General features: G+C 40.6%; 6 protein-coding genes and 1 long non-coding RNA gene across 7 annotated transcripts in view; all 7 read right to left on the bottom strand.

Annotated features, from left to right (window-relative positions):
* The window catches only part of LOC114480478 (putative ferric-chelate reductase 1), a 2,674-nt gene extending 1,921 nt beyond the window's left edge, over nt 1-753 (bottom strand). The window contains exons 1-3 of the mRNA XM_028474655.1: nt 427-753; nt 129-320; nt 1-50 (exon numbers count right to left, since the gene is read on the bottom strand). The exon at nt 1-50 is cut by the window's left edge and continues 46 nt beyond it. Of these exons, the coding sequence (XP_028330456.1) occupies nt 1-50; nt 129-320; nt 427-711 (527 nt within the window). The 5' untranslated portion in view covers nt 712-753. The remainder of the gene's footprint in view (nt 51-128; nt 321-426) is intronic.
* Nucleotides 754-29,798: 29,045 nt separating this feature from the next.
* Nucleotides 29,799-31,922, bottom strand: LOC114480479 (putative ferric-chelate reductase 1). The gene is made up of 6 exons (XM_028474656.1): nt 31,888-31,922; nt 31,596-31,787; nt 31,422-31,517; nt 30,415-30,547; nt 30,091-30,255; nt 29,799-30,001 (listed from the first exon to the last, which is right to left on the bottom strand). Exons 1-6 carry the CDS (start codon nt 31,888-31,890, stop codon nt 29,958-29,960), a joined length of 633 nt encoding a protein of 210 aa, XP_028330457.1. The 5' UTR covers nt 31,891-31,922; the 3' UTR covers nt 29,799-29,957.
* A 4,899-nt stretch (nt 31,923-36,821) lies between these two features.
* On the bottom strand, nt 36,822-48,709 carry LOC114480785 (cell wall protein DAN4-like). The gene is made up of 3 exons (XM_028475202.1): nt 48,566-48,709; nt 36,934-37,224; nt 36,822-36,839 (listed from the first exon to the last, which is right to left on the bottom strand). The coding sequence occupies exons 1-3, from the start codon at nt 48,707-48,709 to the stop codon at nt 36,822-36,824; spliced, it is 453 nt and encodes a 150-aa protein (XP_028331003.1).
* A 22,326-nt stretch (nt 48,710-71,035) lies between these two features.
* On the bottom strand, nt 71,036-95,883 carry LOC114480783 (mucin-2-like). Its single transcript, XM_028475200.1, has 12 exons — nt 95,379-95,883; nt 95,089-95,277; nt 94,909-95,004; nt 94,187-94,340; nt 93,669-94,082; nt 92,023-92,579; nt 91,660-91,851; nt 91,460-91,555; nt 90,661-90,793; nt 90,330-90,491; nt 90,116-90,239; nt 71,036-71,112 (listed from the first exon to the last, which is right to left on the bottom strand). Exons 1-11 carry the CDS (start codon nt 95,757-95,759, stop codon nt 90,196-90,198), a joined length of 2,418 nt encoding a protein of 805 aa, XP_028331001.1. The 5' UTR covers nt 95,760-95,883; the 3' UTR covers nt 71,036-71,112; nt 90,116-90,195.
* On the bottom strand, nt 73,080-74,930 carry LOC114480784 (putative ferric-chelate reductase 1). Its single transcript, XM_028475201.1, has 5 exons — nt 74,790-74,930; nt 74,497-74,688; nt 74,301-74,396; nt 73,436-73,589; nt 73,080-73,342 (listed from the first exon to the last, which is right to left on the bottom strand). The coding sequence occupies exons 1-5, from the start codon at nt 74,928-74,930 to the stop codon at nt 73,080-73,082; spliced, it is 846 nt and encodes a 281-aa protein (XP_028331002.1).
* Nucleotides 89,848-111,675, bottom strand: LOC114480782 (putative ferric-chelate reductase 1). Its single transcript, XM_028475199.1, has 9 exons — nt 111,669-111,675; nt 111,444-111,552; nt 109,914-110,043; nt 109,551-109,742; nt 109,351-109,446; nt 108,549-108,681; nt 108,218-108,379; nt 108,004-108,127; nt 89,848-90,115 (listed from the first exon to the last, which is right to left on the bottom strand). Exons 1-8 carry the CDS (start codon nt 111,673-111,675, stop codon nt 108,084-108,086), a joined length of 873 nt encoding a protein of 290 aa, XP_028331000.1. The 3' UTR covers nt 89,848-90,115; nt 108,004-108,083.
* Nucleotides 111,676-114,764: 3,089 nt separating this feature from the next.
* On the bottom strand, nt 114,765-119,161 carry LOC114480450 (uncharacterized). The gene is made up of 3 exons (XR_003676112.1): nt 119,026-119,161; nt 115,067-115,150; nt 114,765-114,898 (listed from the first exon to the last, which is right to left on the bottom strand). It is a non-coding gene; the product is annotated as an uncharacterized LOC114480450 (long non-coding RNA).
* Between the last annotated feature and the right edge of the window lie 23,012 nt (nt 119,162-142,173).

Here is a 142,173-nt window from a genome sequence, read left to right as displayed (position 1 = left end):
ACCACTGTACTGCCATCAGCTGCACATATGTAGGTCACGTCGTGACCTCCCTGTAATGATTCTGATTAATATTTTCTTTGAAAGACTGAGAAACAGATGTTAGCCATCAGTTGAGACTATATACTTACCAGAGAGTCGTCAGTAGAAAATGTAGCAGCAATGTAGCCGATTGAATGCCCTGAAAGGTCAATTGAAAAGTTTCGGCCAATCTGTTGTTCAGCGGACATGAACAAACATCTTGCATTTGAACTGGGGTCACAGCCGGGTGGCTCATGTACACAAAGTCGAGTTACTGAACAGCCGTCCCAGTTTACACTTTCCTGCAAGAGAAACAAGATAAATAGGTTAAGTTTGGTGTTACTTAAGCTGCAATGTTTTATTTACCAAAAGTTTAGAAGTCACGTTTGTTTTTTTTTCATCACCCACCATGAGAGGCACTGCTGTGATGCTGGTCAGTGCCATTGTTGCCACTACTGCCGGAGTTGGAGTTACAGCAACAGCAGTAACATTCCCTGAGGGCGTTGGGGCTGCCGATTCATTCAACGCTAATGATGGGGCTACTGTCGTAGTCTCAGTTGATGCTACCGTCGTAGTCTCAGTTGGTGCTACTGATTCATTTTCAGTGAGTGTTGGCGCTACTTTTGTAATTCCTTTCTCAATTGTTACTACTGTTTCATACACCGCTATTGTTGGTGCTACTGTCATTGTCATAGTTGGTGCCAATGTTTCATTTTTTGTTAGTGTTTGTGGTACTGTCATAGTCCCTTTTTCAGTTGTTTCTATTGTTTCAATCACAGCTAACGTTGGTGCTACTGTCGTAGTCTCAGTTGGTGCTACTGATTCATTTTCAGTGAGTGTTGGCGCTACTTTTGTAATTCCTTTCTCAATTGTTACTACTGTTTCATACACCGCTATTGTTGGTGCTACTGTCATTGTCATAGTTGGTGCCAATGTTTCATTTTTTGTTAGTGTTTGTGGTACTGTCATAGTCCCTTTTTCAGTTGTTTCTATTGTTTCAATCACAGCTAACGTTGGTGCTACTGTCGTAGTCTCAGTTGGTGCTAGTGTCGTAGTCTCAATTTCAGTTAGTGCCACTGATTCATTTTCGGTGAGTGTTACCGCTACTTTTGTAATTTCTTTCTCAATTGTTGCTACTGTTTGAGTGACCACTAATGTTTGTGCTACTGTCGTAGTCTCAGTTGGTGCTACGGTTTCATTTACGGCTAATGTTGGTGCTGCTCTTGTAGTCTCATTTGGTACAACTGTTTTATATTCTGTCACAATCCCTGTGTCAATTGTTGCTACTTTTTTAGTCACCGCTAAAGTTTGTGCTACTGTCGTAGATTCAGTTGGTGCCAATATTTCATTTTCTGTTAGTGTTTGTGCTACTGTTGTAGTCCCTTTTTCAGTTGTTGCTATTGTTTCAATTACGGCTAACGTTGGTGACACTGCTGTAGTCTCAGTTGGTGCTACTGTTTCAGTCACCGCTAATGTTTGTGCTACGGTTGTAGTCTCAGTGGAACCTGCTGTTTTAGCCACAGCTAATGTTGGTGCTACTAATGTAGTCCCTGTTTCGGTTGTTGCGATTGCTGCTAATGTTTGTATTGTTGTTGTAATCTCAGTTGGTGCTATTGTTTCTTTAACCACTAATGTTGGTGCGACTATCGTAGTCTCAGCTGGTGCCAATGTTTTATTTTCTGTTAGTGTCTGTGCTACTGTCATAGTCTCTTTTTCATTTGGTGCTTTTGTTTCAGTCACTGCTAACAATGGTACTACTGTCCCAGTTAGTGTTATTGTTTCAGTCACCTCTAATGTCTGTGCTACTGTCGTAGTCTTAGTTGGTGCTACTGTTTCAGTCATCGCTACTGTTTGTGCTGTAGTTGTGCTCTCAGTTGATGTTATTGTTTCTTTAACCACCAACGTTGGTGCTACTGTTGTAGTCTCAGCTGGTGCTACCGTTTCAGTGACTGCAAATGTTTGTGCTACGGTTATAAGCTCAGTTGATCCTGCTGTTTTAGTCACAGCTAATGTTGGTGCTATCGTCCTAGTCCCTGTTTCTGTTGTTGCTATTGTTTTAATCACGGCTAACGTTGGTCCTACTATCGTCGTTTTAGTTGGTGCTAATGTTTCATTTTGTGTTAGTGTTTGTGCAACTGTTGTAGTCACTTTTTCAGTTGTTGCTATTGTTTCAATCACCGATAACGTTGGTGCTACTGTCGTAGTCTCAGTTGGTGCTACTGTTTCAGTGAACGTTAATGTTTGTGCGACTGTTTCAGTCTCCGCTAATGTTTGTGCTACTGTTTCAGTGACCGCTAAGGTTTGTGCTACTGTTTCAGTCTCCGCTATTGTTTGTGCTACTGTCATAGTCTCAGTTGGTGCTACTGTTTCAGTCACCGCTAATGTTAGTGCTACGGTTGTAGTCTCAGTTAGTCCTGATGTTTTAGTCACATCTAATGTTGGTGCTACTAGCGTAGTCTTAGTTGGTGCTAACGTTTCATATTTTGTTAGTGTTTGTGCTACTGTCATAGTCACTTTTTCAGTTGTTGCTATTGTTTCAATCACCGCTTCTGTTTGTGCTGTAGTTGTACTCTCAGTTGGTGCTACTGTTTCTTTAACCGCTAACGTTGGTGTTACTATCGTAGTCTCAGTTGGTGCTACTGTTTTAGTGGCCGCTAATGTTTGTGCTACTGTTGTAGTCTTAGTTGGTGCTACTGTTTCAGTCACTACTACTGTTTGTGCTGTAGTTGTACTCTCAGTTGGTGCTATTGTTTCTTTAACCGCTAACGTTGGTGCTACTATCGTAGTCTCAGTTGATGCCAATGTTTCATTTTCTGTTAGTGCCTGTGCTATTGTCGTAATCCCTTTTCCAGTTGTTGCTACTGTTTCAGTGACCGATAATGTTTGTGCTGTAGTTGTACTCTCAGTTGGTGCTACTGTTTCTTTAACCGCTAAAGTTGGTGCTACTATCGTAGTCTCAGTTGGTGCTACTGTTTCAGTGACCGCGAATGTTTGTGCTACTGTCATAGTCTCAGTTGGTGCTACCGTTTCTTTAACCGCTAACGTTGGTGCTACTATCGTAGTCTCAGTTGGTGCTACTGTTTCAGTGACCACTAATGTTTGTGCTACTGTTTCAGTCTCCGCTAATGTCTGTGCTACTGTTTCAGTGACCGCTAAGGTTTGTGCTACTGTTTCAGTCTCCGCTATTGTTTGTGCTACTGTTGTAGTCTTAGCTGGTGCTAATGTTTCATTTTCTGTTAGTGTCTGTGCTACTGTCATACTCTCTTTTTCAGTTGGTGCTATTGTTTCAATCGCTGCTAATGTTTGCGCTATTATCGTAGTCTCAGTTGGTGCTACTGTTTCAGTGACCGCGAATGTTTTTGCTACTGTCATAGTCTCAGTTGGTGCTACTGTTTCAGTCACCGCTAATGTTTGCGCTACGGTTGTAGTCTCAGTTAGTCCTGATGTTTTAGTCACATCTAATGTTGGTGCTACTAGCGTAGTCTTAGTTGGTGCTAAAGTTTCATATTTTGTTAGTGTTTGTGCTACTGTCATAGTCACTTTTTTAGTTGTTGGTATTGTTTCAATCACCGCTTCTGTTTGTGCTGTAGTTGTACTCTCAGTTGGTGCTATTGTTTCTTTAACCGCTAACGTTGGTGCTACTATCGTAGTCTCAGTTGGTGCTACTGTTTCAGTGACCACTAATGTTTGTGCTACTGTTGTAGTCTTAGCTGGTGCTAATGTTTCATTTTCTGTTAGTGTCTGTGCTACTGTCATACTCTCTTTTTCAGTTGGTGCTATTGTTTCAATCACTGCTAATGTTTGCGCTATTATCGTAGTCTCAGTTGGTGCTACTGTTTCAGTGACCGCGAATGTTTTTGCTACTGTCATAGTCTCAGTTGGTGCTACTGTTTCAGTCACCGCTAATGTTTGCGCTACGGTTGTAGTCTCAGTTAGTCCTGATGTTTTAGTCACATCTAATGTTGGTGCTACTGTCGTAGTCTCAGTTGGCGCTACCGTTTCATTTTCTGTTAGTGTTTGTGCTACTGTCGTAGTCACTTTTTCTGTTGGTGCTATTGTTTCAGTCACCGCTACTGTTTGTGCTGTAGTTGTACTCTCAGTTGGTGCTACTGTTTTTTTAACCGCTAACGTTGGTGCTACTATTGTGGTCTCAGTTGGTGCTACTGTTTGAGTGACCGCTAATGTTTGTGCTACTGTTGTAGTCTTAGTTGGTGCTACTGTTTCAGTCACTACTACTGTTTGTGCTGTAGTTGTACTCTCAGTTGGTGCTACTGTTTTTTTTAACCGCTAACGTTGGTGCTACTATTGTGGTCTCAGTTGGTGCTACTGTTTGAGTGACCGCTAATGTTTGTGCTACTGTTGTAGTCTTAGTTGGTGCTACTGTTTCAGTCACTGCTACTGTTTGTGCTGTAGTTTTACTCTCAGTTGGTGCTACTGTTTCTTTAACCGCTAACGTTGGTGTTACTGTCATAGTCTCAGTTGGTGTTACTGTTTGAGTGACCACTAATGTTTGTGCTACTGTCGTAGTCTCTTTTTCAGTTGGTGCTATTTTTCCAATCACTGCTAATGTTTGTGCTACTGTCGTTGTCTCAGTTGGCGCTACCGTTTCATTTTCTGTTAGTGTTTGTGCAACTGTCGTAGTCACTTTTTCTGTTGGTGCTATTGTTTCAGTCACCGCTACTGTTTGTGCTGTAGTTGTACTCTCAGTTGGTGATACTGTTTCTTTAACCGCTAACGTTGGTGCTACTATCGTAGTCTCAGTTGGTGCTACTGTTTTAGTGACCGCTAAAGTTTGTGCTACTGTCGTAGTCTCAGTTGGTGCTACTGTTTCAGTGACCACTAATGTTTGTGCTACTGTTGATATCTCAGCTGGTGCTACTGTTTCAGTCACTGCTGCTGTTTGTGATGTAGTTGTAGTCTCAGTTGGTGCTATTGTTTCTTTAACCACTAACGTTGGTGCTACTATCGTAGTCTCAGTTGATGCCAATGTTTCATTTTCTGTTAGTGCCTGTGCTATTGTCGTAATCCCTTTTTCAGTTGATGCTACTGTTTCAGTGACCGATAATGTTTGTGCTGTAGTTGTAATCTCAGTTGGTGCTACTGTTTCTTTAACCGCTAAAGTTGGTGCTATTATCGTAGTCTCAGTTGGTGCTACTGTTTCAGTGACCGCGAATGTTTGTGCTACTGTTGATATCTCAGCTGGTGCTACCGTTTCAGTCACTGCTGCTGTTTGTGCTGTAGTTGTACTCTCAGTTGGTGCTATTGTTTCTTTAACCGCTAACGTTGGTGCTACTATTGTAGTCTCAGTTGATGCCAATGTTTCATTTTCTGTTAGTGCCTGTGCTATTGTCGTAATCCCTTTTTCAGTTGATGCTACTGTTTCAGTGACCGATAATTTTTGTGCTGTAGTTGTACTCTCAGTTGGTGCTACTGTTTCTTTAACCGCTAAAGTTGGTGCTATTATCGTAGTCTCAGTTGGTGCTACTGTTTCAGTGACCGCAAATGTTTGTGCTACTGTCATAGTCTCAGTTGGTGCTACTGTTTCAGTGACCGCTAATGTTTGTGCGACTGTTTTAATCTCAGTTGGTGCCACCGTTTTAGTCACAGCTAATGTTTGTGCTACAGTTGTAGTCACAGTTAGTCCTGATGTTTTAGTCACAGCTAATGTTGGTACTACTATCGTAGTCTTAGTTGGTGCTGTTTCATATTTTGTTAGTGTTTGTGCTACTGTCATAGTCACGTTTTCAGTTGTTGCTACTGTTTCTTTAACTGCTAACGTTGGTGCTACTATCGTAGTCTCAGGTGGTGCTACTGTTTTAGTGACCGCTAATGTTTGTGCTACTGTCGTAGTCTCATTTGGTGCTACTGTTTCAGTGACCGCGAATGTTTGTGCTACTGTCATAGTTTCAGTTGGTGCTACTGTTTTAGTGACCGCTAATGTTTGTGCTACTGTTGTAGTCTTAGTTGGTGCTACTGTTTCAGTCACTGCTACTGTTTGTGCTGTAGTTTTACTCTCAGTTGGTGCTACTGTTTCTTTAACCGCTAACGTTGGTGTTACTGTCGTAGTCTCAGTTGGTGCTACTGTTTGAGTGACCACTAATGTTTGTGCTACTGTCGTAATCTCTTTTTCAGTTGGAGCTATTTTTCCAATCACTGCTAATGTTTGTGCTACTGTCGTAGTCTCAGTTGGTGCTACCGTTTCATTTTCTGTTAGTGTTTGTGCTACTGTCGCAGTCACTTTTTCTGTTGGTGCTATTGTTTCAGTCACCGCTACTGTTTGTGCTGTGGTTGTACTCTCAGTTGGTGCTACTGTTTCTTTAACCGCTAACGTTGGTGCTACTATTGTAGTCTCAGTTGGTGCTACGGTTTTAGTGACCGCTAAAGTTTGTGCTACTGTCGTAGTCTCAGTTGGTGCTACTGTTTCAGTGACCACTAATGTTTGTGCTACTGTTGATATCTCAGCTGGTGCTACCGTTTCAGTCACTGCTGCTGTTTGGTCTGTAGTTGTACTCTCAGTTGGTGCTATTGTGTCTTTAACCGCTAACGTTGGTGCTACTATCGTAGTCTCAGTTGATGCCAATGTTTCATTTTCTGTTAGTGCCTGTGCTATTGTCGTAATCCCTTTTTCAGTTGATGCTACTGTTTCAGCGACCGATAATGTTTGTGCTGTAGTTGTACTCTCAGTTGGTGCTACTGTTTCTTTAACCGCTAAAGTTGGTGCTATTATCGTAGTCTCAGTTGGTGCTACTGTTTCAGTGACCGCGAATGTTTGTGCTGTAGTTGTACTCTCAGTTGGTGCTACTGTTTCTTTAACCGCTAACGTTGGTGCTACTATCGTAGTCTCAGTTGGTGCTACTGTTTTAGTGACCGCTAAAGTTTGTGCTACTGTCGTAGTCTTAGTTGGTGCTACTGTTTCAGTCACTACTACTGTTTGTGCTGTAGTTGTACTCTCAGTTGGTGCTACTGTTTTTTTAACCGCTAACGTTGGTGCTACTATTGTGGTCTCAGTTGGTGCTACTGTTTGAGTGACCGCTAATGTTTGTGCTACTGTTGTAGTCTTAGTTGGTGCTACTGTTTCAGTCACTGCTACTGTTTGTGCTGTAGTTTTACTCTCAGTTGGTGCTACTGTTTCTTTAACCGCTAACGTTGGTGTTACTGTCATAGTCTCAGTTGGTGCTACTGTTTGAGTGACCACTAATGTTTGTGCTACTGTCGTAGTCTCTTTTTCAGTTGGTGCTATTTTTCCAATCACTGCTAATGTTTGTGCTACTGTCGTTGTCTCAGTTGGCGCTACCGTTTCATTTTCTGTTAGTGTTTGTGCTACTGTCGTAGTCACTTTTTCTGTTGGTGCTATTGTTTCAGTCACCGCTACTGTTTGTGCTGTAGTTGTACTCTCAGTTGGTGCTACTGTTTCTTTAACCGCTAACGTTGGTGCTACTATCGTAGTCTCAGTTGGTGCTACTGTTTTAGTGACTGCTAAAGTTTGTGCTACTGTGGTAGTCTTAGTTGGTGCTACTGTTTCAGTCACTACTACTGTTTGTGCTGTAGTTGTACTCTCAGTTGGTGCTACTGTTTGTTTAACCGCTAACGTTGGTGCTACTATTGTGGTCTCAGTTGGTGCTACTGTTTGAGTGACCGCTAATGTTTGTGCTACTGTTGTAGTCTTAGTTGGTGCTACTGTTTCAGTCACTGCTACTGTTTGTGCTGTAGTTTTACTCTCAGTTGGTGCTACTGTTTCTTTAACCGCTAACGTTGGTGTTACTGTCATAGTCTCAGTTGGTGTTACTGTTTGAGTGACCACTAATGTTTGTGCTACTGTCGTAGTCTCTTTTTCAGTTGGTGCTATTTTTCCAATCACTGCTAATGTTTGTGCTACTGTCGTTGTCTCAGTTGGCGCTACCGTTTCATTTTCTGTTAGTGTTTGTGCTACTGTCGTAGTCACTTTTTCTGTTGGTGCTATTGTTTCAGTCACCGCTACTGTTTGTGCTGTAGTTGTACTCTCAGTTGGTGATACTGTTTCTTTAACCGCTAACGTTGGTGCTACTATCGTAGTCTCAGTTGGTGCTACTGTTTTAGTGACCGCTAAAGTTTGTGCTACTGTCGTAGTCTCAGTTGGTGCTACTGTTTCAGTGACCACTAATGTTTGTGCTACTGTTGATATCTCAGCTGGTGCTACCGTTTCAGTCACTGCTGCTGTTTGTGATGTAGTTGTAGTCTCAGTTGGTGCTATTGTTTCTTTAACCACTAACGTTGGTGCTACTATCGTAGTCTCAGTTGATGCCAATGTTTCATTTTCTGTTAGTGCCTGTGCTATTGTCGTAATCCCTTTTTCAGTTGATGCTACTGTTTCAGTGACCGATAATGTTTGTGCTGTAGTTGTAATCTCAGTTGGTGCTACTGTTTCTTTAACCGCTAAAGTTGGTGCTATTATCGTAGTCTCAGTTGGTGCTACTGTTTCAGTGACCGCGAATGTTTGTGCTACTGTTGATATCTCAGCTGGTGCTACCGTTTCAGTCACTGCTGCTGTTTGTGCTGTAGTTGTACTCTCAGTTGGTGCTATTGTTTCTTTAACCGCTAACGTTGGTGCTACTATCGTAGTCTCAGTTGATGCCAATGTTTCATTTTCTGTTAGTGCCTGTGCTATTGTCGTAATCCCTTTTTCAGTTGATTTTACTGTTTCAGTGACCGATAATTTTTGTGCTGTAGTTGTACTCTCAGTTGGTGCTACTGTTTCTTTAACCGCTAAAGTTGGTGCTATTATCGTAGTCTCAGTTGGTGCTACTGTTTCAGTGACCGCAAATGTTTGTGCTACTGTCATAGTCTCAGTTGGTGCTACTGTTTCAGTGACCGCTAATGTTTGTGCGACTGTTTTAATCTCAGTTGGTGCCACCGTTTTAGTCACAGCTAATGTTTGTGCTACAGTTGTAGTCACAGTTAGTCCTGATGTTTTAGTCACAGCTAATGTTGGTACTACTATCGTAGTCTTAGTTGGTGCTGTTTCATATTTTGTTAGTGTTTGTGCTCCTGTCATAGTCACGTTTTCAGTTGTTGCTACTGTTTCTTTAACTGCTAACGTTGGTGCTACTATCGTAGTCTCAGGTGGTGCTACTGTTTTAGTGACCGCTAATGTTTGTGCTACTGTCGTAGTCTCATTTGGTGCTACTGTTTCAGTGACCGCGAATGTTTGTGCTACTGTCATAGTTTCAGTTGGTGCTACTGTTTTAGTGACCGCTAATGTTTGTGCTACTGTTGTAGTCTTAGTTGGTGCTACTGTTTCAGTCACTGCTACTGTTTGTGCTGTAGTTTTACTCTCAGTTGGTGCTACTGTTTCTTTAACTTCTAACGTTGGTGTTACTGTCGTAGTCTCAGTTGGTGCTACTGTTTGAGTGACCACTAATGTTTGTGCTACTGTCGTAATCTCTTCTTCAGTTGGAGCTATTTTTCCAATCACTGCTAATGTTTGTGCTACTGTCGTAGTCTCAGTTGGTGCTACCGTTTCATTTTCTGTTAGTGTTTGTGCTACTGTCGTAGTCACTTTTTCTGTTGGTGCTATTGTTTCAGTCACCGCTACTGTTTGTGCTGTAGTTGTACTCTCAGTTGGTGCTACTGTTTCTTTAACCGCTAACGTTGGTGCTACTATTGTAGTCTCAGTTGGTGCTACGGTTTTAGTGACCGCTAAAGTTTGTGCTACTGTCGTAGTCTCAGTTGGTGCTACTGTTTCAGTGACCACTAATGTTTGTGCTACTGTTGATATCTCAGCTGGTGCTACCGTTTCAGTCACTGCTGCTGTTTGGTCTGTAGTTGTACTCTCAGTTGGTGCTATTGTGTCTTTAACCGCTAACGTTGGTGCTACTATCGTAGTCTCAGTTGATGCCAATGTTTCATTTTCTGTTAGTGCCTGTGCTATTGTCGTAATCCCTTTTTCAGTTGATGCTACTGTTTCAGTGACCGATAATGTTTGTGCTGTAGTTGTACTCTCAGTTGGTGCTACTGTTTCTTTAACCGCTAAAGTTGGTGCAATTATCGTAGTCTCAGTTGGTGCTACTGTTTTAGTGACCGCTAAAGTTTGTGCTACTGTCGTAGTCTCAGTTGGTGCTACTGTTTCAGTGACCACTAATGTTTGTGCTACTGTTGATATCTCAGCTGGTGCTACCGTTTCAGTCACTGCTGCTGTTTGTGATGTAGTTGTAGTCTCAGTTGGTGCTATTGTTTCTTTAACCACTAACGTTGGTGCTACTATCGTAGTCTCAGTTGATGCCAATGTTTCATTTTCTGTTAGTGCCTGTGCTATTGTCGTAATCCCTTTTTCAGTTGATGCTACTGTTTCAGTGACCGATAATGTTTGTGCTGTAGTTGTAATCTCAGTTGGTGCTACTGTTTCTTTAACCGCTAAAGTTGGTGCTATTATCGTAGTCTCAGTTGGTGCTACTGTTTCAGTGACCGCGAATGTTTGTGCTACTGTTGATATCTCAGCTGGTGCTACCGTTTCAGTCACTGCTGCTGTTTGTGCTGTAGTTGTACTCTCAGTTGGTGCTATTGTTTCTTTAACCGCTAACGTTGGTGCTACTATCGTAGTCTCAGTTGATGCCAATGTTTCATTTTCTGTTAGTGCCTGTGCTATACTCTCAGTTGGTGCTATTGTTTCTTTAACCGCTAACGTTGGTGCTACTATCGTAGTCTCAGTTGATGCCAATGTTTCATTTTCTGTTAGTGCCTGTGCTATTGTCGTAATCCCTTTTTCAGTTGATGCTACTGTTTCAGTGACCGATAATTTTTGTGCTGTAGTTGTACTCTCAGTTGGTGCTACTGTTTCTTTAACCGCTAAAGTTGGTGCTATTATCGTAGTCTCAGTTGGTGCTACTGTTTCAGTGACCGCAAATGTTTGTGCTACTGTCATAGTCTCAGTTGGTGCTACTGTTTCAGTGACCGCTAATGTTTGTGCGACTGTTTTAATCTCAGTTGGTGCCACCGTTTTAGTCACAGCTAATGTTTGTGCTACAGTTGTAGTCACAGTTAGTCCTGATGTTTTAGTCACAGCTAATGTTGGTACTACTATCGTAGTCTTAGTTGGTGCTGTTTCATATTTTGTTAGTGTTTGTGCTACTGTCATAGTCACGTTTTCAGTTGTTGCTACTGTTTCTTTAACTGCTAACGTTGGTGCTACTATCGTAGTCTCAGGTGGTGCTACTGTTTTAGTGACCGCTAATGTTTGTGCTACTGTCGTAGTCTCATTTGGTGCTACTGTTTCAGTGACCGCGAATGTTTGTGCTACTGTCATAGTTTCAGTTGGTGCTACTGTTTTAGTGACCGCTAATGTTTGTGCTACTGTTGTAGTCTTAGTTGGTGCTACTGTTTCAGTCACCACTACTGTTTGTGCTGTAGTTTTACTCTCAGTTGGTGCTACTGTTTTTTTAACCGCTAACGTTGGTGCTACTATCGTGGTCTCAGTTGGTGCTACTGTTTTAGTGACCGCTAATATTTGTGCTACTTTCGTAGTCTTAGTTGGTGCTACTGTTTCAGTCACTGCTACTGTTTGTGCTGTAGTTTTACTCTCAGTTGGTGCTACTGTTTCTTTAACCACTAACGTTGGTGTTACTGTCATAGTCTCAGTTGGTGCTACTGTTTGAGTGACCACTAATGTTTGTGCTACTGTCGTAGTCTCTTTTTCAGTTGGTGCTATTTTTCCAATCACTGCTAATGTTTGTGCTACTGTCGTAGTCACTTTTTCTGTTGGTGCTATTGTTTCAGTCACCGCTACTGTTTGTGCTGTAGTTGTACTCTCAGTTGGTGCTACTGTTTCTTTAACCGCTAACGTTGGTGCTACTATTGTAGTCTCAGTTGGTGCTACGGTTTTAGTGACCGCTAAAGTTTGTGCTACTGTCGTAGTCTCAGTTGGTGCTACTGTTTCAGTGACCACTAATGTTTGTGCTACTGTTGATATCTCAGCTGGTGCTACCGTTTCAGTCATTGCTGCTGTTTGGTCTGTAGTTGTACTCTCAGTTGGTGCTATTGTTTCTTTAACCACTAACGTTGGTGCTACTATCGTAGTCTCAGTTGATGCCAATGTTTCATTTTCTGTTAGTGCCTGTGCTATTGTCGTAATCCCTTTTTCAGTTGATGCTACTGTTTCAGTGACCGATAATGTTTGTGCTGTAGTTGTACTCTCAGTTGGTGCTACTGTTTCTTTAACCGCTAAAGTTGGTGCTATTATCGTAGTCTCAGTTGGTGCTACTGTTTCAGTGACCGCGAATGTTTGTGCTACTGTCATAGTTTCAGTTGGTGCTACTGTTTTAGTGACCGCTAATGTTTGTGCTAATGTCGTAGTCTTAGTTGGTGCTACTGTTTCAGTCACCACTACTGTTTGTGCTGTAGTTTTACTCTCAGTTGGTGCTACTGTTTTTTTAACCGCTAACGTTGGTGTTACTATCGTGGTCTCAGTTGGTGCTACTGTTTTAGTGACCGCTAATATTTGTGCTACTGTCGTAGTCTCAGTTGGTGCTACTGTTTCAGTCACCGCTACTGTTGGTGCTACTATCGTGGACTCAATTGGTGCTACTGTTTTAGTGACCGCTAATGTTTTTGCTGCTGTTGTAGTTTTAGCTGATGCTACCGTTTCAGTCACCACTACTTTTTCTGGTACGGTTATAAGCTCAGTTGATCCTGCTGTTTTAGTCACAGCTAATGTTGATGCTACTGTCGTAGTCCCTGTTTCTGTTGTTGCTATTGTTTTAATCACAGCTAATGTTGGTGCTACTGTCGTAGTTTTAGTTGTTTCTAATGTTTCATTTTCTGGTAGTGTCTGTGCAACTGTCGTGGTGTCAGTTGGTGCTACTGTTTCAGTGACCACTATTGTTTGTGCTACTGTTTCAGTCACCGCTAATGTTTGTGCTACTGTTGTAGTCTTAGTTGGTGCTATGGTTTCATTTTCTGGTAGTGTTTGTGTTACTGTTGTAGTCTCTTTTTCAGTTGTTGCAATTGTATCAATCACTGTTGGCGTTACTGTCGTAGTGTCAGTTGGCGATACGGTTTTCGTGACTGTTAATGTTGAGGCTATTTTCGTAGTCTCAGTTGGTGCTACTGTTTCAGTGACCGCTAATGTTGGTGCTACTGTCGTAGTCTCTATTTCAGTTGTTGCTGCTGTTTTTTTTAATGTTACTTTTGGTACTACTGTTGTAGTTCTTGTCTCATTTGGTGCCATTGTTTCAAATTTTGTTAGTGTTGATGCTAAAGTGGTAGTCTCAGTTGGTGTCGCTGTTTCAGATTCCATGAGTGTTGATGCTACTGTCGTACTCCCCGTCTCTGTGGTTGCTACTGTTTTGGTCAAAGCTAATGTTGGTGCTGCTTTCGTACTCCCTGTTTCAGTTGTTCCTACTGTTTTTTTTAATGTTAGTTTTGGTACTGCTGTCGTAGTTCCTGTCTCATTTGGTGCCACTGTTTCACTTTCCGTTAGTGTTGGCGCCACTGTTGTAGTAACTGTCTCAGTGGTTGCTGTTGTTTCTGTCAAAGCTAATGTTGGTGGTACTGTCATACTCCCCGTTTCAGTTGTTGCTACTGTTTTTTTCAACGCTAATTTTTGTACTACTGTTGTAGTTCTTGTCTCATTTGGTGCCATTGTTTCAAATTTTGTTAGTGTTGATGATAAAGTGGTAGTCTCAGTTGGTGCCGCTGTTTCAGATTCCATGAGTGTTGATGCTACTGTTGTACTCCCTGTCTCAGTGGTTGCTACTGTTTCGGTCATTGCTATTGTTTGTGCTACCATTGAAGTCCCTGTCTCCGTTGTTGCTTGTGTTTTTTTCAATGTTCGTTTTGGTACTACTGTCGTAGATCTTGTCTCATTTGGTGCCACTGTTTCACTTTCCGTTAGTGTTGGCGCCACTGTCGTACTAACTGTCTCAGTGGTTTCTGTTGTTTCTGTCAAAGCTAATGTTGGTGGTACTGTCATACTCCCCGTTTCAGTTGTTGCTACTGTTTTTTTCAATGCTAATTTTGTTACAACGGTCATCGTTCCTGTCTCAATTGGTGCCATTGTTTCAAATTCTGTTAGTGTTGATGCTACCGTTGTTGTTTCAGTTGGTGTAACTGTTTCATATTCCGTAAGTGTTGGTTCTACTGTCGTACTCCCTGTCTCTGTTGTTGCTACTGTTTTGGTCAATGCTCCTGTTCGTGGTACCATTGAAGTCCCTGTCCCAGTTGTTGCTCGTGTTTTTTTCAATGTTAATTTTGGTACTACTCTCGTAGTTCCTGTCTCATTTGGTGCCACTGTTTCATTTTCTGTTAGTGGTGCTGCCACTGTCGTGGTCTCAGTTATTGCAACTGTTTCATATTCCGTAAGTGTGGGTTCTACTGTCGTACTCCCTGTCTCTGTGGTTGCTACTGTTTCGGTTAAAGCTAATGTTGGTGCTACTGTAGTACTCCCTGTTTCAGTTGTTCCTACTGTCTTTTTTAATGTTACTTTTGGTACTACTGTTGTAGTTCTTGTCTCATTTGGTGCCATTGTTTCAAATTTTGTTAGTGTTGATGCTAAAGTGGTAGTCTCAGTTGGTGCCGCTGTTTCAGATTCCATGAGTGTTGATGCTATTGTTGTACTCCCTGTCTCAGTGGTTGCTCCTGTTTCGGTCATTGCTATTGTTTGTGCTACCATTGAAGTCCCTGTCTCCGTTGTTGCTCGTGTTTTTTTCAATGTTAGTTTTGGTACTACTGTCGTAGATCCTGTCTCATTTGGTGCCACTGTTTCACTTTCCGTTAGTGTTGGCGCCACTGTCGTACTAACTGTCTCAGTGGTTTCTGTTGTTTTTGTCAAAGCTAATGTTGGTGGTACTGTCATACTCCCCGTTTCAGTTGTTGCCACTGTGTTTTTCAACGCTAATTTTTGTACTAACATCGTAGTTCCTGTCTCATTTGGTGCCATTGTTTCAAATTCTGTTAGTGTTGATGCTACCGTTGTTTCAGTTGGTGTAACTGTTTCATATTCCGTAAGTGTTGGTTCTACTGTCGTACTCCCTGTCTCTGTTGTTGCTACTGTTTTGGTCAATGCTCCTGTTCGTGGTACCATTGAAGTCCCTGTCCCAGTTGTTGCTCGTGTTTTTTTCAATGTTAATTTTGGTACTACTCTCGTAGTTCCTGTCTCATTTGGTACCACTGTTTCATTTTCTGTTAGTGGTGCTGCCACTGTCGTGGTCTCAGTTATTGCAACTGTTTCATATTCCGTAAGTGTGGGTTCTACCGTCGTACTGCCTGTTTCTGTGGTTGCTACTGTTTCGGTTAAAGCTAATGTTGGTGCTACTGTAGTACTCCCTCTTTTAGTTGTTGCTGCTGTTTTTTTCAATGTTAATTTTGGTACTACTTTCGTAGTTCCTGTCTCATTTGGTGCCACTGTTTTAAATTCTTTTAGTGTTGATGGTACCGTTGTTGTCTCAGTTGGTGTAACTGTTTCATATTCCGTAAGTGTTGGTTCTACTGTCGTACTCCCCGTCTCTGTGACTGCTACTGTTTTGGTCAAAGCTAATGTTGGTGCTGCTTTCGTACTCCCTGTTTCAGTTGTTCCTACTGTTTTTTTTAATGTTACTTTTGGTACTACTGTTGTAGTTCTTGTCTCATTTGGTGCCATTGTTTCAAATTTTGTTAGTGTTGATGCTAAAGTGGTAGTCTCAGTTGGTGCCGCTGTTTCAGATTCCAAGAGTGTTGATGCTACTGTTGTACTCCCTGTCTCAGTGGTTGTTACTGTTTCGGTCATTGCTATTGTTTGTGCTACCATTGAAGTCCCTGTCTCCGTTGTTGCTCGTGTTTTTTTCAATGTTAGTTTTGGTACTACTGTCGTAGATCCTGTCTCATTTGGTGCCACTGTTTCACTTTCCGTTAGTGTTGGCGCCACTGTCGTACTAACTGTCTCAGTGGTTTCTGTTGTTTTTGTCAAAGCTAATGTTGGTGGTACTGTCATACTCCCCGTTTCAGTTGTTGCCACTGTGTTTTTCAACGCTAATTTTTGTACTAACGTCGTAGTTCCTTTCTCATTTGGTGCCATTGTTTCAAATTCTGTTAGTGTTGATGCTACCGTTGTTTCAGTTGGTGTAACTGTTTCATATTCCGTAAGTGTTGGTTCTACTGTCGTACTCCCTGTCTCTGTTGTTGCTACTGTTTTGGTCAATGCTCCTGTTCGTGGTACCATTGAAGTCCCTGTCCCAGTTGTTGCTCGTGTTTTTTTCAATGTTAATTTTGGTACTACTCTCGTAGTTCCTGTCTCATTTGGTACCACTGTTTCATTTTCTGTTAGTGGTGCTGCCACTGTCGTGGTCTCAGTTATTGCAACTGTTTCATATTCCGTAAGTGTGGGTTCTACCGTCGTACTGCCTGTTTCTGTGGTTGCTACTGTTTCGGTTAAAGCTAATGTTGGTGCTACTGTAGTACTCCCTCTTTTAGTTGTTGCTGCTGTTTTTTTCAATGTTAATTTTGGTACTACTCTCGTAGTTCCTGTCTCATTTGGTGCCACTGTTTTAAATTCTTTTAGTGTTGATGGTACCGTTGTTGTCTCAGTTGGTGTAACTGTTTCATATTCCGTAAGTGTTGGTTCTACTGTCGTACTCCCCGTCTCTGTGATTGCTACTGTTTTGGTCAAAGCTAATGTTGGTGCTGCTTTCGTACTCCCTGTTTCAGTTGTTCCTACTGTTTTTTTTAATGTTACTTTTGGTACTACTGTTGTAGTTCTTGTCTCATTTGGTGCCATTGTTTCAAATTTTGTTAGTGTTGATGCTAAAGTGGTAGTCTCAGTTGGTGCCGCTGTTTCAGATTCCAAGAGTGTTGATGCTACTGTTGTACTCCCTGTCTCAGTGGTTGTTACTGTTTCGGTCATTGCTATTGTTTGTGCTACCATTGAAGTCCCTGTCTCCGTTGTTGCTCGGGTTTTTTTCAATGTTAGTTTTGGTACTACTGTCGTAGATCCTGTCTCATTTGGTGCCACAATTTCACTTTCCGTTAGTGTTGGTGCCACTGTCGTACTAACTGTCTCAGTGGTTTCTGTTGTTTTTGTCAAAGCTAATGTTGGTGGTACTGTCATACTCCCCGTTTCAGTTGTTGCCACTGTGTTTTTCAACGCTAATTTTTGTACTAACGTCGTAGTTCCTGTCTCATTTGGTGCCATTGTTTCAAATTCTGTTAGTGTTGATGCTACCGTTGTTGTTTCAGTTGGTGTAACTGTTTCATATTCCGTAAGTGTTGGTTCTACTGTCGTACTCCCTGTCTCTGTTGTTGCTACTGTTTTGGTCAATGCTCCTGTTCGTGGTACCATTGAAGTCCCTGTCCCAGTTGTTGCTCGTGTTTTTTTCAATGTTAATTTTGGTACTACTCTCGTAGTTCCTGTCTCATTTGGTGCCACTGTTTCATTTTCTGTTAGTGGTGCTGCCACTGTCGTGGTCTCAGATATTGCAACTGTTTCATATTCCGTAAGTGTTGGTTCTACTGTCGTACTGCCTGTTTCTGTGGTTGCTACTGTTTCGGTTAAAGCTAATGTTGGTGCTACTGTAGTACTCCCTGTTTTAGTTGTTGCTGCTGTTTTTTTTAATGTTACTTTTGGTACTACTGTCGTAGTTCCTGTCTTATTTGGTGCCATTGTTTCAAATTCTGTTAGTGTTGATGCTACCGTTGTTGTTTCAGTTGGTGTAACTGTTTCATATTCCGTAAGTGTTGGTTCTACTGTCGTACTCCCTGTCTCTGTTGTTGCTACTGTTTTGGTCAATGCTCCTGTTCGTGGTGCCATTGAAGTCCCTGTCCCAGTTTTTGCTCGTGTTTTTTTCAATGTTAATTTTGGTACTACTCTCGTAGTTCCTGTCTCATTTGGTGCCACTGTTTCATTTTCCGTTAGTGGTGCTGCCACTGTCATGGTCTCAGTTATTGCAACTGTTTCATATTCCGTAAGTGTTGGTTCTACTGTTGTACTGCCTGTCTCTGTGGTTGCTACTTTATCTGTTAATGCTAATGTTGGTGCTAATGTAGTACTCCCTGTTTTAGTTGTTGCAACTGTTTTTTTCAATGCTATTCTTGGTTCCAATGTCGTAGTTCCTGTCTCATTTGGTGCCACTGTTTCATTTTCTGTTAGTGTTGGTTCTACTATCGTACTCCCTGTTTCAGTGGTTGCTACAGTTTCTGTCAATGCTAATGTTGGTGCTACTGTCGTACTCGTCACAGTTGTTGCTACTGTTTTTTTCAACGTTAATTTTGGTACTACTGTCATAGTTCCTGTCTCATTTGGTGTCAATGTTTCATATTTTCTAAGTGTTGGTGCTCCTGTCCTACTCCCTCTCCCAGTGGGTGTTTCTGTTTCGTTCAATGCTAATGTTGGTGCTATCGTTGGAGTATCAGTTTTTTCTGATGTTTCTTTCCCTGCCACAGTTGGTGTAGCAGTATCGTTGCTTTCCATTGTTGTTGTTGTTGAGCTATTTCCAGTAGATGGGGTTGGTGTTACATTTGCTGCCAATTGAATATCCCACATCAGGTTATATTGGCAACATTCATGTGTGTGCTTATGCTAATAAATTATTATTATTATTATTATTTACAAACAATACAGTTAATATTGTATACTGCTTAAAATGGGATGTTGTTGTGATCTATATTTGTGGTTATGTTTATACAGTATAGTCATGTTGTGCAATAACATACTTGCAATATTTCCAATGAGGGCTGATGACAGCATCACAAAAAAAACTTCAAAAATCAGTCGCTGGTCCATATCTAGAAAAGATGAGAGTATACATTAGGGGAACCTTGTAAATTGCACCATGTTCTATGAATCATACCTAACACTACAACCACTACAACATCAATGGTTAATACTTATTGCAACAGTTTTGCTGTTGCACTTTATTAGGAGGAAAAACATTAAAAAAAATTTGGGCAGTGTCACACTCGAGTAGGGGGGATGTACAAGGTATACAAGAGGGATACGAACATAACTACATTAGGTTGCACTAATTATACAACTTGTTGCTGCTAATAGTGAAAACTGCTGTGTCAGTGTAGTGACCTGAGAATGTCAATGGGAGCATCTTACTGCTCTGACATTATGAGGACTGAAGTGAACAGAGGGGGTGAGTGTGTTCTCACAGGAGTCACAGTGTAAACAATCCTTGAGTCCCAGACAGGACCGCTATTGTAAACCATCGCACTGTAAAGGACCCGTCTAAGCCATCATCCAGACGACCACCAAGTTCAACAGAGGAGACCCCTAGAGCCTGCCCAGACCACACCGAGAAATCTATTTATCTGCCTCAGCACAACCAAACAGGCCAGTAGTGCTGGGAGCACCATGCCCCTTCCCTGTCAAGACCTTCATTTCTTAGCTTTCCTATTTTCTGCCCTGTTTCCAGTCTGAGGGTCCAAAAAATCTGCTCTCAGGCCTTAAGAATCAGCAATGCAGGCCCTGTAGCTTGAAGTGAATGGAAACGTGGCGTTAACCATTCAATTCAAGTCAACTTATTTATATGGCGCTAATTACCACAATAACTTCACAAAATGTGAAATTGTTAAGAAAAAACCCAACAATTCCAAATGAACAAGCATTAGCCACATTGGGAATAAATAACTCCCTTTTAATGGGACGAAACCTGCAGCAGAACCAGGTTCAGAGGTGGAGAACATCTACCTCGACTGGTTGGGGTTAGTGGACAGAAAGAGGAGAACAGAACAGAATAGGGAGATAGAACATCAGAGTATCCAAGAGGGTGAGCCACAAACCACATCAACTCCAGCATCAATATACCTATAACTGGAAAAAACATAATACAAATGTTGGCATGTCTGCCTGCATGGAAACACCTGGTCCTGGACTGTGTGAATGGAATGAGTATGGGCTATGATTGTGTGGGGTGGACATCAGTGTAAATGGTTTGTAAGCTGTGTGGTGGGTATGTTACAGGGCTTTTTTGGATTATCTTTGTTGGCTACACTGATGTTTCTTTATTGATGAATCTATTACAGAAGGTTTTTGTAGAACAGTTCAACTTAAGCACAAAAATGATCGAGAAGGTCAAAACAGTCTTTAATAAAACTGTGTATTTTATATTTATCTGAAACACATCCTCTTTATAATCAATCAATGCGTGGCATTCCTCCATTAGTTTAAAGGTCACAAATATTTGGACAATAAACAGTTCAACAGGCAGAAGCAATAATATTTATCAATAATCAATGTGATCAACAATCACATTAATCTATGGCAACTATACAAAAGAACAAAAACAATAAATCATTTATCAGAATTACAGTTTAGCTCTAATGATAACATGCTCAGGGCAGGCATGACATTTTAATTGAACAGTGAAATGTAGAATGACAGAAGTGTGGGGATATGTTACTAAATACAAAATAAAGCTTTGAATACTTCATCATACAAACGGCGCAGCCATGGAATCATTAGCAGGTAGAAAATCATCACGTTAAAAACACCTGCAATAAAATACACTTGTATCTTACACGCGCAAGCGAAAACATCCACACTCACAAAGTGCGCACAAACACCGCCATCGCTTCAGTTAGCAGCGTTATCTCTCCATAGATAAATGATTCTCTGCCCTGACAGCGTTACATTGGTACCCAACATAGAATCGAAGCTAACGTTAGCTTGCTAACTGTGATCAGCCTGTGCGCTGACAGTTGCCCGGTTGAAATTTAGCCTAAATTTTTGTAAAACTTTGTCATTCTTCAGCGGAAACTATTTAGAGCCATCAATTCATAGCATCCTTTGTGCTGCAGAGACCACCAAGATTTGCATTCTTACCAGTTCGGGCTCCAGCTCTTCCTCCAGTTCAACGTCTATCTCCCGCTGCATTTTTTTCGACATCTTTGAGATTGAGTGAACAATGCAAATAGGTTTTTTATATTGATGTTTGGCTTCTGGGAAATGCATCGCGTTGCCATGTTGAGTGAATAAACTCATAAAGCAGAGAAGTAACGTTGTGTAATTCATTGACTTCAGCAGTGTACCTGTAACCTAATTACCAACTGTTTAAACTAACTAACGGATGCTCATTATTTGTAATCTGATTACGTAACGCCATTACATGTAATCCGTTACTCATCAACACTGAGTTCTTTACACCTGTTCACCTGCTTCCTTCCATGCTGGCTCACATTTCTATGAGTAAGGACTCGTCTGCTTTACCCACAATACATGAAGATTCTTGGTCGATTGTTGGCCCCGACCCGTTTTGGAGCAGATTCTCTGGACAAATTCATATCTCAAAATAGTAGTCAAGCAGTTAGCATGTACATCTTTATATACACTAACAGATCAGCTATTTGAATGGCTGACACACAAGGTGATCATTAAATAGAATGCTGCCTTTCATTGTATTAATTTGTTCAACTTCTATCTGGAATTGTAAACATACTTGCGGCTACACCTTTAAATCATCAAACTTATCTATCTATAAAGCAGCAAAGGTCTGCGTGCATGCGTGTGTGTACTGTATGTGTGCGCTTGTGGAGCAAATATCTCCCTGACATGGTATGAGTTTGACCTGAAACTTAGTCAATGGTTTTCAAATACCACGAGTGTGTGTATCCGTTATTTTGAAGTAATTTGGTGTCGCAAAACGTTCATTTTAAGATTACGGCACTCATGGTTCATGACATCACTGTGTCGCAGTTTGTTTGGATTTAAAAAAGGTGGTCAATATTAAAAACATTTTTGTACTGCAAAAAGTTATTTAAGTTAATATTCCTTGGTTATTTAAAATTATTCCCGTGATCCCAAACTTCCATTAAATCGCGGGTCACGAACTTCACTTCCTCCGGGACGGTGACTGTGCGGACGGCCAATAGCCGACCTTATCACAAACTATCTGGTTCTTTAGACAGAGGAGTGTAACTTTTGTGTGAGCGAATGGGTCCACAACACGGCTCCACTATGATTATCGTTTGTTCTGTGCAAGGGTGAGTGTTTTTTCTTATATTAGTCTATGTGTTAAGATGCTAGCAGCTATAATGTAAACACACAGACACACCCACACACAGCTAATGCATGAGCTGTGAGAGAGTGCCAAGATGTACATGCTGAACACACACAGTCGTTTAGAGAGAGAGCTGCGACTTTGGTGTGGCAAAACTTTTATTTTTCGTGCTACTTCCAGGTCAACAACCTGTGACGGATTATGTGCGAGCGATAACCCATGGATGAAATGGTGATACAGACACGAACACGAACACACACAATAAAAAACTAAACATTTATACACAAAACGACAACAAAAATATACAAAAAGGCTCCAAAAACACACAAAATTACTCCAACAAACAAACATTAGAGAAAAATACACCAAAAAACAAAAATGTGATTCAAAACTAAATATTTATACAAAAAATACACAAAATGACTCTCGAATCACACTACAATGGCAACAAAAAACAATTATACAAAAAATGCACAGGAACACAACAAAAAGATGCAAAAAATACACATAATGGCTCCAAAAAAACACACATTACAGAAAAATATACGAAATGAAAAAAATATAAAAATGAGTTAAAAAAACATCATGCACATGTCCCATAGAATTAAATGAGGGAAATCGATCACGCTATTTTACTTTGCACCCACAAATAAACCCCTTCATAACACTACAGAGCACAGAGTATGTACACCTCTTTGTACATCCAACCTTCAAACACAAACTCATTTGGCCATAATTAACTCTACTTAAGCCCCCACTATATGAATACATACTCCCAACGGGCACTGTACTAGTGCAAAATAAAGCAAAATAAAATCATGGCAAAAAAAAAAAAAAAAAAAAACTTGAATAAGTTAAAAATCTCGGATTGTAATTAAATGTGTAATTAAGTTCAGTATCACCATTTTTTTTAAAGCTACATCACTACTGAAACAAGAAGAACACATCAAATCATGTAAAAAGATCATCAGCCTTTAAAAAGACAATCATCCTCCAAGAAGAAGCCATGGACTGTTTTCTCATGAACAAGTAGAAAATATTTGAACTTAAATATAAATTGTTTCTTACCTGCAGACCCCCTCTTCTAGTCCAACACCCCGGGAGGTGATTTTGATTGGTCTAGAAAGCAGACAAGAAGTGTGAGATCCCTCCGTTTAGATGTGCTATTGAGTTCTGTGATGCATTTCTGCTTCAAACTGTTCTGAAAAAAAATGACAGGAATTTAGTAAATGTCATTTTTTAAACAGAGTGGTGGTGGTGGTGGGGGGTGTATGCATGCAGTATAGATGAAAAAAAAATAGGACTATTGTCACGAGAAATGCAGTTGCCACAGGGTAAGGTGTGTTGGGCTGAAGTTAGAAACTGAGAACAATAGTCACCGTCACTGCATGTAACTCTAATTATAGGTTAGTATGTGCCACAGGTTTTTAAGACAGCTGTAATTGAACTTCTCCTTAAAAGATGTACCCTTCATCCAAATGATTTAACTAATAATAGATACATATTCAACCTCCCCTTTGTTTCTAAAATCCTTGAGAAAAAAATGTATTGCAGGTCAAATATGTGACTACCAGGGCCGGTTCTACGGGGGTTGCAACAGGAGAAATTGCACCAGGCCCAGGCCTGGGGGGGGGGCCTCCTCCCCAATCCCCCCAAAAAATAAAATTCTGATTATTAGTATTTTTTTTTTTTTTTGTCACTCAGTACAAGAGGCCCTTTATGTTGCTCTTTTTTACCCCCATAACAAGTTATTTTCAAAAATGTATGTGTGTTGTCACGCCCCTCCCTCCTCTAGTTAGTATTGCCCATGCAGCATACGCAAGAGAGACTTGAGTTGACGCTTGAGATTTCAGACTGTGATTTGCCAACAAGTCGTTAAATAGATTATAATTGGGTTGCCATAAACGGAGAGAGGTAAAACAAAAAGTAGAAAGTAATAAGAAGGAGGCAGAAAGTGCTAAAAAGGTTTACGGGTCGTGGTTTAACGTTCGGACAGCAGCAGCAGAAGAACAAAAAGACACTGTGGATGTCCCTCACACACATGCTTACCAAACCCCCCCACACACACACACACACACACACTCATTCACCTCAGCAGCAACAGCGACAATATTAAGACAGAGTCGAATGAAGAGTTAGTCAGTAAAAAAAGAATAATGGTTAAATAATTTGGAAATGGTTTGGCTGCAGAATGTCTAGAATAGTATCTGATAAATTCACCATTGTCAGTAGTAATAAATCAATAATTGATAGTTGACTGTAGTAATACAAAAAAACTGTACAGCACTTTGGTCAGCTGAAGTTGTTTTAAAATGTGCACACATGCACATTATTTGTTTTATAAATGATGATATTGTTCTCTACACTTATGTTAATAAAGGTCTCTGTGTGACATGTGGCTTTAACTGACTTACCTTTGTTATCATATCATCAAATGTATGTTCATGTGTACAATTTGTCATGTTTTAATACATGATGACTCCATTACTCTTTGCACTTTTGAACAGCTGAGTCATGTTAGATTAAACACTACAGATCGTATTGTACTCAGTGCAACACAGAGTCTCTGCTGAAGGTCAAACTCAAACTCACATGCAGATATACACGAACACACACACTATCAAGGATAGATAAGAGTGGCGCCCAATCTTCCTCATAATATACACGTCTTCATCATCCTCAAACGTTTCCACTGTTGGGCATCTGACTCCCTCCTTCTCCTCACCTCAGGGTGGAACTTTTTCTGTTATCTGTATAAAAGCTTAAGCTGTGAAACTGTTAGTGAGTGGGTCTTGCTTTTTGCTCTACCAGGAGCCTTTTGACCATCCTTGTTGGGGGGGCTGCTTTTCATTCTTACAGGATGGAAGCTTCTTTTTTTACTCCTTTTTTATTTAATTTTATAATAAATCTTTTTTATAAAATCATCACGCTTCGACTGGACTCCATCATTCAACCAGAGCAATAAATCATGTCTCCAAATGAGGTCAACCGCAAATTTGCCGTGACACCTTATTTTAAGGGTTTGCCTGTGAAAAAAAGAAAAGAAACTAATAGGTACGCTATGCTATAATAGTTAGGGGAAACACCAATTACATCACAGAGGAAACATCAATATATATTAAACATTGTCATTCTGGTTGAATTGTATGCATCAAAGCATCACCTCAAGGCAAGTGCAAAATATCGAGATATATATCGTATATCTTGATATACTTGATAGCTTGAAAATATTGAGATATTAAAAAAAAAGGCGATATCGCCTAGCCCTAGTTGGTGGATGTCGCTAGTCGGGGGTGGGTGTCTGCCATCTACATAGGAAGAATTTATACAAGAGCTTTAAGTCTGGCTTTAAAGACCATCACAGCACAGAGACTGCCTTAGTAAAAGTAACCAATTATCTCTTTATACCTTCAGACAGAGAGTTAGTCTCAGTTCTGGTCCTTTTAGATCTCAGTGCAGCATTTGATACACTTGATCATAATTTATTGTTGTTGGCCATTACAGTGGACTCATGAGCAAGGCCCTTAACCCACATTGGCATCATTGGACAATACATTTGCAATCTTGCCTAAAGCACCATCTTGCAAGAGTAGACTTCTGATCCATGCAAGAGTCCAACAAAAGAAAGAAAGACAATTAAAAAACGGTAGACGTCACCAGTAGAGCTGGGAACCATGTCCAATTTCCTGAGTCGATTTGATTTTGATTAGTAAGGTTTTGAATTGATTAATCACGATTTGATTTTGATTCTTTCAAATTTTACTAGGATATTAATAAGATGGTTTCAACCTTCTGACTTAAGTTGGGGCGTCATACCAAGCGGAGCTCCCTCTGCCATTCTTGCACTGAATTGAATGCACTCTAGCGTTGAGCAGGCGCTTTAGTCGACTTTGATAACACGACTATAGTGCGAGAGAACTGGGGTTAGGGTAAAAAAAAAAAAAAGTCGATTTCAGCACCTGCTAATCGATTTTGGAAAATTTGAATAAAATCGATTCAAGATCGATTAAATTAATTTTTTCACTCGGCTCTACTTACCAGTGTCACTTTCATGAATCCATTATTAACCACCACCGCATCCAAAACTACTGCGGAATTGCAACGGAGCTGATTTCATTGAAGTCCATTAAAGTCAATGAGCCAATTTCCACCGAACCCGAATCTGCTCCAGCACAGCTGTGTAATTCCTCCATCATGCTGGAGCAACTCTGCAGCACATACGCAACCCTTCTATTTCTGCCACACGCCGGAGCTGTGCTGCAGCAATTTGACAAAGATAAGCCCGTGAGGGACAGGTAGTAGTGCATAGACAGAATAAAATATCCGGGTTATTTTCAAAATAAAATACATTGTGTTCAAGGCGGATCGTAATTCCATCCATTAATCAAGGTGACCCCTGGCAGAGGAAAGCACCGACCTTCCAGGGACTCCAGCGTGCCCATTTCAGACTCAGGGAAATTAAACCAGTGCGCTGATACCGCATTTTTGACAAAATTAGCACTTTGTGTTTCGGCTCTAGCGGGCGCAATTCAGACTCTTCCCGAAAAAATGTGTTTGATCATCAGAAATGGTGAATGGTTCTCACTTATTCTCACTAAATCCCACAATATTTGTGGGATTTAGTGAGAATATCTTTAATTTTTATCATTTCAGATTCAGAATACTTTAGTTATCCTCAAGGGGCAATTCAGTTTCAGTTACATCCCGTTTAAGAAAATATAAAAAGACAATCATATTTCATGTGAGTACAGGCACAGGAGTACTGTGGGTCACCACAAAGGCAGCGCCCCATATTTTAGATGAAAAGTGGAAAACAGGAGGAAAGAAGAGGGGGAAAAAGGGCAGATCCCAGACTATGCTCCATTTGGAGGGGGCGCAGGAAAAAAAACCTCAGCACATAGAGGCACAATCACAAAAAAATTTGAGGACATAGCATGTGTGGTCGGGGGAGGGGACTTGTAGGGGAAAGGATTGCAGCCAGCCGCTTGGGGGCGCGCAAGTGCAGTATCCCTACAGCAGCCATTGCGTGGGAGGGAGAGGGGATGGGGCCAAGAAGCCATCAAACTAAAACATTAAGAAATGTACAAAAATTGTATATCCAAGCAAAAACTGGTCACTTATAACTTTAAATACTCTCAAATACACTGGAGAATTACATTCAAATGGAGAAAAGTTCATGAAAAAAAAAATCGTGTTTCATAAATAGAAACAATTGAAGGTTGTCTTGCTCAACCTGGAATGTCTAAATTTAAAGGAAGACAAATAATACATAGTTGAGAAACTAAGCAGAGAACCCTTAGGGCAGGGGTGCCAAACTCATTTTATTTCAGGGGCCAAATATAAAGTTTGATCCCAAGTGGGCCACAGAGGTGAGGAATTGAATAATTTCAACATTCGTGCTATTTTGCATTTCCATGTTTAAATTATATATATATATATATATATATATATATATATATATATAAGTATGTAGTATATAAGACACAGACAATATCCAAGCAATAGGTGACAAGCATTGACTATATTTATGTAATATGGGGACATTAAGTCAAATAATGTGTGGAATGAGCAGGATTTTAGAAAATTTCTTTCAACAATTTGAGAGTAAAAATTACTTCAATTGTGTTTTACAAGCATGGAAAACTGCCAACCCCTTCAAATATAGTTTGATTAAATTTTGATATGATACAGTAATTTAAAATGAAAATGTGGTGACATATCTCCATCAGCTGAGATTTGGCATATTCCAAAAAACATCATTAAAAACTTAAAAAAAAGATTGAAGAAGCATCTTTCGTCACATTCTACATTTAAAAGATGTATCATTTTGATTGCATTTATTGCAAAAAATTCAACTCGGCGAACTTATATAAAGAGTTTATTGGTTCTTAAATATTTGTATGTAAAGCATTTTCAACATTCTTTTTTACACTTATTGTAAAGTCTTGGGGGAAATAATATGTTAATCAACCTTGTTACATTGAAATTATTCAGAAAGTAAAATATATAAATAATAAGATAATGTTTAACTTAGTTATTCAAGAGGTAAATGTGTGCATGTAAAGAAAAAAATTAAGGACATCATGTAAAATATGCTGTTGCCTCAGGGCACGGTGTGTGTTGAGCTGAAGTATGACAAGCATCGTGCATGTAATGCAGGACTTCTCCAGGACAAACGATGGATGTGAACTTGTAAAAATATACAAAGAACAGCTGAGAATTGCAGATTGGTTAAGCAATAATGCTCAATGAAGAAATCAAGTACGAGTTGAAAGCCTTTCCACAATTTGTCAGTAATTCACACGATACATGTGGCAAAAGTAAAGGTCTAGCCATGACTTAAAGGAGAATTTAGAACAAACTGTAGATCCCTAAAAGTACAACTAATGGAAGGTAATAATTCTGCCCCCAGCACTCACTCAGAACTGGATCTTCCTGCTGTTCAAGTGTCCCCAACTTGAAGTGTTGTTGTCATCTGAGAGAAGTGTTGCATTCAAGACCACATGAAAGACTTGCCAGAGACCAGTTCTGTGTATATATATATACATACACACACACAGTATATATACAATATGCACAATGTAATAAAGACCCCAATAGTCTTAATGAAGCTTACTTGTTGGAGTGCTACACTTAACCTGTAGGCCACAATCACTAATAACTAATAACTTTCAGATGGTTTGAGTGAAAGAAGTTTTTTTAGGCATCAACAATAACAATTCATTTTTATTCCCTTAATTTCTTTACATAATTGTATTGCAAAAATAGGTCAAACTTCATTGTTACAGAATGCAAGGTTGGTTTCAACCCATATTTTGTACAGTTTTAGTGCATGTGCTCACACAGAACATCAGCCGAGCGAGGCTTCATCATCACTTCAAATCTGAACTTTGGACATTCACAACAACAAAACACACGTTTCGATTTAAGTCAACTGAACTCAATTTTATTTATATACCCCAAATCACAACAAAGTCATCTCAGCGTGCTTAATAAAATATATGGTCCATAGTAACACAGAGAAAGACAAAAAATAATAATTTAAATACGATATTAAGCAAAACATGCATGTCATCGCCCTCATGGCTAATGTTAATACTGTGAAGGCGACATTAATCAAGCCAATGTCGCATAAACATACATCAGGACCTTTAAGGGTATTTAGTAAGGGTGTAACAATACATGTATTTGTATTGAACCGTTTCGGTACAGGATGTTCGGTTCGGGTACAGGACATTCGATTCAGGTACAGGGTTGTGCACGGGTGAGTTCGCGGAACGAAACGGAAGTTGCGTGTGTTTACTTCCGCCTGCAGCTACAAGCGCAGCCCGTGTACGTCATGGCTAACACTAGTGAGAAACCAGAGCTGGAGGACCCTCCCCTGTCACTAAAATCTCCTGCTTGGGAACACTTCGGCTGCAACGGTGAAAGTCAAGTGGATAAAATGAGGGCTGTGTGCCGACATTGTTCAGCTGAGATCAGGTATGTTTTCGGCAACACAATGAACATGCTAACTCACTTGAAACGGCACCACCGAGTGCGAAGATCACTGCGACAAGAGAGAAAACGTCCTTAGTGCAAACGCAGCTGACTGGCATTCAAGCAGTCTCTGCCTAGCAATTCAGATCTGGCCAAAACTGTAACAACTGCCATGGGAGTCTTTATAACAGTGGATAAAGGAAGTTGACAAGCTGAGAGGAGCTTCTTTTTTTTTTTTTTTTTTTACAATATTGTATGTATTTTTTGTTTGAGAATATTATTATTACCAGGCAGCACTTTACAACAGTATAGTATTTTTTTTAAACTTTATTTTCATATTCTGTATAACGTTAAATATATTGTTGGTTTACTAAAGTTTTGAATGAACAACAAGCAAATTTATGTTTTGCATTCTGTTCCATACTGTACCGAAAATGAACTGAACCGTGACCTCAAAACCGAGGTATGTATCGAACCGTGAAAGTTAGGAGTAGATATGGTTGGTATTTTGTGGGTTTCTCACAGCATTGCCAGACCCAAAACTGCCAGAGTCACCAGCAGAGCTGCAGGGATGAAGGAACAGAAAGGTTAGCATTATACGCATTCATCAAACTAGACACAGTTAGCAACTAGCATTGTAAATCATGCTTACTTTGCAGCAGTGAGTGACGGAGGGTGGGTGCGTAACTTGAGGTTGTTGTTGGGGTAGCTGTTGTGGAGTTGCTAGTGAGCATATTGATGATGATGGAGTTAGGATTGGTAAAGTCGACCTGGTTGGTCATGATCGCTGTATTAGGGGTTCCCAGTGCACCAGAGGCTGGAAACACAAGCAGGACACAAAGAGAGGACTGAAATGTGGAATCTGTGAAAACTTGATGATTCAAACAACATCTTTCCAATTGTGTTAATCATTTAGACATGGCTAATTTACATTGAAACCTATTTCAGACATGGAGCATCTCAGTTGTTAACTTACTTGCGTTGTAACTTCCAGTGTGGAGTGCAGCTGCCAGGTTGGTAAGTTTAATTATCGATTCAGGCAAAACAACAGAAAAGCTGCACTGGATCTTGTTTCCATCTACTCTGCCCTTCCCGTTGGACATTTCTGACTGGAAAGCAAAGGACATAAAACGAGACCATGTAGATTTAGAGAGTATCACGCAATGTCAACAATATTGAAGGACGAGGTGAAAACACTGTAGCATATTTATATACAAATCCACTGTGGGGCCATGAGAAGGACCCTGAACCCACAACTGCTCCCTGACTGCCCGCCGCTCATCAAAGTCACCATCTTTCATGTCGATGTTAAATTAAACAACGAACCCTAAATAGTGCGTCCATGAAATATTTTACATAAATATGTCAATCTTGACATAAAATTTAGCATTTTAATGTTGTTTTTGCACATCACAGGTCTGCTTTTTAGAAAAATCTGAATCAAAATTCCTTTATTAATCCCAGAGGGAAATTGCTTAATTACCATATATGGTTGAGGAAGTAGGCCTCGTTGGTTAAGCCATAATTTTGTTGGACCGTTGAAGTCACCATTTACTTGCAGACTTCCAGTCACTGAAGCTGGATCCTTCAATTTTTAGTGAATAGTAAATATTTTCTAGTGTTCTTTGGAATCAAACTTTAATGTTCTTTTTTGTGTACTCTGCTGACAGCGACTTGCTGAGATTTTGGCAAAAATAAAAGCCGGATCAAAACTATTTCAGTAATAGTCTGACAAAAGTATAGTTTACAAAAATATCAATATAAACCTGGGTCATAAAGATCATCAGCGCCAGTGCACATCCCAGCTGCTCTTGGGCTTGTTTGTATTTATTTGTAAAGTCCGAGGACATTCAGCTGCAAACAAATAATCTGCTATATATCCATATTGATGAACCCTGGAGCGGGTATTGCCGACTAAAAGGCAACCTTAGGTTAAACTGGATCACTGGATTTGTGCAATGAAATGCAATGAAAATAACTCACCAGTGTGGCTTTCAGGACTCCAAAATTAAATGTTGCAGTGATGAGCACCACTGTACTGCCATCAGCTGCACACATGTAGGTTATGTCGTTGCCTCCCTGTAATGATTCTGATTAATATTATCTTTGAAAGACTGAGAAACAGATGTTAGCCATCAGTTGAGACTATATACTTACCAGAGTGTCATCAGTTGAAAATGTAACAGCGATGTAGCCGGCTGACTGCCCTGAAAGCTCAATAGAAAAGTTACGGCCAATCTTTTGTTCAGCAGACATGAACAAACATCTTGCGTTTGAACTGGGGTCACAGCCGGCTGGCTCATGTACACAAATGCGAGTTACTGAACAGCCGTCCTGGTTTACACTTTCCTGCAAGAAAGAAATAAAAGATAGGTATTGTTTGGTGCTACTTAAGCTGCAGTGTTTTCTTTACCAAAAATTTAAAAGTAATTTATTCTTCATCACCAACCATGAGAGGCGCCGCTGTGACGCTGGTCAATGCCGTTGTTGCCACTACTGCCCAAACCGTAACGTTCACTGAGGGCGTTGGGGCTGCCAATTCATTCACCGATAATGATGGTGCTACTGTCGTAGTCCCCGTTTCAGTTGGTGCTACTGTTTTAGTCACTGCTAATGTTTGTGCTGCTGTAGTAGTCTTAGTTGGTGCTACTGTATCTTTATCTACTAATGTTGCTGCTACGGTCGTAGTCTCGGTAGTTGCTATTGTTTGTTTACCCGCTAATGTTGCTGTTACTGTTATAGTCTCAGATGGTGCTACTTTTTCAGTCAATGTGAAAGTTTGTGCTACTGTTGTAATCTCGGTTGTTGGTATTGTTTCAGCGACCACTAATGTTTGTGCTACTGTCATAGTCTCAGTTGGTTCTACAGTTTCAGTTGTTGCTATTTTTTCAATTACTGCTAATGTTGGTGCGACTGTCATAGTCTCAGTTGTTGCTCTTGATTCAGTGACCGCTAATGTTGGTGCTAATGTCGTCGTCTCGGTTGTTGCTACTCTTTCTTTAACCGCTAATGTCGGTGTTACTGTCATAGTCTCTGTTGGTGCTACTGTCGTAGTCTTGGTTGTTGATACTATTTCTTTAACTGATAAGGTTGGTGCTACTGTCATAGACTTAGTTGGTGCTACTGTTTCTTTAACCGCTAATGTGGGTGCTACTGTTGTATTCTCAGTTGGTGCTACTGTTTCAGTTGTTGCTATTGTTTCAAGCACTGTTAAAGTTAGTGCTACTGTTGTAGTCTCAGATGGTGTTACTGTTTCATTCACTGCTAATGTTGGTGCAACTGTCATAGTCTTTGTTGTTGCTACTGTTTCTTTAACCGCTAATGTTCGTGCTACTGTTTCTTTAACCGCAAATGTTGGTGCGACTGTTTCAGTCACTGCTAATGCTGGTGTCACTGTCATAGTCTTGGTTGGTGCTACTAATTCTTTAACCGGTAATGTTGGTGCTACTGTCATAGTCTTAGTTGGTGTTACTGTTTTAGTTGTTGCTATTGTTTCAAGCACCGCTAAAGTTAGTGCTACTGTTGTAGTCTCAAATGGTGCTACTGTTTCAGTCACTGCTAATGTTTGTGCTACTGTCATAGTCTGGTCTGGTTTTATTGTTTCAGTTGTTGCGACTGTGTCTTTAACCGCTAAAGTTAGTGCTACTCTCGTAGTCTCACTTGGTGCTACTGTTTCTTCAACTGCTATTGTTGGTGGTACTGTGGTAGTCTTGGTTGTTGCTACTGTTTCTTTAACTGCTAATGTGGCTGCTACTGTATTCGCAGCTGGTTTTACGATTTCAGTTGTTGCTACTATGTCTTTAACCGCTAATGTTGGTGTTACTGTCAAAGTCTTGGTTGTTGCTACCGTTTCTTTAACCGCTAATGTTGGTGCTACTGTTGTAGTCTGAGTTGTTGCTGCTGTTTCTTTAACCGCTAATGTTGGTGCTCCTGTCGTTGTGTCGGTTGGTGCTACTGTCACTTTGATTGCTAATTTTTGTGCTACTGTTGTAGTATCACTTGTTGCTACCGTTTCTTTAACCGCTAATGTTGGTGTTACTGTCGTAGTCTTGGTTGTGTCTACTGTTTCTTTAACCGCTAATGTTGGTGCTACTGTTGTAGTCTCGGTTGGCGTTACTGTTTCTTTAACCGCTAATGTGGCTGCTGCAGTTGTATACTCAATTGGTTTTACGGTTTCAGTTGTTGCCACTGTTTCTTTAACCCCTAATGTTGGTGTTTCTGTCATAGTCTTAGTTGGTGCTACTGTCATAGTCTTTGGTGGTGCTACTGTTTCAGTTGTTGCTATTGTTTCAATCACCGCTAACGTTGGTGCTCCTGTTTCAGCGACCGCTAATGCCTGTGTTACTGTCGTTGTCTCGGTTGGTGTTACTGTCTCTCTAACCGCCAATGTAGCTGCTACTGTTGTATTCTCAGCTGGTTTTATGGTTTCAGTTGTTGCCACTGTTTCTTTAACCGCTAATGTTGGTGTTTCTGTCATAGTCTTAGTTGGTGCTACTGTCTCTTTGATTGCTAATGTTTGTGCTGCTGTCGTAGTCTCGGATGGTGTTACTGTTTCTTCAACCGCTAATGTTGGTGTCACTGTCTTAGACTTTGTTGTTGCTACTGTTTCTTTAACCATTATTGTTGGTGCTACTGTCGTAGTCTCGGTTGTTGTTAATGTTTCTTTAACCGCTAATGTGGCTGCTACTGTTGTATTCTCAGCTGGTTTTACAGTTTCATTTGTTGCTACTGTGGCTGCTACTGTTGTATTCTCAGCTGGTTTTACAGTTTCATTTGTTGCTACTGTGTCTTTAACCGCTAATGTTGGTGTTACTGTCAATATCTTGGTTGTTGCTACTGTTTCATTAACTGGTACTGTTGGTGCTACTGTGGTAGTCTGAGTTGATGCTACTGTTTCTTTAAAGGTTAATGTTGGTGCTACTGTCATAGTCTTGGTTGGTGCTACCGTTTCTTTAACCGCTAATGTTGGTGTTACTGTTGTAGTCTTAGTTGTTGCTGCTGTTTCTTTAACCGCTAATGTTGGTGCTACTGTCGTTGTCTCGGTTGGTGCTACTGTCTCTTTGATTGCTAATGTTTGTGCTACTGTCGTAGTCTCGGATTGTGTTACTGATTCTTTAACCGCTAATGTGGGTGCTACTGTTGTATTTTCAGTTGGTGCTACTGTTTCAGTTGTTGCTATTGTGTCTTTAACCGCTAATGTTGGTGTTACTGTGGTAGTCTGAATTGATGCTACTGTTTCTTTAATGGTTAATGTTGGTGCTACTGTCATAGTCTTGGTTGTTGCTACCGTTTCTTTAACCGCTAATGTTGGTGTTACTGTCGTAGTCTCGGTTGGTGTTCCTGTTTCTTTAACCGCTAATGTGGGTGCTACTGTCGTAGTCTCGATTGGTGCTACTGTCTTTTTGATTGCTAATGTGGGTGCTACTGTCGTAGTCTCGGATGGTGTTACTGTTTCTTTAACCGCTAATGTGGGTGCTACTGTTTCAGTTGTTGCTATTGTGTCTTTAACCGCTAATGTTGGTGTTACTGTCAAAGTCTTGGTTGTTGCTACTGTTTCTTTAACCGCTAATGTTGGTGCTACTGTGGTAGTCTGAGTTGATGCTACTGTTTCTTTAACGGTTAATGTTGGTGCTACTGTCATAGTCTTGGTTGTTGCTACTGTTTTTTTAACTGCTAATGTTGGTGTTACTGTTGTCGTCTTAGTTGTTGCTGCTGTTTCTTTAACCGCTAATGTTGGTGCTACTGTCATAGTCTTGGTTGTTGCTACTGTTTCTTTAATGGTTAATGTTGGTGCAATTGTCATAGTCTTAGTTGTTGCTGCTGTTTCTTTAACTGCTAATGTTGGTGCTACTGTCGTTGCCTCGGTTGGTGCTACTGTCTCTTTGATTGCTAATGTTTGTGCTACTGTCGTAGTCTCGGTTGGTGTTCCTGTTTCTTTAATCGCTAATGTGGGTGCTACTGTCGTTGTCTCGGTTGGTGCTACTGTCTCTTTGATTGCTAATGTTCGTGCTACTGTCGTAGTCTCGGATGGTGTTACTGTTTCTTTAACCGCTAATGTGGGTGCTACTGTTGTATTTTCAGTTGGTGCTACTGTTTCAGTTGTTGCTATTGTGTCTTTAACCGCTAATGTTGGTGTTACTGTCAAAGTCTTGGTTGTTGCTACTGTTTCTTTAACCGCTAATGTTCGTGCTACTGTGGTAGTCTTAGTTGATGCTACTGTTTCTTTAACGGTTAATGTTGGTGCTACTGTCATAGTCTTGGTGGTTGCTACCGTTTCTTTAATGGTTAATGGTGGTGCAATTGTCATAGTCTTAGTTGTTGCTGCTGTTTCTTTAACTGCTAATGTTGGTGCTACTGTCGTTGCCTCGGTTGGTGCTACTGTCTCTTTGATTGCTAATGTTTGTGCTACTGTCGTAGTCTCGGTTGGTGTTCCTGTTTCTTTAACCGCTAATGTGGGTGCTACTGTCGTAGTCTTGGTTGTTGCTACTGTTTCTTTAACCGCTAATGTTGGTGCTACTGTCGTTGTCTCGGTTGGTGCTACTGTCTCTTTGATTGCTAATGTTTGTGCTACTGTCGTAGTCTCGGATGGTGTTACTGTTTCTTTAACCTCTAATGTGGGTGCTACTGTTGTATTTTCAGTTGGTACTACTGTTTCAGTTGTTGCTATTGTGTCTTTAATCGCTAATGTTGGTGTTACTGTCAAAGTCTTGGTTGTTGCTACTGTTTCTTTAACCGCTAATGTTGGTGCTACTGTGGTAGTCTGAGTTGATGCTACTGTTTCTTTAACGGTTAATGTTGGTGCTACTGTCATAGTCTTGGTTGTTGCTACCGTTTCTTTAACCGCTAATGTTGGTGTTACTGTTGTCGTCTTAGTTGTTGCTGCTGTTTCTTTAACCGTTAATGTTGGTGCTACTGTCGTTGTCTCGGTTGGTGCTACTGTCTCTTTGATTGCTAATGTTTGTGCTACTGTCGTAGTCTCGGGTGGTGTTACTGTTTCTTCAACCGCTAATGTTGGTGTTACTGTCTTAGACTTTGTTGTTGCTACTGTCGTAGTCTCGGTTGTTGTTAATGTTTCTTTAACCGCTAATGTTGGTGTTACTGTCAAAGACTTGGTTGTTGCTGCTGTTTCTTTAACTGCTAATGTTGGTGCTACTGTCGTTGCCTCGGTTGGTGCTACTGTCTCTTTGATTGCTAATGTTTCTGCTGCTGTCGTAGTTTTGGTTGGTGTTACTGTTTCTTTAACCGCCAATGTGGGTCCTACTGTTGTATTTTCAGTTGGTGCTACTGTTTCAGTTGTTGCTATTGTTTCAATCACCGCTAAAGTTAGTGCTACTGTCGTAGTCTCGGTTGTTGCCAATGCTTCTTTAACCGCTAATGTGGCTGCTACTGTTGTATTCTCAGCTGGTTTTACAGTTTCATTTGTTGCTACTGTGTCTTCAACCGCTAATGTTGGTGTTACTGTCTTAGACTTTGTTGTTGCTGCTGTTTCTTTAACCGTTAATGTTGGTGCTACTGTCTCTTTGATTGCTAATGTTTGTGCTACTGTCGTAGTCTCGGATTGTGTTACTGTTTCTTTAACCGCTAATGTGGGTGCTACTGTTGTATTTTCAGTTGGTGCTACTGTTTCAGTTGTTGCTGTTGTATCTTTAACCGCTAATGTTGGTGTTACTGTGGTAGTCTGAATTGATGCTACTGTTTCTTTAATGGTTAATGTTGGTGCTACTGTCATAGTCTTGGTTGTTGCTACCGTTTCTTTAACCGCTAATGTTGGTGTTACTGTTGTCGTCTTAGTTGTTGCTGCTGTTTCTTTAACCGTTAATGTTGGTGCTACTGTCGTTGTCTCGGTTGGTGTTACTGTTTCTTTAACCGCCAATGTTGGTGTTACTATCGTAGTCTTTGTTGTTGCTACTGTTTCTTTAACCGTTATTGTTGGTGCTACTGTCGTCTCGGTTGTTGTTAATGTTTCTTTAACCGCTAATGTGGCTGCTACTGTTGTATTCTCAGCTGGTTTTACGGTTTCAGTTGTTGCTACTGTTTCTTTAACCGTTAATGTTGGTGCTACTGTCGTTGTCTCGGTTGGTGCTACTGTCTCTTTGATTGCTAATGTTTGTGCTACTGTCGTAGTCTCGGATGGTGTTACTGTTTCTTTAACCGCTAATGTGGGTGCTACTGTTGTATTTTCAGTTGGTGCTACTGTTTCAGTTGTTGCTATTGTGTCTTTAACCGCTAATGTTGGTGTTACTGTCAAAGTCTTGGTTGTTGCTACTGTTTCTTTAACCGCTAATGTTGGTGCTACTGTGGTAGTCTGAGTTGATGCTACTGTTTCTTTAACGGTTAATGTTGGTGCTACTGTCATAGTCTTGGTTGTTGCTACCGTTTCGTTAATGGTTAATGTTGGTGCAATTGTCATAGTCTTAGTTGTTGCTGCTGTTTCTTTAACTGCTAATGTTGGTGCTACTGTCGTTGCCTCGGTTGGTGCTACTGTCTCTTTGATTGGTAATGTTTGTGCTACTGTCGTAGTCTCGGTTGGTGTTCCTGTTTCTTTAACCGCTAATGTTGGTGCTACTGTCGTAGTCTTGGTTGTTGCTACTGTTTCTTTAACCGCTAATGTTGGTGCGACTGTCGTTGTCTCGGTTGGTGCTACTGTCTCTTTGAGTGCTAATGTTTGTGCTACTGTCGCAGTCTCGGATGGTGTTACTGTTTCTTTAACCGCTAATGTGGGTGCTACTGTTGTATTTTCAGTTGGTGCTACTGTTTCAGTTGTTGCTATTGTGTCTTTAACCGCTAATGTTGGTGTTACTGTCAAAGTCTTGGTTGTTGCTACTGTTTCTTTAACCGCTAATGTTGGTGCTACTGTGGTAGTCTGAGTTGATGCTACTGTTTCTTTAACGGTTAATGTTGGTGCTACTGTCATAGTCTTGGTTGTTGCTACCGTTTCTTTAACCGCTAATGTTGGTGTTACTGTTGTCGTCTTAGTTGTTGCTGCTGTTTCTTTAACCGCTAATGTTGGTGTTACTGTCTTAGACTTTGTTGTTGCTGCTCTTTCTTTAACCGTTAATGTTGGTGCTACTGTCGTTGTCTCGGTTGGTGCTACTGTCTCTTTGAGTGCTAATGTTTGTGCTACTGTCATAGTCTCGGGTGGTGTTACTGTTTCTTCAACCGCTAATGTTGGTGTTACTGTCTTAGACTTTGTTGTTGCTACTGTCGTAGTCTCGGTTGTTGTTAATGTTTCTTTAACCGCTAATGTTGGTGTTACTGTCAAAGACTTGGTTGTTGCTGCTGTTTCTTTAACTGCTAATGTTGGTGCTACTGTCGTTGCCTCGGTTGGTGCTACTGTCTCTTTGATTGCTAATGTTTCTGCTGCTGTCGTAGTTTTGGTTGGTGTTACTGTTTCTTTAACCGCCAATGTGGGTCCTACTGTTGTATTTTCAGTTGGTGCTACTGTTTCAGTTGTTGCTATTGTTTCAATCACCGCTAAAGTTAGTGCTACTGTCGTAGTCTCGGTTGTTGCCAATGCTTCTTTAACCGCTAATGTGGCTGCTACTGTTGTATTCTCAGCTGGTTTTACAGTTTCATTTGTTGCTACTGTGTCTTTAACTGCTAATGTTGGTGTTACTGTCTTAGACTTTGTTGTTGCTGCTGTTTCTTTAACCGTTAATGTTGGTGCTACTGTCGTTGTCTCGGTTGGTGCTACTGTCTCTTTGATTGCTAATGTTTGTGCTACTGTCGTAGTCTCGGATTGTGTTACTGTTTCTTTAACCGCTAATGTGGGTGCTACTGTTGTATTTTCAGTTGGTGCTACTGTTTCAGTTGTTGCTACTGTTTCTTTAACCGCTAATGTTGGTGTTACTGTGGTAGTCTGAGTTGATGCTACTGTTTCTTTAACGGTTAATGTTGGTGCTACTGTCATAGTCTTGGTTGTTGCTACCGTTTCGTTAATGGTTAATGTTGGTGCAATTGTCATAGTCTTAGTTGTTGCTGCTGTTTCTTTAACTGCTAATGTTGGTGCTACTGTCGTTGCCTCGGTTGGTGCTACTGTCTCTTTGATTGGTAATGTTTGTGCTACTGTCGTAGTCTCGGTTGGTGTTCCTGTTTCTTTAACCGCTAATGTTGGTGCTACTGTCGTAGTCTTGGTTGTTGCTACTGTTTCTTTAACCGCTAATGTTGGTGCGACTGTCGTTGTCTCGGTTGGTGCTACTGTCTCTTTGAGTGCTAATGTTTGTGCTACTGTCGTAGTCTCGGATGGTGTTACTGTTTCTTTAACCGCTAATGTGGGTGCTACTGTTGTATTTTCAGTTGGTGCTACTGTTTCAGTTGTTGCTATTGTGTCTTTAACCGCTAATGTTGGTGTTACTGTTTCTTTAACCGCTAATGTTGGTGCTACTGTGGTAGTCTGAGTTGATGCTACTGTTTCTTTAACGGTTAATGTTGGTGCTACTGTCATAGTCTTGGTTGTTGCTACCGTTTCTTTAACCGCTAATGTTGGTGTTACTGTTGTCGTCTTAGTTGTTGCTGCTGTTTCTTTAACCGTTAATGTTGGTGTTACTGTCTTAGACTTTGTTGTTGCTGCTCTTTCTTTAACCGTTAATGTTGGTGCTACTGTCGTTGTCTCGGTTGGTGCTACTGTCTCTTTGAGTGCTAATGTTTGTGCTACTGTCGTAGTCTCGGGTGGTGTTACTGTTTCTTCAACCGCTAATGTTGGTGTTACTGTCTTAGACTTTGTTGTTGCTACTGTCGTAGTCTCGGTTGTTGTTAATGTTTCTTTAACCGCTAATGTTGGTGTTACTGTCAAAGACTTGGTTGTTGCTGCTGTTTCTTTAACTGCTAATGTTGGTGCTACTGTCGTTGCCTCGGTTGGTGCTACTGTCTCTTTGATTGCTAATGTTTCTGCTGCTGTCGTAGTTTTGGTTGGTGTTACTGTTTCTTTAACCGCCAATGTGGGTCCTACTGTTGTATTTTCAGTTGGTGCTACTGTTTCAGTTGTTGCTATTGTTTCAATCACCGCTAAAGTTAGTGCTACTGTCGTAGTCTCGGTTGTTGCCAATGCTTCTTTAACCGCTAATGTGGCTGCTACTGTTGTATTCTCAGCTGGTTTTACAGTTTCATTTGTTGCTACTGTGTCTTTAACTGCTAATGTTGGTGTTACTGTCTTAGACTTTGTTGTTGCTGCTGTTTCTTTAACCGTTAATGTTGGTGCTACTGTCGTTGTCTCGGTTGGTGCTACTGTCTCTTTGATTGCTAATGTTTGTGCTACTGTCGTAGTCTCGGATTGTGTTACTGTTTCTTTAACCGCTAATGTGGGTGCTACTGTTGTATTTTCAGTTGGTGCTACTGTTTCAGTTGTTGCTGTTGTGTCTTTAACCGCTAATGTTGGTGTTACTGTGGTAGTCTGAATTGATGCTACTGTTTCTTTAATGGTTAATGTTGGTGCTACTGTCATAGTCTTGGTTGTTGCTACCGTTTCTTTAACCGCTAATGTTGGTGTTACTGTTGTCGTCTTAGTTGTTGCTGCTGTTTCTTTAACCGTTAATGTTGGTGCTACTGTCGTTGTCTCGGTTGGTGTTACTGTTTCTTTAACCGCCAATGTTGGTGTTACTATCGTAGTCTTTGTTGTTGCTACTGTTTCTTTAACCGTTATTGTTGGTGCTACTGTCGTCTCGGTTGTTGTTAATGTTTCTTTAACCGCTAATGTGGCTGCTACTGTTGTATTCTCAGCTGGTTTTATGGTTTCAGTTGTTGCTACTGTTTCTTTAACCGTTAATGTTGGTGCTACTGTCGTTGTCTCGGTTGGTGCTACTGTCTCTTTGATTGCTAATGTTTGTGCTACTGTCGTAGTCTCGGATGGTGTTACTGTTTTTTTAACCGCTAATGTGGGTGCTACTGTTGTATTTTCAGTTGGTGCTACTGTTTCAGTTGTTGCTATTGTGTCTTTAACCGCTAATGTTGGTGTTACTGTCAAAGTCTTGGTTGTTGCTACTGTTTCTTTAACCGCTAATGTTGGTGCTACTGTGGTAGTCTGAGTTGATGCTACTGTTTCTTTAACGGTTAATGTTGGTGCTACTGTCATAGTCTTGGTTGTTGCTACCGTTTCGTTAATGGTTAATGTTGGTGCAATTGTCATAGTCTTAGTTGTTGCTGCTGTTTCTTTAACTGCTAATGTTGGTGCTACTGTCGTTGCCTCGGTTGGTGCTACTGTCTCTTTGATTGCTAATGTTGGTGCTACTGTCGTAGTCTCGGTTGGTGTTCCTGTTTCTTTAACCGCTAATGTTGGTGCTACTGTCGTAGTCTTGGTTGTTGCTACTGTTTCTTTAACCGCTAATGTTGGTGCGACTGTCGTTGTCTCGGTTGGTGCTACTGTCTCTTTGAGTGCTAATGTTTGTGCTACTGTCGTAGTCTCGGATGGTGTTACTGTTTCTTTAACCGCTAATGTGGGTGCTACTGTTGTATTTTCAGTTGGTGCTACTGTTTCAGTTGTTGCTATTGTGTCTTTAACCGCTAATGTTGGTGTTACTGTCAAAGTCTTGGTTGTTGCTACTGTTTCTTTAACCGCTAATGTTGGTGCTACTGTGGTAGTCTGAGTTGATGCTACTGTTTCTTTAACGGTTAATGTTGGTGCTACTGTCATAGTCTTGGTTGTTGCTACCGTTTCTTTAACCGCTAATGTTGGTGTTACTGTATTCGTCTTAGTTGTTGCTGCTGTTTCTTTAACCGTTAATGTTGGTGCTACTGTCGTTGTCTCGGTTGGTGCTACTGTCTCTTTGATTGCTAATGTTTGTGCTACTGTCGTAGTCTCGGGTGGTGTTACTGTTTCTTCAACCGCTAATGTTGGTGTTACTGTCTTAGACTTTGTTGTTGCTACTGTTTCTTTAACCATTATTGTTGGTGCTACTGTCGTAGTCTCGGTTGTTGTTAATGTTTCTTTAACCGCTAATGTTGGTGTTACTGTCAAAGACTTGGTTGTTGCTGCTGTTTCTTTAACTGCTAATGTTGGTGCTACTGTGGTAGTCTGAGTTGATGCTACTGTTTCTTTAACGGTTAATGTTGGTGCTACTGTCATAGTCTTGGTTGTTGCTACTGTTTTTTTAATGGTTAATGTTGGTGCAATTGTCATAGTCTTAGTTGTTGCTGCTGTTTCTTTAACTGCTAATGTTGGTGCTACTGTCGTTGCCCCCGGTTGGTGCTACTGGTCTCTTTGATTGCTAATGTTTGTTGCTACTGTCGTTCGTCTCGGTTGGTGTTCCTGTCATACTTTTTCAAATTCCGTTAGTTTTTGGTTGCACTGTCGTATCTTTAGTCTCAGGGTGGGGTTTTTTTTTTTGTTGCTTCAACAGTTTCAAGTCTGTTACTGTTGGTTCAACTGTTGTAGTTTCAGTTGTTTCTACTGTTTTAGTCAACACTGTCGTTGGTGCAATCGTTCGAGTTCCTGTCTCAGTTGTTACTGTTTTATTCAGTGTAATTTTTGATACAACTGGTGTAGTTTCTGTCTCATTTGGTACCACTGTTTCAACTTCCGTTAGTGTTGGTGCTAGCGTCGTAGTTTCAGTTACTGCAACTGTTTCATATTCCGTTAATGTTGGCGCTACTGTCGTAGTTTCTATCTCAGTTGTTGCTACTGTTTCTGTCAATGCTATTGTTGGTGCTTTTGTGTTAGTCCCTGTGTCAGTTGTTGGTTGTGTTTTTTTCAATGTCAATTTTGGTACTACTGCTGTAGTTCCTGTCTCATTTGGTGCCACTGTTTCAAATTCCGTTAGTTTTAGTTGCACTGTCGTAGTCTCAGTTTGTGTAACTGTTTCAAATTCCGTTAGTGTTGGTACAACTGTTGTAGTTTCAGTTGTTTCTACTGTTTTCGTCAACGCTATCTTTGGTGCGTTCGTTCGAGTTCCTGTCTCAGTTGTTACTGTTTTTTTCAGTGTAATTTTTGATACAACTGGTGTAGTTTCTGTCTCATTTGGTACCACTGTTTCAACTTCCGTTAGTGTTGGTGCTAGCGTCGTAGTTTCAGTTACTGCAACTGTTTCATATTCCGTTATTGTTGGCGCTACTGTCGTAGTTTCTATCTCAGTTGTTGCTACTGTTTCTGTCAATGCTATTGTTGGTGCTTTTGTGTTAGTCCCTGTGTCAGTTGTTGGTTGTGTTTTTTTCAATGTCAATTTTGGTACTACTGCTGTAGTTCCTGTCTCATTTGGTGCCACTGTTTCAAATTCCGTTTGTGTTGGTTGCACTGTCGTAGTCTCAGTTTGTGCAACTGTTTCAAATTCCGTTAGTGTGGGTGCTACTGTTGTAGTTTCTATCTCAGTTGTTGCTTCTGTTTCTGTCAATGCTATTGTTGGTGCTTTTGTGTTAGTTCCTGTGTCAGTTGTTGGTAGTGTTTTTTTCAATGTCAATTTTGCTACTACTGCTGTAGTTCCTGTCTCATTTGGTGCCACTGTTTCAACTTCCTTCAGTGTTGGTGCTAGCGTCGTAGTCTCAGTTACTGCAACTGTTTCATAATCCGTTATTGTTGGCGCTACTGTCGTAGTTTCTATCTCAGTTGTTGCTTCTGTTTCTGTCAATGCTATTGTTGGTGCTTTTGTGTTAGTTCCTGTGTCAGTTGTTGGTAGTGTTTTTTTTAATGTCAATTTTGCTACTACTGCTGTAGTTCCTGTCTCATTTGGTGCCACAGTTTCAAATTCCGTTTGTGTTGGTTGCACTGTCGTGGTCTCAGTTGGTGGAACTGTTTTGAATTCTATTAGTGTGGGTGCTACTGTTGGTGTAACTGTTTCATAATCCGTTAGGGTTGGCGCTACTGTCGTAGTTCCTATCTCAGTTGTTGCTACTGTTTCTGTCAATGCCATTGTTGGTGCTTTTGCGTTAGTTCCTGTGTCAGTTGTTAGTGTTTTTTTCAGTGTCAATTTTGGTATTACTGTCGTAGTTCTTGTCTCATTTGGTGCCACTGTTTCAAATTCCGTTAGTTTTGGTTGCACCGTCGTAGTCTCAGTTTGTGCAACTGTTTCAAATTCCGTTAGTGTTGGTTCAACTGTTGTAGTTTCAGTTGTTTCTACTGTTTTAGTCAACGCTATCGTTGGTGCGTTCGTTCGAGTTCCTGTCTCAGTTGTTACTGTTTTTTTCAATGTAATTTTTGATACAACTGTTGTAGTTCCTGTCTCTTCTGGTGCCACCAGTTCAACTTCCGTTAGTGTTGGTGCTACTGTCGTAGTTTCTATATCAGTTGTTGCTACTGTTTCTGTCAATGCTATTGTTGGTGCTTTTGTGTTAGTCCCTGTGTCAGTTGTTGGTAGTGTTTTTTTCAATGTCAATTTTGGTACTACTGCTGTAGTTCCTGTCTCATTTGGTGCCACAGTTTCAACTTCCGTTAGTGTTGGTGCTAGCGTCGTAGTTTCTATATCAGTTGTTGCTACTGTTTCTGTCAATGCTATTGTTGGTGCTTTTGTGTTAGTCCCTGTGTCAGTTGTTGGTAGTGTTTTTTTCAATGTCAATTTTGGTACTACTGCTGTAGTTCCTGTCTCATTTGGTGCCACAGTTTCAACTTCCGTTAGTGTTGGTGCTAGCGTCGTAGTTTCAGTTACTGCAACTGTTTCATAATCCGTTATTGTTGGCGCTACTGTCGTAGTTTCTATCTCAGTTGTTGCTACTGTTGCTTTTAATGCTATTGTTGGTGCTTTTGTGTTAGTTCCTGTGTCAGTTGTTGGTTGTGTTTTTTTCAATGTCAATTTTGGTACTACTGCTGTAGTTCCTGTCTCATTTGGTGCCACACTTTCAAATTCCGTTAGTTTTGGTTGCACTGTCATAGTCTCAGTTTGTGCAACTGTTTCAAATTCCGTTAGTGTTGGTACAACTGTTGTAGTTTCAGTTGTTTCTACTGTTTTAGTCAACGCTATCGTTGATGCGTTCGTTCGAGTTCCTGTCTCAGTTGTTACTGTTTTTTTTAGTGTAATTTTTGATACAACTGTTGTAGTTCCCGTCTCAACTGGTGCCACCAGTTCAACTTCCTTCAGTGTTGGTGCTAGCGTCGTAGTCTCAGTTACTGCAACTGTTTCATCATCCGTTATTGTTGGCACTACTGTCGTAGTTTCTATCTCAGTTGTTGCTACTGTTTCTGTCAATGCTATTGTTGGTGCTTTTGTGTTAGTTCCTGTGTCAGTTGTTGGTAGTGTTTTTTTCAATGTCAATTTTGGTACTACTGCTGTAGTTCCTGTCTCATTTGGTGCCACACTTTCAAATTCCGTTAGTTTTGGTTGAAATGTCGTAGTCTCAGTTTGTGCAACTGTTTCAAATTCCGTTAGTGTGGGTGCTACTGTTGTAGTCTCAGTTGGTTCTACTGTTCTGGTCAACGCTATCGTTGGTGCGTTCGTTCGAGTTCCTGACTCAGTTGTTACTGATTTTTTCAATGTCAATTTTGATATTACTGTTGTAGTTCCCGTCTCATCTGGTGCCACCAGTTCAACTTCCTTCAGTGTTGGTGCTAGCGTCGTAGTCTCAGTTACTGCCACTGTTTCATAATCCGTTATTGTTGGCGCTACTGTCGTAGTTTCTATCTCAGTTGTTGCTACTGTTTCTGTCAATGCTATTGTTGGTGCGTTTGTGTTAGTCCCTGTTTCAGTTGTTGGAAGTGTTTTTTTTAATGTCAATTTTGGTACTACTGCTGTAGTTCTTGTCTCATTTGGTGCCACTTTTTCAAATTCCGTTAGTTTTGGTTGCACTGTCGTAGTCTCAGTTTGTGCAACAGTTTCAAAGTCTGTTACTGTTGGTTCAACTGTTGTAGTTTCAGTTGTTTCTACTGTTTTAGTCAACACTATCGTTGGTGCGTTCGTTCGAGTTCCTGTCTCAGTTGTTACTGTTTTATTCAGTGTAATTTTTGATCCAACTGGTGTAGTTTCTGTCTCATTTGGTACCACTGTTTCAACTTCCGTTAGTGTTGGTGCTAGCGTCGTAGTTTCAGTTACTGCAACTGTTTCATATTCCGTTAATGTTGGCGCTACTGTCGTAGTTTCTATCTCAGTTGTTGCTACTGTTTCTGTCAATGCTATTGTTGTTGCTTTTGTGTTAGTCCCTGTGTCAGTTGTTGGTAGTGTTTTTTTCAACGTCAATTTTGGTATTACTGTCGTAGTTCCTGTCTCATTTGGTGCCACAGTTTCAAATTCCGTTTGTGTTGGTTGCAATGTCGTAGTCTCAGTTTGTGCAACTGTTTCAAATTCAGTTAGTGTTGGTACAACTGTTGTAGTTTCAGTTGTTTCTACTGTTTTAGTCAACCCTATCGTTGATGCGTTCGTTCGAGTTCCTGTCTCAGTTGTTACTGTTTTTTTTAGTGTAATTTTTGATACAACTGTTGTAGTTCCCGTCTCATCTGGTGCCACCAGTTCAACTTCCTTCAGTGTTGGTGCTAGCGTCGTAGTCTCAGTTACTGCAACTGTTTCATAATCCGTTAGTGTTGGCGCTACTGTCGTAGTTTCTATCTCAGTTGTTGCTACTGTTTCTGTCAATGCTATTGTTGGTGCTTTTGTGTTAGTTCCTGTGTCAGTTGTTGGTAGTGTTTTTTTCAACGTCATTTTTGGTACTACTGCTGTAGTTCCTGTCTCATTTGGTGCCACAGTTTCAAATTCCGTTTGTGTTGGTTGCAATGTCGTAGTCTCAGTTTGTGCAACTGTTTCAAATTCAGTTAGTGTTGGTACAACTGTTGTAGTTTCAGTTGTTTCTACTGTTTTAGTCAACGCTATCGTTGGTGCGTTCGTTCGAGTTCCTGTCTCAGTTGTTACTGTTTTTTTCAGTGTAATTTTTGATACAACTGGTGTAGTTCCTGTCTCATCTGGTGCCACCAGTTCAACTTCCGTTAGTGTTGGTGCTAGCGTCGTAGTTTCAGTTACTGCAACTGTTTCATAATCCGTTAGTGTTGGTGCTACTGTCGTAGTTTCTATATCAGTTGTTGCTACTGTTTCTGTCAATGCCATTGTTGGTGCTTTTGTGTTAGTTCCTGTGTCAGTTGTTAGTGTTTTTTTCAGCGTCAATTTTGGTATTACTGTCGTAGTTCTTGTCTCATTTGGTGCCACTGTTTCAAATTCTGTTAGTTTTGGTTGCACTGTCATAGTCTCAGTTTGTGCAACTGTTTCAAATTCCGTTAGTGTTGGTACAACTGTTGTAGTTTCAGTTGTTTCTACTGTTTTAGTCAACGCTATCGTTGGTGCGTTCGTTCGAGTTCCTGTCTCAGTTGTTACTGTTTTTTTCAGTGTAATTTTTGATACAACTGTTGTAGTTCCTGTCTCATCTGGTGCCACCAGTTCAACTTCCGTTAGTGTTGGTGCTAGCATCGTAGTTTCAGTTACTGCAACTGTTTCATAATCCGTTAGTGTTGGTGCTACTGTCGTAGTTTCTATATCAGTTGTTGCTACTGTTTCTGTCAATGCTATTGTTGGTGCTTTTGTGTTAGTTCCTGTGTCAGTTGTTGGTAGTGTTTTTTTCAATGTCAATTTTGGTACTACTGCTGTAGTTCCTGTCTCATTTGGTGCCACAGTTTCAAATTCCGTTTGTGTTGGTTGCACTGTCGTGGTCTCAGTTGGTGCTACTGTTTTGAATTCTATTAGTGTGGGTGCTACTGTTGGTGTAGCTGTTTCATAATCCGTGAGTGTTGGCGCTACTGTCGTAGTTCCTATCTCAGTTGTTGCTACTGTTTCAAATTCCGTTAGTGTTGGTACAACTGTTGTAGTTTCAGTTGTTTCTACTGTTTTAGTCAACGCTATCGTTGGTGCGTCCGTTCGAGTTCCTGTCTCAGTTGTTACTGTTTTTTTCAATGTAATTTTTGATACAACCGTTGTAGTTCTCGTCTCATCTGGTGCCACCAGTTCAACTTCCGTTAGTGTTGGTGCTAGCGTCGTAGTTTCAGTTACTGCAACTGTTTCATAATCCGTTAGTGTTGGTATTACTGTCGTAGTTCTTGTCTCATTTGGTGCCACTGTTTCAAATTCCGTTAGTTTTGGTTGCACTGTCGTAGTCTCGGTTGGTGTAACTGTTTCTTTAACCGCTAATGAGGGTGCTAATGTTGTATTTTCAGTTGGTGCTCCTGTTTCAGTTGTTGCTCTTGTTTCAATCACCGCTAAAATTAGTGCTACTGTCGTAGTCTGAGTTGGTGCTGCTACTGTTTCTTCAACTGCTAATGTTGGTGTTACTGTCGTAGTCTTGGTTGTTGCTACTGTTTCTTTAACCGCCAATGTTGGTGCTTCCGTGGTAGTCTTAGTTGATGTTACTGTTTCTTTAACCGTTAATGTTGGTGCTACTGTCATTGTCTGTGTTGTTGCTACCGTTTCTTTAACCGCTAATGTTGGTGTTACTCTTGTAGTCTTAGTTGTTGCTACCGTTTCTTTAACCGCTATTGTTGGTGTTACTGTCGTAGTTCCTATCTCAGTTGTTGCTAATGTTTCAATCAACGCTAATGGTTGTTCTATTGTAGTCCCTGTGTCAGCTGTTGGTAGTGTTTTTTTCAACGTCAATTTTGGTATTACTGTCGTAGTTTCTGTCTCATTTTGTGCCACTGTTTCAACTTCCGTTAGTGTTGGTGCTAGCGTCGTAGTCTCAGTTACTGCAACTGTTTCATAATCCGTAAGTGTTGGTGCTACTGTCGTAGTTTCTATATCAGTTGTTGCTACTGTTTTTGTCAATGCTATTGTTGGTGTTATTGTAGTCCCTGTCTCAGTTGATGGTTGTGTTTTTTTCAACGTCAATTTTGGTACTACTGCTGGAGTTTCTGTCTCATCTGGTGCCACAATTTCAAATTCTGTTTGTGTTGGTTGCATTGTCGTAGTCTCAGTTGGTGCACTTGTTTCAAATTCCGTTAGTGTTGGTACAACTGTTGTAGTTTCAGTTGTTTCTACTGTTTTAGTCAATGCTATTGTTGGTGCGTTCGTTCGAGTTCCTGTCTCAGTTGTTACTGTTTTTTTCAATGTCAATTTTGATATTACTGTTGTAGTTCCTGTTTCATTTGGTACCACTGTTTCAACTTCCTTCAGTGTTGGTTGCATTGTCGTAGTCTCAGTTACTGCAACTGTTTTATAATCTGTTAGTGTTGGCGCTACTGTCGTAGTTCCTATCTCAGTTGTTGCTACTGTTTCTGTCAATGCTATTGGTGCTTTTGTGTTAGTCCCTGTGTCAGTTGTTGGTAGTGTTTTTTTCAATGTCAATTTTGCTACTACTGCTGTAGTTCCTGTCTCATTTGGTGCCACAGTTTCAAATTCCGTTAGTTTTGGTTGCACTGTCGTAGTCTCAGTTTGTGCAACAGTTTCAAATTCTGTTACTGTTGGTTCAACTGTTGTAGTTTCAGTTTCTACTGTTTTAGTCAACGCTATCGTTGGGGCGTTCGTTCGAGTTCCTGTCTTAGTTGTTACTGTTTTTTTCAATGTAATTTTTGATACAACAGTTGTAGTTCCTGTCTCATCCGGTGCCACCGTTTCAAATTCCGTTAGTTGTGGTTGCATTGTCGTAGTCTCGGTTGGTGTAACTGTTTCTTTAACCGTTAATGTTGGTGCTACTGTCATTGTCTTGGTTGTTGCTACTGATTCTTTAACCGTTAATGTTGGTGCTACTGTCGTAGTCTCGGTTGGAGTTAGTGTTTCTTTAACTGCTAATGTGGCTGCTACTGTTGTATTCTCAGCTGGTTTTACAGTTTCAGTTGTTGTTACCGTTTCTTTAACCGCTAATGTTGGTGTTACTCTTGTGGTCTTAGTTGTTGCTACCGTTTCTTTAACCGCTATTGTTGGTGTTACTGTCGTAGTTCCTGTGACATTTTGTGCCACTGTTTCAAATTCTGTTAGTGTTGGTGCTAGCGTCGTAGTCTCAGTTACTGCAACTGTTTCATAATCCCTAAGTGTTGGTGCTACTGTCGTAGTTTCTATATCAGTTGTTGCTACTGTTTCTGTCAATGCTATTGTTGGTGTTATTGTAGTCCCTGTCTCAGTTAATGGTTGTGTTTTTTTCAACGTCAATTTTGGTACTACTGCTGTAGTTCCTGTCTCATTTGGTGCCACTGTTTCAAATTCCGTTAGTTTTGGTTGCACTGTCGTAGTCTCAGTTTGTGCAACTGTTTCAAATTCTGTTACTGTTGGTTCAACTGTTGTAGTTTCAGTTGTTTCTACTGTTTTAGTCAACGCTGTCGTTGATGCGTTCGTTCGAGTTCCTGTCTCAGTTGTTACTGTTTTTTTCAGTGTAATTTTTGATACATCTGTTGTAGTTCCTGTCTCATTTGGTACCACTGTTTCAACTTCCTTCAGTGTTGGTGCTAGCGTCGTAGTCTCAGTTACTGCAGCTGTTTCATAATCCGTTACTGTTGGCGCTACTGTCGTAGTTCCTATCTCAGTTGTTGCTACTGTTTCTGTCAATGCTATTGTTGTTGCTTTTGTGTTAGTCCTTGTGTCAGTTGTTGGTTGTGTTTTTTTCAATGTCAATTTTGGTACTACTGCTGTAGTTCCTGTCTCATTTGGTGCCACTGTTTCAAATTCCGTTAGTTTTGGTTGCACTGTCGTAGTCTCAGTTTGTGCAACTGTTTCAAATTCTGTTACTGTTGGTTCAACTGTTGTAGTTTCAGTTGTTTCTGCTGTTTTAGTCAACGCTATCGTTGATGCGTTCGTTCGAGTTCCTGTCTCAGTTGTTACTGTTTTTTTCAGTGTAATTTTTGATACAACTGTTGTAGTTCCTGTCTCATCTGGTGCCACCAGTTCAACTTCCTTCAGTGTTGGTGCTAGCGTCGTAGTCTCAGTTACTGCAACTGTTTCATAATCTGTAAGTGTTGGTGCTACTGTCGTAGTTTCTATATCAGTTGTTGCTACTGTTTTTGTCAATGCTATTGTTGGTGTTATTGTAGTCCCTGTCTCAGTTAATGGTTGTGTTTTTTTTCAACGTCAATTTTGGTACTACTGCTGTAGTTCCTGTCTCATTTGGTGCCACCGTTTCAAATTGCGTTAGTTTTGGTTGCACCGTCGTAGTCTCAGTTTGTGTAACTGTTTGAAATTCCGTTAGTGTTGGTACAACTGTTGTAGTTTCAGTTGTTTCTGCTGTTTTAGTCAACGCTATCGTTGATGCGTTCGTTCGAGTTCCTGTCTCAGTTGTTACTGTTTTTTTCAGTGTAATTTTTGATACATCTGTTGTAGTTCCTGTCTCATTTGGTACCACTGTTTCAACTTCCTTCAGTGTTGGTGCTAGCGTCGTAGTCTCAGTTACTGCAACTGTTTCATAATCCGTTAGTGTTGGCGCTACTGTCGTAGTTTCTATCTCAGTTGTTGCTACTGTTTCTGTCAATGCTATTGTTGGTGCTTTTGTGTTAGTCCCTGTTTCAGTTGTTGGTAGTGTTTTTTTCAATGTCAATTTTGGTACTACTGCTGTAGTTCTTGTCTCATTTGGTGCCACTGTTTCAAATTCCGTCAGTTTTGGTTGCATTGTCGTAGTCTCAGTTTGTGCAACTGTTTCAAATTCTGTTACTGTTGGTTCAACTGTTGTAGTTTCAGTTGTTTCTGCTGTTTTAGTCAATGCTGTCGTTGATGCGTTCGTTCTAGTTCCTGTCTCAGTTGTTACTGTTTTTTTCAGTGTAATTTTTGATACATCTGTTGTAGTTCCTGTCTCATTTGGTACCACTGTTTCAACTTCCTTCAGTGTTGGTGCTAGCGTCGTAGTTTCAGTTACTGCAACTGTTTCATAATCCGTTAGTGTTGGTGCTACTGTCGTAGTTCCTATCTCAGTTGTTGCTAATGTTTCAGTCAACGCTAATGTTTGTTCTATTGTAGTCCCTGTGTCAGTTGTTGGTAGTGTTTTTTTCAACGTCAGTTTTGGTATTACTGCCGTAGTTCCTGTGACATTTTGTGCCACTGTTTCAAATTCTGTTAGTGTTGGTGCTAGCGTCGTAGTCTCAGTTACTGCAACTGTTTCATAATCCCTTAGTGTTGGTGCTACTGTCGTAGTTTCTATATCAGTTGTTGCTACTGTTTCTGTCAATGCTATTGTTGGTGTTATTGTAGTCCCTGTCTCAGTTAATGGTTGTGTTTTTTTCAACGTCAATTTTGGTACTACTGCTGTAGTTCCTGTCTCATTTGGTACCACTGTTTCAACTTCCTTCAGTGTTGGTGCTAGCGTCGTAGTCTCAGTTACTGCAACTGTTTCATAATCCGTTAGTGTTGGTGCTACTGTCGTAGTTCCTATCTCAGTTGTTGCTAATGTTTCAGTCAACGCTAATGTTTGTTCTATTGTAGTCCCTGTGTCAGTTGTTGGTAGTGTTTTTTTCAACGTAAATTTTGGTATTACTGCCGTAGTTCCTGTGACATTTTGTGCCACTGTTTCAAATTCTGTTAGTGTTGGTTGCATTGTCGTAGTCTCAGTTACTGCAACTGTTTCATAATCCCTAAGTGTTGGTGCTACTGTCGTAGTTCCTATCTCAGTTGTTGCTACTGTTTCTGTCAATGCTATTGTTGTTGCTTTTGTGTTAGTCCTTGTGTCAGTTGTTGGTTGTGTTTTTTTCACTGTCAATTTTGGTACTACTGCTGTAGTTCCTGTCTCATTTGGTGCCACTGTTTCAAATTCCGTTAGTTTTGGTTGCACTGTCGTAGTCTCAGTTTGTGCAACTGTTTCAAATTCTGTTACTGTTGGTTCAACTGTTGTAGTTTCAGTTGTTTCTGCTGTTTTAGTCAACGCTATCGTTGATGCGTTCGTTCGAGTTCCTGTCTCAGTTGTTACTGTTTTTTTCAGTGTAATTTTTGATACAACTGTTGTAGTTCCTGTCTCATCTAGTGCCACCAGTTCAACTTCCTTCAGTGTTGGTGCTAGCGTCGTAGTCTCAGTTACTGCAACTGTTTCATAATCTGTAAGTGTTGGTGCTACTGTCGTAGTTTCTATATCAGTTGTTGCTACTGTTTTTGTCAATGCTATTGTTGGTGTTATTGTAGTCCCTGTCTCAGTTAATGGTTGTGTTTTTTTCAACGTCAATTTTGGTACTACTGCTGTAGTTCCTGTCTCATTTGGTGCCACCGTTTCAAATTGCGTTAGTTTTGGTTGCACCGTCGTAGTCTCAGTTTGTGTAACTGTTTGAAATTCCGTTAGTGTTGGTACAACTGTTGTAGTTTCAGTTGTTTCTACTGTTTTAGTCAACGCTATTGTTGGTGCGTTCGTTCGAGTTCCTGTCTCAGTTGTTACTGTTTTTTTTCAGTGTAATTTTTGATACAACTGTTGTAGTTCCTGTCTCATTTGGTGCCACTGTTTCAACTTCCTTCAGTGTTGGTGCTAGCGTCGTAGTCTCAGTTACTGCAACTGTTTCATAATCCGTTAGGGTTGGCGCTACTGTCGTAGTTCCTATCTCAGTTGTTGCTACTGTTTCTGTCAATGCTATTGTTGGTGCTTTTGTGTTAGTTCCTGTGTCAGTTGTTGGTAGTGTTTTTTTCAACGTCAATTTTGGTATTACTGCCGTAGTTCCTGTGACATTTTGTGCCACTGTTTCAAATTCTGTTAGTGTTGGTGCTAGCGTCGTAGTCTCAGTTACTGCAACTGTTTCATAATCCCTTAGTGTTGGTGCTACTGTCGTAGTTTCTATATCAGTTGTTGCTACTGTTTCTGTCAATGCTATTGTTGGTGTTATTGTAGTCCCTGTCTCAGTTAATGGTTGTGTTTTTTTCAACGTCAATTTTGGTACTACTGCTGTAGTTCCTGTCTCATTTGGTGCCACCGTTTCAAATTGCGTTAGTTTTGGTTGCATTGTCGTAGTCTCAGTTGGTGCACTTGTTTCAAATTCCGTTGGTGTTGGTACAACTGTTGTAGTTTCAGTTGTTTCTGCTGTTTTAGTCAACGCTGTCTTTGATGCGTTCGTTCGAGTTCCTGTCTCAGTTGTTACTGTTTTTTTCAGTGTAATTTTTGATACATCTGTTGTAGTTCCTGTCTCATCTGGTGCCACCAGTTCAACTTCCGTTAGTGTTGGTGCTAGCGTCGTAGTTTCAGTTACTGCAACTGTTTCATAATCCGTTAGTGTTGGAGCTACTGTCGTAGTTTCTATCTCAGTTGTTGCTACTGTTTCTGTCAATGCTATTGTTGGTGCTTTTGTGTTAGTCCCTGTGTCAGTTGGTGGTTGTGTTTTTTTCAATGTCAATTTTGGTACAACTGCTGTAGTTCCTGTCTCATTTGGTGCCACAGTTTCAAATTCCGTTAGTTTTGGTTGCACTGTCTTAGTCTCAGTTTGTGCAACTGTTTCAAATTCTGTTACTGTTGGTTCAACTGTTGTAGTTTCAGTTGTTTCTGCTGTTTTAGTCAACGCTATCGTTGATGCGTTCGTTCGAGTTCCTGTCTCAGTTGTTACTGTTTTTTTCAGTGTAATTTTTGATACAACTGTTGTAGTTCCTGTCTCATCTGGTGCCACCAGTTCAACTTCCTTCAGTGTTGGTGCTAGCGTCGTAGTCTCAGTTACTGCAACTGTTTCATAATCTGTAAGTGTTGGTGCTACTGTCGTAGTTTCTATATCAGTTGTTGCTACTGTTTTTGTCAATGCTATTGTTGGTGTTATTGTAGTCCCTGTCTCAGTTAATGGTTGTGTTTTTTTCAACGTCAATTTTGGTACTACTGCTGTAGTTCCTGTCTCATTTGGTGCCACAGTTTCAAATTCCGTTAGTTGTGGTTGCATTGTCGTAGTCTCAGTTGGTGCAACTGTTTCTTTAACCGTTAATGTTGGTGCTACTGTCATTGTCTTGGTTGTTGCTACTGATTCTTTAACCGTTAATGTTGGTGCTACTGTCGTAGTCTCGGTTGGAGTTAATGTTTCTTTAACTGCTAATGTGGCTGCTACTGTTGTATTCTCAGCTGGTTTTACAGTTTCAGTTGTTGCTACTGTTTCTTTAACCGCCAATGTTGGTGCTTCTGTGGTAGTCATAGTTGATGCTACTGTTTCTTTAAACGGTAATGTTGGTGCTACTATCATTGTCTTGGTTGTTGCTACCGTTTCTTTAACCGCTAATGTTGGTGTTACTCTTGTGGTCTTAGTTGTTGCTATCGTTTCTTTAACCGCTATTGTTGGTGTTACTGTCGTAGTTTCTATCTCAGTTGTTGCTACTGTTTCTGTCAATGCCATTGTTGCTGCTTTTGTGTTAGTCCCTGTGTCAGTTGTTGGTAGTGTTTTTTTCAGCGTCAATTTTGGTACTACTGCTGTAGTTCCTGTCTCATTTGGTGCCACCGTTTCAAATTCCGTTAGTTTTGGTTGCATTGTCATAGTCTCAGTTGGTGCACTTGTTTCAAATTCCGTTGGTGTTGGTACAACTGTTGTAGTTTCAGTTGTTTCTACTGTTTTAGTCAACGCTATCGTTGGTGCGTCCGTTCGAGTTCCTGTCTCAGTTGTTACTGTTTTTTTCAATGTCAATTTTGATATTACTGTTGTAGTTCCTGTCTCATCTGGTGCCACTGTTTCAACTTCCTTCAGTGTTGGTGCTAGCGTCGTAGTTTCAGTTACTGCAACTGTTTCATAATCCGTTAGTGTTGGTGCTACTGTCGTAGTTCCTATCTCAGTTGTTGCTAATGTTTCAGTCAACGCTAATGTTTGTTCTATTGTAGTCCCTGTGTCAGTTGTTGGTAGTGTTTTTTTCAACGTAAATTTTGGTATTACTGCCGTAGTTCCTGTGACATTTTGTGCCACTGTTTCAAATTCTGTTAGTGTTGGTTGCATTGTCGTAGTCTCAGTTACTGCAACTGTTTCATAATCCCTAAGTGTTGGTGCTACTGTCGTAGTTTCTATATCAGTTGTTGCTACTGTTTCTGTCAATGCTATGGTTGGTGTTATTGTAGTCCCTGTCTCAGTTAATGGTTGTGTTTTTTTCAACGTCAATTTTGGTACTACTGCTGTAGTTCCTGTCTCATTTGGTACCACTGTTTCAACTTCCTTCAGTGTTGGTGCTAGCGTCGTAGTCTCAGTTACTGCAACTGTTTCATAATCCGTTACTGTTGGCGCTACTGTCGCAGTTCCTATCTCAGTTGTTGCTACTGTTTCTGTCAATGCTATTGTTGTTGCTTTTGTGTTAGTCCTTGTGTCAGTTGTTGGTTGTGTTTTTTTCAATGTCAATTTTGGTACTACTGCTGTAGTTCCTGTCTCATTTGGTGCCACTGTTTCAAATTCCGTTAGTTTTGGTTGCACTGTCGTAGTCTCAGTTTGTGCAACTGTTTCAAATTCTGTTACTGTTGGTTCAACTGTTGTAGTTTCAGTTGTTTCTGCTGTTTTAGTCAACGCTATCGTTGATGCGTTCGTTCGAGTTCCTGTCTCAGTTGTTACTGTTTTTTTCAGTGTAATTTTTGATACAACTGTTGTAGTTCCTGTCTCATCTAGTGCCACCAGTTCAACTTCCTTCAGTGTTGGTGCTAGCGTCGTAGTCTCAGTTACTGCAACTGTTTCATAATCTGTAAGTGTTGGTGCTACTGTCGTAGTTTCTATATCAGTTGTTGCTACTGTTTTTGTCAATGCTATTGTTGGTGTTATTGTAGTCCCTGTCTCAGTTAATGGTTGTGTTTTTTTCAACGTCAATTTTGGTACTACTGCTGTAGTTCCTGTCTCATTTGGTGCCACCGTTTCAAATTGCGTTAGTTTTGGTTGCACCGTCGTAGTCTCAGTTTGTGTAACTGTTTGAAATTCCGTTAGTGTTGGTACAACTGTTGTAGTTTCAGTTGTTTCTACTGTTTTAGTCAACGCTATTGTTGGTGCGTTCGTTCGAGTTCCTGTCTCAGTTGTTACTGTTTTTTTCAGTGTAATTTTTGATACAACTGTTGTAGTTCCTGTCTCATTTGGTGCCACTGTTTCAACTTCCTTCAGTGTTGGTGCTAGCGTCGTAGTCTCAGTTACTGCAACTGTTTCATAATCCGTTAGGGTTGGCGCTACTGTCGTAGTTCCTATCTCAGTTGTTGCTACTGTTTCTGTCAATGCTATTGTTGGTGCTTTTGTGTTAGTTCCTGTGTCAGTTGTTGGTAGTGTTTTTTTCAACGTCAATTTTGGTATTACTGCCGTAGTTCCTGTGACATTTTGTGCCACTGTTTCAAATTCTGTTAGTGTTGGTGCTAGCGTCGTAGTCTCAGTTACTGCAACTGTTTCATAATCCCTTAGTGTTGGTGCTACTGTCGTAGTTTCTATATCAGTTGTTGCTACTGTTTCTGTCAATGCTATTGTTGGTGTTATTGTAGTCCCTGTCTCAGTTAATGGTTGTGTTTTTTTTCAACGTCAATTTTGGTACTACTGCTGTAGTTCCTGTCTCATTTGGTGCCACCGTTTCAAATTGCGTTAGTTTTGGTTGCACCGTCGTAGTCTCAGTTTGTGTAACTGTTTCAAATTCAGTTAGTGTTGGTACAACTGTTGTAGTTTCAGTTGTTTCTACTGTTTTAGTCAACGCTATTGTTGGTGCGTTCGTTCGAGTTCCTGTCTCAGTTGTTACTGTTTTTTTCAGTGTTATTTTTGATACAACTGTTGTAGTTCCTGTCTCATTTGGTGCCACTGTTTCAACTTCCTTCAGTGTTGGTGCTAGCGTCGTAGTCTCAGTTACTGCAACTGTTTCATAATCCGTTAGGGTTGGCGCTACTGTCGTAGTTCCTATCTCAGTTGTTGCTACTGGTTCTGTCAATGCTATTATTGGTGCTTTAGTGTTAGTTCCTGTGTCAGTTTTTGCTAGTGTTTTTTTCAATGTCAATTTTGGTACTACTGCTGTAGTTCCTGTCTCATCTGGTGCCACTGTTTCAAAATTTGTTAGTGTTGGTGCTACCGATGTAGTCTCAGTTGTTTCTAATGTTTCGGTCGGCGCTATTGTTGGTGCTATTGTTGTAGTTGCTGTCTCAGTTGTTGCTACAGTTTTTTTTAACACTAATTTAAGTACTACCGTAGTTCCTGACTCATTTGGTGCCATCGTTTCAAATTCCATTAGTGTTGGTTGTACAGTTGTAGTCTCAGTTTGTTTAACTGTTTCATTTAAAGTTGGTTCTACTATTGTAGTCTCCACTTTTTCTACTGTTTCCTTTTCTGCTTCAGTTGTTGTTGCAGTATTGTTGTTTTCCATTGTTGTTCTTGTGTTATTTCCAGTAGATGGGTTTGTCGTTGCTGCCAATTGGAGATACCACAACAGGTTATGTTGGACACATACACTTTTGTGGTTTTGCTCTTACATTATTTATTACTAAGATACATTTAATGTAGTGTACTTCTTAGGGATGGGATGCTGTTGTGATCTATCTATATCTGTGGTTATGTTTATTTAGTCATGCTTTGTAGTAACATACTTGCATCATCTCGAAAGGTTGTTCCAATTAAGGCTGACGTCAGCATCACAAAAAAGACTTCAAGGATCAGTCGGTTTTCCATATCTAGAGAAGATGAAACTATACATTAGGGGAACCTTATAAATTACACCATGTTCTATGAATCATACCTAACACTGCAACCACTACACAGGTTAAAGAGTTGAATCTTTGGATTGAAATGGGATTCACAAATCCCTTGTCTTCCATTTCTGGACCCTATGGATCATTGGAAAGTCTTCTGCTACTTAGTTTGATTGATTGAAAACAACACTCAATGACTCAACCTTGTCAACTTGGTATGTACTGTAACTCTCAAGACTTAACTATAGATCAGTTTCTAATGGCAAGACATCAGGTCCCGCAAGGCCTTTACTTTTGGCCTAAACATCTTTGAAACGCCATTTTAATTAAATACCTTCTTGTGTATTCTTCTTTCATTTTTTCCCTATTTCTGCAAGTTATCAAATGTTAATACTTTTTGCAACACTCGAGTGTCTCGTTCATGGACTTTATTAGGAAGAAAAACATATAAAAAGTGGGCCATGTTTCACCAAAGTGACAGAGGAAATACAAAGGAAAGGGAGTTTGGGAAAGTTGGAACAAGCAGGATAAGAACAGAACCATATTAGGTTGCACTATTAATTAAGCGTGTTACTGCTCATAGTGAAAACTGCTGTTCCAATGTACAATATAAAATACAAACATCTGCTATTTAAATGGCTGACATGACCATTAAATTAGAATGGTGGCCTTCCTTGTATCGATTTGTAAAACAATAATTGTCAAATTTTAAACATGCTTACAGCCACACCTTTAAATCTTTGCCAAATCATCAAATTTATGCAAATTAAGCCAAAATATAATCCTGGAAAAATGAAGAAAAATGTTAGTTAAAAACATTTACACAGTTTTAATTACAGTACAAGATCATATCGTATAGTATCACCATTTTAAAAAAGCTACATCACAACTAAAAGAAGAAATAAATCGTCAAACCTCCAAGAAGAAGCTGTGGACTGTTTTAAAAAAGTACAAAGTATCGATTGTTTCCTACCTGCAGAACCCCTCTTCCAGTCCAACACCCTGGGGGGGGGGGGATTTTGTTTGATCCAAAAAGCAGACAAGAAGTGAGAGATCCCACCATTTAGATGTGCTGTTAAGTTCTGTGATGCATTTCTGCTTTAAACTGACTGTTCTTAAAAATATGTCAGAGATTTACCAAATGTCACTTTTGAAGCTGGGTGCTGGGGGGGGGGGTCATGCATGCATAATAGATAGAAAAAAATAGGACTTTTGTACTAAGAAATGCTGTTGCCACAGGGTAAGGTGTGTTGGGCTAAAGTAAGAAACTGAAAACAATTGTCACCGTCACTGCATGTCACTCTAATAATAGGTTAGTATGTGCCACAGGTTTTTAAGACAGCTGTAATTGAACCTCTCCTGCAAAAACTTACCCTTCATCCAAATGATTTTACCAGTTTTTTGATAAATATCCAACCTGGCTTTTGTTTCCAAAAACCTTGAAAAAAAAGAAAAAGTCATTGCAGGTCAAATGTGTGACCATCTACATAGGAACAATTTATACCAGGCTTTAGTGACCATCACAGCATAGAGACTGCCTTAGTAAAAGTAACCAATGATCTCCTCATGCCTTCAGACAGAGGGATGGTCTCAGTTCTGGTGCTTTTATATCTCAGTGCAGCCTTTGTTACACTTAATCATAAGTTATTGTTGCAGACTGGGATTAAATAAACCGCACTAGGTTGGTTTAAAACCTATTTATCAAACAGAACCAGGGGCGGACTGACCATCTTCGCGATCTGGAGAACTAAAGACGGCTACAGTTATCACTTCCATCCTGCTCATCTACTGTTTCACACTCCGGTCCGGTTGGTGGCAGTACTGCACCTTTAAGGTGGGTGCCAACTGGCCGTGCTCACAGGAGCAGAAGAACAAGTAGTAGTAGTGACCATTGTTGTACCTGAAGACGTGATCGTTCTGACGTTTTTTTATTATTATTATTATTTTTTAATAAACACAAAAACACTTCTATATTGTTGTGGTATCATTGCTAAAGTGATTTCTGCTAGTAGTGCGTTTAGTTGTTCAGCGTTCACATTCACTGAATATTAATTGCTGATTTTGCTCATTCCTCACGTGCTGATGGAGCTCAGCGAACAAATATGATTGGTGCTTCAGTCAGGTCTGTGCTCCACACACGGGCCGCCCGGTCTGGTCTGCATACTGTAACGGACTGGGTTCTGTGTTCTGGTTATGTTCCACCTGTGTGTAGTTAACTGATGTTGAGAATTCCCATGGCCATGAAGGCGTCATGGTTACGTGCAGCTTTTTCTGCCAATGAGTGTCTTTGTTTACATGTGTTCTGAGTGTTGATTGGCTGGGAGGCTGGGGAATGGGCGGGCGTAAGCAGGGAAAAGAGTGAACAATTCTGTTCCCACGGTCGTGTGAGTGTATGACGGTTCTTTGTGTGTTTGATTGTTTATGTTCTAACGAAGCCTCTGACCTGCGCTGCTGATGTTTTCCAGATCTGCTTAATACACAGACATGTTACCACTACAGCTAACGTTAGCATGTATATTAGCCGTAGCAGCGGCCTACCAGCTACAGTGTGAGTTCAGGTGTAAGAAGCTGACGATCACCACCGTTTGTCAGTGTTGATACCGACTTATTCTTTAACTCTTACATTAAGTAGACCACAAGGACAGCCTTCTTCCACCTCTGTAATATCTCAAAAATTAGGAATATCGTGGCCCAGAGTGATGCTGAGAAACTAATCCATACATTTGTCACATCTGGACTTGATTATTGTCACTCTTTACTGTCAGGATGTCCCAGTAACTCACTAATAAGTGTCCAGTTAATCCAGAATACTGCAGCCAGAATACTAACAGGTACTAACAGGAGAGAGCATATTTCTCCAGTATTGGTTTCCCTTCATTGGTTTCCTGTAAAATCTAGAACAGAGTTTAAAATCCTCTGCTTCGCCTTCAAAGCACTACATTGTCAAGCCCTTGTATATCCGAAAAACCTGTTAGTGCCCAAAAAAACACTGTTTTCTCAGAAAAATTAAGTTTTTTGTTTACTCAGCTTGTGCAAGGCAGCCTTGCTCCTACTTTTCTCGTAGCTCTGAAGAAGCCTCGGGGCTTAACAGTTACCGTAGACTCACAGCAGCAGTGTTCCTGGGTTTACTTAGCTTCTATAGCATGTCCCGTGTCCCAGGGGCTGGCGGTCTTCTGTCTTCCCCCACTGACGAAGCCTCCGTCCTGCGCTGCTGATGTTTTCCAGATCTGCTTAATACACAGACATGTTACCACTGCAGCTAACGTTAGCATGTATATTAACCGTAGAAGCTGCCTACCAGCTAAAGTGTGAGTTCAGGTTTAGGAAGCTGACGATCACCACCATTTGTCAGTGTTGAGCGATACTAAAATGGGGAATCATTATGGGTCTGTCATTAAGGCCAAGAAAGAGTAATAAAACAATAAAAATGAGGCAAATCGCACACCGACCAATCAGAGAATCAACGGGAGCGTGCAGGCCCGGTAGAGTGGGAGGAGCAGCCCAGCTACACCAAGAACATAAGTATCTGAAAAACTGCAAAGATCCCTGAGATTCCACAGGTCGGTTAGAACAGTTTACTGCAGAACCACTCATTTTGACAGCTCAAAAAAACTGTACGGGAAAGTAAAATGGCGTCTCGGCTTTCCCTTACGACGTAACTGCTATTCACAAAGAGAGCTAAGCAAAATCCGCGGCTGTCAATCATCATATATGACGTAATATCTTGTTTTTCAACCTCAAATAATTTATTTAAAACAAACTTCACAGAAAAATGAGCACTTGAACACAATGCAGGGTGATAATAACTAATGATCACAGCAGAGTTTAGGTTTGGAAAAAAATTACGTGACGAGTATTTTAAGTTTGACCGACATCCCATCTGTTATCATTGAGGAGGCGGGGTTTATGACCTATACTGCAGCCAGTCAGCAGGGGAGCTCTAAAAATAAAAGCTTCACTGCACCGGGGAGATTGTCCCGTCCCTTCTTTCTATAGTCTATGCTTTCAAGACGCAACTGCGCACAGCAACGCTTTGAACTAATTTTTTGGAACTGAGAACTTACACAATTTTTTATTTTATTATTAGCTGTAACTTTCTGCTCCTTAACCAACACAAAACAGAAGTGATTTTATTTGTCCCAAAACACCTCAGAGATAAATTATCAGAGCGAATAGTGTCTCTGCATGGCATTACTCTGTCACCCAGCACCACAGTAAAAAACTTTAATTCATCTTTGATACCGACTTATTCTTTAACTCTTACATTAAGTAGACCACAAGGACAGCCTTCTTCCACCTCTGTAATATCTCTAAAATCAGGAATATCGTGGCCCAGAGTGATGCTGAGAAACTAATCCATACATTTGTCACATCTTGACTAGATTATTTCCTGTCAGGATGTTCTAGTACAGTGGTCTGCAACCTGCGGCTCTGGAGCCTCATGTGGCTCTTTGACACTTTTGCGATGGCTCCCTATAGCTTTTTTTTGTTGATGATGAATGACATTAACTTCAAATAAAATTATGACAAAACAGTTGGTTAACCTAAAACTAAATCACATTGTGCAATAACTCTGGAACCTCCCTACATCACCTCCTGCAACATCCACAGACCATCAACTTTTCTTGCACCTGTGGCTATGCTGAAGTTTTCAATCCCTGGTGAAGATAGCTAAACCAACAAAAACACAATCCTGGAAGAAAATAGAGATTTTATTTGTGTGAGGAAACATATATTTAACTGTTAACATGCCAGCTTAATATGCATGCTTGATATGTTGCAAGAAATTAGCAATTAGCATATGTTGATCTACATGATCATTATCAAATTCAAGCTTATTTTTGTAGCTCATCAAATTCAATAACTCGTAAAATTATTCGATATTATTTTAACTGTATAGAATTTTATAAACTGTATTGTCTTTATTGAGAAAGGTATTTTTCGGCTCCGGAAGGTCTTTAATCCAGGTCAGATTAAGCAAAATGGCTCCTTTAAGAGTAAAGGTTGCAGACCCCTGTTCTAGTAACTCACTAATAAGTATCCAGTTAATCCAGAATACTAACAGGTACTAACAGGAGGGAGCATATTTCTCCAGTATTGATTTCCCTTCATTGGCTTCCTGTAAAATCTAGAATAGAGTTTGAAATCCTCCATTTAGCATTCAAAGCACCACATTGTCAAGCCCCTGTATATCTGACAAACATGTTAGTGCCCAAACAAAACACTGTTTTCTCAGAAAAATTAAGTTTTTTTTTGTTTACTCTGCTTGTGCAAGGCAGACTTGCTCCTACTTTTCTCGTATTATAGAACCCACTGTGCAGTTATCAGCTACTCAGGTGTGTTTGATCATCAGAAATGGTGAATGGGTTCACACCTATTTTATTTGTGGGATTTCGGCTGTTAGCTTTAGAGTTTAATATAATTTCAAACTACAACATTAAGAAATATACATACATTTTTCATCCAAGTGAAAATGTATATTTTGGTCACTTATTACAGCTTCTTGCTTAACCTGGAATTTCTGGTAAAAGAAAACAAAAACAACATATTTGAGAAACTAGTCAGAGAACCTTTAGGGAGATTATTGTCACACACAAATTATCAGTATTCTTTACATAACAGTGCAGGGGTCGAAATTCCCAGGTGACATAGCTCTGTCAGCTAAGAATGTGAGTATTCTGAAAAAACATCGTTAAAACTTCAAAAGAAGATTGAAGTCGTTGCGTTTTTGGATACATTCTATAATGAGAAATTTGATTGTGATTGTATTTAGTCAAAAATTTTAAACAAGAAAACTTATCAAAAGAGCTTACTTGAACTAAAATATTTATATTAGGGCTGGGATTTAAACGTGATTTATTAATTAATTACAGAAAAATAACGCACAAATTATTTTTTTTTTTTGCACTCCAAATAGCTCGGAACCTCTTAAGTCACTCTTAGTCGTAACAATGGTGAAATATCACTAATTGCTGCTTAAAATCATAAACCTATTAAAGTCACAAACACCAAATCGCTTGAATGCCCATTAAAGTTTATTCTTCCAGAAGCCAGAGATGGGCCCTTAGCGGAGGTGAAAGTAACTGTCACTAGTACTCACATTACTGTAATTGAGTTACTTTTATGGGTACTTGCACTTCTAAATCAGTCATTTTACTTGTACTTAATAATTTGTTACATTTCTAAACCCAACCATTACTCAGTAAATCATTATTTTTCATTTTAAAATGATTAACGGACATTGTGAAGCTACAACAATAATTAGAGCCTGGTAATTACTTTATTTTGAACCAAATTAATTGGTGTTATTTTCTGGAAGAAAAAAAAAAGAAGAATTCTACATCTACATTTTGTCAAACCTTTTATTTTATACAGATGCATTTGTGGAAAATAAATGAAGGTCTCTTCCTTTTTAAGTTTATACGTGAGATGTTTACGGTTTGCAAGGGAACCGTACAAGATTTATTACCAAAAATAAACATGGGGTGTGAAAGTAACTAGTAACTTTTACTTTGAGTACTATTTAATTGAGCTACTTTTGACTTGTACTTGAGTATTTTATGTACGACTTACTTGTACTTGAGTACAATTTCAATCAAGTACCAATAGTTCGACTTGAGTAGAAGTTATCAGTATTCTTTACACCTCTGGCACTTACATGGATAAAACAAAAACAAGCCAAGATCCATTCCAAACAAAACATGTTAACAATATATTATCAAGTAAACCAACAACACGACTGGAGAAAGAACTTAAACCACAATGTAGGAAATATAACCCAACGCACGGTTAACAGGAAACAGAACTCGATTACCGTCTGAAAATAGCAGAAAAACAGCAACAGAATCGTTACATAACTAAACTCACAAACGAGTTCAAAAACCAACAAACAAAGAAAAAGAACACGTTACTAAGAGTGTCTGAAGCAGAGCTGAGCAGGGCCTTCTTTCCCAGTGGTGTGACTGAGCTTAAATAGCGTCTGGTAGTGCAGTAAGATACTCCCATTAGTCCAGGCCCCAGGTGTAGGCAATCAGCCACTCAACCGGTCCCACACAGAACCTAAAACTGAACACAAACTTTTCAAATGGGAGAACATGTTAAAGTTAGGGCTGTCACTTTAACGCATTAATTGCGATTAATTAATTACAGGGAAAAATAACGCACTAAAAAAAAAAATAACGCCGTCAGTCGCATTTGACTACTATAACTGACTGTGGAGCTTCTCAGCTTCGTTGGAGTTAAAAAAAATTTTTTTTTGCCTTGTCAGCACATGCTGTCAAGGGTCAACACTCCATTAAGTGCAATGCATGTTTTGTTATTGCAATTAAATAAATTAATTTATTTTTGTACATTTTCTGTAATCTCTGTGTGTTGAAATATTGTTGAAACTAATATTTCAAACTCAATTCATCAGCTTCATCAGTTGCTCTGTTTTACTTACTATTTTTGCACTGTTCAGTTTCCACTTCTCTGGCATGTTCTGTACTAAGTGCTGTTTTTTTAATTTTTATTCAAAAACGAATTTGTTTCAGAAAGAGTTAAATTTAAGTTTGTGCTTTGTAAACATTGCAATCATAATATTCTTTCTTCATATTACGTTAGCACTCAATGCTGGAAATAATAAACACTTTAGTTGTTTACGCACATTTATTGTTTTCAGTCATAAACCATAATCCATTTAAATTGAAAAAACGTTACTTCTTGTGTCAAACGATTAATCAAGATTAATCAACTGCAAAGTCTGTAATTAATTGTTTTAATCAAGTCCCCCCACTAATTTATATGTAAAGTCACGGTAACGGAGGACTCCTTTTTAACATTTTCTCATCTTTTTTTGAATTTATTGTCAAGTCTTGGGAGAAAATAATCTGTTAATAATATTGTTACTTTGAATTTTTTCAAATAGAGAAAGATATAAACTGTCATCATCTCCTGTAGATGATGTTTAACTTAATTAGAGACTTGTTTTTTTAGTTAATCCAAAGTTCAATGTGTTGTTTCAACCTCTGAAACTAGTAGTTATCATAATTTAAGGATACTTGCTTCCACACCTTTAATGCTCCAGGATGGAGTCAATGTTAAATCTTTGGAAGATCGTCAATTTATGCAAAACAAGACTGCGGCAAGATCGCTGTTGAATGAAAACCACTACAGCATTTTAATTACATGTGTATTGGCATTCACAACACAAGATTCCAACATTACTAGTTTTTTATAATACTTGCAAAACCCCTCGTGCATGAGGGGGCGTTTGGTAGAAAAAGAGTGAGATGCCTCTATTTAGATGTGCTTTTTAGTTCATTTATGCTTCAAACAGACTGCGGTAAAGTAATGACAGGGGTTTCACTCTAATGTCTATAATTAAACTTGGGGTAGGGGAGGGGCATCATGTAAAAGATGCTGTTGCCGCAGGGCAAGGTGTGTTGAGCTGAAGTATGAGGAGTTCTGTGTGCGGAAAAGAGACGTTACCGGTGCTTAATTTGTAAATCATCTGGTCCCGGAGCAAACGCCGGATGTTGTTCCGGCACTTAGAGAGAGACAAAAATATTATTTAAATATTTTTTTTACTTTTTCCAACTGAATAGGCCAATAATGTCATGTGAACACAAACAACCAATCAGCGTTAAAGAAGCACGGACAATCACCCGGTACAGAGCACTCTGAGTGACAGCTGTCAAAATCTGCTGTGTTTCAGCAACAAGGTCAGCGCTAGATCACTGCTAATTTAGCCGCAAAGGTCACTAAACTTTCAGAACACAATTACACACAAATACAAAACATTTACAACCTTTTACATCCACAACACAACATTGACTTTCCACTCTCTTCCTCATTTGTGCTCCATTAAATTTTGTGTTTACAATGAAATTTCCAGTGATTTAAATTTTTTTTTTAAAAGACAGCTGTCCAAATATAATTCTTCAAATTGTAATTAAACACCTAAAAGTGTTGTTTTTGTTTTTAATGAGATGCTGGATCCAATCAAATAAGTGCTGGTCAAAATCTGGGAGGTGCTGGATCCTGCTGCAAATTAAGCTCAGCACGTTACTAATTCTAATTGAGTGACAAACTATTTGATTTGATATGAATTACCTTATCCAGGACAAACAATGGATGTGAACTTGAAAAAATATACAAATAAATAGCTGAGAATTGCAAAGTGGTTAAGCAGTAATGCTCAACAAAGAGGTCAAGTTTGAGTCGAAAGACATTCTACAATCAGTAATTCACAAGATATATGGGGGAAAACAAAAGGTACAGCCCTGACTCAAATATGGCCCAGGTTAATTTTACAATATGGAGAATTTAGAGTAAACTGTAGATCCCTAAAAGTACAACTAATAGAAAGTAATAATTCTTCCCACAGCACTCACTCAGAACTGGATCTTCCTGCTGTTCAGTGATGTCACCAACTTAAAGTGTTGTTGTCACCTGAGAGAAGTGTTGCATTCAAGACAACATTAAAGACGAAAGACTTGCCAGAGACCAGTTCTGTACCGAGACCATCATTTTTGGGAGTCAAAACCAAGACTGAAACAAGCTGAGGCTGAGACGAGACCAAGACCATAAAAATCCATTTTTAAAAACCTTGAAGGTTGAACAGTTAAAATTAATTCTCTCTTTAATTCTAGTTTTCAACTAAATACATTTGACAGACAAAAACAAGGTGTCTGCAAGTCTTTCAAAACATCCCTGGGACTCTATTCTCCAGAGACACATCAAAGTGATCAACAGATGCTTCTGAGAAAGACTGACAGTTGAAACTTCAGAGGATCAAAGTACATTTCCTGAAAAAAGTTGGCTGAATAAAAAACAAACATTAACGTATCTCTCAAAGCACAGCATGCCAAAAGCTAAAATTCTGACAAATTTGAATAGCTAAATTCTTAAACGAGATGTGTATTTGTCTGGGGAGTGAGGCCTAAATTAAGTATTCAGGTATTTATGACTAAAAATAAGATGTACTGTATACAGTTTTTGCAGGTGTTTGACACACAAAGCACTGGAAAATATTTCAAATGAGGCAGAACAATCAGCGAGCTAACGTTAAATGGTTAAAGTCAAATTACAACAATAATCAGAAAAAGTTCCAAGGGCTTCTCCTTATTATCATATTAATATGGTTGAAGAACAGCAGATTGGTGGTATTCTAAGTGGGAAATCCTCTCTGGCCAATTTGACACCGAGACAAGAATGAGTATCAATGCTCTCGGGTCCGAGACGAGAACAAGACTTTCAAAATATAGTCTCGAGACCACTCTCGAGTACTACAACACTACCTAGGTCCGGGTCCTTCTGGCCTGGGGTCTGGTCCCTGCTGGCTCTGGGCCCGCCGGCGAGTGCCCGCTGGCTGCCCGTTCGGCGCGGCTCTGGCCGTCTGCTGGGCGTGGGCTTTGGCTCCGCTGCTGGGGTCTAGGGCGGGGGGCTCTCTGGGCCCTCCCCTCGGGGGTTGGGTGCTTGGGTGTGGGTGGGTGGGGGCGGCGGGATGCTGGCAGGGGGCCTTGGGGTTGGGGGTTGGGGTCGGTGGCGGGATGCGCTGGGTGCTCGGCTGCTTGGGGCTTCCTCGGATGTGGTGTGGGGGGCGGTGGCTGCCTCTCTGCCTGGGATCTTGGGGGCGTCTGGGGGGTTGCTCGGCCGTGGGGTGGGTGGCCTGGGGCTACCTGGCCCCCACTCTTTCTGCTGGCCTGGCTGCATCTGCGGGTCCGGGGCAGTTCCTGGGTTTGCGGTAGCGGTTTTTTGCACATATACTGTTATACGATGCACTGGCACGCCTTGGGATGTGGGATAAAACTCATACTGGGCTTAACTTTAGACACGTTATTCCCAAATACCTGCTTTAGGTACTACCACTCACTCATTCCCCCTGTCCACAGCCACCACCATTATAGCTAAGCTTCACACTTGTCACTATACTGGCTTGATTACACAACATAATAAGCACAATATATTCTACAACCTCACCTCACCCTCACTGCAAAACAATCTATTCTTCCCCACCCTTTCTATTTCCTACCTTGAGTCTCTCCTCCCCTTCCCTCTCCACTTAGGTGTAACACTGCTCTCCCTTTTTATATCCTCCCTATAATAAAAGATTTCTTACCCTTCCTTAGGGAGGGCTGGTGATGGTCACAATTAAGCAATAAAATAAATCAATTTATTTTATTGCAATAACAAAACATGCATTGCTGTCTCATAATGATTGCACTTCTTGTAGTGTTGACCTTTGACAGCATGTGCAAACAAGTAAAAAAAAAAATATATACATATATATATATTGTGGAGTCTGCTGCTTCTAGCAGTGCTACTATGTGGTTGTTGGGGTTGCCAGATTTAGTGTCTTACCTTTGTACCAGAGCCTTTTCAGATTTGAATAGTCATAATAATCTGAACCACTTGTTTATCACAACACATTAAAAACACACTTAGGTAAAGCTAGGATAACATTTATACTATTCGATCCGTAACACATTGTGAGATATTTTGAACAGGATTATGGGTGGAATTGCACACATGTAACAAAGACACCAATAAACAACGTTCAGATAGTTTCAATTGATATTCATATTAATATTATTAATTGTTATATGTTCTTTATGTCATTTTATTCCAAAAATAGGTCAAACTTCAATGCTACAGAATGTAAGGTGCAAGGTTGGTTTCAACCAGTGTTCTGTACAGCTTCAGTGCATCTGCTCACACAGAACGTCAGCCGAGAACTGCTCCGTCATCAAAGTTCCAAAATCTAAACTTTGTACATTCACAACAATAAAGCACGCATTTCATTTTTACACAGATAAAGAAAATAAAACTTAAAGTAAATATAGTATTAAGCAAAACAAGCATGTTATCATCTTCAAGGCTGACGTTAATACTTCAGCAACAAAAAGCTAAATCATTGTTTTCAACAGTTTAATAAATTTGGTCCAGCTAAGATTAAAAGTAACCAGATCATATCAGCAAAGATTAAATACACTCCTGAATCCTTCACTATATGTTCTTGATGATGTTATTGCCATCCTTAAAGATGATTAGGATTTCCTTCAAGTAAAAAGGTTTTTAAATATGGATGTTAAACAGTTAAACAGTTCATTCAGGAAAGGCTTTCATCAAAGGAAGGAAAAATTAATGACTGGAATTATTACCAGTCCAGATAAAGTTAGACCTCTGCTGATGAGACCAACAACCTCTCCCAGTTGATATCACAGTGTTTTTAAAAACTGATTCAGAGTTGTTTTGTAAAGCAGTCCTGAGATGAGGGAAGAGGTCCCACCATCAAACAATCCCCCTGCTTTGGTCTGTGCTGAGTGAAGGCGACATTAATCCAGCCAATGTAGCGTAAACATACATCAGGACCTTTAAGGGTATTTAGTATAAGTTAGGAGTAGATATGGTTGGTATTTTGTGGGTTTCTCACAGCATTGCCAGACCCAAAACTGCCAGAGTCACCAGCAGAGCTGCAGGGATGAAGGAACAGAAAGGTTAGCATTATACGCATTCAATCAAACTAGACACAGTTAGCAACTAGCATTGTAAATCATGCTTACTTTGCAGCAGTGAGTGATGGAGGGTGGGTGCGTAACTTGAGGTTGTTGTTGGGGTAGCTGTTGTGGAGTTGCTAGTGAGGGTATTGGTGACGGTGGTGTTAGCATTAGTAAAGTCGACCTGGTTGGTCTTGATGACTGTATTAGGGGTTCCCAGTGCACCAGAGGCTGGAAACACAAGCAGGACACAAAGAGAGGACTGAAATGTGGAATCTGTGAAAACTTGTCATGCTTGATGATGAAACAACTTTGTAAGTTTGTAACTCTGACGAGTCATGAAAAAACCATGCACGAGTTGTCCAGGGGGCATTTTGAATTATTTACAGATTTACTTCAATATGCAGTTTATTTGTTCAAACCAATAAGAAAAGCGTGCAGTGTATATAGCCAAATAAAGCCTGTATGTTAATCAGCTGTGAATTCCTTTCCTTTGAAACACAGAAGTTGCTCTGCAATAAAAGAAGCTGTATCCAAACACAACATTTACCGTTTTAAACATTTGATGCATGGAGGGATTTGTTTTTATTATTTAATAGCATGTTTTGCAAAAGAACAACAACAAAACACAATTTTCTCCGAAAATAAAGTTTTTTTGTGTTTCTCAGCTTGTGCGAGACCAATCTATTAGTTTAGCACATTTTATAAACAAAGATATCAATTGTGGGAAACTTACTTGCGTTGTAACTTCCAGTGTGGAGTCCCGATGCCAGGTTGTTAATTCTCGTTATTGATTCCGGCAAAACAACAACAAAGCTGCATTGGATTGTGTTTCCATCTACTCTGCCCTTCCCATCAGATATGTCCGACTGAGGAGGACAGGATATCAATGGGGACCATGTAGATTCACAGAAAGTTTTAAGCAAGGATATTGTGAACAATATTGAAGGGCTAAGTTAACCTATAGTTTTATGGTGTAATATTTGTAGAATATTTGTATACATTTGCTGTGGGCAATTAAGCAAGGCCCTTGACCCACATTTACATTCATTGGACAATCTTGCCAAAACTGCCTTATAAACCCTAGAACGACTAAAGGGGACTGGCCTAAACGTGTCCTTAACTTAAACTAGACACTGGATTAACTCAATGCATTATTGGAATGAAAGACAATAACATAATATAGTAGAACTCACCAATGTCACTGTCAGGTCGTCACCATCAAGTGTTGCGGTGATGAGCAAAACTGTACCGTTATCAGCCGCACAGATGTAGGTTGTGTCGTTGCCTCCCTGTGTTGGATCATCAGAAATGGTAAATGGTTCTGATCTATATTGTCTTTGTAGGACATGTTAAACAGATGTCACCAGTTAAGGTTATCAATCTTTTTTTTTTTTATTTGTATAGCGCCAAATCATAACCAATGGGATCTCAAGACACTTTACAGTAGAGCAGTCTTAAGGACGGACTCTTCATTTTATGGATACACACATATGCATATATACACATACATATGTATCCCACACCCAACATGAATGAACTTACCAGAGTGTTGTCAGTGGAGAATGTAACAGCGATGTAGCCGACTGACTCCCCTGAAAGCTCAATTGAAAAGTTTCGGCCAATCATTTGGTCAGCGGACAAAAAGAAACAACTCGAGCTTGTACTGGGGTCGCAGGTGGGTGGTTCAGATATACAAAATCGAGTTACTGAGCAGCCGTCCCGGTCTACACTTTCCTGGAAGAAACACAAGAGAGAAACGTCAGTTTGATGGTGGGATTGAGGGCGGTTATCTTTACGTAAAGTTTAAATATAACATTTATTTTCCATCACCCACCGTGAGAGGGGCTGCTGTGACGCTGGTCAGTGCCGTTGCTGCCACTACTGCCGGAGTTGTAGCAGCAACGGTAACATTACCTGCAACAGTTGGGGCAACTGTAACATTATCTGCAATAGTTGTGGCTTCTGTCGTAAACATTGTTGTTGGAGCCACTGTTGTTGAGGTGATTATGGAGTTGGAGTTCGAAAGGTCTACTATGTTGGTCTTTATTTTTGTGGTGGGGGTTCCCAGTTCACCAGAGCCTGAAAGCAAATCATGACTGATACGTTGAACTAAATTTCTTCTGGCTGAGGGTTCCACACATTAACAGTGGACCTTTGTATAGAATAACATACTTGTGTCGTAAGTTCCAGTTTGAAATCCTGTTGAATAGTTGTAACCACTTGTAGATCTTCTTTTTCTTCTTGAAGACTGTTGCTCCAAAGTGGCACAAAAACTGCACTGGATTGTATCGCCATCTATTCTGCCCTTCCCGTCAGACATTCCCGACTGAAAAGGATTGATGTCATACAGGACAATATAGGTTCAATAGTATTTAAAGGGCAAATGACACAATTTTTCATGTTGATGCTACGGCGCAGATTTCATACACACAACTAAAAGCGGTGTCACCATGTTTGCTGTGAACTCTGGGCTCTACTATCTGACCTATGTCTATAGACCTGAGAGACCTGCTGGGTTCATGCCTGATTAACATCTCACTGATGTATTCTGGACCAAACTCATTCACATACTTATACACCAGCAGCAGAACTTTAACATCTATTATGTAGTGTAAAGACCTCTTTGTTCTGCTTAAAACCCGAACTGCAATGTTCTGACCCAGCTTTCCGGCTTGTAAACTTCCCAAAATCGTAACAGAGTTTGAACCAAAATCAATGTTAGTGAGGTGCAGAGTGAAGCCATGGTGGTATATTATTGTTTTATCACAATTCTGTGTTGGTTTTATCCACACCATTAAATACTTGTCAACACATTAGGGTGGATTTGCAACTGTTTCGAGACCCCCATCTGCAAGAACACCTGAGTCACTTTTTTGATGTTCACCAGAGTACGAGGACATTCAGCCCTGAACAAATGAACCCTAGTAACAGTGGTTAAAGTGGACTGGTCTGAAAGCTCCCTCAGACTAAACTGAATCACTTGATCACCACAATGCTTTGTTTTAAAGAATGAGAATAAAAGGTTAGTAGTACTCACCTGTGTCTCCTTCAAGACTCCATTATTAAGTGTTGCAGTGATGAGCACCACTGTACTGCCATCAGCTGCACAGATGTAGGTTATGTCGTTGCCTCCCTGTGTTTGATTATTAGAAATGGTGAATGGGTCTGATCTATATTATCTTTGTGTTGAGTATTCAAAGGATGTTGGTTATGAGTTAAGACCCTGAGCTTACCAGAGTGTCATCAGTGGAAAGTGTTAAACCGATGTATCCGGTCGACTGCCCCGAAAGCTCAAATGCAAATTCTCCGCCAGTCTTTTGCTTAGCTGAGTAAAAAAAACAACTCGAGCTTGTACTGGGGTCGCAGGTGGACGGCTCAGCTGCACAGAGTCGGGTTACTGAGCAGCCATCCCTGTCTATACTTTCCTGCAAGAGAGATAATAAAGAATGAAGAATGGTTAAGTTTAATGGTGGGAATAAAGCTACACTGTTTTCTTTACCAAAAGTTTAAAAGTCACATTTCTCACCGTGAGAGGACCTGCTGTAATTCTGGTATCTGCAGTTGTTGCCACTACTGCTGGAGTTGGCGCTACTGTTTCACTATCGGTTATTGTTGGTGCTACTGTAGTAGTCCTGGTCTCAGTTGGTTCCACCGTTTCGTTTTCCATCAGTGTCGGTGCTACTGTCGTAGTCCTGGTCTCAGTCGGTGCCACTGTTTCACTATCTGTTAAAGTTGGTGCTACTGTCGTAGTCCCGGTCTCAGATGGTGTCACCATTTCATTTTCTGTTATTGTTGGTGCTACTGTTGTCGTCCTGGTCTCAGTCGGTGCCACTGTTTCACCATCTGGTATTGTTGGTGCTACTGTAGTAGTCTCGGTCTCAGTCGGTGCTACTGTTTCATTTCCTGTTATTGTTGGTGCTACTGTCGTAGTCCCGGTCTCAGTTGGTGCTACTGTTTCACTATCGGTTATTGTTGGTGCTACCGTGGTAGTCCCGGTCTCAGTTGGTGCTACTGTTTCATTTTCTGTTATTGTTAGTGCTACTGTTGTAGTCCCTGTCTCAGTTGGTGCTACTGTTTCACGACCTGTTATTGTTGGTGCTACTGTCATAGTTCCAGTCTCAGTCGGTGCTACTGTTATATTTTCTGTTATTGTTGGTGCTACCATTGTAGTCCTGGTCTCAGTCGGTGCTACTGTTTCACTGTCTGTTATTGTTGGTGCTACTGTCGTAGTCTCGGTCTCAGTTGGTGCTACTGTTTCACTATCGGTTATTGTTGGTGCTACCGTCGTAGACCCGGTCTCAGTCGGTGCTGCTGTTTCACTATCTGTTATTGTTGGTGCTACTGTGGTAGTTCCGGTCTCAGTTGGTGCCACCGTTTCGTTTTCCATCAGTGTTGGTGCTACTGTCGTAGTCCCGGTCTCAGTTGGTGCTACTGTTTCACTATCTGTTACTGTAGGTGCTACTGTCGTAGTCCCGGTCTCAGTCGGTGCCGCCGTTTCATTTTCTGTTATTGTTGGTGCTACTGTCGTAGTTCCAGTCTCAGTCGGTGCTACTGTTTCATTTTCTGTTATTGTTGGTGCTACCATTGTAGTCCTGGTCTCAGTCGGTGCTACTGTTTCACTGTCTGTTATTGTTGGTGCTACTGTCGTAGTCTCGGTCTCAGTTGGTGCTACTGTTTCACTATCGGTTATTGTTGGTGCTACCGTCGTAGACCCGGTCTCAGTCGGTGCTGCTGTTTCACTATCTGTTATTGTTGGTGCTACTGTGGTAGTTCCGGTCTCAGTTGGTGCCACCGTTTCGTTTTCCATCAGTGTTGGTGCTACTGTCGTAGTCCCGGTCTCAGTTGGTGCTACTGTTTCACTATCTGTTACTGTAGGTGCTACCGTTGTAGTCCCTGTCTCAGTTGGTGCTACTGTTGTAGTCCCTGTCTCAGTTGGTGCTACTGTTTCACGACCTGTTATTGTTGGTGCTACTGTTGTAGTCCCTGTCTCAGTTGGTGCTACTGTTTCACGAGCTGTTATTGTTGGTGCTACTGTCGTAGTTCCAGTCTCAGTCGGTGCTACTGTTTCATTTTCTGTTATTGTTGGTGCTACCATTGTAGTCCTGGTCTCAGTCGGTGCTACTGTTTCACTGTCTGTTATTGTTGGTGCTACTGTCGTAGTCTCGGTCTCAGTTGGTGCTACTGTTTCACTATCGGTTATTGTTGGTGCTACCGTCGTAGACCCGGTCTCAGTCGGTGCTGCTGTTTCACTATCTGTTATTGTTGGTGCTACCGTCGTAGACCCGGTCTCAGTCGGTGCTGCTGTTTCACTATCTGTTATTGTTGGTGCTACCGTCGTAGTCCCGGTCTCAGTCGGTGCTACTGTTTCACTATCTGTTACTGTAGGTGTTACAGTCGTAGTCCCGGTTTCAGTCGGTGCTACTGTTTCATTTTCTGTTATTGTTGGTGCTACTGTCGTAGTCCCGGTCTCAGTCGGTGCCACTGTTTCACTTTCGGTTATTGTTGGTGCTACTGTCGTAGTCCCGGTCTCAGTCGGTGCTACTGTTTCACTATCTGTTACCGTAGGTGCTACAGTCGTAGTCCTGGTCTCAGTCGATGCCACTGTTTCACCATCTGGTATTGTTGGTGCTACTGTCGTAGTCCCGGTCTCAGTCGGTGCCACTGTTTCACTATCGGTTATTGTTGGTGCTACTGTGGTAGTTCCGGTCTCAGTTGGTGCCACCGTTTCGTTTTCCATCAGTGTTGGTGCTACTGTCGTAGTCCCGGTCTCAGTTGGTGCTACTGTTTCACTATCTGTTACTGTAGGTGCTACTGTCGTAGTCCCGGTCTCAGTCGGTGCTACTGTTTCACTATCTGTTATTGTTGGTGCTACTGTTGTAGTCCTGGTCTCAGTCGGTGCTACTGTTTCATTTTCTGTTATTGTTGGTGCTACTGTTGTAGTCCCTGTCTCAGTTGGTGCTACTGTTTCACGACCTGTTATTGTTGGTGCTACTGTCGTAGTTCCAGTCTCAGTCGGTGCTACTGTTTCATTTTCTGTTATTGTTGGTGCTACCATTGTAGTCCTGGTCTCAGTCGGTGCTCCTGTTTCACTGTCTGTTATTGTTGGTGCTACTGTCGTAGTCTCGGTCTCAGTTGGTGCTACTGTTTCACTATCGGTTATTGTTGGTGCTACCGTCGTAGACCCGGTCTCAGTCGGTGCTGCTGTTTCACTATCTGTTATTGTTGGTGCTACTGTGGTAGTTCCGGTCTCAGTTGGTGCCACCGTTTCGTTTTCCATCAGTGTTGGTGCTACTGTCGTAGTCCCGGTCTCAGTTGGTGCTACTGTTTCACTATCTGTTACTGTAGGTGCTACTGTCGTAGTCCCGGTCTCAGTCGGTGCTACTGTTTCATTTTCTGTTATTGTTGGTGCTACCGTTGTAGTCCTGGTCTCAGTCGGTGCTACTGTTTCACTATCTGTTATTGTTGGTGCTACTGTTGTAGTCCTGGTCTCAGTCGGTGCTACTGTTTCACTATCTGTTATTGTTGGTGCTACTGTTGTAGTCCCTGTCTCAGTTGGTGCTACTGTTTCACGACCTGTTATTGTTGGTGCTACTGTCGTAGTTCCAGTCTCAGTCGGTGCTACTGTTTCATTTTCTGTTTTTGTTGGTGCTACTGTTGTAGTCCTGGTCTCAGTCGGTGCCACTGTTTCACCATCTGGTATTGTTGGTGCTACTGTCGTAGTCTCGGTCTCAGTTGGTGCTACTGTTTCACTATCGGTTATTGTTGGTGCTACCGTCGTAGACCCGGTCTCAGTCGGTGCTGTTGTTTCACTATCTGTTACTGTAGGTGCTACAGTCGTAGTCCTGGTTTCAGTCGATGCCACTGTTTCACCATCTGGTATTGTTGGTGCTACTGTCGTAGTCCCGGTCTCAGTCGGTGCCACTGTTTCACTATCGGTTATTGTTGGTGCTACTGTGGTAGTTCCGGTCTCAGTTGGTGCTACTGTTTCACTATCTGTTACTGTAGGTGCTACTGTCGTAGTCCCGGTCTCAGTCGGTGCTACTGTTTCACTATCTGTTATTGTTGGTGCTACTGTTGTAGTCCTGGTCTCAGTCGGTGCTACTGTTTCATTTTCTGTTATTGTTAGTGCTACTGTTGTAGTCCCTGTCTCAGTTGGTGCTACTGTTTCACGACCTGTTATTGTTGGTGCTACTGTCGTAGTTCCAGTCTCAGTCGGTGCTACTGTTATATTTTCTGTCATTGTTGGTGCTACCATTGTAGTCCTGGTCTCAGTCGGTGCTACTGTTTCACTGTCTGTTATTGTTGGTGCTACTGTCGTAGTCTCGGTCTCAGTTGGTGCCGCCGTTTCATTTTCTGTTATTGTTGGTGCTACTGTCGTAGTCCCGGTCTCAGTCGGTGCTACTGTTTCACTATCTGTTACTGTAGGTGCTACAGTCGTAGTTCCGGTTTCAGCCGGTGCTACTGTTTCACTATCTGTTACTGTAGGTGCTACAGTCGTAGTCCTGGTCTCAGTCGGTGCCACTGTTTCACTATCGGTTATTGTTGGTGCTACTGTGGTAGTTCTGGTCTCAGTTGGTGCCACCATTTCGTTTTCCATCAGTGTTGGTGCTACTGTCGTAGTCCCGGTCTCAGTTGGTGCTACTGTTTCACTATCTGTTACTGTAGGTGCTACCGTTGAAGTCCCTGTCTCAGTTGGTGCTACTGTTGTAGTCCCTGTCTCAGTTGGTGCTACTGTTTCACGACCTGTTATTGTTGGTGCTACTGTTGTAGTCCCTGTCTCAGTTGGTGCTACTGTTTTACGAGCTGTTATTGTTGGTGCTACTGTCGTAGTCTCGGTCTCAGTTGGTGCTACTGTTTCACTATCGGTTATTGTTGGTGCTACCGTCGTAGACCCGGTCTCAGTCGGTGCTGCTGTTTCACTATCTGTTATTGTTGGTGCTACCGTCGTAGTCCCGGTCTCAGTCGGTGCTACTGTTTCACTATCTGTTACTGTAGGTGTTACAGTCGTAGTCCCGGTTTCAGTCGGTGCTACTGTTTCATTTTCTGTTATTGTTGGTGCTACTGTCGTAGTCCCGGTCTCAGTCGGTGCCACTGTTTCACTATCGGTTATTGTTGGTGCTACTGTCGTAGTCTCGGTCTCAGTTGGTGCCGCCGTTTCATTTTCTGTTATTGTTGGTGCTACTGTCGTAGTCCCGGTCTCAGTCGGTGCTACTGTTTCACTATCTGTTACTGTAGGTGCTACAGTCGTAGTCCCGGTTTCAGCCGGTGCTACTGTTTCACTATCTGTTACTGTAGGTGCTACAGTCGTAGTCCTGGTCTCAGTCGGTGCCACTGTTTCACTATCGGTTATTGTTGGTGCTACTGTGGTAGTTCTGGTCTCAGTTGGTGCCACCGTTTCGTTTTCCATCAGTGTTGGTGCTACTGTCGTAGTCCCGGTCTCAGTTGGTGCTACTGTTTCACTATCTGTTACTGTAGGTGCTACCGTTGAAGTCCCTGTCTCAGTTGGTGCTACTGTTGTAGTCCCTGTCTCAGTTGGTGCTACTGTTTCACGACCTGTTATTGTTGGTGCTACTGTTGTAGTCCCTGTCTCAGTTGGTGCTACTGTTTCACGAGCTGTTATTGTTGGTGCTACTGTCGTAGTCTCGGTCTCAGTTGGTGCCGCCGTTTCATTTTCTGTTATTGTTGGTGCTACTGTCGTAGTCCCGGTCTCAGTCGGTGCTACTGTTTCACTATCTGTTACTGTAGGTGCTACAGTCGTAGTCCCGGTTTCAGCCGGTGCTACTGTTTCACTATCTGTTACTGTAGGTGCTACAGTCGTAGTCCTGGTCTCAGTCGGTGCCACTGTTTCACTATCGGTTATTGTTGGTGCTACTGTGGTAGTTCTGGTCTCAGTTGGTGCCACCGTTTCGTTTTCCATCAGTGTTGGTGCTACTGTCGTAGTCCCGGTCTCAGTTGGTGCTACTGTTTCACTATCTGTTACTGTAGGTGCTACCGTTGAAGTCCCTGTCTCAGTTGGTGCTACTGTTGTAGTCCCTGTCTCAGTTGGTGCTACTGTTTCACGACCTGTTATTGTTGGTGCTACTGTTGTAGTCCCTGTCTCAGTTGGTGCTACTGTTTCACGAGCTGTTATTGTTGGTGCTACTGTCGTAGTCTCGGTCTCAGTTGGTGCTACTGTTTCACTATCGGTTATTGTTGGTGCTACCGTCGTAGACCCGGTCTCAGTCGGTGCTGCTGTTTCACTATCTGTTATTGTTGGTGCTACCGTCGTAGTCCCGGTCTCAGTCGGTGCTACTGTTTCACTATCTGTTACTGTAGGTGTTACAGTCGTAGTCCCGGTTTCAGTCGGTGCTACTGTTTCATTTTCTGTTATTGTTGGTGCTACTGTCGTAGTCCCGGTCTCAGTCGGTGCCACTGTTTCACTATCGGTTATTGTTGGTGCTACTGTGGTAGTTCTGGTCTCAGTTGGTGCCACCGTTTCGTTTTCCATCAGTGTTGGTGCTACCGTCGTAGTCCCGGTCTCAGTCGGTCCTGCTGTTTCACTATCTGTTATTGTTGGTGCTACTGTTGTAGTCCCGGTCTCAGTCGGCGCTACTGTTTCATTTTCTGTTATTGTTGGTGCTACTGTTGTAGTCCCGGTCTCAGTTGGTGCTACTGTTTCATGACCTGTTATTGTTGATGCTACTGTTTCATGACCTGTTATTGTTGGTGCTACTGTCGTAGTCCTGGTCTCAGTCGGTGCCACTGTTTCACCATCTGGTATTGTTGGTGCTACTGTCGTAGTCTCGGTCTCAGTTGGTGCTACTGTTTCACTATCGGTTATTGTTGGTGCTACCGTCGTAGACCCGGTCTCAGTCGGTGCTGCTGTTTCACTATCTGTCATTGTTGGTGCTACCGTCGTAGTCCCGGTCTCAGTCGGTGCCGCCGTTTCATTTTCTGTTATTGTTGGTGCTACTGTCGTAGTCCCGGTCTCAGTCGGTGCTACTGTTTCACTATCTGTTACTGTAGGTGCTACAGTCGTAGTCCCGGTCTCAGTTGGTGCTACTGTTTCACTATCAGTTATTGTTGGTGCTACCGTCGTAGTCCCGGTCTCAGTCGGTGCTACTGTTTCACGACCTGTTATCGTTGGTGCTACTGTCGTAGTTCCAGTCTCAGTCGGTCCTGCTGTTTCACTATCTGTTATTGTTGGTGCTACTGTCGTAGTCCTGGTCTCAGTCGGCGCAACTGTTTCATTTTCTGTCATTGTTGGTGCTACCGTCGCAGTCTCGGTCTCAGTCGGTGCTACTGTTTCACTATCTGTTACTGTAGGTGCTACAGTCGTAGTCCCGGTCTCAGTTGGTGCTACTGTTTCACTATCAGTTATTGTTGGTGCTACCGTCGTAGTCCCGGTCTCAGTCGGTGCCGCCGTTTCATTTTCTGTTATTGTTGGTGCTACTGTCGTAGTCCCGGTCTCAGTCGGTGCTACTGTTTCACTATCTGTTACTGTAGGTGCTACAGTCGTAGTCCCGGTCTCAGTTGGTGCTACTGTTTCACTATCAGTTATTGTTGGTGCTACCGTCGTAGTCCCGGTCTCAGTCGGTGCTACTGTTTCACGACCTGTTATCGTTGGTGCTACTGTCGTAGTCCCGGTCTCAGTTGGTGCCACCATTTCATTTTCCGTCAATGTTGGTGCTACTGTCGTAGTCTCAGTTTCAGCTGGTGCTTTTGTTTCTTCCCCTGCCACAGTTGGTGTTGCAGTATTTTTGTTTTCCATTGTTGTTGTGTGATTTCCAGTAGACGGGGTTGCCGTTGTTACATTTACTGCCAATTGGATATACCACAACAGGTTATGTTGGTCACATGCATGTTTGTGGTTATGCTTATAAAACATGTATTACTAAAATACAGGTAATATCATTTACTGCAGGAGGATGGGATGTTGTTGTGATCTATTTGTGATTATGTGTATTTAATCATGTTGTGTAAAAATGTACCTTCATTATCTCGACCGGTGGTGCCAATGAAGGCTGACGACAACATCACATAAAAGACTGGAAGGATCAGTCGGTTGTCCATATCTAGAGAAAATTTGATTATACATTCCCCCTTTGTCCAACTACAACATTTTTCTCAGAATACTATGAAAAACAGCTATAGAGCATAATAATGCAATGATGAGAGATGCACATTTAAAAAATAATCACATTTTGTAAATAAGTGAAATAAAACACTATAAAGTGCCTCCTGAATAGATTTATTTTCATAGTTCACATCTACAGTATTTATTCTAATCAAGTACATTTCAATCATCATTATTATGAATATAATTTTTAACTAAAAATAATAATTACAAACCCTATATTTCTAAGGCTTTTATTTGTTAATTTTCCACACTCTTTCTCACTCGCACGCCTTGAATTAGAGGTTAGACCGGGCCCAAAAAATCCAGCCTGAACCGACCGGGGCCGGCGGGCATAAAGCCTGCCCTGACCCGAGCCTGACCTATGAACTGAAATTGTATGCCCGAGCCCAAAGCAAACCCGACGTAAATTATTTTAATGAACGTATTGCTGCTGGTAGATTAGTAGCGCGGTGCCTGGCGCAGCAAGTGTGGGCGCGGGCACACGCACCGCAGCCCGAAAGGTTTTGTAATGACGTAACTCGAGCCGTTATTACAGTTTTACAGGCTTTAATGGAGGTCGTAGTAATACGCCAAAAATATACAATCAAACACACAAAGAACCGTCTTACACCATCATACACTCACACTACCGTGGGAACAGAATTGTTCACCAGTCTTTTCCCTGCTTACGCCCGCCCTTTCCCCAGCCTCCCAGCCAATCAACCCTCAGAACACATGTAAACAAAGACACATATTGGCAGAAAAAGCTACACGTAACCATGATGCCTTCTCGGCCATGAGAATTCTCAGCATCAGTTAACCACTGAATACACAACAGTGGAACATAACCAGAACATAGAACCGTTACAGTATGCAGACCAGACCGGGCGACCCGTGCGTGGAGCGCAGACCTGTATTGGTTTATTTGAAAGGGGACAGTGCAATTTCATATAACCCATGAACAAACATGGTTTAAAAAAAAAGCCAGAATTAGCCAGGAGGCTATTTTTCATCTGACTGAAGCATACAATCATATTTGTTCCCTGTGTTCCAGCAGCAAGTGAGGAATGAGCAAAATCAGCAAATATTATTCAGTGAATGTGAACGCTGAGCAACTAAACGCAACACAACACCGTCAATATCCCGTCCCACTACTAGCAGAAATCACTTTAGAAATGATACCACAACAATATAACTAAATGTAAGGACTTTTTCAATGTTTTTTGTACATTGACTGAGTATTTCCCATACCATTCCAGGGTGTTCATGAGTAGTGGGATGCCTAATTCAGGGTTTTTATTTGTCATGAGAATGTCGTCCACATATAGAAGTATTTTATTTTTTATCCCTTCTATGGTTATGCCCTCCAAAGAGGTCTCCTCTCTAATAGTTTGTGCAAGTGGCTCGATGAATACATTTAGTAGTAGTGGGCTTAGGGGACAACCTTGTCTTCATCCTTTTTGTAGTTTGATTTGATTTGAAAGGCTGCTGTTAACTTTTATTCTGGCTGTTGAGGAGGAGTAGAGCGTTCTTATACATACTGAAGCCAAATTTTTCCATAACTTGAAACAGAAAATCCAAACCAACAAAATCAAATACATTTTCAGCATCAAGGCTGAGAAGGACTGCACTAGATGCTTTTTTTAAAAATTATTATTATGCTTAATCTCATTGCCAGTATTACTGCATACAGTTTATAATCAACATTTAATACACTTTTGGTCATGTTGTTGATGTAATGTGTTTGTTGATGATTTTAAATGATTTTACTCATGATTTTAAATGTTCTTATTGATTTTAAGCTGTTGAATGTTTTCTGTTGCACTTTTTGATCATGTAAAACACATTAAAGTTAAAGGAGTCCTTTATTAAGGGGAGCAAGTGCTCCTTCATACACTTGTACCACTCTGGGGGAAAGCCATCGCAACCTGGGGATGTATTATCACTAAGATGTGAAATTACACTTGTTATGGCAATTATTATATTCATCATCATATCATCAAATGTGTGTTCATGTGTACCATTTGTCATGTTTTAATACATGATGACTGCATTACTCTTTGCACTTTTGAACAGCTGAGTCATGTTAGATCAAACAGTACAGATCGTATTGTATCCACAGTGCAACTCACTGTGTCTGCTGAAGGCCAAACTCAAACTCACATGCAGATAAACACGCACACACACTATCAAGGACAGATAACAGTGGTGCCCAACCTTCCTCATAATATACACATCTTCATCATCCTCCAACATCTCCACTGTTGGGAGCATGTGACCCCCTCCTTTTCTTCCTTCAGGGTTGGGACTTCTTCTCATATCTGTATGAAGTTTAAGCTATTAAAACTGTTAGTCAGTCTTGCTTTTTCCTCTCCCCGGGAACTTTTGACCATCCTTGTTGTGGGCCGCCTTTCATTCCAACAGGATGGGACACTTCTTCTTTTGTACTCTTTTTCATTTAGTTTTATAATAAATCCTTTTTTATAAAATCATCACGCTTCGACTGGACTCCATCATTCAACCAGAGCAATAAATCATGTCTCCAAATGAGGTCAACTGCAAATTTACCGTGACACACTATTAATTTCTTCAACAGAGATTCTTCATTTTCGATTTAACCAATAAAGGAAAGATTTAATTTTTCAAGACATTTTTGAATTGTGGATTTATCTGCTTTGTCTGGTTGCGTATATAATGCAGTATAGTATTTTCAAATACTATACTTTCAAGGATTTCTTCCAGTTTGGTAGTTGTCTTTTATTTTATGGATTGTATTTTCTGCTGCTTGTTGCCTAATTTTCCATGCAAGAAGTTAGGTCCCGTCATGTAATATTATAATAAAGTTTCTTTTCAATTTCCTCGCTAAGAATTTTGTTTATTTTACGCTTAGTATATCTAATTTGCTCAAAAACTGAAGAATTATCTATAGCGTGGAGTTTCTTTAATTTTTTTTTAGTTGTTCCTGTAGGTCTGATAGCTCTTTAACCTTTATAATTCTGTCTCAATTTTTAACAGGCATGTCAAACTCATCCAGCTCTTCAAAGCATCCAGTTCAACTCATGGGAGGATTTTTATTTAATCGAAAACGTGAATACTTTTAATTTTTCTGAAACCCTGCAGTTTCTTATACAACCACATTCTAAATCTTTGCAAGATCATCAAACATATGAAAAATAAACCACAAAAAAAATCCTGTTAAGATAAAAAAAAAAAAAAAAAAAGTATGCTGAATAATAACAATTACACTGTTTTAATTAAAGAATGAGATTTGAAAGTATAGTATCTCCATTAAAAAAAAAAAAAAAGCTACATCACAACTGAAACAGGAAGACAACATTAAATCATGGAAAAAGATAATCAGCCTTTAAAGAAACAATTATTAAACCTGCTAGAAGAAGAAGATAAAACTGTGGACATTTTCTCCTATTGAAGTAGAAAGTATTTTAATTTATATATTAATTGTTTCTTACCTGCAGAACCCCTCTTAGTCCAACACCCTGGGGAGTGATTTTGTTTGGTCCAGAAAGCAGACAAGGAGTGTGAGATCTCTCCGTTTAGATGTGCTGTTTAGTTGTGTGATGCATTTCTGCTTTACACTGACTGTGACTGTGTCACTTTCATAACTAGGTGGTGAGAGGAGGTTGGGGACACATGGTATAGGACATTTGTCATGTTGCTGCAGGGCAAGGTGTGCTGGGCTGAAGTAGGAGAATTTACAGAAACTTAAACCAGTTAACGCTGTCACTGCATGTAAATTTTTTTACTGGTTACAGTATATGACACAGCTGTAATAATACCTCCCCTTATAAAGCCTACCCTTCTTTCAAGCAACCAATTATAGATTAATGTCCAACTTCTTCTTTGTTTCCATCCAACTATGTCAGTGGTTCTCAACCTTTTCAGCCTGCGACCCCCAAAATAAACGTCCCAGAGAGCGGGGACCCCCACTGTAGCTGAAGGTGGTTGAACAAAGACATTCATGGCTTAAATGCAGGAACAACTATTTTAAACTGGTAAATAATAGATATGACAAATCTTGAATGTGGATAAATTATGATGAAAAGGGGTCAACATATTTTACATTAGGTGAGAAAAGTGGTGGAAATGTCTTTAAAGTGTAAAAAAAAATGTTTAGAAAAGGCATTGAAATTTGACGTAGAAGTGGCAGAAATTGAAGTAATGTAGCAAAAATGCATTAAAAAGAGCAAAATAATGAAAATAAAAGTGATGAAAATAGGTTAAAATATGGAAAATTAGGCATGTAAAAATAGGCAAAAATGGCTTAAATTATGTTTTTCCCCACTCATATTCCAAATAGCACATATTTTATGGTTATACACAGATGACAGTTGATGAACAGGCCGAAGAATCCAGAGGGTAATTATTGTGATGCATGGAACAAACATTTTTACATGACAGTGGGGAGGGGTTGACATTTCTAGGTGACACATCTCCATCAACTGAGAATTTACAATATACATTCTTAAAAACTTCAAAAGAAGGTTAAAGAAACATCTTTAGTCACATTTTTTGATACATTCTACGAATAATTGTGTTATTGTGATTATGTTTAGTACAAAAAATTCAACTAAGACCTTACACTTGATTTTTTTAATATTTATATGTAAAGTCACAATAAATGATGACGCCTTTTCTACTTTTTAACGTATTGAAAAGTTTTGAGTTAAAAATCTGTTAATCATACTTGTTTTTTGTTTTGTTTTTTCCCTTGTCTGGACATGCTGTCAAAGGTCAACACGACAAGAAGTGCAATCATTTTGAGACAGCAATGCATGTTTTGTTATTGCACTGAAATAAATTTATTTATTTTATTGCATAATTGTGACCATCACCAGCCCTCCCTAAGGAAGGGTGAGAAACATTTTATTATAGGGAGGATATAAAAAGGGAGAGCAGTGTTACACCTAGGGATTAGAGTCTCAAGGCAGGATATAGAAAGGATGGGGAAGAATAGATTATTTTACAGTGAGAGTGAAATTTGAAGTTGTAGTAGAACTTATTGTGCATATTGTGTTGTGTAATCAAGCCAGTCTGGTGGCAAGTGTGAAGCTTAGCTATAATGGTGGTGGCTGTGGACAGAGGGAAGGAGTGAGTGGTAATACCTAAAACAGGAATTTGGGATCAACGTGTCTAAAGTTAAGCCCAGTACGAGTTTTATCCCACAGCCCAAGGCCAGTGCATCGTAGACCAGTGTATGTGCAACGATCGCTACTGTAAACCCAAGCGCCGCCCTGGGCCTGAAGATGCAGCCAGGCCAGCAGCCCCCCAGATGCCGAGAAGCAGTCAGAGAAAGCCCCAAGGAGCCGAGCACCCAGCGCATCCCACCACTGACCCCAAGGAAATCAAAATGTTGTCAACCTACCATATGTTCAGTTCATGTTTGGGCATGCTTTCAGGCACAACGCTACTACTGCTGGATGTCCCGGCCAAGATGGCAGAACAGTATATAAGGCCTCTGATTTTCCATTTCAAATTTTCCCAATTTCAAAATTTGATATGCTTCAGATGATTTACAAAAATAAAATGGGATGGTTACGCTGAAATCAATGCGAGATTACTTCGCAAAAGCATTGTTAGCAACAATGATAGACCCTCAATCCCTCGTTTAACAGAAACATCCCATGGAAATGTGTGAAATGATCCCCTAACAATATTTGTGAAGCCTTTAATTGCCACAAAACTTTTTGTCTTTGTACCTAAGCCATTTCTGATTAGAATGGAGTCATAATAATCTGAACCACTTGTTCACCACAACACATCAAAAACACACTTCAGATGAAGCTCTGCATTAGTTTCTAATCACACGATAACATGATTACTACTCGAACCATAACACAGAGAAAGATTTTGAAAAGGCTTATTGGCGGAATTGCACATTTACCCATTTTATCAAACTTTACAGATATTCAGTCACCTTTTTTCCAGATATCATTAGCATGTGAATGTGTGATATAGCCCTAAAATATGCATGTGATACACTTCTGGAAAAAAAAGGGTCAGGTCTTTTTTTCCCTTGTCAGAAAATGTATTTCTTTTTTTCTGCAATCACAAAAAATTGGATGACCTAAGTATAGAGTATATGTGGAAAATACGAAAATACTTTACAAATATTTTCATTTGAAGGAAATATATACAGTACACAATTGTAACAAAGACGACAATAGACTTCATGAAGCTTACTTGTTGGAGTGTTTCACTTTCCCTTTAGGCCACAATCCCTGAGAAACCTTTAGATGGTTTGAGGGCAAGAAGTTTTTTTAGGCATCAACAAAACTGATTCCTTTTAACCCCCTTCATTTCTTTACATCATTTTATTTCAAAAAATATGTCAAACTTCATTGTTTCAGAATGTAAGGTGCAAGGCTGGTTTCATCCAGTACTTTGTACAGTTGTAGTGCATCTGCTCACACAGAACATCAAAGCTCCAAATCTGAACTTTGAACATTCACAACAATGAAACACTCATTTAATTTTCACACAAGGAAAGACAATAAAACTCCATGTAAATATAGTATTAAGCAAAGCAAGCATGTTATCATCTTCATGGCTGATGTTAAAGCAGAACTAAGCAACTTGTGCTTAGCGCTCCCCCTAAAAACCTTTTGGTTGTGTCACTGTCGTAAAAACTCTGCAGCCCCCGCCGCCTGCCCCACCCCACAGCTACATTGCACCTTTGCTCTCCCAAGACGGTAGCAACTGATCATTGAAAAATCCTAATACAACAGTGACACTAAGGGTGCTTTCACACATATAGTCCCATGTGACCATGTGAACAGTATGAGGAAGAGAGACTATTAAAATAAATGAATGATGTGGGAGTAATACGGAAGGGAGTGTGGAAATGTGTGTGATGTGTTTGTTTGTGTGCTGACAAATTGGCTCTGAAAATAGATGGATGGATGGATGGATAGATAAATGGATGAGTATTTGCGTGTGTGCTGCCTGATGGAGTGCTGGGTTGTGAGTGTGTGTGCGTGCCTGTTGCCGTGACGACAATACGTGATTGCTGTGTGTTGCTGCTGAGCTGTCACTGCATGGAGTTGCTCCATTCCTCCAACAAAGGTCTTCTCTGCCTTTTTTTGCTGGCTCCGCCAGCCTTTAGCATTAGTTTGTATTGGGCTGCCGTAAAGCAGTACGTCTTGTCACCGGGTCGGAGGCAGGGAAAGTTGCAAGTGCAGTTTTCTGGCCAGAGACAGCAGGGGGAGATGAAAGAACCCCAATCACCCAAAAACACTTGTATTACCCTCACAGGGACTATGAGAAGGATTTATTAAGGTGAAAAAGTTACTTAGTTCTGCTTTAATACTTATAAGCAAAATCATCGTTTTCAACAGTTTGATCATTTAGTCCCGCCAAGAATAAAAGTAACCAGATGTAACAGCAAATACACTAAATACACTCCTGAATCCTTCACTATATGTTCCTGATGATAGTATTGCCATTTTTAAGAATTATTAGGATTTCCTTCATGTAAAAATACTTTTAATTAGGGATGTTAAACAGTGATGTGCGGTCAGGAAAGGCTCTCATCAAAGGAAGAAAAAAGAAATCATGACTGGAAATATTACCAGAGCAGATAAAGTGCAAGTCCTCACACACCACGACACGTTACTGATGTTTACTGGTTCTTACAATGAGCTATAAAACACGAAAAAAGAAGTCTTAGATTCATAGTTGCTTTGTAAAGCAGTCTCGAGAGTGAGGGAAGATTAATTCACATTAATCCAGCCAATGTAGCGTAAACATACATCAGGACCTTTAAGGGTATTTAGTATAAGTTAGGAGTAGATATGGTTGGTATTTTGTGGGTTTCTCACAGCATTGCCAGACCCAAAACTGCCAGAGTCACCAGCAGAGCTGCAGGGATGAAGGAACAGAAAGGTTAGCATTATACGCATTCAATCAAACTAGACACAGTTAGCAACTAGCATTGTAAATCATGCTTACTTTGCAGCAGTGAGTGATGGAGGGTGGGTGCGTAACTTGAGGTTGTTGGGGTAGCTGTTGTAGAGTTGCTAGTGAGGGTATTGGTGACAGTGGCGTTAGCATTAGTAAAGTCAAGCTGGTTGGTCTTGATGACTGTATTAGGGGTTCCCAGTGCACCAGAGGCTGGAAACACAAGCAGGACACAAAGAGAGGACTGAAATGTGGAATCTGTGAAAACTTGGCCTGGTTGATAATAAATTACAACAACTTTGCAAGTTTATAAGTCGTTTTGAGTTGGCCACATTTTTAAACCCTTTTCAGACTTAGAGCATCTCATTTGTGGGCAACTTACTTGCGTTGTAACTTCCAGTGTGAAGTGCTGATGCGAGGCTTCTAACTCTCGTAGATGATTCCGGCAAAACAACGCAAAAGCTGCACTGGATTGTGTTTCCATCTACTCTGCCCTTCCCTTCAGACACATCCAACTGAGAAGAAAGGACATCAAACGGGACCATGTAGATTCACAGAAAGTGTAAAGCAATGTCAACAATATTGAAGGGCTAAGTATAAACAATGTTTTATGGCATTATATTTGTAGCATGTGTGTATAAAAATCCATTGTGGACCCATGAGCAAGGCCCTTAACCCACTATGACTTTCCGCTGCTCATCAAAATTTACAAGTCTCCATGTTTCATGTCTGCTGCATAGAAGCCAATTATCAAATACATTTTGGTTGTTATTTACTTAGCTGCATTGCAGCGCAATTAAAGCAACTGTCAGTTAATCAGATTTATGTCATTTGGGTTCAGCTATTAGCTGTAATCGGGCCCTAATAGTTAGACCTGACAAGGCCTGAGCCCAACAGAATTTGGTCCGAACCTGTTTGAACCAGAATGAACCCAAATCTTTCAAAGCTAAAATGCATTAATGGAGAGATGTCAGAGTGGGGCTGATTTTACTATGAAGGGAGCAACTCTCCTGGGACTTGAACCGGCGACCCTATAGACTGAGCTACTGCCGCCACAATGAACCCTGGAGCAGGTAAATCAGACAAGGACTGGCCTGAAGGCGCCCTTACATTAAACTGGATCACTGGATTTACACAATGCTTTATTTGAAGGGAAGCAAAAAAAAGTTAGCAGAACTCACCAGTGTCACTATCAGGACATCATTATTAAATGTTGCAGTGATGAGCACCACTGTACTGCCATCAGCCGCACAGATATAGGTTATGTCGTGCCCCCCCTGTGTTGGATTATCACAAAATGTCAAAGGTTCTGATTTACAGTATATTGTCTTTGCGAGACTGTTAAACAGATGTTAGTTATCAGTTTAGATGCTGAGCTTACCAGAGTGTTGTCAGTAGAAAATGTAACAGCGATGTAGCCGGCTGCCTGCCCTGAAAGCTCAATTGAAAAGTTTCTGCCAATCTTTTGGTCAGCGGACAGAAAGAAACAGTTTGAGCTTGTACTGGGGTCGCAGTCGGCTGGCTCAGATGCACAAAGTCGACTTTCTGAGCAGCCGTCCCTGTTTACACTTTCCTACAAGAAAAAAAGAGGTAAAGGTTACCGTCCCTGTTTATACTTTCCTGCAAGAGAGACAAGAAAGGTTACGTTTGATGGTTTTACTTAAGCTGCAGTGTTTTCTTTACCAAAGGTTTAGGCTTAGGGTAAGTAGAATAAGGATAAATCATATTTCTTTTAATCACCCACCGGGAGAGGCGCTGCTGTGACGCTGGTCAGTGCCGTTGTTGCCACTACTGCCCGAGTAGTTAAAGAACCAACTGTAGTATTCCCCGCCACAGTTGAAGCCACTGTAGCACTCCCCGTCACAGTTGGGGTAACTGTATCATTAGCCGCCACAGTTGAGGCTACTGTATCATTAGCCGCCACAGTTGGGGTAACTGTATCATTAGCCGCCACAGTTGGGGTAACTGTAGCATTAGCCACCACAGTTGAGGCTACTGTATCATTAGCCGCCACAGTTGGGGTAACTGTAGCATTAGCCGCCACAGTCGTAGTCCCGGTCTCAGTCGGTGTCACTATTTCATTTTCTGTTATTGTTGGTGCTACTGTCGTAGTCCCGGTCTCAGTCGGTGCTACTGTTTCATTTTCTGTTATGGTTGGTGCTACTGTCGAAGACTCGGTCTCAGTTGGTCCTAAAATATCATTTTGTGTTATTGTTGGTGCTACTGACGTAGTCCCGGTCTCAGTCGGTGTCACCGTTTCATTTTCTGTTATTGTTGGTGCTACTGTCGTAGTCCCGGTCTCAGTCGGCGCTACTGTTTCATTTTCTGTTATTGTTGGTGCTACTGTCGTAGTCCCGGTCTCAGTCGGCGCTACTGTTTCATTTTCTGTTGTTGTTGGTGCTACTGTCGTAGTCCCGGTCCCAGTCGGCGCTACTCTTTCATTTTCTGTTGTTGTTGGTGCTACTGTTGTAGTCCTGGTCTCAGTCGGTGTCACCGTTTCATTTTCTGTTATTGTTGGTGCTACTGTCGTAGTCCCGGTCTCAGTCGGTGTCACCGTTTCATTTTCTGTTATTGTTGGTGCTACTGTCGTAGTCCCGGTCTCAGTCGGTGTCACCGTTTCATTTTCTGTTATTGTTGGTGCTACTGTCGAAGACTCGGTCTCAGTTGGTCCTAAAATATCATTTTGTGTTATTGTTGGTGCTACTGACGTAGTCCCGGTCTCAGTCGGTGTCACCGTTTCATTTTCTGTTATTGTTGGTGCTACTGTCGTAGTCCCGGTCTCAGTCGGCGCTACTGTTTCATTTTCTGTTATTGTTGGTGCTACTGTCGTAGTCTCGGTCTCAGTCGGCACTACTGTTTCATTTTCTGTTGTTGTTGGTGCTACTGTCGTAGTCCCGGTCCCAGTCGGCGCTACTCTTTCATTTTCTGTTGTTGTTGGTGCTACTGTTGTAGTCCCGGTCTCAGTCGGTGTCACCGTTTCATTTTCTGTTATTGTTGGTGCTACTGTCGTAGTCCCGGTCTCAGTCGGTGTCACCGTTTCATTTTCTGTTATTGTTGGTGCTACTGTCGTAGTCCCGGTCTCAGTCGGTGTCACCGTTTCATTTTCTGTTATTGTTGGTGCTACTGTCGTAGTCCCGGTCTCAGTTGGTGTCCCGGTCTCAGTTGGTGTCACCGTTTCATTTTCTGTTATTGTTGGTGCTACTGTCGTAGTCCCGGTCTCAGTTGATGCCAGTGTTTCATTTTCTGTTATTGTTGGTGCTACTGTCGTAGTCCCGGTCTCAGTCGGTGTCACCGTTTCATTTTCTGTTATTGTTGGTGCTACTGTCGTAGTCCCGGTCTCAGTCGGTGTCACCGTTTCATTTTCTGTTATTGTTGGTGCTACTGTCGTAGTCCCGGTCTCAGTCGGTGCTACTGTTTCATTTTCTGTTATTGTTGGTGCTACCGTTGTAGTCCTGGTCTCAGTCGGTGCTACTGTTTCACTATCTGTTATTGTTGGTGCTACTGTCGAAGACCCGGTCTCAGTTGGTCCTAAAATATCATTTTCTGTTATTGTTGAAGCTACTGTAGCACTCCCAGTCACAGTTGGGGTAACTGTAGCATTCCCTTCTACAGTTGGGGCTACTGTAGCACTCCCAGTCACATTTGGGGAACCTGTAGCATTCCCTGCCACAGTTGTAATCCTGGTTGTTGGAGCCACAGTTGTTGAGTTGATGGTGATTGTATTGATAATGGTGGAGTTGGGGTTTGAAATGTCTACTGGGTTGGTCTTTATCACTGTAGTGGGAGTTCCCAATTCACCAGAGCCTGAAAGAAAACACAATTGACACGTTACACTAAATCTCTGTAAAAACATCTTCTGACTGATGGTTCAACACATCAACAGTGGAAGTTTGTATCAGGTAACTTACTGGTGTTGTAACTTCCAGTTTGGAATGCAGTTGAAAAGCTGTTACCAGTTGTGGTTCTTCTTCTTCTTCTTTTTGAAAGCTGCTCCAAAGCGATACAAAAACTGCACTGGACTGTATTGCCAACTATTCTGCCCTTTCCGCCAGTAATTCTTGACTGAAAAGGAAAGACATAATACAAGGCAACATAGGTTCAATACTAAGACACATTTTTTAAATACAAAGTAGCTGAAGTTGGAGTCTTTTTGTTTTGATAGTGGGCTTTCTACTTACATGTCATTCGAAGGGTTTATATCGTGGGGCCTCTAATTTTCTTTATCGAACTTTCCCAATTTCCATTTCAAGGTTTAGCCATTTGTACATCACGTCCGTGTCATTTTAAAGTTATTTTTCTTTCCAGCTCTTATGCTTCCCAAAATTGTAACAGGGTTTGAACCAAAATATATGTGGCCAGTGAAGCCATAGTGCTCAAGCTTTATTTTTGTATCACAATTATGTGTGAATTTTATCCACACTATTCAATACTTGTCAACACATTAGGGTTTATACTCACCAGAGACCAAGGATGTTCAGCCCTTAACAATTTAATCACACTAGCAAACCCTGCAGTGGTTAAAGTGGACTAAAGGGGACTGGTCTGAAAGCACTCCTACACTAAAATGTGTCACTGGATTTACACAATACTTTGTTTTAAAGTAAGAGGTTAAAATGTTTGCAGTACTCACCGGTATCACCTTCAAGACTCCCTTATTAAGTCTAGCCGTGATGAGCAGCACCGTGCGGCCAGCCGCCGCACAGATGTAGGTTATGTCATTGACTCCCTGTGTTGATTATCAGATATGCTGAATGGGTTTGATCTACATTATATTTGTATTGAGTATTAAAAGGATGATTCCTGAGCTTACCTGAGTGTCAGTCGAAAGTGTTAAACCAATGTATCCGGTTGACTGCCCTGAAAGATCAAATGCAATATCTCCACCAGTCTTTTGCACAGCTGAGTAAAAGGAACAGCTCAATCTTGTACTGGGGTCGCAGTCGGCTGGCTCAGCTGCACAGAGTCGGCTTTCTGAGCAGCCGTCCCTGTCTACACTTTCCTACAAGAAAAAAAGAGGTAAAGGTTACGTTTGACGGTGTTACTTAAGCTACAGTGTTTTCATTACCAAAAGGTTAAAAATAATTTATTTTCATCACCCACCGTGAGAGGCGCTGCTGTAAAGCTGGTCAGAGTTGTTGTTGCCACTACTGCAAGGCTTTGAGTTACCGTTTTATTTTCTGTTATTGTTGGTGCTACTGTCGTAGTCCTAGTCTCAGTTGGTGCATCTGTTTCACTATCTGTTATTGTTGGTGCTACCGTCGTCGTCCCGGTCTCAGTCGGTGCTACTGTTTCATTTTCTGTTATTGTTGGTGCTACCGTCGTCGTCCCGGTCTCAGTCGGTGCTACTGTTTCATTTTCTGTTATTGTTGGTGCTACCGTCGTCGTCCCGGTCTCAGTCGGCGCTACTGTTTCATTTTCTGTTATTGTTGGTGCTACTGTCGTAGTCCTGGTCTCAGTTGGTGCCACCGTTTCATTTTCCATCAGTGTTGGTGCTACTGTCGTAGTCTCGGTCTCAGTCGGCGCTACTGTTTCATTTTCTGTTGTTGTTGGTGCTACTGTCGTAGTCCCGGTCTCAGTTGGTGCCACCGTTTCATTTTCTGTTATTGTTGGTGCTACTGTCGTAGTCCCGGTCTCAGTTGGTGTCACCGTTTCATTTTCTGTTATTGTTGGTGCTACTGTCGTAGTCCCGGTCTCAGTCGGTGTCACTATTTCATTTTCTGTTATTGTTGGTGCTACTGTCGTAGTCCTTGTCTCAGTTGGTGCCACCGTTTCATTTTCCATCAGTGTTGGTGCTACTGTCGTAGTCTCGGTCTCAGTCGGCGCTACTGTTTCATTTTCTGTTGTTGTTGGTGCTACTGTCGTAGTCCCGGTCTCAGTCGGCGCTACTGTTTCATTTTCTGTTGTTGTTGGGGCTACTGTTGTAGTCCTGGTCTCAGTTGGTGCCACCGTTTCATTTTCTGTTATTGTTGGTGCTACTGTCGTAGTCCTGGTCTCAGTTGGTGCCACCGTTTCATTTTCTGTTATTGTTGGTCCTACTGTCGTAGTCCCGGTCTCAGTCGGTGTCACTATTTCATTTTCTGTTATTGTTGGTGCTACTGTCGTAGTCCCGGTCTCAGTTGGTGTCACCGTTTCATTTTCTGTTATTGTTGGTGCTACTGTCGTAGTCCTGGTCTCAGTTGGTGCCACCGTTTCATTTTCCATCAGTGTTGGTGCTACTGTCGTAGTCTCGGTCTCAGTCGGCGCTACTGTTTCATTTTCTGTTGTTGTTGGTGCTACTGTCGTAGTCCCGGTCTCAGTTGGTGCCACCGTTTCATTTTCTGTTATTGTTGGTGCTACTGTCGTAGTCCCGGTCTCAGTTGGTGTCACCGTTTCATTTTCTGTTATTGTTGGTGCTACTGTCGTAGTCTCAGTTGATGCCAGTGTTTCATTTTCTGTTATTGTTGGTGCTACTGTCGTAGTCCCGGTCTCAGTCGGTGTCACTATTTCATTTTCTGTTATTGTTGGTGCTACTGTCGTAGTCCCGGTCTCAGTTGGTCCTAAAATATCATTTTGTGTTATTGTTGGTGCTACTGACGTAGTCCCGGTCTCAGTCGGTGTCACCATTTCATTTTCTGTTATTGTTGGTGCTACTGTCGTAGTCCCGGTCTCAGTCGGCGCTACTGTTTCATTTTCTGTTATTGTTGGTGCTACTGTCGTAGTCCGGTCTCAGTCGGTGCTACTGTTTCATTTTCTGTTATTGTTGGTGCTACCGTTGTAGTCCTGGTCTCAGTCGGTGCTACTGTTTCACTATCTGTTATTGTTGGTGCTACTGTCGTAGTCCCGGTCTCAGTCGGTGCTACTGTTTCATTTTCTGTTATTGTTGGTGCTACCGTTGTAGTCCTGGTCTCAGTCGGTGCTACTGTTTCACTATCTGTTATTGTTGGTGCTACTGTCGTAGTCCCGGTCTCAGTTGGTGTCACCGTTTCATTTTCCATCAGTGTTGGTGCTACTGTCGTAGTCCCGGTCTCAGTCGGTGTCACCGTTTCATTTTCTGTTATTGTTGGTGCTACTGTCGTAGTCTTGGTCTCAGTCGGTGCTACTGTTTCATTTTCTGTTATTGTTGGTGCTACTGTCGTAGTCCCGGTCTCAGTCGGTGCTACTGTTTCATTTTCTGTTATGGTTGGTGCTACTGTCGATGACCCGGTCTCAGTTGGTCCTAAAATATCATTTTGTGTTATTGTTGATGCTACTGACGTAGTCCCGGTCTCAGTTCGTGTCACCGTTTCATTTTGTGTTATTGTTGGTGCTACTGACGTAGTCCCGGTCTCAGTCCGTGTCACCGTTTCATTTTCTGTTATTGTTGGTGCTACTGTCGTAGTCCCGGTCTCAGTTGATGCCAGTGTTTCATTTTCTGTGATGGTTGGTGCTACTGTCGTAGTCCCGGTCTTAGTCGGTGTCACCGTTTCATTTTTTGTTATTGTTGGTGCTACTGTCGTAGTCTCAGTCTCAGTTGATGCCAGTGTTTCATTTTCTGTTATTGTTGGTGCTACTGTCGTAGTCCCGGTCTCAGTCGGCGCTACCGTTTCATTTTCTGTTATTGTTGGTGCTACTGTCGTAGTCTCGGTCTCAGTTGGTGTCACCGTTTCATTTTCTGTTATTGTTGGTGCTACTGTCGTAGTCCCGGTCTCAGTCGGTGCTACTGTTTCATTTTCTGTTATTGTTGGTGCTATTGTCGTAGTCCCGGTCCCGGTAGTTTCTTTCCCTGCCTCAGTTGGTGTTGCAGTATCGTTGCTTTCCATTGTTGTTGAGCAATATCCAGTTGATGGGGTTGCCGTTGTTACATTTGCTGCCAATTGAAAATACCACAACAGGTTATCTTCATCACATGCATGTTTGTTGTTATCCTCATTTAATTTAAAGATACAGTTAATGTAGTATACTGCTTGAGGATTGGATGGTGTTATGATCTATATCTGTGGTTTTGTTCACTTAGTCATCTTGTGTTTTAACATACTTGCATTATTTTGACCGGCGGTTCCAATGAAGGCTGACGTCAGCATCACAAAAAAGACTGCAAGGATCAGTTGGTTGTCCATATCTAGAGAAAATGAGACCATACATTAGAGGAACCTCATAAATTACACCATGCTCTATGAATCATACCTAACACAACCACCACTACAACAGGTTAAAGAGTTGAATCTTTGGACAGAATAAAATGAACGAATCCCTTGTCCCTTTCAAAGGCTGCTACTTATACAATGAATACAAGGAAAATTGAGTATAGGAGGGTAACAAAGTGGAATAAGATATTAGTGAATCAAAAGTAAAAACTGTTGTGTCAGTGTAGTGACCAAAGCAGTGTGAATGTCAGAGGGAGAACATCCCACCGCTCAGACAATATGAAGACAGAAGTGAACAGAGGGGGCGAGTTTGTGGTCGCAGGAGTGACACAGCCATTTCTAAGCTATGTGACAGTGTAAGGTATTCTTGAGTCGTAAACATGACATAGCATATTTGTAAACGCCACTATGGGAGGCCATTGTACCACCACGGACCCATGAGAGCCACCATCCAGGCGACCACAGAGGACACCAGAATAGACCAGAGCCACCCTAATGCCTTTATCCAATCATATTTCAGACACTATGTGTTGCCAGAGTCCAATTAATCTACTCTCAGACCTTCAGAATCAACAGTGCAGCATCTGTAGCTTGATGAGAATGGAACCGCTAGAGTGGCATTAACCAAGTCTTCGTCACCAGGGACATCGAGGACAGCTAGCGGGTGGTATGAACACACAATATTTGAAGAAGTAAAGGAAATAGATTAGGTGGCAGATATTCTTTTAACACCATTTTTAAGAGAAGCTAGACATCGTGAGTAGAGGTCGGCTCAGCCCGAAAGTTGAGGAACTTGTGCCAGGCTCACGGAGAGGCCAGCGCACGAAGAACCAAGCGACGAAGGACAAGATGGCGACATGAAGCATGTAGGCTGTGTCAGGAACAAATGACAAAGTGACTTTCAGCCTCAACAATATAAGGAAATTATTTACTGTTGGAACTGAATGCAATGAAGTTCCTGTTGCGCCAAAAAAGGACAATGGATTTATGTCTCTAAGTAGTCTGCATCTGTGGTGAGTGTAATGTATTTCCTAAATGTGTTTTGTTTGTCATGTTTTTATGTAGGCCAGTGGTTCTCAACCTTTCCAGGCCTCAACCTCCAAAATAATGGTTCCAGAGAGCGGGGACCCCCACTGTACCTGAAGGTGTTTGAACACAGACATGAACATTGTGGAGACAGGACCATCTATAAGGGGGAATAAAGGGGAGAGATTTATGGGGTCCATCCAAAGTCAGCAAAATGATGTTCCATTGTTCTATGAATCTGTGGTAACCACATTTATTTATTTATAGAAATAATATTCACTGTTCTCCAGGAAGTTTAATCAGAAATAAAATGGGTTAAAAGTGACAAAAAATGATGGAAAAGGTTGTGAAATGGAATTTTAACAACCACAGAAATTGGTTAAAAGTTTCAAATTAGAGTCAGAAAAAGTGATTTAAAGTGTCAACATTACAATGAGTTTAAACGGTCAAATAATGGGTATGACAAATTTTAAATGTGGATACATTGGCAAAAATAAGCATGACATATGGTGAAAATAAGTTAAAAAAAATGACAATAACGGGTCAACATATTCGAGATTAGGTGGAAAAGTGGTGGAAAGTGGCAAAACTGTAACCATAAATGTGCTGAAAAAGCATTGCAATTTGATGGAGAAGTGACAGAAATGGATAAAGTAGCAAAAATGCATTAAAAATGCAAAAATATGGCAAGAAAAAGTGATGAAAATAGGTTAAAATATTTGAGTTGTTTATTTTATTCAAGGGACAATGCATATTAAAAACAAGAGAATGCAAAAAAAAAAAAAAAAAAAACATGTACCGGTGAATATGCAGGATTGTAGCCAAAGTTAATTTCCATCCTCAGTCCTCAGTCTGCTGGACCAAAAGTCAGCCACATTACCCACACACTACATCTAATTCAACACATCACCAACATCTGAGCTCACATATTTTTTAAACGTTGGTATCCAACTTAAAAATGACAAACATGTATATTCATGCATATTTAAACATCTAAAATACCAAATATAATTGCAGTTTCCGGTTCCTATAAAACACATATGGCAGTGTGGTGTGGTTGCAGAAAAACTGTACAAATACGCTAAAATGGGCTGAAATATTCCAAGTTTCTTGAAGGCATCTGCGACCCCTTCCCAACCCCAAGGTTGAGAACCCCTGATTTAGGCAACAGTTGTGCTTGTTGGTTTATACTTAAACAATATTCCTTATAATGAATATCAGTCTCTCCCACAAACTCAGTGCTGCAGCAATACAAAAAAAAAAGGCAGCAAACCCTTATGGGAATTAATTCCACTCATCAGATTCATAAGAATAGTTACCATTGTTCTTATAAAAATGGAGCTTGTCTAGAAAACCCCAGCCTACATGTTTGAAATACCACAGAGGTCTCTACTCTCAGGTGACACATCTTCAACTGTGAAACAAGTGGTTACTGATGTAACATGGATCAATGATTGAATATCAACACGTCACCATATGCGTCAGTATAGCAAATAGGGTACGGCAGGGGGTGTAGTGAGAACCACACAAGACAACCAGTTTACAATCTTAGTTTCAGGTCTATGGAAGACCAGTCAAGGCCAACAAAAAGACGTCCAGGTGCAAAACAAAACATATCAACTCATCGAAAGGAAAAGATCCCACAACAGAACATCCTCAAACACTGAAACTAAGCTATTGTGTGATCAAAAGCCCTGAAGACCTCACGGCTCAAAGGCCTGTTTGTAAAACTACAGAGGCCACAGTCGAAGTCAAACACTCGATCCGTTAAAAAATCTATGTGAATAAGCGTTAAAGAAAAAAGTGACTACATTTGAGGCAGTTTGGTTCAGTAAAAAAATACATACAGTGTATAACTGGTATAAAATAAAAACTCCAATCTAGAAAAAGACCAGTATTCAATAACACTATGATCTATTATCCTTTGTTAACTTTTGCGGTAAAGCAGGCGTGTCAAGCTCATCCAGTTCTTCAAAGCATCCATTCAGCCTGTGGGGAAATTTTTATTTTATAAAAATTATTATTGCTCTTAATTCTTCTAAAACCCTGGAGTTTAAAACCGCTGTTTTAAACTTGTTAGCAAAATCATGAAATTCTCATTTCTTGATCATGGTGTGGACTTTATCTGTAACTTGTGTGGATAATTTAAGTTGCTTAAATATGTTATTATATTTGGTCATATGGTTAAGAGATTCTTTTTTTTTTCCCTATGAAAATCTGAAATTGTCTGGTGCGCTTGGGTTCAAACTGGGTCATATATGTCCTTGAATCCAAATGAGTTCGACACCCCTGCTGTAGATGACGTTCAACTTAATTTGAGACTTTTGTTGTAGTTATTCTAAAGTTAAAAAATGTCCAAATATCTATAACTAGTTGTCGAGCAGTTAGTTTGTAAATCTGTACGTGAAAACACCCACCAATAGAACAATGTAAAATACCAACAGATCACACAAGCTGGCCATTAATTACAATGCTGCCTTTTATTGTATTCATTTGTTCGACATCTACCTGGAATTGTAAACACGCTTGTGGCCACAACTTTACATCTTTGTAAGATCATCAAACTTATGCAAAATAAACCAAAGTAAAATCCTGGCAAGATCAAAAATAAATGTTGAATAAAAACAATTACAGTAGGAGATTTTAAAGTATAGTATCACCATTAAAGAGAAAAATCCTAATAATCAAACATCAAATCATGTAAAAAGATAATCAGCTTTCAAAGAAACAATCATCTTACCTTCAAGAAGAAGATGATGCTGTGGACTGTTTTCTCATGAACAAGTAGAAAGCATTTTAACTTAAATATCAGTTGTTTCTTACCTGCAGACCCCCTCTTCTAGTCCAACACGCTGGGGGGGATTTCTTTTGTTCCCAGAAAGCAGACAAGAAGTGTGAGATCCCTCCGTTTTGATGGACTGTTTAGTTCTTTAATGCAATGCAATCAAACAAACAGACTGTGGTTTATCAATGACAGGGATTTACCTATTGCTCCCTATTTATACTGGGTGGAGGGTGCGGTGTACATGAATGCTCTACAGATGCAAAATAAATAAATGTCTTGTCATAAGAAATGCTGTTGCCAAGGTGGGTTAGGCTAAAGTATGAGAAGTCAGATGTTTGTTATTGAAGATGAATACAATTGGCACTGTCACTGCATATAACTCTAATACGGGTCATGCACCACAGGTTTTTAAGACAGCTGTAATGATACCTCTCCTTATCAGAATCAGAAATGTTTTATGGCCAAGTACAGTTTTTAAGACAGCACAAGGAATTTGACTTGGTAGTCGATAAAGCCTACCCTTCATCCAAGCGATTTAAACCTATTATCTTATTATTATTTAAATATTTTTATTTATTTTTTAGGGATTAATGAACACGTGGAAACAGCAGGTACTATAAGATGAAGTTACATCACACGTCAATGTTGGACAACAGATATATATGGAAGTGAACGGGGTACAAACCAATAGGATCAAGGAAGAAAAAACAACGATGCACTTAATTCAGACTCGAAATGTAGAAGGAATGGCTGCCAGGTCTTACTACAGTTTGGAATTGTTCCATGTACAATATATCTCAGGTGTTCAAGCTTCAAATGGGACGTGACTTCCTCTACTCAAAGCTTAAAAGTTGGTGGGGCTGATTTTTTTTTCATCATAACTCTATAAAACAGTCTGATGAGATGTCACTGAAATATCTGCTACAACCCCAGATCTAAGGTCAGACACTCGTCACGCCCTGAGACAAAGTTAAAGACAAAGATGCTTCAACAAAACTACGTAACTGCAGGTTCCTGAAAAAGTGTCCGTGGGACATCAAAGTTCTTCTTTAGCTGTTCAAATGAGAAAAATGCATTATTTTTAAAGAGGTCCTTAATGCATTTGAGTCTTTTTTTGTGCCATTGCTGAAAGGGTGTCAATCAAAGATGGGGCAAAATTGACATTACACTGAATATTAGCAGTGATTAGAGACTGTCTAAATTTAAAATGAGTTAAAGCACCCTGGACAACTACACTGTTTGTCCACAGGCCTTTAATCAGAGGTAGTGGACCACACAAGGGACCCAAGCAGGGCCGGTTGTAGGCCGACATATATGAGGGGTCAGTCAGAAATGTGAAGGGGGATCATATGTACACATCATGCTCCAGCACTTTGTTCCCCTGTGCCTATGGTAACAGTGTTTTCTTTAATGAATTGGGTTATTAGCTACTGGATGTGTCCAACCCCACCCTAGAGAAGTAGACTGACCTTAGTCAGGCCTCTACCTTCACACCAGTGTCCCATCTGGAGACTAAGCTCCTGCTGGTATAGCTCTTAAGGTCAGTGAGGCACGCAAACCCCCTGACCACAATAAGGTGGCTATCCCTCAAAGGGGAAACTGAAAAATTAAAATTAGGGTCCTCTGGGGTTTTAGTGAAACTGTTTGGGTCGGATGGGAGTGAATTTGAACAGTCGTGGCTGTTTCAGGCTCCCTAAATGGTGATCAATCCCCTGTTGGCTCTGTCATGGTCGCCATGGTAGCTGTGGTAACCACTGAGTACGGTCTGGTGACAACAAGGGTGGAAATGGGGCCCCCAACGGGGGGGGGCATCGGACTCGGAGGTAGACTCTGGCCACCTCTGCTACGGCCCTAGAGTCAGCTGAAATGTGCACCTCAGCCCTAGTGGGGATGGTGGGACATGGTTGGACTGTGGGGGGGGCACTCTGGTGGTGATGAGACCCTGTCTCCCCCTCTCTCACTACTCCCCCTGCTCGTTCACATCTTTTACACGAGATGCATATGATGAGAGCTTCCACCTGCTACAGAGTCTCATCCTGGAAACGCATCCCCAGGTTGCGTCTAGCCCAGGATGAGGCTGTCTGGAAGGGGTTTCACCAGTCTGCTGTGGGCATGCCCAGGAGGGCTTCAAACTCAGCCTCCATGTCTCTTATCAACATTATCACACACACAGACATATGTGATCATGAAAGAACATTCTATTCATAGCGCCTCAGAGAAAGAGCGCATTTGCGCTGCATCCTCATTATTTTCTTAATTTGCCATTGCAATTCCACAGTTCATACTAAATAAAAATAAAACTGTGGTGTACTCATGGTCTTACCTTTACTCTTAGTGTCTTACACACTGATAAAACTAACAACAAAGTTAGAGGCTATCACTAAATAAGAACTTCAAACTGCCTTCCTTTTACTAGAGATGGGTGGAGCTGCTTAATTTATCCACAAAAGAGAGAAAATTGCTCAGTATGTGGTGGGAACATGTGACCTCTGTAAGCACTGACAGCAGTTTGAGTCATGGCTCACTTTAAGTCTGAACACAGACGTTTTCTTTGACTGAGCCTGTGTGCAACACTTCCACTCTGTGGATAATATGAGGAATGTTGGTCAATGTTAAAATAAGCGTAATAGTACTGCAGAAAAAAAAAGAGCTGCTCTTTCTTCAGTAATGTGGAAGACTGCTGGGCCTCAGCAGCAGATATCTTGTTTTGTTTTGCCTGAGCCCTTAATAAACCCTGGAAAAAGGATAACGTAATATAGAACAACTATTTTATAATAAAAATCCAACAAAATATACAACACGAGGGTCCGTGCAGCTGCCGTAAAACAGCAGAGCCGATAAAAATAGCTCAACCAATAACCTAAACAATGAAATAAATTTACAAAGACGAAAACTAAGGAGTTTATTGCCATAATTTAAGTTCATTTAAGTTAGATTTGTAAACACAAAGTTTCAGGTTTTTTGAGTTTTTTTTAAATCAGTTAATGGAATTTTTTTTATTTTTTTATTTCTATGTTTTAGTCAACTATAATAACCATGGTATAGAGTTCATACACGGTAAAGCAAAAGTAGATTCCAGATATTTTCATATAAAGGAAAAATGTACTTGCTATAATGCACACATGGTTAACATTGGACTTGATTAAAGGCTGGAGTGTTTGACTTTCCGGTAACACTTTTCCTTAAAGGCTGACGATACACTGTCATTAGCATGAATAAAGTGTCTTGAAGGTTGTCGTCAAGTGTTGTTTGTTACCTGAACCCAAACCCTTTGTTACCCTAACACCTAACTCTACCTAACCCCACTAGATCAATGATCAATGCCAACAAAGCTCCAAAGGTGTCATAATTTATCCAACGCCACTTAATGACAGCCTTTATGACACCTTAGTCATGCTAATGACAGTGTAATGTCAGCCTTATGTATAAAACTTCAAGTGTTACCTACTTTCCTTTTAGGCCACAAACACAAAACAACCACTTTCTGATGGTTTGATTGGAATACATAGTTTTTTTTTTAATTCACATTTTTGTATTATTTTGCCATTAACGAGGCACAATTCTATATACATATCAATGAATGTATAAAACTACAAAAACACAATCCCATACCCCCCACCCCCTCCCCACAGAACAAACAGAGGGAGACCATTGACCATTTTGTATGGCTTGGCTTTGCTACTTAAAAAAAAAAAAAAAAAAAAAGAGCAGAGGTTTTGTTTAACATAGTTACAGATATACCTTCATCCCGTCCTCATGCAATCATCATTGAAATGTATCTGCCCCATTTCTGTTTATATTTGTGCCTTATTTGTGATCCTGTAAGACATGTTTTCATATGCAGCCACCTTTGATAGTTCAGCCGTCCATTCATCAAAGGAGGGCGTTCCTGGAGATTTCCAGTGTCTAAGCAGAATTTGTTTTCCAATCATGATCACAGTCTGTGTCCAGCAAAGCCTTTGAATGTTCAAGAACATACAATGATGGACAGAAATAAAATAATAAAATAAAACTATGTATTCTCATCCAAAACAATTGGATTTGTGGACAAGACCACAGCACATGTATGAAAGTACCATCACAGTGTTTACATTAGTGTTGAATCTAGCAACCCCATTCTAAATAATCTACTTGGTGTCCAATAAAAGCGGTGTAGTATTTTGAATTGCATTAGTCTCAGTCTTAGATAAAGTACGACCATTAGCACATATTTTTGCCCAGTCCTGGTCATCAAAAGAAATTCCTAAATCTTTTTCCCACACCCATTTCAGAGAGGCCGTGTTTTTATTCTCACCGAGCCTGAACAACAGCTTGTAATATTTTGATATATTCCCATTGTGCAGGTCCCTCATAGTGCCAATCCCTTTACCCAACCATTCTGTCCACAAGAAGGAAACTTTATTAATACAAACTTTCGGATTCAGCCAAATACTCGATGTACAGTTTAGATAAGGGTCAACATCTACAATCTTCAAAAAAAAAATTCCACATCCCTTGAAGATGCGATATAGTTTATTAATGGTAAAGGCGCTGCTGCAGATTGCTCTATGGAGTACCATGGTGGGGCCCTTTCTGGAGGCAATGCCCAATGTGCAAGGTGTCTCAAGCTGTATTTGTTATAATAAAAAAAGTAGTCTTAGAAGTTCCAGGACCCCCTCTTTCTACAGGCTGTTGAAGTTTCCCAAGATGCATTCATGGGCGCTTACCATTCCAGAGAAAATCTTGACCAACGTTTTACATCCACAGAGATTTTTTGCATCAGTGGCTCAAAGTTCACAAAGTAGTTTTTTTTAGGGCATCAATATTTAATATATTTTCATCCCCTTCATTTCTTTACATCATTTTATTTCAAAAATAGGTCAAACTACATTGTTACAGAATGTAAGGTGCAAGGTTGGTTCCAACCAGTATTCCGCACAGTTTTTCGTGCATCTGCTCACACAGAACATCAGCCGAGCACGGCTTCATCATCAAAGCTTTGTACATTCACAACAACGAATCACACATTTTATTTTTCAACACAGCAAGAAAAAATCCAAAACTTTGTTTTGAGCGTATGCAAACATGAAACCTCATGTAAATATTAAATGAAACACATTAAGCAGGTTATTGTTTACATGGCTGATGTTAAAACTTAAGAAACTGATAATTTGGTCCTGCCAAGATTAAAGGTAACCAGACCATTACAGCAAATGCTAAATACGCTACTAAAACCTTGCCTAAATATTGCCGTCTGTCAGAAACATCGGGATTACCTTCATGTAAAAAATACTTTAAATGTTGATTAAACAGTGATGTGCTCACAGTCTCTATTTAGACCTTGATTGAAGAGAGCTGTTCCTCCCAGTCACAGCATGGTATTATTACAATTAATTGAAGCCTTTTTTAAATAATATTGCAACACACACTAGGGAGAGACTAATGTATCTGCCCGTCAGCCGTAAATAACAGGCAAGTGTTTTTATACTCGTCTGAATGAACAGAAATACATTTTTTAAAAAGATACTATTTTGGCCACAACTTTTTTGTCCTAATAGCCAATTTTGTTCTAAAGTATTGGTGCCTAGACTTCATGGTTAATAAAAAACAGTAAATTGGATCCTGTAAAAATCTGAGCCTCAACTCCCATCAACTTTGCTGCATGTCACTGATGTTTACTAGTTCTTACATTGAGCTATATGACAGGAATAAAGAAGTCTTAGATTCAGAGTTGTTTTGTAAAGCAGTCCTGAGATGAGGGAAGAGGTCCCACCATCAAACAATCCCCCTGCTTTGGTCTCTGCTGAGTGAAGGCGACATTAATCCAGCCAATGTAGCGTAAACATACATCAGGACCTTTAAGGGTATTTAGTATAAGTTAGGAGTAGATATGGTTGGTATTTTGTGGGTTTCTCACAGCATTGCCAGACCCAAAACTGCCAGAGTCACCAGCAGAGCTGCAGGGATGAAGGAACAGAAAGGTTAGCATTATACGCATTCAATCAAACTAGACACAGTTAGCAACTAGCATTGTAAATCATGCTTACTTTGCAGCAGTGAGTGATGGAGGGTGGGTGCGTAACTTGAGGTTGTTGGGGTAGCTGTTGTGGAGTTGCTAGTGAGGGTATTGGTGACAGTGGCATTAGCATTAGTAAAGTCAAGCTGGTTGGTCTTGATGACTGTATTAGGGGTTCCCAGTGCACCAGAGGCTGGAAACACAAGCAGGACACAAAGAGAGGACTGAAATGTGGAATCTGTGAAAACTTGGCCTGGTTGATAATAAATTACAACAACTTTGCAAGTTTATAAGTCGTTTTGAGTTGGCCACATTTTTAAACCCTTTTCAGACTTAGAGCATCTCATTTGTGGGCAACTTACTTGCGTTGTAACTTCCAGTGTGAAGTGCTGATGCGAGGCTTCTAACTCTCGTAGATGATTCCGGCAAAACAACGCAAAAGCTGCACTGGATTGTGTTTCCATCTACTCTGCCCTTCCCTTCAGACACATCCAACTGAGAAAGAAAGGACATCAAACGGGACCATGTAGATTCACAGAAAGTGTAAAGCAATGTCAACAATATTGAAGGGCTAAGTATAAACAATGTTTTATGGCATTATATTTGTAGCATTGTGTGTATAAAAATCCATTGTGGACCCATGAGCAAGGCCCTTAACCCACTATGACTTTCCGCTGCTCATCAAAATTTACAAGTCTCCATGTTTCATGTCTGCTGCATAGAAGCCAATTATCAAATACATTTTGGTTGTTATTTACTTAGCTGCATTGCAGCGCAATTAAAGCAACTGTCAGTTAATCAGATTTATGTCATTTGGGTTCAGCTATTAGCTGTAATCGGGCCCTAATAGTTAGACCTGACAAGGCCTGAGCCCAACAGAATTTGGTCCGAACCTGTTTGAACCAGAATGAACCCAAATCTTTCAAAGCTAAAATGCATTAATGGAGAGATGTCAGAGTGGGGCTGATTTTACTATGAAGGGAGCAACTCTCCTGGGACTTGAACCGGCGACCCTATAGACTGAGCTACTGCCGCCACAATGAACCCTGGAGCAGGTAAATCAGACAAGGACTGGCCTGAAGGCGCCCTTACATTAAACTGGATCACTGGATTTACACAATGCTTTATTTGAAGGGAAGCAAAAAAAAAGTTAGCAGAACTCACCAGTGTCACTATCAGGACATCATTATTAAATGTTGCAGTGATGAGCACCACTGTACTGCCATCAGCCGCACAGATATAGGTTATGTCGTGCCCCCCCTGTGTTGGATTATCACAAAATGTCAAAGGTTCTGATTTACAGTATATTGTCTTTGCGAGACTGTTAAACAGATGTTAGTTATCAGTTTAGATGCTGAGCTTACCAGAGTGTTGTCAGTAGAAAATGTAACAGCGATGTAGCCGGCTGCCTGCCCTGAAAGCTCAATTGAAAAGTTTCTGCCAATCTTTTGGTCAGCGGACAGAAAGAAACAGTTTGAGCTTGTACTGGGGTCGCAGTCGGCTGGCTCAGATGCACAAAGTCGACTTTCTGAGCAGCCGTCCCTGTTTACACTTTCCTACAAGAAAAAAAGAGGTAAAGGTTACCGTCCCTGTTTATACTTTCCTGCAAGAGAGACAAGAAAGGTTACGTTTGATGGTTTTACTTAAGCTGCAGTGTTTTCTTTACCAAAGGTTTAGGCTTAGGGTAAGTAGAATAAGGATAAATCATATTTCTTTTAATCACCCACCGGGAGAGGCGCTGCTGTGACGCTGGTCAGTGCGTTGTTGCCACTACTGCCCGAGTAGTTAAAGAACCAACTGTAGTATTCCCCGCCACAGTTGAAGCCACTGTAGCACTCCCCGTCACAGTTGGGGTAACTGTATCATTAGCCGCCACAGTTGAGGCTACTGTATCATTAGCCGCCACAGTTGGGGTAACTGTATCATTAGCCGCCACAGTTGGGGTAACTGTAGCATTAGCCACCACAGTTGAGGCTACTGTATCATTAGCCGCCACAGTTGGGGTAACTGTAGCATTAGCCGCCACAGTCGTAGTCCCGGTCTCAGTCGGTGTCACTATTTCATTTTCTGTTATTGTTGGTGCTACTGTCGTAATCCCGGTCTCAGTCGGCGCTACTGTTTCATTTTCTGTTGTTGTTGGTGCTACTGTTGTAGTCCTGGTCTCAGTTGGTGCCACCGTTTCATTTTCTGTTATTGTTGGTGCTACTGTCGTAGTCCCGGTCTCAGTCGATGTCACCGTTTCATTTTCTGTTATTGTTGGTGCTACTGTCGTAGTCCCGGTCTCAGTTGGTGTCACCGTTTCATTTTCTGTTATTGTTGGTGCTACTGTCGTAGTCCCGGTCTCAGTCGATGTCACCGTTTCATTTTCTGTTATTGTTGGTGCTACTGTCGTAGTCCCGGTCTCAGTCGGTGTCACCGTTTCATTTTCTGTTATTGTTGGTGCTACTGTCGTAGTCCCGGTCTCAGTCGGTGTCACCGTTTCATTTTCTGTTATTGTTGGTGCTACTGTCGTAGTCCCGGTCTCAGTCGGTGTCACCGTTTCATTTTCTGTTATTGTTGGTGCTACTGTCGTAGTCCCGGTCTCAGTCGGTGCTACTGTTTCATTTTCTGTTATTGTTGGTGCTACTGTCGTAGTCCCGGTCTCAGTCGGTGTCACCGTTTCATTTTCTGTTATTGTTGGTGCTACTGTCGTAGTCCCGGTCTCAGTCGGTGTCACCGTTTCATTTTCTGTTATTGTTGGTGCTACTGTCGTAGTCCCGGTCTCAGTCGGTGCTACTGTTTCATTTTCTGTTATGGTTGGTGCTACTGTCGAAGACCCGGTCTCAGTTGGTCCTAAAATATCATTTTCTGTTATTGTTGAAGCTACTGTAGCACTCCCAGTCACAGTTGGGGAACCTGTAGCATTCCCTGCTACAGTTGGGGCTACTGTAGCACTCCCAGTCACAGTTGGGGTAACTGTAGCATTCCCTGCCACAGTTGTAATCCTGGTTGTTGGAGCCACAGTTGTTGAGTTGATGGTGATTGTATTGATAATGGTGGAGTTGGGGTTTGAAATGTCTACTGGGTTGGTCTTTATCACTGTAGTGGGAGTTCCCAATTCACCAGAGCCTGAAAGAAAACACAATTGACACGTTACACTAAACCTCTATAAAAACATCTTCTGACTGATGGTTCAACACATCAACAGTGGAAGTTTGTATCAGGTAACTTACTTGTGTTGTAACTTCCAGTTTGGAATGCAGTTGAAAAGCTGTTACCAGTTGTGGTTCTTCTTCTTCTTCTTTTTGAAAGCTGCTCCAAAGTGATACAAAAACTGCACTGGACTGTATTGCCAACTATTCTGCCCTTTCCGCCAGTAATTCTTGACTGAAAAGGAAAGACATAATACAAGGCAACATAGGTTCAATACTAAGACACATTTTTTAAATATAAAGTAGCTGAAGTTGGAGTCTTTTTGTTTTGATAGTGGGCTTTCTACTTACATGTCATTCGAAGGGTTTATATCGTGGGGCCTCTAATTTTCTTTATCGAACTTTCCCAATTTCCATTTCAAGGTTTAGCCATTTGCACATCACGTCCGTGTCATTTTAAAGTTATTTTTCTTTCCAGCTCTTATACTTCCCAAAATTGTAACAGGGTTTGAACCAAAATATATGTGGCCCAGTGAAGCCATAGTGCTCAAGCTTTATTTTTGTATCACAATTATGTGTGAATTTTATCCACACTATTCAATACTTGTCAATACATTAGGGTTTATACTCACCAGAGACCAAGGCTGTTCAGCCCTTAACAATTTAATCACACTAGCAAACCCTGCAGTGGTTAAAGTGGACTAAAGGGGACTGGTCTGAAAGCACTCCTACACTAAAATGTGTCACTGGATTTACACAATACTTTGTTTTAAAGTAAGAGGTTAAAATGTTTGCAGTACTCACCGGTATCACCTTCAAGACTCCCTTATTAAGTCTAGCCGTGATGAGCAGCACCGTGCGGCCAGCCGCCGCACAGATGTAGGTTATGTCATTGACTCCCTGTGTTGATTATCAGATATGCTGAATGGGTTTGATCTACATTATATTTGTATTGAGTATTAAAAGGATGATTCCTGAGCTTACCTGAGTGTCAGTCGAAAGTGTTAAACCAATGTATCCGGTTGACTGCCCTGAAAGATCAAATGCAATATCTCCACCAGTCTTTTGCACAGCTGAGTAAAAGGAACAGCTCGATCTTGTACTGGGGTCGCAGTCGGCTGGCTCAGCTGCACAGAGTCGGCTTTCTGAGCAGCCGTCCCTGTCTACACTTTCCTACAAGAAAAAAAGAGGTAAAGGTTACGTTTGACGGTGTTACTTAAGCTACAGTGTTTTCATTACCAAAAGGTTAAAAATAATTTATTTTCATCACCCACCGTGAGAGGCGCTGCTGTAAAGCTGGTCAGAGTTGTTGTTGCCACTACTGCAAGGCTTTGAGTTACCGTTTTATTTTCTGTTATTGTTGGTGCTACTGTCGTAGTCCTAGTCTCAGTTGGTGCTGCTGTTTCACTATCTGTTATTGTTGGTGCTACTGTCGTAGTCCTAGTCTCAGTTGGTGCATCTGTTTCACTATCTGTTATTGTTGGTGCTACCGTCGTCGTCCCGGTCTCAGTCGGTGCTACTGTTTCATTTTCTGTTATTGTTGGTGCTACCGTCGTCGTCCCGGTCTCAGTCGGCGCTACTGTTTCATTTTCTGTTGTTGTTGGTGCTACTGTCGTAGTCCCGGTCTCAGTCGGCGCTACTGTTTCATTTTCTGTTGTTGTTGGGGCTACTGTTGTAGTCCTGGTCTCAGTTGGTGCCACCGTTTCATTTTCTGTTATTGTTGGTGCTACTGTCGTAGTCCTGGTCTCAGTTGGTGCCACCGTTTCATTTTCTGTTATTGTTGGTCCTACTGTCGTAGTCCCGGTCTCAGTCGGTGTCACTATTTCATTTTCTGTTATTGTTGGTGCTACTGTCGTAGTCCCGGTCTCAGTTGGTGTCACCGTTTCATTTTCTGTTATTGTTGGTGCTACTGTCGTAGTCCCGGTCTCAGTTGGTGTCACCGTTTCATTTTCTGTTATTGTTGGTGCTACTGTCGTAGTCCTGGTCTCAGTTGGTGCCACCGTTTCATTTTCCATCAGTGTTGGTGCTACTGTCGTAGTCTCGGTCTCAGTCGGCGCTACTGTTTCATTTCTGTTGTTGTTGGTGCTACTGTCGTAGTCCCGGTCTCAGTTGGTGCCACCGTTTCATTTTCTGTTATTGTTGGTGCTACTGTCGTAGTCCCGGTCTCAGTTGGTGTCACCGTTTCATTTTCTGTTATTGTTGGTGCTACTGTCGTAGTCTCAGTTGATGCCAGTGTTTCATTTTCTGTTATTGTTGGTGCTACTGTCGTAGTCCCGGTCTCAGTCGGTGTCACTATTTCATTTTCTGTTATTGTTGGTGCTACTGTCGTAGTCCCGGTCTCAGTTGGTCCTAAAATATCATTTTGTGTTATTGTTGGTGCTACTGACGTAGTCCCGGTCTCAGTCGGTGTCACCATTTCATTTTCTGTTATTGTTGGTGCTACTGTCGTAGTCCCGGTCTCAGTCGGCGCTACTGTTTCATTTTCTGTTATTGTTGGTGCTACTGTCGTAGTCCCGGTCTCAGTCGGTGCTACTGTTTCATTTTCTGTTATTGTTGGTGCTACCGTTGTAGTCCTGGTCTCAGTCGGTGCTACTGTTTTCACTATCTGTTATTGTTGGTGCTACTGTCGTAGTCCCGGTCCTCAGTCGGTGCTACTGTTTCATTTTCTGTTATTGTTGGTGCTACCGTTGTAGTCCTGGTCTCAGTCGGTGCTACTGTTTCACTATCTGTTATTGTTGGTGCTACTGTCGTAGTCCCGGTCTCAGTTGGTGTCACCGTTTCATTTTCCATCAGTGTTGGTGCTACTGTCGTAGTCCCGGTCTCAGTCGGTGTCACCGTTTCATTTTCTGTTATTGTTGGTGCTACTGTCGTAGTCCCGGTCTCAGTCGGTGCTACTGTTTCATTTTCTGTTATGGTTGGTGCTACTGTCGAAGACCCGGTCTCAGTTGGTCCTAAAATATCATTTTGTGTTATTGTTGATGCTACTGACGTAGTCCCGGTCTCAGTTCGTGTCACCGTTTCATTTTGTGTTATTGTTGGTGTTACTGACGTAGTCCCGGTCTCAGTCCGTGTCACCGTTTCATTTTCTGTTATTGTTGGTGCTACTGTCGTAGTCCCGGTCTCAGTCGGTGTCACCGTTTCATTTTCTGTTATTGTTGGTGCTACTGTCGTAGTCCCGGTCTCAGTTGATGCCAGTGTTTCATTTTCTGTGATGGTTGGTGCTACTGTCGTAGTCCCGGTCTTAGTCGGTGTCACCGTTTCATTTTTTGTTATTGTTGGTGCTACTGTCGTAGTCTCAGTCTCAGTCGGCGCTACCGTTTCATTTTCTGTTATTGTTGGTGCTACTGTCGTAGTCCCGGTCTCAGTCGGCGCTACCGTTTCATTTTCTGTTATTGTTGGTGCTACTGTCGTAGTCCCGGTCTCAGTTGGTGTCACCGTTTCATTTTCTGTTATTGTTGGTGCTATTGTCGTAGTCCCGGTCCCGGTAGTTTCTTTCCCTGCCTCAGTTGGTGTTGCAGTATCGTTGCTTTCCATTGTTGTTGAGCAATATCCAGTTGATGGGGTTGCCGTTGTTACATTTGCTGCCAATTGAAAATACCACAACAGGTTATCTTCATCACATGCATGTTTGTTGTTATCCTCATTTAATTTAAAGATACAGTTAATGTAGTATACTGCTTGAGGATTGGATGGTGTTATGATCTATATCTGTGGTTTTGTTCACTTAGTCATCTTGTGTTTTAACATACTTGCATTATTTTGACCGGCGGTTCCAATGAAGGCTGACGTCAGCATCACAAAAAAGACTGCAAGGATCAGTTGGTTGTCCATATCTAGAGAAAATGAGACCATACATTAGAGGAACCTCATAAATTACACCATGCTCTATGAATCATACCTAACACAACCACCACTACAACAGGTTAAAGAGTTGAATCTTTGGACAGAATAAAATGAACGAATCCCTTGTCCCTTTCAAAGGCTGCTACTTATACAATGAATACAAGGAAAATTGAGTATAGGAGGGTAACAAAGTGGAATAAGATATTAGTGAATCAAAAGTAAAAACTGTTGTGTCAGTGTAGTGACCAAAGCAGTGTGAATGTCAGAGGGAGAACATCCCACCGCTCAGACAATATGAAGACAGAAGTGAACAGAGGGGGCGAGTTTGTGGTCGCAGGAGTGACACAGCCATTTCTAAGCTATGTGACAGTGTAAGGTATTCTTGAGTCCTAAACATGACATAGCATATTTGTAAACGCCACTATGGGAGGCCATTGTACCACCACGGACCCATGAGAGCCACCATCCAGGCGACCACAGAGGACACCAGAATAGACCAGAGCCACCCTAATGCCTTTATCCAATCATATTTCAGACACTATGTGTTTGCCAGAGTCCAATTAATCTACTCTCAGACCTTCAGAATCAACAGTGCAGCATCTGTAGCTTGATGAGAATGGAACCGCTAGAGTGGCATTAACCAAGTCTTCGTCACCAGGGACATCGAGGACAGCTAGCGGGTGGTATGAACACACAATATTTGAAGAAGAAAAGGAAATAGATTGGGTGGCAGATATTCTTTTAACACCATTTTTAAGAGAAGCTAGACATCGTGAGTAGAGGTCGGCTCAGCCCGAAAGTTGAGGAACTTGTGCCAGGCTCACGGAGAGGCCAGCGCACGAAGAACCAAGCGACGAAGGACAAGATGGCGACATGAAGCATGTAGGCTGTGTCAGGAACAAATGACAAAGTGACTTTCAGCCTCAACAATATAAGGAAATTATTTACTGTTGGAACTGAATGCAATGAAGTTCCTGTTGCGCCAAAAAAGGACAATGGATTTATGTCTCTAAGTAATCTGCATCTGTGGTGAGTGTAATGTATTTCCTAAATGTGTTTTGTTTGTCATGTTTTTATGTAGGCCAGTGGTTCTCAACCTTTCCAGGCCTCAACCTCCAAAATAATGGTTCCAGAGAGCGGGGACCCCCACTGTACCTGAAGGTGTTTGAACACAGACATGAACATTGTGGAGACAGGACCATCTATAAGGGGGAATAAAGGGGAGAGATTTATGGGGTCCATCCAAAGTCAGCAAAATGATGTTCCATTGTTCTATGAATCTGTGGTAACCACATTTATTTATTTATAGAAATAATATCCACTGTTATCCAGGAAGTTTAATCAGAAATAAAATGGGTTAAAGGTGACAAAATATGGTGGAAAAGGTTGTGAAATGGAATTTTAACAACCACAGAAATTGGTTAAAAGTTTCAAATTAGAGTCAGAAAAAGTGATTTAAAGTGTCAACATTACAATGAGTTTAAACGGTCAAATAATGGGTATGACACATTTTTAAATGTGGATACATTGGCAAAAATAAGCATGACATATGGTGAAAATAGGTTAAAAAAATGACAATAACGGGTCAACATATTCGAGATTAGGTGGAAAAGTGGTGGAAAGTGGCAAAACTGTAACCATAAATGTGCTGAAAAAGCATTGCAATTTGATGGAGAAGTGACAGAAATGGATAAAGTAGCAAAAATGCATTAAAAATGCAAAAATATGGCAAGAAAAAGTGATGAAAATAGGTTAAAATATTTGAGTTGTTTATTTTATTCAAGGGACAATGCATATTAAAAACAAGAGAATGCGAAAAAAAAAAAAAAAACATGTACCGGTGAATATGCAGGATTGTAGCCAAAGTTAATTTCCATCCTCAGTCCAAAAGTCTGCTGGACCAAAAGTCAGCCACATTACCCACACACTACATCTAATTCAACACATCACCAACATCTGAGCTCACATATTTTTAAACGTTGGTATCCAACTTAAAAATGACATGTATATTCATGCATATTTAAACATCTAAAATACCAAATATAATTGCAGTTTCCGGTTCCTATAAAACACATATGGCAAGTGTGGTGTGGTTGCAGAAAAACTGTAAAAATACGCTAAAATGGGCTGAAATATTCCAAGTTTCTTGAAGGCATCTGGCGACCCCTTCCCAACCCCAAGGTTGAGAACCCCTGATTTAGGCAACAGTTGTGCTTGTTGGTTTATACTTAAACAATATTCCTTATAATGAATATCAGTCTCTCCCACAAACTCAGTGCTGCAGCAATAAAAAAAAAAAAAAAAGGCAGCAAACCCTTATGGGAATTAATTCCACTCATCAGATTCATAAGAATAGTTACCATTGTTCTTATAAAAATGGAGCTTGTCTAGAAAACCCCAGCCTACATGTTTGAAATACCACAGAGGTCTCTACTCTCAGGTGACACATCTTCAACTGTGAAACAAGTGGTTACTGATGTAACATGGATCAATGATTGAATATCAACACGTCACCATATGCGTCAGTATAGCAAATAGGGTAAGGCAGGGGGTGTAGTGAGAACCACACAAGACAACCAGTTTACAATCTTAGTTCAGGTCTATGGAAGACCAGTCAAGGCCAACAAAAAGACGTCCAGGTGCGAAACAAAACATATCAACTCATCGAAAGGAAAAGATCCCACAACAGAACATCCTCAAACACTGAAACTAAGCTATTGTGTGATCAAAAGCCCTGAAGACCTCACGGCTCAAAGGCCTGTTTGTAAAACTACAGAGGCCACAGTCGAAGTCAAACACTCGATCCGTAAAAAATTCTATGTGAATAAGCGTTAAAGAAAAAAGTGACTACATTTGAGGCAGTTTGGTTCAGTAAAAAAATACATACAGTGTATAACTGGTATAAAATAAAAACTCCAATCTAGAAAAAGACCAGTATTCAATAACACTATGATCTATTATCCTTTGTTAACTTTTGCGGTAAAGCAGGCGTGTCAAGCTCATCCAGTTCTTCAAAGCATCCAATTCAGCCTGTGGGGAAATTTTTATTTTATAAAAATTATTATTGCTCTTAATTCTTCTAAAACCCTGGAGTTTAAAAACCGCTGTTTTTAAACTTGTTAGCAAAATCATGAAATTCTCATTTCTTGATGATGGTGTGGACTTTATCTGTAACTTGTGTGGATAATTTAAGTTGCTTAAATATGTTATTATATTTGGTCATATGTTTAAGAGATTCTTTTTTTTTCCCTATGAAAATCTGAAATTGTCTGGTGCGCTTGGGTTCAAACTGGGTCATATATGTCCTTGAATCCAAATGAGTTCGACACCCCTGCTGTAGATGACGTTCAACTTAATTTGAGACTTTTGTTGTAGTTATTCTAAAGTTAAAAAATGTCCAAATATCTATAACTAGTTGTCGAGCAGTTAGTTTGTAAATCTGTACGTGAAAACACCCACCAATAGAACAATGTAAAATACCAACAGATCACACAAGCTGGCCATTAATTACAATGCTGCCTTTTATTGTATTCATTTGTTCGACATCTATCTGGAATTGTAAACACGCTTGTGGCCACAACTTTACATCTTTGTAAGATCATCAAACTTATGCAAAATAAACCAAAATAAAATCCTGGCAAGATCAAAAATAAATGTTGAATAAAAACAATTACAGTAGGAGATTTTAAAGTATAGTATCACCATTAAAGAGAAAAATCCTAATAATCAAACATCAAATCATGTAAAAAGATAATCAGCTTTCAAAGAAACAATCATCTTACCTTCAAGAAGAAGATGATGCTGTGGACTGTTTTCTCATGAACAAGTAGAAAGCATTTTAACTTAAATATCAGTTGTTTCTTACCTGCAGACCCCCTCTTCTAGTCCAACACGCTGGGGGGGGATTTCTTTTGTTCCCAGAAAGCAGACAAGAAGTGTGAGATCCCTCCGTTTTGATGGACTGTTTAGTTCTTTAATGCAATGCAATCAAACAAACAGACTGTTGTTTATCAATGACAGGGATTTACCTATTGTCCCTATTTATACTGGGTGGAGGGTGGGGTGTACATGAATGCTCTACAGATGCAAAATAAATAAATGTCTTGTCATAAGAAATGCTGTTGCCAAGGTGGGTTAGGCTAAAGTATGAGAAGTCAGATGTTTGTTATTGAAGATGAATACAATTGGCACTGTCACTGCATATAACTCTAAATACGGGTCATGCACCACAGGTTTTTAAGACAGCTGTAATGATACCTCTCCTTATCAGAATCAGAAATGTTTTATTGGCCAAGTACAGTTTTTAAGACAGCACAAGGAATTTGACTTGGTAGTCGATAAAGCCTACCCTTCATCCAAGCGATTTAACCTATTATCTTATTATTATTTAAATATTTTTATTTATTTTTTAGGGATTAATGAACACGTGGAAACAGCAGGTACTATAAGATGAAGTTACATCACACGTCAATGTTGGACAACAGATATATATGGAAGTGAACGGGTACAAACCAATAGGATCAAGGAAGAAAAAACAACGATGCACTTAATTCAGACTCGAAATGTAGAAGGAATGGCTGCCAGGTCTTACTACAGTTTGGAATTGTTCCATGTACAATATATCTCAGGTGTTCAAGCTTCAAATGGGACGTGACTTCCTCTACTCAAAGCTTAAAAGTTGGTGGGGCTGATTTTTTTTTCATCATAACTCTATAAAACAGTCTGATGAGATGTCACTGAAATATCTGCTACAACCCCAGATCTAAGGTCAGACACTCGTCACGCCCTGAGACAAAGTTAAAGACAAAGATGCTTCAACAAAACTACGTAACTGCAGGTTCCTGAAAAAGTGTCCGTGGGACATCAAAGTTCTTCTTTAGCTTCTTAATGCATTTGAGTCTTTTTTTGTGCCGTTGCTGAAAGGGTGTCAATCAAAGATGGGGCAAAATTGACATTACACTGAATATGAGCAGTGATTAGAGACTGTCTAAATTTAAAATGAGTTAAAGCACCCTGGACAACTACACTGTTTGTCCACAGGCCTTTAATCAGAGGTAGTGGACCACACAAGAGACCCAAGCAGGGCCGGTTGTAGGCCGACATATATGAGGGGTCAGTCAGAAATGTGAAGGGGGATCATATGTACACATCATGCTCCAGCACTTTGTTCCCCTGTGCCTATGGTAACAGTGTTTTCTTAATGAATTGGGTTATTAGCTACTGGATGTGTCCAACCCCACCCTAGAGAAGTAGACTGACCTTAGTCAGGCCTCTACCTTCACACCAGTGTCCCATCTGGAGACTAAGCTCCTGCTGGTATAGCTCTTAAGGTCAGTGAGGCACGCAACCCCCTGACCACAATAAGGTGGCTATCCCTCAAAGGGGAAACTGAAAAATTAAAATTAGGGTCCTCTGGGGTTTTAGTGAAACTGTTTGGGTCGGATGGGAGTGAATTTGAACAGTCGTGGCTGTTTCAGGCTCCCTAAATGGTGATCAATCCCCTGTTGGCTCTGTCATGGTCGCCATGGTAGCTGTGGTAACCACTGAGTACGGTCTGGTGACAACAGGGGTGGAAATGGGGCCCCCAACGGGGGGGGGCATCGGACTCGGAAGTAGACTCTGGCCACCTCTGCTACGGCCCTAGAGTCAGCTGAAATGTGCACCTCAGCCCTAGTGGGGATGGTGGGACATGGTTGGACTGTGGGGGGGCACTCTGGTGGTGATGAGACCCTGTCTCCCCCTCTCTCACTACTCCCCCTGCTCATTCACATCTTCTACACGAGATGCATATGATGAGAGCTTCCACCTGCTACAGAGTCTCATCCTGGAAACGCATCCCCAGGTTGCGTCTAGCCCAGGATGAGGCTGTCTGGAAGGGGTTTCACCAGTCTGCTGTGGGCATGCCCAGGAGGGCTTCAAACTCAGCCTCCATGTCTCTTATCAACATTATCACACACACACACAGACATATGTGATCATGAAAGAACATTCTATTCATAGCGCCTCAGAGAAAGAGCGCGTTTGCGCTGCATCCTCATTATTTTCTTAATTTGCCATTGCAATTCCACAGTTCATACTAAATAAAAATAAAACTGTGGTGTACTCATGGTCTTACCTTTACTCTTAGTGTCTTACACACTGATAAAACTAACAACAAAGTTAGAGGCTATCGCTAAATAAGAACTTCAAACTGCCTTCCTTTTACTAGAGATGGGTGGAGCTGCTTAATTTATCCACAAAAGAGAGAAAATTGCTCAGTATGTGGCGGGAACATGTGACCTCTGTAAGCACTGACAGCAGTTTGAGTCATGGCTCACTTTAAGTCTGAACACAGACGTTTTCTTTGACTGAGCCTGTGTGCAACACTTCCACTCTGTGGATAATATGAGGAATGTTGGTCAATGTTAAAATAAGCGTAATAGTACTGCAGAAAAAAAAACATCTGCTCTTTCTTCAGTAATGTGGAAGACTGCTGGGCCTCAGCAGCAGATATCTTGTTTAGTTTTGCCTGAGCCCTTAATAAACCCTGGAAAAAGGAGCGACGGTGAAAGGACGCAGGATAACGTAATATAGAACAACTATTTTATAATAAAAATCCAACAAAATATACAACACGAGGGTCCGTGCAGCTGCCGTAAAACAGCAGAGCCGATAAAAATAGCTCAACCCAATAACCTAAACAATGAAATAAATTTACAAAGACGAAAACTAAGGAGTTTATTGCCATAATTTAAGTTCATTTAAGTTAGATTTGTAAACACAAAGTTTCAGGTTTTTTTTAGTTTTTTTTAAATCAGTTAATGGAATTTTTTTATTTTTTTTATTTCTATGTTTTAGTCAACTATAATAACCATGGTATAGAGTTCATACACGGTAACGCAAAAGTAGATTCCAGATATTTTCATATAAAGGAAAAATGTACTTGCTATAATGCACACAATGGTTAACATTGGACTTGATTAAAGGCTGGAGTGTTTGACTTTCCGGTAACACTTTTCCTTAAAGGCTGACGATACACTGTCATTAGCATGAATAAAGTGTCTTGAAGGTTGTCGTCAAGTGTTGTTTGTTACCTGAACCCAAACCCTTTGTTACCCTAACACCTAACTCTACCTAACCCCACTAGATCAATGATCAATGCCAACAAAGCTCCAAAGGTGTCATAATTTATCCAACGCCACTTAATGACAGCCTTTATGACACCTTAGTCATGCTAATGACAGTGTAATGTCAGCCTTATGTATAAAACTTCAAGTGTTACCTTCTTTCCTTTTAGGCCACAAACACAAAACAACCACTTTCTGATGGTTTGATTGGAATACATAGTTTTTTTTTTAATTCACATTTTTGTATTATTTTGCCATTAACGAGGCACAATTATATATACATATCAATGAATGTATAAAACTACAAAAACACAATCCCATACCCCCCACCCCCACCCCACAGAACAAACAGAGGGAGACCATTGACCATTTTGTATGGCTTGGCTTTGCTACTTAAAAAAAAAAAAAAAAAAAAGAGCAGTGGTTTTGTTTAACATAGTTACAGATATACCTTCATCCCGTCCTCATGCAATCGTCATTGAAATGTATCTGCCCCATTTCTGTTTATATTTGTGCCTTATTTGTGATCCTGTAAGACATGTTTTCATATGCAGCCACCTTTGATAGTTCAGCAGTCCATTCATCAAAGGAGGGAGTTCCTGGAGATTTCCAGTGTCTAAGCAGAATTTGTTTTCCAATCATGATCACAGTCTGTGTCCAGCAAAGCCTTTGAATGTTCAAGAACATACAATGATGGACAGAAATAAAATAATAAAATAAAACTATGTATTCTCATCCAAAACAATTGGATTTGTGGACAAGACCACAGCACATGTATGAAAGTACCATCACAGTGTTTACATTAGTGTTGAATCTAGCAACCCCATTCTAAATAATCTACTTGGTGTCCAATAAAAGCGGTGTAGTATTTTGAATTGCATTAGTCTCACTCTTAGATAAAGTACGACCATTAGCACATATTTTTGCCCAGTCCTGGTCATCAAAAGAAATTCCTAAATCTTTTTCCCACACCCATTTCAGAGAGGCCGTGTTTTTATTCTCACCGAGCCTGAACAACAGCTTGTAATATTTTGATATATTCCCATTGTGCAGGTCCCTCATAGTGCCAATCCCTTTATCCAACCATTCTGTCCACAAGAAGGAAACTTTATTAATACAAACTTTCGGATTCAGCCAAATACTCGATGTACAGTTTAGATAAGGGTCAACATCTACAATCTTCAAAAAAAAATTCCACATCCCTTGAAGATGCGATATAGTTTATTAATGGTAAAGGCGCTGCTGCAGATTGCTCTATGGAGTACCATGGTGGGGCCCTTTCTGGAGGCAATGCCCAATGTGCAAGGTGTCTCAAGCTGTATTTGTTATAATAAAAAAAAGTAGTCTTAGAAGTTCCAGGACCCCCTCTTTCTACAGGCTGTTGAAGTTTCCCAAGATGCATTCATGGGCGCTTACCATTCTAGAGAAAATCTTGACCAACGTTTTACATCCACAGAGATTTTTTGCATCAGTGGCTCAAAGTTCACAAAGTAGTTTTTTTTAGGGCATCAATATTTAATATATTTTCATCGCCTTCATTTCTTTACATCATTTTATTTCAAAAATAGGTCAAACTACATTGTTACAGAATGTAAGGTGCAAGGTTGGTTCCAACCAGTATTCTGCACAGTTTTTCGTGCATCTGCTCACACAGAACATCAGCCGAGCACGGCTTCATCATCAAAGCTTTGTACATTCACAACAACGAATCACACATTTTATTTTTCAACACAGCAAGAAAAAATCCAAAACTTTGTTTTGAGCGTATGCAAACATGAAACCTCATGTAAATATTAAATGAAACACATTAAGCAGGTTATTGTTTACATGGCTGATGTTAAAACTTAAGAAACTGATAATTTGGTCCTGCCAAGATTAAAGGTAACCAGACCATAACAGCAAATGCTAAATACGCTACTAAAACCTTGCCTAAATATTGTCGTCTGTCAGAAACATTGGGATTACCTTCATGTAAAAAATACTTTAAATGTTGATTAAACAGTGATGTGCTCACAGTCTCTATTTAGACCTTGATTGAAGAGAGCTGTTCCTCCCAGTCACAGCATGGTATTATTACAATTAATTGAAGCCTTTTTAAATAATATTGCAACACACACTAGGGAGAGACTAATGTATCTGCCCGTCAGCCGTAAATAACAGGCAAGTGTTTTTATACTCGTCTGAATGAACAGAAATACATTTTTTAAAAAGATACTATTTTGGCCACAACGTTTTTGTCCTAATAGCCAATTTTGTTCTAAAGTATTGGTGCATAGACTTCATGGTTAATAAAAAACAGTAAATTGGATCCTGTAAAAATCTGAGCCTCAACCCCATCAACTTTGCTGCATGTCACTGATGTTTACTAGTTCTTACATTGAGCTATATGACAGGAATAAAGAAGTCTTAGATTCAGAGTTGTTTTGTAAAGCAGTCCTGAGATGAGGGAAGAGGTCCCACCATCAAACAATCCCCCTGCTTGGTCTGTGCTGAGTGAAGGCGACATTAATCCAGCCAATGTAGCGTAAACATACATCAGGACCTTTAAGGGTATTTAGTATAAGTTAGGAGTAGATATGGTTGGTATTTTGTGGGTTTCTCACAGCATTGCCAGACCCAAAACTGCCAGAGTCACCAGCAGAGCTGCAGGGATGAAGGAACAGAAAGGTTAGCATTATACGCATTCAATCAAACTAGACACAGTTAGCAACTAGCATTGTAAATCATGCTTACTTTGCAGCAGTGAGTGATGGAGGGTGGGTGCGTAACTTGAGGTTGTTGTTGGGGTAGCTGTTGTAGAGTTGCTAGTGAGGGTATTGGTGACGGTGGTGTTAGCATTAGTAAAGTCGACCTGGTTGGTCTTGATGACTGTCTTAGGGGTTCCCAGTGCACCAGAGGCTGGAAACACAAGCAGGACACAAAGAGAGGACTGAAATGTGGAATCTGTGAAAACTTGTCATGCTTGATGATGAAACAACTTTGTAAGTTTGTAACTCTGACGAGTCATGAAAAAACCATGCACGAGTTGTCCAGGGGGCATTTTGAATTATTTACAGATTTACTTCAATATGCAGTTTATTTGTTCAAACCAATAAGAAAAGCGTGCAGTGTATATAGCCAAATAAAGCCTGTATGTTAATCAGCTGTGAATTCCTTTCCTCTGAAACACAGAAGTTGCTCTGCAATAAAAGAAGCTGTATCCAAACACAACATTTACCATTTTAAACATTTGATGCATGGAGGGATTTGTTTTTATTATTTAATAGCATGTTTTGCAAAGAACAACAACAAAACACAATTTTCTCCGAAAATAAAGTTTTTTTGTGCTTCTCAGCTTGTGCGAGACCAATCTATTAGTTTAGCCCATTTTATAAACAAAGATATCAATTGTGGGTAACTTACTTGCGTTGTAACTTCCAGTGTGGAGTCCCGATGCCAGGTTGTTAATTCTCGTTATTGATTCCGGCAAAACAACAACAAAGCTGCATTGGATTGTGTTTCCATCTACTCTGCCCTTCCCATCAGATATGTCCGACTGAGGAGGACAGGATATCAATGGGGACCATGTAGATTCACAGAAGGTTTTAAGCAAGGATATTGTGAACAATATTGAAGGGCTAAGTTAACCTATAGTTTTATGGTGTAATATTTGTAGAATATTTGTATACATTTGCTGTGGGCAATTAAGCAAGGCCCTTGACCCACATTTACATTCATTGGACAATTAATTTGCAATCTTGCCAAAACTGCCTTATAAACCCTAGAACGACTAAAGGGGACTGGCCTAAACGTGTCCTTAACTTAAACTAGACACTGGATTAACTCAATGCATTATTGGAATGAAAGACAATAACATAATATAGTAGAACTCACCAATGTCACTGTCAGGTCGTCACCATCAAGTGTTGCGGTGATGAGCAAAACTGTACCGTTATCAGCCGCACAGATGTAGGTTGTGTCGTTGCCTCCCTGTGTTGGATCATCAGAAATGGTAAATGGTTCTGATCTATATTGTCTTTGTAGGACATGTTAAACAGATGTCACCAGTTAAGGTTATCAATCTTTTTTTTTTTATTTGTATAGCGCCAAATCATAACCAATGGGATCTCAAGACACTTTACAGTAGAGCAGTCTTAAGGACGGACTCTTCATTTTATGGATACACACATATGCATATATACGTATATACACATACATATGTATCCCACACCCAACATGAATGAACTTACCAGAGTGTTGTCAGTGGAGAATGTAACAGCGATGTAGCCGACTGACTCCCCTGAAAGCTCAATTGAAAAGTTTCGGCCAATCATTTGGTCAGCGGACATAAAGAAACAACTCGAGCTTGTACTGGGGTCGCAGGTGGGTGGTTCAGATATACAAAATCGAGTTACTGAGCAGCCGTCCCGGTCTACACTTTCCTGGAAGAAACACAAGAGAGAAACGTCAGTTTGATGGTGGGATTTAGGGCGGTTATCTTTACGTAAAGTTTAAATATAACATTTATTTTCCATCACCCACCGTGAGAGGGGCTGCTGTGACGCTGGTCAGTGCCGTTGCTGCCACTACTGCCCGAGTTGTAGCAGCAACGGTAACATTACCTGCAACAGTTGGGGCAACTGTAACATTATCTGCAATAGTTGTGGCTTCTGTCGTAAACATTGTTGTTGGAGCCACAGTTGTTGGAGCCACAGTTGTCAAGGTGATTGTGGAGTTGGAGTTCAAAAGGTCTACTATGTTGGTCTTTATTTTTGTGGTGGGGGTTCCCAGTTCACCAGAGCCTGAAAGCAAATCATGACTGATACGTTGAACTAAATTTCTTCTGGCTGAGGGTTCCACACATTAACAGTGGACCTTTGTATAAAGTAACATACTTGTGTCGTAAGTTCCAGTTTGAAATCCTGTTGAATAGTTGTAACCACTTGTAGATCTTCTTTTTCTTCTTGAAGACTGTTGCTCCAAAGTGGCACAAAAACTGCACTGGATTGTATCGCCATCTATTCTGCCCTTCCCGTCAGACATTCCCGACTGAAAAGGATTGATGTCATACAGGACAATATAGGTTCAATAGTATTTAAAGGGCAAATGACACAATTTTTCATGTTGATGCTACGGCGCAGATTTCATACACAACTAAAAGCGGTGTCACCATGTTTGCTGTGAACTCTGGGCTCTACTATCTGACCTATGTCTATAGACCTGAGAGACCTGCTGGGTTCATGCCTGATTAACATCTCACTGATGTATTCTGGACCAAACTCATTCACATACTTATACACCAGCAGCAGAACTTTAACATCTATTATGTAGTGTAAAGACCTCTTTGTTCTGCTTAAAACCCGAACTGCAATGTTCTGACCCAGCTTTCCAGCTTGTAAACTTCCCAAAATCGTAACAGAGTTTGAACCAAAATCAATGTTAGTGAGGTGCAGAGTGAAGCCATGGTGGTATATTATTGTTTTATCACAATTCTGTGTTGGTTTTATCCACACCATTAAATACTTGTCAACACATTAGGGTGGATTTGCAACTGTTTCGAGACCCCCATCTGCAAGAACACCTGAGTCACTTTTTTGATGTTCACCAGAGTACGAGGACATTCAGCCCTGAACAAATGAACCCTAGTAACAAACCCTGCAGTGGTTAAAGTGGCCTGGTCTGAAAGCTCCCTCAGACTAAACTGAATCACTTGATCACCACAATGCTTTGTTTTAAAGAATGAGAATAAAAGGTTAGCAGTACTCACCTGTGTCTCCTTCAAGACTCCATTATTAAGTGTTGCAGTGATGAGCACCACTGTACTGCCATCAGCTGCACAGATGTAGGTTATGTCGTTGCCTCCCTGTGTTTGATTATTAGAAATGGTGAATGGGTCTGATCTATATTATCTTTGTGTTGAGTGTTCAAAGGATGTTGGTTATGAGTTAAGACCCTGAGCTTACCAGAGTGTCATCAGTGGAAAGTGTTAAACCGATGTATCCGGTCGACTGCCCCGAAAGCTCAAATGCAAATTCTCCGCCAGTCTTTTGCTTAGCTGAGTAAAAAAAACAACTCGAGCTTGTACTGGGGTCGCAGGTGGACGGCTCAGCTGCACAGAGTCGGGTAACTGAGCAGCCGTCCCTGTTTATACTTTCCTGCAAGAGAGATAATAAAGAATAAAGAATGGTTAAGTTTAATGGTGGGAATAAAGCTACACTGTTTTCTTTACCAAAAGTTTAAAAGTCACATTTCTCACCGTGAGAGGACCTGCTGTAATTCTGGTATCTGCAGTTGTTGCCACTACTGCTGGAGTTGGAGTTACAGTAACGGGTGTCACATTCTCTAAGAGTGTTGTTGATGCTGTAACAATCACTTCTAATGTTGGTGCTAATGTCACAATCTCAATTTCAGTTGGTGCTACAAGAGACACATTTTCCGCTAATGTTGGCGTGACTGTGTCATCTATCGGTAATGTTGGTGTGGCCGTGTCACTTATCGGTAACGTTGGTGTGGCCGCGTCACTTATCGGTAACGTTGGTGTGGCCGCGTCACTTATCGGTAACGTTGGTGTGGCCGTGTCACTTATCGGTAACGTTGGTGTGACTGCGTCACTTATCGGTAACGTTGGTGTGGCCGTGTCACTTATCGGTAACGTTGGGTGTGGCCGCGTCACTTATCGGTAACGTTGGTGTGGCCGCGTCACTTATCGGTAACGTTGGTGTGGCCGTGTCACTTATCGGTAACGTAGGTGTGGCCGTGTCACTTATCGGTAACGTCGGTGTGGCCGCGTCACTTATCGGTAACGGTGTGGCCGCGTCACTTATCGGTAACGTCGGTGTGGCCGTGTTACTTATCGGTAACGTCGGTGTGACCGTGTCACTTATCGGTAACGTTGGTGTGGCCGCGTCACTTATCGGTAACGTTGGTGTGGTTGCGTCACTTATCGGTAACGTTGGTGTGGCCGTGTCACTTATCGGTAACGTTGGTGTGGCCGCGTCACTTATCGGTAACGTTGGTGTGGTCGCGTCACTTATCGGTAACGTTGGTGTGGCCGCGTCACTTATCGGTAACGTTGGTGTGGCCGCGTCACTTATCGGTAACGTTGGTGTGGCCGTGTCACTTATCGGTGATGTTGGTGTGGCCGCGTCACTTATCGGTAACGTTGGTGTGGCCGTGTCACTTATCGGTGACGTTGGTGTGGCCGCGTCACTTATCGGTGACGTTGGTGTGGCCGCGTCACTTATCGGTAACGTTGGTGTGGCCGTGTCACTTATCGGTGACGTTGGTGTGGTCGCGTCACTTATCGGTAACGTTGGTGTGGCCGTGTCACTTATCGGTAACGTTGGTGTGGTTGCGTCACTTATCGGTAACGTTGGTGTGGCCGTGTCACTTATCGGTAACGTTGGTGTGGCCGCGTCACTTATCGGTGACGTTGGTGTGGTCGCGTCACTTATCGGTAACGTTGGTGTGGCCGTGTCACTTATCGGTGACGTTGGTGTGGCTGTGTCACTTATCGGTGACGTTGGTGTGGCCGCGTCACTTATCGGTGACGTTGGTGTGGCCGTGTCACTTATCGGTAACGTTGGTGTGGCCGCGTCACTTATCGGTAACGTTGGTGTGGCCGTGTCACTTATCGGTAACGTTGGTGTGGCCGCGTCACTTATCGGTGACGTTGGTGTGGTCGCGTCACTTATCGGTAACGTTGGTGTGGCCGTGTCACTTATCGGTAACGTTGGTGTGGCCGTGTCACTTATCGGTGACGTTGGTGTGGCCGTGTCACTTATCGGTAACGTTGGTGTGGCCGTGTCACTTATCGGTAACGTTGGTGTGGCCGCGTCACTTATCGGTAACGTTGGTGTGGCCGCGTCACTTATCGGTAACGTTGGTGTGGCCGTGTCACTTATCGGTAACGTTGGTGTGGCCGCGTCACTTATCGGTAACGTTGGTGTGGTTGCGTCACTTATCGGTAACGTTGGTGTGGCCGTGTCACTTATCGGTAACGTTGGTGTGGCCGCGTCACTTATCGGTGACGTTTGTGTGGTCGCGTCACTTATCGGTAACGTTGGTGTGGCCGTGTCACTTATCGGTAACGTTGGTGTGGCCGAGTCACTTATCGGTAACGTTGGTGTGGCCGCGTCACTTATCGGTAACGTTGGTGTGGCCGCGTCACTTATCGGTAACGTTGGTGTAGTTTCTATCATTGCCGATGTAGGTGTTACTGTTTCTTTCACAGCCAATGTTTTAGGAACTATCGTATTCCCTGCTGTCGTTGGTGTTACAATAATGTTGTCTGTTGTTGTCTCATATCCAGTGTTTGGAGTTGCTGTTGTTCCAGTTGCTGCCAATTGAATACACCAAAACAGGTTATGTTGATCATTTCAATAGATTATGCTAATAAAATATTTCAAACAAAGTTGTTGTATAGTGTAGGAGGATGTGATGTTGTTCGTGGTCTGTGTGTGTGTTGGTGATGTATGAAAGTCATGTTGTGTATTAACATACTTTTTTGACTGTTGGCGCCAATGAAGGCTGACGACAGCATCACAAAAAAGATTGCGATGATCAGTCGGTTGTCCATATCTAGACAAGACAAGAATATACATTAGCTGAATGGTTTAAATTACATCATGTGCTATGCAACATACTCAACACTACAACTAGAGCTGGTTGGTACACAAGTTAGAGTTGCATCTTTGGACTGAATCAGGACTCACAAATCCCTCGTCTGCCTTATTCAGACCCTATAAATCATTTGAGAGGCTGTTGCTGCTCAGTTGAAATCAGTAAAAACTTGGGTTGTCAGAAATATCGATATGGGAAAAAAAAATTAAAAGAATGATTTTTTTTGTATCGATACTGAACTATTGTGACCGGGTACGATGATCATTTACAAAAGTATTGATATGACCTACACCCTGTTAATTGTTACATGTTGTACTATCGGATAATTCTTTTTGGATTTTTCTTGTTATAAAAATGATAATCAAATTTTGGGGTCATTTTTTTATCCTGTGGTATCGGAAATGGTATCGAGTACCGAATAGTCCCCATAGGTATTGGTATCTAGTGAAACTTTTTAGTATTGTGACAACCCAAATGAAAAGCATAATTTAACCCCCAGCATTACTGAAACAATCTAGTAGAACAATAGTGCACTACCCGGAAACCACTCAACACATTGTTGAGAGACGCATACTCGAAAAATTTCACCCAGGAAACACAAACTCCAACGATCTGGTTTAAGGACCCAACTTAAAGACTTCCTGAATTCAGAATTGGTTCATTAGACTTGAATAATCTGCTTTACACATTGTACAGTGCTGCATGAAGCTACTAAAGGACCAAAATGGTTAACTTCCTGGAAACTCGGAAAACCAAAAAAGTGGTTGAGGAATCTGGATAGCTGAGCGACAGTCAATGTATCACTAAGCACATAATTGATCCACTTTAGAGACTCGTAGGCCTGGGTGATATGTCAGATTTGAGACGTGTCAGTGTTCCTATTTCAAGCAATATAGGAAAATGACCAAATCTTTTATGACGATATTTTCTTATCTTAAAGCGTATTTTGCTCAAATACTAATTGTAGGTGTTACTGTTTCTTTCACAGCCAATGTTTTAGGAAACTATCGTATTCCCTGCTGTCGTTGGTGTTTACAATAATGTTGTCTGTTGTGTCTCATATCCAGTGTTTGGAGTTGCTGTTGTTCCAGTTGCTGCCAATTGAATACACCAAAACAGGTTATGTTGATCATTTCAATAGATTATGCTAATAAAATATTTCAAACCAGTTGTTGTATAGTGTAGGAGGATGTGATGTTGTTCGTGGTCTGTGTGTGTGTGTGTTGGTGATGTATGAAAGTCATGTTGTGTATTAACATACTTTTTTGACCGTTGGTGCCAATGAAGGCTGACAACAGCATCACAAAAAAGATTGCGACTCATAGGCCTGGGTGATATGTCAAGATTTGAGACGTGTCAGTGTTCCTAATTTCAAGCAATATAGAAATTGACAAAGCTTTTATGACGATATTTTCTTATCTTAAAGCGTATTTCCTCAAATGCTAATTGTAGGAGTTGCTAGTCTTTACACAAACCAGCCCACTAATCAGTCACTAACGCCCTTAGGTCCAGATTCACTAAAGGTTTAGTGGTATTAAAACCTGAGCAAAGGTCACGCCACGTGCTAATGGGTACAAAGCCCAGGGAATCAGGAGTACACTGCTTCAGCACGTCAGCATGCGCCCTCAATCCATCTCAAATGCAAATAAATAATGCAGTGGACCGCAATGCGATTCATCAAATCTTAAACCGTTTGCAATGATATTTTTACAACAAAAAAATAGTAGGAATGAGAAGCGGGTGCAGACACATGCGCAGTTGAAGGAAAACACAGCGGAGAGGTGTGTGTGTTTGTGTTAAAATCTTTCCTGTTTCGTCTCCCCACCAGGTCTGGGGGGGGGGGGGGGGGGACTCCTCCGCGGATCTGTCACACACACGCATATTTCTCCACTGCGGGATGAATAAAGAATATCTATATATATATCTGTTTATCTGCTATAAGTCATCCATTTTATTTATTCGCTTCCTCTACTAACACCTCCAGTTCTGCTGCTTGAAACGTTTATTTTTGCTCTTGCACACTCAGCTCTCCTTCACTCGCCATGTTCAACACAACACGTACAAAACGCTCATTTGAATAGGACGGGTTGCATCAATTCTGCTTGTGCAGTAATCATTGCTGCAATCTTTGTGAATTCCACGCAGCAGGTGAGGAAACTGCGTCACTAAAGGATTTAGGGAAGCAACTGAATTTCCACCCTTTAGTTCAGAGCTTAGTGAATCCGGCCCTTAGTGAGGAAAGGTGGAAACACTAAGATGTCGGTGAGATTTTCTTCTCTTCTGTATCTTCACAAACTGTGTTTCAGCCCCACAAATCTAATTGCATTATTGTGATCTGTTTCCACACACTTTCTCCCCGTAATGTGGCCCGTCTTGTCTTAAAGGGGCCACGTACTAAAAAGCACGATGATTGGTATTTGGCAATGGATTGCTGAGTGCACCGAAAGAACAGCATTTGAAACCAATGCCCGTCTTAAAACAAGCCAGAATTCACTGACTCATCTTGTGTTTTATCAGAGAAAAAGTCAAAACTGACACAAAATGTTGATACTGTTTAACTGGCTGTTAACAAAAGTGCCAGGGTGCTATTTTGCACCAGTGATTTTTTTTTTTTTTTTTTGACTCAGAATCATTCTTCTAGTAGGACTTTGAGATTTTTGTGTTTGTTTTATAATGTGTATCATGGTTTGAGAAGAAGAAAAAAAGAGATATTGTTGAGTCCCAGAAATCTGATGAGCAATTACCAGGAAACGATCAGGATTCAAGGAAGAGGCTTCCTGAATTTAGAATGTACACAGCAGAAGCATTCTGCACTCAAACTAATTAATTAAAATAAAAAAACCTTTTAAAAACCTTTGGAGAGGACTCCATGGAAAACCTGAGGACTCAAATGAAGTGGTTAAATCATCCCAGTAGAGTCCTACCCTGAAACCAGTTAAGGAATCAGGATAGCAGAGTTAATAAAAACCCTTAGTACTAACGCTTTGGTGGAGGACCTGGATAGCGTTCATGTAAATCAAGTAACTTGTGTAAACTTCATAAATTTATTAAGTGACTCAGATGTACCTGAATTCATAAAATCAATACATTTACCAGTATTTGCTACAACTTTGAAGTTCAAGATATTTTGTATTTAAGCTACAAAACAATCTTAATTTTGGTTATTTAATACACCTGTAAATACTCTCAAATACACTGGAAAATGACATACAATTGGTAAACGTTAATACAAAGTAATTATTGTTTGATCAAAAGAAATATTTTAAAGTTTAGACTCAGGCAAAGGCTCCATTGTTGAGAAACGTGTCAGTAAACCCTTCGGGGGATTAGACACGTCAGATGTGGAATATGAATAGTGACCTTTCTTTACATAAAATTGCAGCTTGTCAAGAAAACCCAGCCTACATGTTTGAAATTCCGGTCTCTGCTCTTAGGTGACACATTGGCATTGACGGAGAAACCTTTTGTTTGTCGAGATCCTTTCAATGGTCTACGTCAAGGGTTTGTTGTCCATTTTCGTCAAGGCGTGGTCATTGCTTTCTTAAACTCGTAATATGTGAATAATGTTACAGAGAAGTATATAAGTCTCACAGCGTTAAACTTTTCTTCATGTTCATATTTATATTCATCCTTCATATTATTAATATTATTATTATGTTAATATTGTGCTGTTTCTGATTTGTTTTTCTTTGTTATTTCACACCATCCACCATGTAACATGTCTTGGATTGTCTAAAAACTTGGCAATAAAAGTGATTTTGATTCTTTTAAGTCCTGATAACTATCATAAACCTATTTGGAGTTTTAATTCTTTACAAATGTTAAGTTTGTTTGGATTAGTTATGAAAGACTGCAAAGATTATCTTCACAAGGTTATAGAATATTAATAGTACTAAAGAAAAAAAAAACTCATCTAGAAAAAGATTGATATGCAAGACTACAATCCTGTATTTCTGTCCTAATGCAGTAGAACAGCTTGATCAAACATATCTCACCCCATAAAGAATCCAATTCAGCCCGTGGCAGGATTTATAATTTAAAGTTAAAATCTACATTGAAAACATTAATACTCCTAATGTGTCTAAAACCTGCAGGTTCACACAAATACCACAAATTCTTTGAGATAATTGGTTGCAAAATCAACAAATTTTAAAGTCTAGATTTTATAGTAATTTAGGTTCCTTAAATAAATCAATCATACATGGTGCAATAATAATGGAATGTTTCTTTTCTTTCTTTAAAAATCTAGATTTTGTTGTCTGGTCCATTTAAAATAAGTTTGATTTTTGTAGTTGCCTTACTGTTGTTCAATGTGTTCAAATATCTCGAACTATTAGTCAAGCAGTTTGTAAATCTTTATATCCATTCAAAGCCTAATTTATGTTTAATTCTTTGCCAATCTGAATCTGTAGAGTGACACCAATCATATCTATCTGGTAACCTAAGGATGAGGATGGAGTCGACAGTAAATCGTTGCAAATATCATCAAACATCTGCCCAAAATAAACCAAAATAAGATTTTGGCTCGATTAGAATTGCTGATGAATGAAAACCATTACACAGTGTTAATTACAGGTATGTTGGTATTCACAATCATAGGAATCTTAGGTGTGGTTTTACCATTTAAAAAAACAAGTTACATCACAATTACAACAAGACGTCTAATTATGTAAAAAGATAATCAGCCTTTAAAGAAAAAACTTCTAAAACCTGCAAGAAAAGGCTTTTGTGGACTTTTCCCACTTATATACAAGTGGAAAACATTCACTTAAATATGAATAGTTTCTTATCTTACCTACTGAGCCCCTCGTCCAGTCCAAGGCACTGGGGGGTGATTCTGTTTGGTGCCAAAAAAGCAGAAGAGAAGATCCTTTTGTTTAAAAGTGCCGTTTAGTTCTGTGATGCATTAGTGCTTCAAACAGACTGAGGTCAAACAATGACAGTTTTTTACCTGTTGTCTCTTTTTATACTGGGGAGGGGGTGTGGTGGGGGCGATTCACATGCATGCAGCACAAATGGAAAAAAAATAAAGCACTTCCTTATGTAAGAGTTGCTATTGGTGCAGAACAAGGTGTGATGGGCTGAAGAATGAGGAGTCATGTGTGCACCCCACCACTGCATGCAACTAGTGGTGTAACGGACTTTGAAATGAATGAACTTCTCTCGGAGAAGTAATAAATATGTATATTATTATTGTATATACCATAATATCTACAATAAATATTCAAATAACAGTTGGGAATAGCAAAGTGTTGAAGTAGTAATGCTTTGATTAAGAGAACAAGAAAAAATATTGGCAATAAGTCTGTAATTACCAAGATACACAAGGCCAAATCAAAGGTACAAGAACGACTCAAAGCCAGAAAACGAGGTTTAAAATATGAAGAACAACTAATGCAATGTAAAGAATTATCCCGCAGCACTTACTCAAAACTGGATCTGCCTGCTGCTCAGCAAACTTCCTCTCAGAAATGCACTGATAGGGTTGCTGCATCCTTCTTTGATGAGGTATTTCTCTCAAGAAGCTGCAGAGTCAAAACGCAATCCAAGATTCAGTGTTTTTCACCTAAATGTGAGAACTAGGCAATAGTGGCATTTTCTACATCAACTTAAATAGGAATCCTGATGTATCACCCAGGCCTAAAGACATATACTGTGTATCTTATACATATTAACTAGAAAGCTACACTGAACCTTAGCAATCCACCAAATTACATTGTCACCTAAAAAATGTTAGGTTCAGAATATTGATCTGAATCGTCCCCAAAATTGTTCTTTATCCCGTTTGAGATATTTTCTAAACATTTTATGAGATTGGTTTTTGAGATAAACTTTTCACAGACAAACATTCACTCACTCACTGACCTGCCGTCAGTACCGAAGACTTTATAACACGTGGTGACTGAGCATGTGAAGCATTAGCACCAAAACTCTGGACCTCCCTACCCATGTTAACCCATTCTTTCGACCGCCAAGAGTCTTTTAAAAAGCTTTTAAAACCATACATGTTCAGACAGGCTTATGGAGGATGTAAATAAGCAATTTGATCTCAACATTTTTAATATTGTTGTGTGTTTGTTGTTGTTTTTCACTTAATTTGATGTAAAGCACTTTGTGACGTCTGTCTGTAAATAAAGTTTACTTACAAACGCCAGCAAACGCATAACCTGAGCAGAAAAGAGAGACAGCAAACCAATTTAAATTTTAAACTAAAAACTTGTATTTCTTCAACCAGAATAATTACAAAAATCACACCCATGTCATAATATATAGAGCTTTTTTTAAGGAGACTCAAATCGTATTACAGAAACACCAGTTTTTATATATACTGTATATACACACATATTCATGCAATTCATGAGAGTCAATGTAGCTGGATTCAAACCCCAAACCCATCAGTTATTGGATGACCCACTACCCCTGAGCCACGGTCACCCACACTATTCCTACTTAAAGCATTATCATAGAATTGTAACCTTTGTTTAATTACTTTGATTGTTCTTAATATAATAACTAACTTCTAGTGTTGTGTTGAAGACCACACTATCCGAGACCAAGACAAGACCAAGACTTTCAGGAGCCGAGACCATAAACATTTTTTTTTCAATTTAAAAAAATATATAAATAAATAAAATTATGGCAAGGTTCAACAGTTAAATAACATTCTCTCTTTAATTTTAGTTTATTTTAAATACATTTGACAGACAAAAAAGGTTCCTGCAAAAAATTAACTAAAATATTAAAACTACTACTGCTACTGATAAATTCACAATTATTCTACATATTTGAAAACAAGATTTTTATGTCAGCTGAATGTACAGCATGTGTTTAAAAGCATTTCTGCCAATAAATAATGATTCTTGATTCTGATTCTTTGAGTTTTGCAGGTCAACAGGTCACAGATTTCACAAGATATTTTTTAGTTTGAAAAAGCCTTTAAACAGGTTATTTTTATTAATTCACTGAGTTGATATAGTTTAATTTGGTTACTGTAATGTAACTAGGATATTTAATTAACAAAGGTTTCCAACTGTAACTGTAAAAGTGAAACTTTCTGAAATAAAACTACAAACAAGTTGTCATCAGTGTAAAAAACATAGAGCTACAGGTAGATGTGAAACTAAATAAAACAAACTCAAACCCTGGAAAAGTCATGTAACAAATTAATCAATAGTTATTGTTGAGAATTATTATTATTATTCTGGATACAGTGGAAACAGAAACTATAAAAATAATTATATTGTGAACCTGTTTATATTGTGGGGAACATATTATATACATAAATGTAATTGGAGTCTAAAGACACAAAAAAAACACCACTTTAAAAAGAAAATAGACTAATATAAGACCTCTTTACAGTTATTTGACTCATTCTATGCTAGAGCAACTCTGCGGTGATGATGCGCTGGTGACGACATAAACCAAGATGGCGGCGGCCTGGACTACAGCTGACACTATGTAATAAAGCCTTAAAAGACATGGATATAATGAAAAGAGTGGATGGACAGATGCATAAACATGTAGACTTTCACACGGACACACACAGACTTATTAAACACACACAGACTTATTAAACACACACAGACTTATTAAACACACACAGACTTATTAAACACACACAGACTTATTAAACACACACAGACTTATTAAACACACACTGACCTCAGTAAACACGCTAAACAGAACAGGCTTCACGGCTCGGCTGGCACTAGGACCCAGAAGCAGAGTAAGTGCGTCCCCTATCTTCACAGGCTGTAATATCATCAGTTTATCATTTTACCAGTTGTTAGAGCTACTGTCTTTACCAGGGAGATAATATTTATTACTGGTGATTGTTTTCTGGAGTTTTACTGGGATTTTTACCGGTGATTAGTTCATTTCTCCTTCTGCTCCGCGGTCCAAACTGACACCGTAGCCACACACGTATGAGTGTGTCACACACGTCACTCAGTCACATTAAGGAAGGTTGTGGTCATTATACAGGGTGGATTAAATAATGAATAAAGGATTGTTTTATCCCGTTCTTCTCTGTGTTATTATCACATTATAAAAAAGTTTAAAAATAGCAGGAATTAGTGCTGGTCTCTAACGGTCTTGACAGAAAATCCCGAGTCCGGGACAAGACCAAGACCTTTAAAATTTGGTCTCGAGACCAAGACCGGTCTTGACCACCACAACACTACAAACTTCTTAGACCACCAAATCTTTAAACTCTGCTTGGTATAGAGTAAGGGTTTTTCTGAATAGGGACTTGGCCTTTCTCTTGAGGCAGATGGTAGATTCCCTGGAGAAACTTTGTCATGCTGGCGTATCGGCTGAAGAACTGGTAAACATTTGGTCGTCAATGCTTGTTAGATTAAGAAAAAAATAGTTTGATGTCATAGGAAGCAGATGTAGCATATGTAGATACAGATCTCTCTCCTGGTCAGACTGCCCTAAGCAGGCCATTGTACACTGATAGCATTCACCATGGTCTCTGCCTGAGGAGACTCCACTATGTTACGACTACCGCTATCAGCAGCATACATAACACAGAACACTGAACAGAAGCAGATTCAATGAGGTACAAACATTGAAAGCTTGTTAACCTCCAAATCCCAAACAAGTCTGTTCCCTAAAACCCTTTGACATAATAAACCCTGTGTCGGCATCTGACCATCAACCCTAAAACTGGACTCCGTTTCATTCATCAAAACCTCCACAGCAAGAATTGTAGTGTATTTATTTATTGAGGCAAGGTCGCACTTACTAAAGGCCATGCACTCAGTAAATATACTGTGTAAATACATTCAAAGTCTGGCCATTTGACACCCTGAGTATAGTTTGGCCTTGAACAGATCATCTCTCTGGGTATACTCAGCTTTACTCTGGGCAACGGTTACTTTGGCCTTCTACACCAGACTCAACGTTCTGTATGGACGGAACAACATGAAACCCTGGAAAAACCAAAAGAATACCTGAGAAAACTAGAGCAAAGTGAAGAATTCTTCCTACCAGTACTATTCATTAGTAGTACTGGTAGGTCATTACTGGTAGTAGTAGCATTTTCTCTCTTAAAGGCACTTGGTAGGAGTGTTACAACTTGCCCTGTTCAGGACTTTGACACAGTAGTGGGCTGGGGTCTTTGTCTCAAGAACATTACTTATATTTTTATATATTTACCGGTTTTATCCATTATCCATACGTAGTTGGCAGTAGAAGCGAGAGAACAGGATCTTCAAGCCGGGGCAGACGATGGGGAGCATTATGACGAGAAACTAATGCAATAACAACAATATTTGCCCCAAGCCATGCTGAAGAAAATTCCATCTCTCAGAACTGGAACTTCCAACTTTAAACTTTAAATGGACATAATTTTTATTTGACACTTACTGTATTACCAACAAAGTAGCCCTGGTGAACAAGTCGACCATTGGGAGCAAATTAGGCGTCAGTTTCTGGCCAAAGGTCAAAGACAGGCGTGAGGTTAAACCCTCAACTGCTCACCTCTTGACTCACAGCTGACCTTAAGGGGGCGTTTAATAGACAATTTGGAGCAGACAGTGGACCGGAACAAACCGGAGTATGAAGAGAAAACCAATAGATGGTAAAGAATGTCGCCCCCAAGCAAAAACCCAAGTATTCAGTCAGAACTGGATCTTCCAGCTGCTCAGCGATGTTTTTAAACTTGTTCTCACATTCCTCCCTCTCTTACTTGGGGTGTTTAAAGTCAGGAGTGCTTTGCTCGTTTTAGTTTATTCTCTAGTGGGTGCTCTTTTTCTAATTTTAATTGCACCTCAACTCCAAACAAGTTATAAATGACGAGAAGTGACCCATCAAAGTCCGTTTGCCTCAACTAAACCACCAGAGTAAACTCCAGTTGTTTTGTTTGACTTATTCTTGTCTTCAATGCATTCAACGTGATAAATGGACATGTGGGAGGGACTTGTTTTTATAGACAGTTGCAAAATGGCTACATAGAGTAATCGAGTATTAGTCAGTCTAATACTAAGATAACACAAGTTATTAGCACTTATCTCAGTTAATGCCACTTTTTTGTTACAGCATTTATAAAAGTGTTCCAAGGACGAGGCCAACAAATCCAGAGACTGAATTTGGGAACTTTTGACGCCATGGTACATAATTGAATTTGTGACACTGACCGACAAGCTGGCTTTTTGTCATTACAGCTTTGTCCAGGTGTGGCTGTTGAAAACGTAACATATTTGTGTGATACAACAGTATCAATAATAACACATTTCAATGATATGGTACTCCATTCTGTTGTTGCGCAGCAAGCAGCAGGTAAAAAACTACTGTAGTTTAATGAAAATGAACATAAATGTTGAAACCAAGTGTTAGCAGTAGCATTACAGCTAAATACTGTTCTGTTGCATGTCCATAGAGCTAGTGTTGTGGTGGTCAAGACCGGTCTTGGTCTCGAGACCAAATTTTAAAGGTCTTGGTCTTGTCTTGGACTCTGAAGCATTTTGACTCGGGCTGCCCGGACTCGGGATTTTCTCTCAAGACCGTTAGAGACCAGCACTAATTCCTGCTATTTTTAAACTTTTTTATAATGTGATAATAACACGGAGAAGAACGGGATAAAATAATAATTTATTCATTATTTAATCCACACCGTATAATGACCACAACCTTCCTTAATGTGACTGAGTGACGTGTGTGACACTCATACGTGTGTGACTACGATGTCAGTTTGGACCACGGAGCAGAAGGAGATATGAACTAATCACCGGTAAAAATCCCAGTAAAACTCCAGAAAACAATCACCAGTAATAAATATTATCTCCCTGGTAAAGACAGTAGCTCTAATAACTGGTAAAATAATAAACTGATGATATTACAGCCTGTGAAGATAGGGGACGCACTTACTCTGCTTCTGGGTCCTAGTGCCAGCCGAGCCGTGAAGCCTGTTCCGTTTACCGTGTTTACTGAGGTCAGTGTGTGTTTAATAAGTCTGTGTGTGTTTAATAAGTCCGTGTGTGTTTAATAACTCCGTGTGTGTCCGTGTGAAAGTCTGCATGTTTATGCCTCTGTCCATCCACTCTTTTCATTATATCCATGTCTTTTAAGGCTTTATTACATAGTGTCAGCTGTAGTCCAGGCCGCCGCCATCTTGGTTTATGTCGTCACCAGCGCATCATCACCACAGAGTTACACTAGCACAGAATGAGTCAAATAACTGTAAAGAAGTTTTATATTAGTCTATTTTCTTTTTAAAGTGGTGTTTTTTTGTGTCTTTAGACTCATTTACATTTATGTTTATAATATGTTCCTCACAATATAAACAGGTTCACAATATAATT

The sequence above is a fragment of the Gouania willdenowi genome, chromosome 18 (assembly GCF_900634775.1).
Source record: "Gouania willdenowi chromosome 18, fGouWil2.1, whole genome shotgun sequence".
NCBI classification, from domain to species: Eukaryota; Metazoa; Chordata; class Actinopteri; order Blenniiformes; family Gobiesocidae; genus Gouania; species Gouania willdenowi.
Note: the sequence above shows the minus strand (reverse complement) of the source record. Positions and strands in the feature narration are given on the sequence as shown.

Bases quoted from the DNA above. Each gene is read 5' to 3' on its own strand.
- LOC114480479 (XM_028474656.1), bottom strand. The intron at 30,256-30,414 runs GTAAGTTAACAA...TTGTGTTTCCAG, and splicing joins CACTGGAAGTTACAACGCAA to CCTCTGGTGCACTGGGAACC. The intron at 30,002-30,090 runs GTAAGCATGATT...TCATCCCTGCAG, and splicing joins CCGTCACTCACTGCTGCAAA to CTCTGCTGGTGACTCTGGCA.
- LOC114480785 (XM_028475202.1), bottom strand. From the start codon at position 48,709: ATGACAGTAGCACCAACATTAACGGTTAAAGAAACAGTAACATCAACT. The intron at 37,225-48,565 runs GTAGCAGCACCA...GCAACAACTAAG, and splicing joins CATTAGCAGTTGAAGAAACA to ACGACAACAGTAACACCAAC.
- LOC114480784 (XM_028475201.1), bottom strand. From the start codon at position 74,930: ATGGAAAACGAAACGGTGGAACCAACTGAGACCAGGACTACTACAGTA. The intron at 74,397-74,496 runs GTAAGCTCAGGG...AATCAAACACAG, and splicing joins TTTCCACTGATGACACTCTG to GGAGGCAACGACATAACCTA. The intron at 73,590-74,300 runs GTGAGTACTACT...AATCCTTTTCAG, and splicing joins GAGTCTTGAAGGAGACACAG to TCGGGAATGTCTGACGGGAA.
- LOC114480783 (XM_028475200.1), bottom strand. From the start codon at position 95,759: ATGGAAAATGAAACGGTGGCACCAACTGAGACCAGGACTACGACAGTA. The intron at 95,278-95,378 runs GTGGGTGATGAA...TTTTTCTTGTAG, and splicing joins TTACAGCAGCGCCTCTCACG to GAAAGTGTAGACAGGGACGG. The intron at 94,083-94,186 runs GTAAGTTACCTG...GTTTTCTTTCAG, and splicing joins AACTGGAAGTTACAACACCA to GCTCTGGTGAATTGGGAACT.
- LOC114480782 (XM_028475199.1), bottom strand. The intron at 109,743-109,913 runs GTGGGTGATTAA...TTTTTCTTGTAG, and splicing joins TCACAGCAGCGCCTCTCCCG to GAAAGTGTAAACAGGGACGG. The intron at 108,128-108,217 runs GTAAGCATGATT...TCATCCCTGCAG, and splicing joins CCATCACTCACTGCTGCAAA to CTCTGCTGGTGACTCTGGCA.